General features: G+C 39.6%; 8 protein-coding genes and 3 long non-coding RNA genes across 13 annotated transcripts; 2 read left to right on the top strand and 9 right to left on the bottom strand.

Moving 5' to 3' along the window:
• Positions 1 to 4500: 4500 nt before the first annotated feature.
• LOC117294650 (mixed lineage kinase domain-like protein) lies at positions 4501 to 12259 on the bottom strand. The gene is made up of 11 exons (XM_033777156.1): positions 11840 to 12259; positions 10342 to 10864; positions 9906 to 9956; positions 9294 to 9447; positions 8286 to 8386; positions 7722 to 7933; positions 7173 to 7318; positions 6335 to 6384; positions 5842 to 5982; positions 5525 to 5554; positions 4501 to 4711 (listed from the first exon to the last, which is right to left on the bottom strand). Exons 2-11 carry the CDS (start codon positions 10838 to 10840, stop codon positions 4674 to 4676), a joined length of 1422 nt encoding a protein of 473 aa, XP_033633047.1. The 5' UTR covers positions 10841 to 10864; positions 11840 to 12259; the 3' UTR covers positions 4501 to 4673.
• Positions 11906 to 19003, top strand: LOC117294651. The gene is made up of 3 exons (XR_004519567.1): positions 11906 to 11992; positions 13895 to 14041; positions 18926 to 19003. It is a non-coding gene; the product is annotated as an uncharacterized LOC117294651 (long non-coding RNA).
• Positions 19004 to 24759: 5756 nt separating this feature from the next.
• On the bottom strand, positions 24760 to 32366 carry LOC117295049. Its single transcript, XR_004519621.1, has 4 exons — positions 32245 to 32366; positions 30912 to 31059; positions 27509 to 27676; positions 24760 to 25896 (listed from the first exon to the last, which is right to left on the bottom strand). It is a non-coding gene; the product is annotated as an uncharacterized LOC117295049 (long non-coding RNA).
• Positions 32367 to 33781: 1415 nt separating this feature from the next.
• Positions 33782 to 39910, bottom strand: LOC117294267 (E3 ubiquitin-protein ligase TM129-like). Its single transcript, XM_033776629.1, has 5 exons — positions 39802 to 39910; positions 38697 to 38934; positions 37523 to 37994; positions 35853 to 36015; positions 33782 to 35220 (listed from the first exon to the last, which is right to left on the bottom strand). The coding sequence occupies exons 2-5, from the start codon at positions 38905 to 38907 to the stop codon at positions 34972 to 34974; spliced, it is 1095 nt and encodes a 364-aa protein (XP_033632520.1). The 5' UTR covers positions 38908 to 38934; positions 39802 to 39910; the 3' UTR covers positions 33782 to 34971.
• A 14181-nt stretch (positions 39911 to 54091) lies between these two features.
• LOC117295151 (potassium channel subfamily K member 18-like) lies at positions 54092 to 63905 on the bottom strand. The gene is made up of 2 exons (XM_033777717.1): positions 62760 to 63905; positions 54092 to 55064 (listed from the first exon to the last, which is right to left on the bottom strand). Exons 1-2 carry the CDS (start codon positions 63199 to 63201, stop codon positions 54301 to 54303), a joined length of 1206 nt encoding a protein of 401 aa, XP_033633608.1. The 5' UTR covers positions 63202 to 63905; the 3' UTR covers positions 54092 to 54300.
• Positions 63906 to 72178: 8273 nt separating this feature from the next.
• LOC117295150 (IgGFc-binding protein-like) lies at positions 72179 to 74451 on the bottom strand. 2 transcript variants are annotated; one of them, XM_033777714.1, is made up of 2 exons: positions 74291 to 74451; positions 72179 to 73742 (listed from the first exon to the last, which is right to left on the bottom strand). In XM_033777714.1, the coding sequence occupies exons 1-2, from the start codon at positions 74364 to 74366 to the stop codon at positions 72235 to 72237; spliced, it is 1584 nt and encodes a 527-aa protein (XP_033633605.1). In that variant the 5' UTR covers positions 74367 to 74451; the 3' UTR covers positions 72179 to 72234. The 2 variants fall into 2 exon arrangements, with proteins under 2 accessions (XP_033633605.1, XP_033633607.1); XM_033777716.1 differs by having other exon boundaries at positions 72179 to 73736.
• A 5296-nt stretch (positions 74452 to 79747) lies between these two features.
• Positions 79748 to 93226, bottom strand: LOC117295101 (TWiK family of potassium channels protein 7-like). The gene is made up of 2 exons (XM_033777670.1): positions 92359 to 93226; positions 79748 to 82304 (listed from the first exon to the last, which is right to left on the bottom strand). The coding sequence occupies exons 1-2, from the start codon at positions 92720 to 92722 to the stop codon at positions 81451 to 81453; spliced, it is 1218 nt and encodes a 405-aa protein (XP_033633561.1). The 5' UTR covers positions 92723 to 93226; the 3' UTR covers positions 79748 to 81450.
• Positions 93227 to 96933: 3707 nt separating this feature from the next.
• Positions 96934 to 100222, bottom strand: LOC117294255 (TWiK family of potassium channels protein 7-like). Its single transcript, XM_033776612.1, has 2 exons — positions 99441 to 100222; positions 96934 to 98189 (listed from the first exon to the last, which is right to left on the bottom strand). The coding sequence occupies exons 1-2, from the start codon at positions 99910 to 99912 to the stop codon at positions 97603 to 97605; spliced, it is 1059 nt and encodes a 352-aa protein (XP_033632503.1). The 5' UTR covers positions 99913 to 100222; the 3' UTR covers positions 96934 to 97602.
• A 1416-nt stretch (positions 100223 to 101638) lies between these two features.
• On the bottom strand, positions 101639 to 105732 carry LOC117294952 (TWiK family of potassium channels protein 18-like). Its single transcript, XM_033777509.1, has 2 exons — positions 105044 to 105732; positions 101639 to 104248 (listed from the first exon to the last, which is right to left on the bottom strand). The coding sequence occupies exons 1-2, from the start codon at positions 105510 to 105512 to the stop codon at positions 103665 to 103667; spliced, it is 1053 nt and encodes a 350-aa protein (XP_033633400.1). The 5' UTR covers positions 105513 to 105732; the 3' UTR covers positions 101639 to 103664.
• A 4199-nt stretch (positions 105733 to 109931) lies between these two features.
• On the bottom strand, positions 109932 to 124910 carry LOC117294313 (TWiK family of potassium channels protein 7-like). The gene is made up of 2 exons (XM_033776672.1): positions 124820 to 124910; positions 109932 to 110884 (listed from the first exon to the last, which is right to left on the bottom strand). The coding sequence occupies exons 1-2, from the start codon at positions 124908 to 124910 to the stop codon at positions 110208 to 110210; spliced, it is 768 nt and encodes a 255-aa protein (XP_033632563.1). The 3' UTR covers positions 109932 to 110207.
• A 665-nt stretch (positions 124911 to 125575) lies between these two features.
• On the top strand, positions 125576 to 130712 carry LOC117294418. 2 transcript variants are annotated; one of them, XR_004519527.1, is made up of 3 exons: positions 125576 to 125610; positions 129328 to 129485; positions 130663 to 130712. It is a non-coding gene; the product is annotated as an uncharacterized LOC117294418 (long non-coding RNA). The 2 variants fall into 2 exon arrangements; XR_004519528.1 differs by lacking the exon at positions 125576 to 125610 and adding an exon at positions 127601 to 127682.
• The last annotated feature ends 13467 nt before the right edge of the window (positions 130713 to 144179 follow it).

Genomic DNA, 144179 nt, shown 5'->3' with positions numbered 1-144179 from the left:
ATTATTATCTCGCAACTTCAACGACCAATTGAGCACAAATTTTCACAGGTTTGTTACTTTATGCATATAATATTGAGATACACCAAGTGAGAAGACTGGTCTTTGACAATTACCAATATTGTCCTGTGTCTTTAAAGGCACTGGACACTATTGGTAATTACTTTGGAAAACCTACACTGTATTTCCTGCAGTATTTCTAGCAATGAAATCAAACACCACACCATGAGTTGTTTAGTCATCGTCATGTTTACACTAACGTTTCCTTTGGAGTTTTGGCTAATAACAATAGCAGCCAGAGGAAGCGGCCTTGCACTTTCATAAAGCCAGTAAGCACAAAAACTTGCTAAGCATAGTAGCATACGAAAGTATTGCTTAACAGAAGCAGAAATAGGTTACCAGTCAAATGACAATAAGTTTACACTGTTGTGACTGGTGCCCCACTCAATATTTGTTAAGCAGTACTTTTTTTTAAACAGCTTCATGAAATTGGGCCCTGATGTTATAAGGGTGATCGCAGTTTGTCGCTCGTACCACGCAGTCCACAGAACAAACAAAATGTGTTTTTGAAAAATCAGAACCACAATTTCTTTCAAGAACTATTCCCCTGAACGAGTTTAATGATTATTAAGATGTGATCGGAAGTTCTGAAGTTTGCCACGAGTCAGTTTCTTTGTATCTGTTGTCGACGACGTATTACACAAAGTTAGTCTCAAATGTCAAAGAGACTTTGGTGAACCAAAATGATTTTCTCTTTGCCGTAACAACTTTTTATAAAAATTTTTGAAAACAAGTAATCGATGTAAATTTCAGTTGAGTTTGTGGTCTTTACATGTATTTGTATCAGTGGATTATGGACGAAACAGTAATTCTTTAGTAAGTTTCTCATTTATATAACTGAATGAAAAAAAAGCAAAAAATACATAAAGGAAATTATACTTGAATGTATATTATACAGAACTATTAAATCAACAGTGTCATTATCATAATGCAATGCGCAATCGGTTTTTTATTGTTTTGTGTAAATGTTTCATGTTTGGAATTCTTCCAACAATTTCAGGTTGGGAAAGGAATATCATAAAGATAACCTGTTTTTAAATAGCGCTGTTCACACCCGAAGGGCGTCTCAAAACGCTTCAACATTTTTACCTCTGGTCACTGAGCCTTAAATTATTCCTTGAACCATCTCAGCTCCCTTGGGGGTATACATCTACAAAAATGCTGAAAAAACGTGTCTTTGCCCAAACTCTACCCAATATCACCCTACCCCTTTCCAATCCCTTACCCCCACCCTAATCCTTTCCCTTCACCCGTAACCTGAAGGTAATAGGTCTTGCCCCGCCCTATTCCTTGGGGGTATACAGCCTGTGCAACATATATTAGGCTAAATCAATCACAAGAACCATCTCTGCCTTAACATATACCCAATATAAGCATGTGAGTGTGGGTGGAGTTTGGGACGGGGTTAGGGAAGGGATGGTTTTGTGCTACAGGGTTTACTGTGTATGATCAGCTGTGCATACATCCTATTCTTGGGTTATGTGGCTATCTCTAAAAGAGGCTTGATAAGTGTTGATGGCAAGCAGACACAGCCATGCATGATGCTTCACTAAGCCACTATGAATCTTCAAAAACACTCAAAACTCCAACCTACCCCTTGTCCAAATTTAACCCTACTCATTCCCGGGCTCTTACACCTACCCTTTCCCTTCACCCTTACCTGAGGGTAATAGGTCTTGCCCCGCCCTATTCCTTGAAGGAATTTCCCTTTATCCCTACATACCCCTTTTCTCGCCCCAACTCTATCCGTTGCCCAAACACTACCGTAAGACCTAACTCTACTAGTTTCTTCCCGAGACCTTACCCCTTACGCTATCTCTTTATCCCTAAAAACCCCTTTTCTTGCCCCAACTCTATCCGTTGCCCAAACTCTACCCTTACCTAACCCTACTAGTCCCTTCCTGAGCCCTTACCCCTTACGCTATCTCTTTATCCCTAAAAACCCCTTTTCTTGCCCCAACTCTATCCGTTGCCCAAACTCTACCCTTACCTAACCCTACTACCGGTAGTCCCTTCCTGAGCCCTTACCCCTTACCCTATCTTTTTATCCCTACAAACCCCTTGTCTCTCCCAAACTCTATCCGTTGTCCAAACTCTACCCTTACCTAACCCTACTAGCCCCTTCGCGAGGACTTGCCCCTTACTCTATCCCTTCATCCCTACAAACCACATGTCCTGCCCCAACTCTATCCGTTGCCCAAATTCTACCCTTACCTAACCCTACTATAGCCCCCTTCCCAAGCCCTTACCCTATCTCTTTATCCCTACAAACCCCTTTTCTCGTCCCAACTCTATCTGTTGCCCAAACTCTACCCTTACCTAACCCTACTATAGCCCCCTTCCGAAGCCCTTACCCTATCTCTTTATCCCTACAAACCCCTTTTCTCGTCCCAACTCTATCCGTTGCCCAAACTCTACCCTTACCTAACCCTACTATAGCCCCCTTCCGAAGCCCTTACCCCTTACCCTATCTCTTTATCCCTACAAACCCCTTTTCTCCTCCCAACTCTATCCGTTGCTAAACTCTACCCTTACCTAACAATTCTATAGCCCCCTTCCCGAGGACTTAACCCTTACTCTATCCCTTCATCCCTACAAACCACATGTCCTGCCCCAACTTTTTCCGTTGCCCAAACTATACCCTAATACCTTACCCTACTAGTCACTTCCCGAGCCCTTACCTCGTACTCTATCCCTTCATCCCTACAAACCCCATGTCTCGCCCCAACTCTATCCGTTGCCTAAACTCTACCCTTACCTAACCCCACTAGCCCCCTTCCCAAGCCCTTACCCCTTTACCCAACCCTTCACCATGCCTCGCCCCAACTCTATCCGTTGCCTAAACTCTACCCTTACCTAACCCCACTAGCCCCTTCCCAAGCCCTTACCCCTTTACCCAACCCTTCACCATGCCTCGCCCCAACTCTATCCGTTGCCTAAACTCTACCCTTACCTAACCCCACTAGCCCCTTCCCAAGCCCTTACCCCTTTACCCAACCCTTCACCATGCCTCGCCCCAACTCTATCCGTTGCCCAAACTCTACCCTTACCTAACCCTACTAGTCACTTCCCGAGCCCTTACCCCTTACTCTATCCCTTCATTCCTACAAACCCCTTGTCTCTCCCAAACTCTATCCGTTGCCTAAACTCTACCCTTACCTAACCCCACTAGCCCCTTCCCAAGCCCTTACCCCTTTACCCAACCCTTCACCATGCCTCGCCCCAACTCTATCCGTTGCCCAAACTCTACCCTTACCTAACCCTACTAGTCCCTTCCCGAGCCCTTACCTCTTACTCTATCCCTTTATCTTTACCCAAAGTGCATACTTCTTGCCCCTGCGCTATCCCTTCGCAAACTACACACTGACCAACCCCCAACCCACCCCCTCCTAACTCTTTAAATGGGGCAGTATTGGATTTCAGGTATTCACAGACTAAAAATAAAAAGACGACTACAAGAGATTTTGTTTTTTTCTATGAAGAATTTTAATGGAAGACTATGAGCAAAATGAAAAAAAATATTGATTGTTTAATTGTTCAAGTGGTAATATCCAAGTTATTTTGTGTTTGATTTACAGTTATTTACTTAGTAATAGTAACAAAAATGTATAGTTTGCCCCGAGTTTGCGCCGTTTTCCTAGTGTGATCGCATGGCTGCATATTGCGCCACAGCACCTTGTAAACCATTATATGAGAACGTAGTATCATTATTATTAGATTTTTCCTTAATCAGTGACACTGATTGGGTCTTTAAATTATTATTTATTACTAATTTAGATTCAGCAAATACTTCCATATACATGTATTTATAAATAGCAATTACACTACAGAAATAATAACGTTCAATGCAAACTAATGATTTCTAATTTCTATAAACGAATTACAAATGTTAGTTACTCTTATAAATGTTCATTATAACAAGCACACAATATTTAATATTATTTTAATTGCATACCGAGATCTTCAGTCAAAAGGACGGAAGAACAGAATCTTTTTACATATGTTTCAAAAATAAAACACACAAAATAATGCTACAAATAATGCCCATAATGGATTTTTAATAAGGGAATCAATGCGTGGTGAAGAGGTTTTCAACTAGTGGTTTAATGCCAACGCGGGTTTAAACCACTAGTTGAAAATCGATTCAACACACTTTGATGCCCATTCATAATACCCTTGGTCAAAAATCATTAACACTATTGGTCAAAAAATAAAATAAATGCAAAAATTATAACTGTTCAATGATTTCTTTCAACACAACATCCCTCCAGCTATATGAAATGATAAGGCCCTCCGACGCCCTCGCGTAAACAACTCCTTAGAAAGGAATGCTGTGGGCGTCGCGCGATGTTGCACAACTGTTTCAGCCGTTGCTCTCGACCAATAGGTGAAAGCTCGCGTGTCATGCCCATGTTATAACACTTTTTACTGGTGTTTTATCATCCGTTCAAACAACCCCTCATGATGCCCTCTCAACCAATCAGAATGGATAAACTGTCTTAGGTATTTATGAATCTGAAGTAGATTACGAACCTCCAAATGTGACAATAGATAATAATAATACAAAACCCTAGTCACCGGGCTAGACACCTAACACACAGCGGCCCAGCGTCGAGCTACTCCCACCATATATCATTGGATTTTTCGAGGGCACCTGCGGACAGAAAAATAATTATTTTATAACGACAACCGAAATGACACAATAATAAATTGCAGAGCTTTTGTTTTTTAATTCAAACACTTTTAATGACAATGTTTTGCAAAGATTCTGTTAGATTTTGTCTGAAATAGTATTTAAAGGAAAGGTATACCTTTAGTTTTTTTGTTTCCAACAATTTGATTGTTTTATTCCCATACTTAAAGCCATTGGACCCTTTCGGTAAACAGTATTGTTCAAGTCCCACACTTCGTGTATCACAACTTCTATATAAAATAACAAACCGTCGGGAAAAAATAACAGGAAAATAACAGGAAAATAACAGGAAAACCCACCCTTGTTTCCGCACGTTTCTTCGTGTCATGACATGTGTTCAAAATAAATTTGTAATTCTTGCTATCGAGAATTGATATTGTTTTAATGTTTTCTCAAAAAGTAAAGTATTTCATGGAATAATATTTCAAGAGAAGTCTTTCACCATTACCCTCTGTAAACCCTGTAAGTTATTTGTAAATCTGTGAACTTTTTTTCCTTTCTTTTCTGTACTGAAAGTGTATAATGGCTTTAAATGTAGATGAATAACAATAAAACTAATCGTGCTAAATTCATTTTAAAAGGTGGTCCAGAGCCGTTATGCATGAAGAAATAATTGTGTTACTGATAGAAAAGCTTCTCAATTCAAATTTTGGGGCATAAAACTTGAATCTTTTTTGGTACATTATAGCCACAGTACTTCTAAGTGAAATGTTTCGCAAACCAATCACTAAAACGTAGACCATCTCTTAAAGACAATACAACACATAAACTTACTTCTCAAGCCTTTAAGGGTGTCCACGATCTCTGAAATGAAGGACAGTAAAAGGCAATAAAAAAAACAACTAAAAACCAAAAGCGATGAAACAGCTTCTCAAATATGCATAACTATTAGATGTTTGTTGCTAGAACTACTCTGCAGACATATTTTTCCATTCTGGTGAAGAATTTAAATTTCAAACCATGACACTAAAATGGAAGAGAAAATGCCAAGACTTGTACACTTGAGGTTTGTTCTTGAAGTAAGAATTCTGAACATAAACTGCAAACAATCTTTTTCCGTTTCTGCCGTCGCACAACAAATGTTTACTTACCACTAGATGTCGGTCGGTCCAGAGGGTGAAAGCTCCGGCATTTATCAATCAGTTCTTTAAGTCCCTCATTTGTCACATGTGAGGGAAAGGCCAGTTTTTTCTTCTGCATAACAAATGTCGTAACTTCCGTATCATTTTTCCCTGGGAAAATGGAAACAAATGTTTAAGAGCTTCACATCAAACTGATCTTCTTATAAATTGTATGTAAATTTTTGATGAAGGATTTTCTTTTAATGAAACTGTAACAAAGACTGATCTATATTTAAACAACATAATAATAATAAGAGTTGAGATGGTTCAAGGAATGAAATGCCATAGTGACCAGGGGTACTATAGTTTGAGTAATATGACGGATTTAAGCGCTAATCAAAGGCATGTTTATTGTTATTATCATTAAAAGTTTAATTTAAAAACAATTATTTGTGGTATTTTAAGATGACATCTATCAAAAACGCCCTGAAAAAATTCTTTACAATTAAAATTTACGATTTACCTTCGTATGGTCGGAGTCCAGAGGCTATTTCCCACATTATAATTCCATAACTGTAAAAAGATGAAAATAAAGTGTAAATAAACACATGACATGAATGGGAACCCCCTAATCAACAAATTATGCTGTTTGACCTATTTTCCTTTTACAGTTTACTTACGGCACAAATTTGTGTGCTTTCAGATGCCTAATAAAGGCTTCAGGCCTGAAGTCTTAAAATATTAGAGTGAGAAATTACCTCTTCCTCAAAAACTATGTTACTTCAGAGGGACATGTTTCTCACAACGTTTTATACTATCAACAGCTCACCATTGTTCGATACCAAGTAAGTTTTTATGCTAACCAGTATTTTGAGTAACTACCAAAAGTGTCCAGTGCCTTTCAAAATGCTCCGCATCTAAGTGAGATCATTAAAGCCATTGGACACTTTCGGTAAACAGTATTGTCCAAGGCCCACACTTCGTGTATCACAACTTCTATATAAAACAACAAACCTGTGAAAATTTAGGCTCAATCACAATCGGTCATCGGAGTCGGGAGAAAATAACGGGAAAACCCACCCTTGTTTCTGCACGTTTCGCCGTGTCCTGACATGTGTTTAAAATAAATCTGTAATTCTCGATATCGAGAATTGATATTAATTTCATGTTTTCTCAAAAAGTAAAGCATTTCTTGGAATAATATATCACCTGTACCAAGAGAAGTCATTCACCATTACCTTCTGTAAACCTTAAACCCTGTAAGTTATTTGTAAATCTGTGGCCTTTTAATTTTGTGTCTGTACCGAAAGTGTCCAATGATTTTGCGAGCACCAATTATAGATTTTTGTCAAATCGTGTACCTGTACACTTCCATGGGCTCATTTGGGGCAAGGTTTACATCCTTTATGTGCTCAGGGCTAACGTAGTGCATGTTTGAGGTGGGACGTGTGAGCTTTGACTGTCTCCGGATCGACGTGTAAGTTTTGGCCATCCCCACATCAGAAATCTGTATATTATGAAAATAATAAAACAGAGATGAGTAATGGTATTGTTAAGATGAGGGTGCCCCCATTATGCCCTGCACACAAGTATCAAGACTAGGGCACAATTTCATAAAACTGCTAAGCAGATAATAATTTCTTTGGTAAGCAAGAAATGAGTGGGCTACCAGTCGCAACAATGTAAATTTATGAAATATTGGCTGGTAACTTGATTTTGCAAAGCAAGATTTTTCTTGGCTAAGCAGGTTTTTATGCCTATAGGCCCATGACTCCAACCAACGCTCTGCTGATCAGAAACACCAGAGCTTGAGTCCAGCGCTCTTGACCATTTAGCCACAACAGTTTGACTATGGCTATTGTACAGTAGGAAAATACAATGGCTGAATGTTGACAGGTTGGTGCATTCACCTTCACTTCCCACTTAGCGTTGACGAGAAACCTGTGGCTTGATAGGTCGAGGTGGAGCATGGCTCGATCCATGTGATGGATGCAATAAAGTCCGAGGGCGCCATCCAGAGCCATCTGAATGCGCCTATGAATCGGAAGCAGACTTGCGTCGGTGGTGTCTAGGACATGACGAAGGTTGCCCCGCTCCATATACTCCATAACGATCATAGGCTCTGGAATTAAAATGACCAAAATAAGAAAAAGTACAAAATTTGCAAACAAATTACAGGTGGTTCTTTTAAGTAATACGGAAAGTAAATCCTTTTTTTAAATTTTTTTTAATATAACTTCACGCCAGGATTTCACAAACTTTTTCTGTGCTCCGAGGATACGCAGCTTGATGTTCCATCCGAAGGGCAAAGATAATGATCAAGTGTATTGATTTAGGAAACAATGGTCACGGCGTGGACTCGAACCCACACTCTGCTGATCAGAAACACCAGAGCTTGAGTCCAGTGTGCTTGATTGCTTGGCCATGACACGCAACAGGGGAATCAATTTTGCTGTGACAATTGAAGAGCTCACCTATTGTGGTAGATACACCCCAAATCCGAACAACATGAATGGAACTGAGGCGAATCAGATTCTTTACTTCTTGAAGGAGAACGCCTTTATTCAAATTCGCTCTGCAAATGTAAAATAATGAAGAAAAGGATCAAAACAACTCATATTATTATGAAGACAATTATTTAGTTATTCACAAAGGCTTTTAATTGCATTCAGGGCAGAAAAGTATCGATGAGCAATATTGGGTTTCTAGCTGGCCAAACTGACAATTCACCATAAAGGGCCAGACACACTGAAGCGATAACAAAAACAATAATGATCAAGATGCAAAGAGGTTGCTTTCTGTTGGTATAATTGCTCTTCGCAGAGAATACAGGCCGCTTGTTCCAAAAATCGTGTCGTGCATTGTTACATTCTCGTTCTCGCTATCGAGGCCAGTGTGACCGGCCTTAACTGGCTTCTCTTCAGAAGAGTGACAGATTCCCTAATGACAGTAGGAAGATTGTTCCAAAATTATTGGCCCAGCTACACTGAAAGCGTTTTGACTTGGAACTTTGTTTGCTCGGGGAACATTCAAGCGAGTGATGTCAAGCGTCACACGAAGAAATCATGGAGGAGTGTAATGTGACAGTAAAGTGGAAATATATCGACGAGTAGTTTTGTTCAAGCATTTAAAAACAGTAATTTGCCTCGAAATTGCGTGGTTTTCCTTTTACTTTGCTAACATGGTCGGCCACTTATGGAAGTAAAAAATTTGATTCCCATAAATGGCCGATCGTGTTAGTCGACGTGGTAAAAGGAAAACCACCCAATTTCGAGTGATACTTGTGTGGATAATTTTATTCTACTTTTAAAACATCTTTTTAACCATATGCATTTTATAACAAATGGTTACAAACGCTTTTCAAAGACCGATCCAAGGCAATGTGTTCTTTTACAATAGATTCATTCCCTAATCAGTAATGAAGTTCCCTAACTGATGGGGTAATATTAACTATTTATTTTGCAAAAGTTTAAAAGAAGTACCCTTCTGGAAAAACTTTCAGGGCGACCGTTTCCTTCATATACGAAGCCTTGTAGACTGTTCCCGTAAACCCTTTAGTTAACAATTCTCTGTTTTCTAGCCGACTTAAGTCGATTTCTTTGGGTCCACCATCAAGTCCGTGGTCAAAACAGTTGCCTGTACAAGAAAAGATAAAAGTAAAAAGATGTTTACGATTCTGGAATCTGGGTAGGGGACCTGGGAAAGTGCAAACTTTTGTGTTGTAAGTTTTGATATTTGTGGAGGGGGGTGAACGATTCTTTGCGTTCAACATTGTAAACTGATAGACGTTCAGGCCTGTATTACAGTTGTGATAACGTAACCCTCCTCCCGACAACAACAAAAGAAGAGGGTTACGTTATCACAACTGGTACACAGCATGACTTGTAATGGCACGACAATTTTCTCAAAGATTTTTAAATTCTGTCTTTTACTCAGAGACATTGGCCTTGTTTCTTAAAACACATCTTCCCAGATCTTTAAGGGGCACATTATCTTCGAATTGGGCACTTTGGACTCAAAAGGCATTTGTTGTGAAATTAATATGGTTGGAGAGACTTTTTAGAAGACTGAAAATCTAAAGGTCGTTATCTTACCCGGTTTTTCAGACAGCTTTTTCTTTAATATTTCAATGATTTCTTCTTGACCTGTGTGTAAGAAAACAATAATATGAGCAAAATAAGAATGGTACACGTAATTGAACCGTTTCCAAATGACCTTTTAAAACTAGTGGTGCGGAGCTCAGTTTCGGAATCAGAGTAGAAAGCAAAGCAATTAATGTAAAGAGCTACCATAGGAAAACAATTTAACCTAGTAGTGTCGTTAGGATGCGTCCACTGGATCGAGATCTCAAAGTGGCTTAAATGGAGGAAACTCTACTTGACCTGAAATGTTATCCTGCACACAAATTCACTGCGGAAAAGATTGGTTTTCCTGTTTATACAGAATCACATCCTTCCTGGTTCAGGAGTTACTCGTTCTCTCCTTGATACCCCCCCCCCCAATTTAAGCTCTGCACCTTCACTGACATACCCAATTGTAGACCTTCTAGTTTTTCAATGATGTCAAGAAGATGTTGCAGATCTTTCTCATGGTCTTCTCTATCTTCTTTAAGTCGATCGAAGGACACCTCTCTCATTTCCACGTGTAAATTAAAATGAATGTCTTTCACGAGGGCATCCAGCTGCCCGCTGAATTCGTCGAATTGGTTGCCAATCTTGTTTGCATACCGTAATTTCCGTAAGAAAGATTTCTCTGTCAATGTGCCGAGGAAGTCTCGAATACCCTGTACAAGTTTAAGAAGATCCCCCAGTGCTTGACTGAACAACTTCAGTCCCTTTTCATCGCGAGCAACACTGCCCACAATTGCATTGTTCTCACTGTTGACGAGTTTCTTGATGGCTGGTTCTAAGATTGTGATCCGCTTAGCAAGAGTCTGGCTACGATGCTTAAAGGACTGTACTTTACTAACAATGTTGTTTATCTCGAGGATCACAGTAAGGACCATACTAGCTGGCTCGATGAACTCCATTCTGACGAGAGGTTCTTACTTCCTCTAAAATAGAAGCAACAAAAGGGAAAACAACTGTAAACAACCGAGTGTTAAAATTGTTAGCTGTTGCAGCAGACTGCTTTACCAAACCAAAGGAGAGTTTGTCTCGAAGGGGAAGGTTCTAAATGACAATACAAGATACATGAGCAATGAATGAAAAGGAAGAGGGACACGTTGCCTTGGATCGGTTGAGTTAGTCCATGAAAAGCGCTTTGTGTGGATCGTTATACTTATATTGAATTCTACTTTTCAAACATCTTTCTAAACTTTGATCAAATGTTTCAAACGTATTTCATAGAACAATCGCCCGCTCCTAGGGAACATGTCCCTTGGATGGAGTACAGCGCCTCGGTATATAGCTACTTCCTAGTTGCGACAGATAACGAAACCCTCCTCCCGACGGGAAGCCGGTCGTACCCTCCTCCTGACGGGAAGCCGTCGCGACGGGAGGAGGGTTACCTTAATATTGTTATCGCAACTACTAACTAGTTACTTCCACCCAATTATTTAATCACGTTATTATCGCAACCCCTCGCAAAAGTCTTGACACTTGTGTCCTTAATAAGCAAGACACTTGCAGGGATGGTACACTATTGGTAATTGTCAAAGACCAGTCTTCTCACTTGGTGTATCTCAACATTATGCATAAAATAACAAACCTGTGAAAATTTGAGCTCAATTGGTCATTGGAACTGGAAGAAAATGATGAAAGAAAAAACACCCTTGTTGGACGAATTTGTGTGCTTTCTAGGTAGAAGTCTTGTATTATTTTAATGAGAAATTACCTCTACTTCAAAAACTATGCTACTTCAGAGGGAGCCGTTTCTCACAATGTTTTATACTATAATAGTAATACCATGGTAATACTATCAACAGCTCTTCATTCAATGCTCGATACCAAGTCAGTTTTTAAGTTAATATTTGTTTTGGGTAATTACCAAACGTGTACCTCCCCTTTAATTAGGCCCCAATACTTACTCAACAGATCACGAAAGAGACAGAAAATGCCACAGTCAGATGATCAGATGTTGGAAGAACAGTCTTCGAGAAACGAGTGCTCTACTGCTAGTGCTATGATGATGTGCTGATCGTAGATTGACTGTACTCTGAAGGTCCAGTTCGAAACTTCCGGTAAGCGTTGTGTGTGGTGCGATAACGTAGCTATTATTACTAATATTAGGGAACTTTTGGGGACTTCCCCTATTTTGAAGAACAATACCTTCCGAACGAGTGTTGATGTTGCTTTTGAAGTGTTTTGTTATTCAATCCGGTGGAGCGGAGGATTGCAAAAGGTTTCCATGAATCGATGCTAAACTTGTATAAACAGAAACTTCATGAGACACAAAAATACCCTAAAAATTGATATTTTATGGGCGTACAAACCTCAGTTATTCTCATTAAACGCTGAGGGCGCTGTCTTCAATTTGCGTCAATATTTGTTTCGCCAAAGAGGGCGCTGTCCATAGTTTCGTGTAAATATTTTTCACTTCAAGAGAGGGCGCTGTTTTAAAATTGGGGTAATTATTTTGTTCAACCAAGAGGGCGCTGTTTTTGCGCATATGCAGTGCATAAGTATTTTCGTAAACATGTCGTCTGCTCTCGATGGTTTTAAAAATCAAAATGTTTCCTTCACAATTCATCGGTAAGTAAGGATTTGTTCGTATTGGTTTGTCTGGAAATAGCTAACAGATTCTTGTTGTGTGTCTAGATGCCGTGGGGCACAGGTAGCACTCTATTTATAGTGGGATAAAAGCTAAAACTTGGGATAACTTTCCAAAAACTTGTCCGTTGAAATAGTAAGTTGTACACAATCAATGGTCATGGATGTATTGTTGGTCATTGTTTTTGGACTATGTTGGATGGCATTCATTGGAAAAAAAGTACTTTGACATATCGGGCTGTGGTGAAGCATGTACACTGTATCTACTTCAATCAACAGTAATAAACCAATCAAACAAATAACTGATAGCAGTTGTTGTTGATTTGTTGGTGTTGACTGGGTGATTGTATTTGCCACTTGATCTCACACTTTCCTAAAAATGTATCTGTATGACCCTTTGAAAGTGCGTGTGCACCACGCACGGCCACAACCACTATCTCTCAGCGATTGACAAAGATTCAAGTGTCTTCTATCTCAAGTTATGCGTGTGGCTCAATGAGCCACTGTTTGTCCATTCTTGACTTCATACAAGTGTCACCGGTTGTCAAGTGTTAAGGCTGCATGACTTGCAATAACAAGGTTGTGGGTTTGAATCCTACCAACCTCATCACTGATTAAAAAATGACAATAAGTTATAAGTTTTGTCGTCTAGTAACTGAATCACAATTTCGTTATTCAGACTTTCTAGAAATCTCCGCTCCCAATCACAATCTCTACTTGCCTGCTCATCGGCTTCAACTATCTGGCACTCAAATACGCACAATCTCTGGATCAATTCAAGCACCTTGTTTCAAAACTCTTTTATTAAACTCTAACTTACTTTGTTTGTGGTCTCTTTTGACTTTGCACAACGCATTGGGACTCCGTGTATTTTATGCACTTTATAAGATTGGTTTATTATTATTATTAAGAGAGAGATTGGCTGTTGCTACGAGGTTGGTGTTTATCCTTGTGGGAGTTTGCCGAATTGCCTCGATGGGAGGCTCATCTAACCAAACAACAAATATGTTTACTTAGCATTTTTTTTATATCCTCAAAGGTTTGTGTCCTCTCTGAATGGATTGGATGGTTTTTAATTCAAGGCCTTTTGAATTAACTTATTTGCCGTGGTGCCGTTTGCTTTTGCTGTCACGCCATTTGCAAGGTTTCAAAACAAAGTTACATTTTCCTCCTAGAAGTGACACTTACCAGAGGAAAATTACCGTACCCCTTCAAGAGTGAAGTTCAATGCCAGTATTTTTATTGTACCTCTGTACAAACAACTTTTATGTGCCACCCAGGTGAATTGTGAAATCCATTATAAATAGTAATAAAATGAAAAATCCCAAACCCCACCTTTTCACTCAAATTGTTTGGTGTTTTCCCCACTGTAGGAATCTTTGAAGTTACCTGACTGTGTACAGCGTTTCAACAAACACAGTTTTAGTTGTCACCAACTATCATCACGCAAGAAGTCCTCAGCAGATGACAGTTTGAACTACAAGTGTACGCTTCACCTCTCGAAATTACTGCAATTACTGGTGAGTTTCAAAGTCTTGTGATGAATTGGATTGTCAGTGTGTGGTCATGCCGATGAATCCAAATCCTTACTCCAGTCACGCTGCCCCTCATACTACTGTCCCCAACTCCTTCTTCTACTTCCAGCCTGTACTTCAATCCAGACCCCCCTCTTTATTTCAATCTTGAACCGCCCCCAAGATGTAACCCCTTCTACTACAATCCCAACCTCCCCCTTTCTTTCAATCTTGAACCGCCCCAAGATGTAACCCCTTCACTACCAGCCTGTCCTTAAATCCAACCTCCCCCTTTCTTTCAATCTTGAACCGCCCCCAAGATGTAACCCCTTCACTACCAGCCTGTACTTCAATCCAACCTCCCCCTTTATTTCAATCGTGAACCGCCCCCAAATTGTAACCCCTTCACTACCAGCCTGTACTTCAATCCAACCTCCCCCTTTATTTCAATCTTGAACCGCCCCCAAGATGTAACCCTTTCTACTACCAGCCTGTACTTCAATCCAACCTCCCCCTTTCTTTCAATCGTGAACCGCCCCCAAGTTGTAACCCCTTCACTACCAGCCTGTACTTCAATCCAACCTCCCCCTTTCTTTCAATCTTGAACCGCCCCCAAGATGTAACCCTTTCTACTACCAGCCTGTACTTCAATCCAACCTCCCCCTTTCTTTCAATCTTGAACCGCCCCCAAGTTGTAACCCCTTCACTACCAGCCTGTACTTCAATCCAAACCCCCTCTTTTTTCAATCTTGAATTGCCCCCAAGTTGTAACCCCTTCAGCCTGGGCCCAATTTCATAAAGCCTGTAAGCACAAAAAATTGCTTGCTTAGCATGAAATTTGTTAGGATTACCAACCAAATTTCCAAGTGATTTTCAGGATAAGCAAACAACATCTGAATGCCAGTAACAAGCAATGTTTGCTACAAATTAAAATTTGGCTTGTAATCATTATTTTATAAAGACAAAAAGTTTCATGCTAAGCAAATTTTTGTGCTTACAGGCTTTATGAAATTGGGCCCTTTAATACTTTAATCAACCCCCCCCCCCTCTCTTTCAATATTGAACCACCCCCAAATTGTAACCCCTTCTACAGCTTGTATATCAATCCACACCCCCTATTTATTTCAATCTTGAACCGCCCCAAGTTGTTACCCCTTCTACTACCAGCAAAAGTACTTAAAGGCAGTGGAAACTATTGGTAATTAGTCAAAATAATTATCATCATAAAACCTTTCCTGATATGAGTAATGGGGAGTGATTTGATGGTATAACACATTGTGAGAAACAGCTCCCTCTGAAGTGGCGTAGATTTGGAGAAAGAAGTAATTTTCCACGAATTTTTTTTTGAGAACTCAGCTTTAGAATTTGAGTTCTCGAAATCAAGCATCAGAAAGCACATAACTTCGTGTGACAAGGGTGTTTTTTTTCTTTCATTAATATCTTGCAAACTCGACGGCCAGTTGAGCTCAAATTTTCACAGGTTTGTTATTTTATGCATATATTGAGATACACCAAATGTAAAGACTAATCTTTGACTATTACCAATAGTGTCAACTGTCTTTAAATCCAACCTCCCCCATTATTTCTATCTTGAGCCGCACCCAAGATGTAACCCCTTCAACAGCTTGTATCAATCCACAACCCCCTCTTAATTTCAATCTTGAACCGCCCCCAAATTGTAACCTTCATACTCAAGACTGCATATAAATCCAACCTCCCCCATTATTTCAATCTTGACAGCCCCAAGTTTTAACCCCTTCACCACCAGCCTACCCTCCTCACTTATTTTAATCTTGAACCACCCCCAAGTTGTACCCTTCTACTACCAGCCTGAACTTAAATCCAACCTCCCCTTTCTTTAAAACTTGAACCGCCCCCAAGATTTTTACTCCTTCTACTACCAGCCTGTACTTTAATCCAAACCTCCCCTTTCTTTCAATCTTGAACCGCCCCCAAGATGTAACCCTTTCTTCTACCAGCCTGTACTTTAATCCAAACCTCCCCCTTTCTTTCAATCCCCCTTTCTTTCAATCTTGAGCCGCCTCCAAGATGTTACCCCTTCTACCAGTCTGGGCCCAATTTCATAAAGCCTGTAAGCACAAAAAATTGCTTGCTTAGCATGAAAGTTGTATCTTTATAAATACAGGATTACCAACCAAATTTCCAAGTGATTTTCAGGATAAGCAAACAACAGCTGAATTCCAGTAACAAGCAATATGCAACAAATTAAAATTTGGCTGGTAATCTTGTTTTATCAAGGAAGAAGTTTCATGCTAAGTAAATTGTTTGTGCTTACAGGCTGTATGAAATTGGGCCCTTTACTTTAATCAACCCCCCTTTCTTTCAATCTTGAACCGCCCCCAAGATGTACATGTAACCCCTTCTACTACCAGCCTGTACTTCAATCCAACCTCCCCCTTTCGTTCAATCTTGAACCGCCCCTAAGATGTAACCCCTTCTTCTACCAGCCTGTACTTTAATCCAAACCTCCCCCTTTCTTTCAATCTTGAGTCGCCTCCAAGATGTTACCCCTTCTACCAGTCTGGGCCCAATTTCATCAAGCCTGTAAGCACAAAAAATTGCTTGCCAGGATTACCAACCAAATTTCCAAGTGATTTTCAGAATAAGCAAACAACAGCTGAATGCCAGAGTAACAAGTAATATGCAACAAATTAAAATTTGGCTGGTAATCTTGTTTTATCAAGGAAGTTTCATGCTAAGCAAATTGTTTGTGCTTACAGGCTTTATGAAATAGGGCCCTGTACTTTCAACCCCCCCCCCCTTTCTCTCTATCTTAAACCACCCCCAAATTGTAACCCCCTTCTACAACCTATATATCAATCCAAACCCCACCTTTCTTTCAATCTTGAATCGCCCCCAAATTGTAACCCCCTTCTACAACCTATATATCAATCCAAACCCCACCTTTCTTTCAATCTTGAATCGCCCCCAAATTGTAACCCCCTTCTACAACCTATATATCAATCCAAACCCCACCTTTCTTTCAATCTTAAACCACCCCCAAATTGTAACCCCCTTCTACAACCTATATATCAATCCAAACCCCACCTTTCTTTCAATCTTAAACCACCCCCAAATTGTAACCCCCTTCTACAACCTATATATCAATCCAAACCCCACCTTTCTTTCAATCTTAAACCACCCCCAAATTGTAACCCCCTTCTACAACCTATATATCAATCCAAACCCCACCTTTCTTTCAATCTTAAACCACCCCCAAATTGTAACCCCCTTCTACAACCTATATATCAATCCAAACCCCACCTTTCTTTCAATCTTGAATCGCCCCCAAATTGTAACCCCCTTCTACAACCTATATATCAATCCAAACCCCACCTTTCTTTCAATCTTAAACCACCCCCAAATTGTAACCCCCTTCTACAACCTATATATCAATCCAAACCCCACCTTTCTTTCAATCTTAAACCACCCCCAAATTGTAACCCCCTTCTACAACCTATATATCAATCCAAACCCCACCTTTCTTTCAATCTTGAATCGCCCCCAAATTGTAACCCCCTTCTACAACCTATATATCAATCCAAACCCCACCTTTCTTTCAATCTTGAACCACCCCCAAATTGTAACCCCCTTCTACAACCTATATATCAATCCAAACCCCACCTTTCTTTCAATCTTGAACCACCCCCAAATTGTAACCCCCTTCTACAACCTATATATCAATCCAAACCCCACCTTTCTTTCAATCTTGAACCACCCCCAAATTGTAACCCCCTTCTACAACCTATATATCAATCCAAACCCCACCTTTCTTTCAATCTTGAACCACCCCAAATTGTAACCCCCTTCTACAACCTATATATCAATCCAAACCCCACCTTTCTTTCAATCTTGAACCACCCCCAAATTGTAACCCCCTTCTACAACCTATATATCAATCCAAACCCCACCTTTCTTTCAATCTTGAACCACCCCCAAATTGTAACCCCCTTCTACAACCTATATATCAATCCAAACCCCACCTTTCTTTCAATCTTAAACCACCCCCAAGTTGTAACCCCCTTCTACAACCTATATATCAATCCAAACCCCACCTTTCTTTCAATCTTGAACCGCCCCCAAGTTGAACTCCTTTTGTACCACCCTTTCAATCTTTAATAAAGTCAAACAATCAGCCCCGAAAACAACACCTTCTTCTGACTTCACTAATAATGGAAAAATAAAGAACTCAATTAATTTCCAATCCAATAAAGTCAAGTTTTATTTAATTTCTTCTCCAAAAAAAAAACAAACAATAAGTTTAAACAATTAAAAGCCTGAGGAGAATTGAACTCTTTACAATAAAATCTAGGCAATTGTTAATGCACTGGAAGACAGGACTTAGCGTTCACATTAACATGTCATGCCTTTAAAGGCAGTGGACACTATTGGTAATTACTCAAAATAATTATTAGCTGAAAACCTTACTTGGTAATGAGTAATGGGGAGAGGTTGATAGTATAAAACATTGTGAGAAACCACTCCCTCTGAAGTGACTTAGTTTTCGAGAAAGGAGTAATTTTCCACGAATTTGATTTCGAGACCTCAAGTTTAGAATTTGAGGTTTCGAAACAACTTTTCTTTAATTATTATCTCACAACTTCGATGACCAATTCAGCTCAATTTTTCACAGTTTTGTTATTTTATGCATATGCTGAGATACATCAAGTGAGAAGACTGGTCTTTGACAATTACCAATAATGTCCAGTGTCTTTAATGATTAAAAAATAAATCAGGATGTTTTCAAAGCATTTTTCCCTAGAAAAAGGCCCTACACTATTTGTAGCTAAGGTTACATATTTAATACAAACTGTCAAGTTTGATCAATGGTGCTTATAACATTCTCGATTCTTTGATTTCTGTTTACAGGTTCATTAAGATGATGAGGAGCAGCAGTTTCCTCACAAGAGATGCACCAAGGCTGTAATGAGAACACTTAGATTGCAGCTTCATCATGACTTCAAACACTTCATCATCTCTCTACTACAAGCTTCTTCTTGTAATCAATTCAAGGATATTAAGGTAGGCTTGTTGTTTTGTTTATGAATTGTAAAAAGGCCTGTTAACAAACAGTTTGACTTCATCACCGTGATACTTAAAGGGGTTTGTCACACTTAAAGGCACTTGTCAGCAACTTTGAGTCAACTGCTGCAGTGCACACTTCCACTTGTAAAATGTTTTTACAATCCAAACAAAAATTGCCAAAAATACGATGGGGTAAATTTGATGAAGTCTTACATTGTGTAAACAGACCTTTACTTATAGTCCATTTATTGCGACTGTTGATGTATTAAAATACTATCCATTGGTGCTGGCTTAAGGATATTTAAAGTTACTTATATGCCATTTTGCTAGCAAAGCTTTGTACAACAATCAACTCATCAGCGGAAAGCACACAATGAATTGCAATGGCCACATTTCTTATAATACTAATGCTAAGCGACAATATAAATATGTGTTGCTGGAATTACTCTTACTCAGTCAAATGTCTTAGTTCATTCTCTTGGAGAGCGTAACTTTCCTACAAAGACCAATAAGTGTTTGGATATATCGAACTCTCTAGCTCAAAGCGTTTCATAGATTGCCAATTACCGTTAACTGCTGAGGAGTTTCTGTCGCGAGTATTTCTCTTGAAGTCCTTCTGCCATCACACATCTATAAAATAATGGAAATATACAATTAATTAGTATGTGTAGTATATAATCATGTATCTATGTGATGCTTTAGTGGCTCACATGTATGGGTTAGTGTCGTAGCTTTACTTTGTCAAAGATCACATCAAGTTTGCTGAGTTTACATTTACTCACCAACCCAGCTCAATCGTTAAAATCTATGTTCAGTTCTAAGATTTTGTACCATTCATACTTTCATTTCAATGGCACTTCTAGAAAGATAATAATATTGAATGTGAGGAACAATGGCATCAATTGATGGTATACTATCAGGCTTTGATTTTAGATCTATCAAGTAGTAAATAATTTGGGTTTGAACAAAGACAAACCGACTAGAGCGGGGTTTGAACCAAGGACCAAATTATGCCGGCGCACAACTGACCTATCCAGCCTTTTGTTGGCGGTCGCCGTCTTTAGTCAATATTATGTTTGCTTGGGGTGCTATTTCTTAATTCATTCCAAGATTATTAGTTTAGTAATAAGACGATCAGTCTTTTTGATCGCCAGTAAACATTTATCCAATGTTTATACACGTTGCCTATTCTGCAACATATAAGCAGAGACTGTGAATCCTTTGTGGAATCAGTAAATTCATTCATGCTCCTGTTTCAGTAAACACACTGGTAACAAGCAACTTTGAATGTGAATAACATAGAAACATCAACAGAGCTGGAGTGCGTAGTCCTTATCAGTTTTGTTTAAAAACGCTTTGATATTGGGCTTATTGATTGCGCTATCAACACACAATCAAGCACGATTTTGTTCAGAGATAATTAACTAGAACTCAAACTAAATACTCTGTGAACTTTCAGATTAAACCGCATCAGTTTCAAGTTGTTGTTGTTGTTGATACATAGCAGCTTGGCTGATAAGGAATACGGACTCGAGCTCTGTTGATGTTTCTATTCAGCAGAGTGTAGGTTCGAGTCCTGATCGTGACACTTGTGTCCTATAGCAAGACACTTAATCATTATTGATGGGGGGCAGTAAGCTGCTGGTTCTGTGTGCTGTGTAATGCACGTAAAAGAACTTAGTGCACTTATCGGAAAGTGAGGGGGTCTGCCCCAATATTCCTGGTAAGATTGGCTGTGCATCACAGCACCGTGTAAAGGAATTGGTCTCGTACTTGAGCATCAAGTACGAACGTCACTGAGTGACGGTTATGAGCGCTGTGTAAGAAGCCACCAGTATTATTATTACCATTTTAAAACTTAGAGTGCCCTTTTCTTATCGAGTGTTTGCCTTTTTGTAGAGATAAAAAGTTGCAATTAGTTTCTCGTAGTTAGTGGTGTAACCAGAGGGGGCCCCAAAACATTTCCCCAAAATGAGACAGACTTGGGGACAAGTCGTCAAAATGTCTGTTGCGGTGATAGCGAAACAGCTTTCTCATAACTATCTATCGATACTGCTTCATCTTGAGAAACTATTGCTACTACAACATGAAACACTAAAATGAAAGTAGTCTCCAAAAGGCTGACTGTTGCGGTGATAGCGAACAGCTTTCTCGTATTCGTAACTATCTATCGATACTGCTTCTTTGCGAGAGACTATTGCTCTCTTGACTACATTTTAATGACCCCCCCCTCCCCTATCTCTGGTTACAACACAAACGTTTACACAACTTGGCTACTTACTGTGATGTATCTTGTCAATATTAATCAGATAGAAATCCGTCGGTGAAGTTTGAGAAGCCGAAAGATCGTGTACTTGTATACATATTGTATCTATGCTCAGGCAATGTTGTTGTTTACATGGCCTAGTATTGATCTCTTGACTGCACTTTAATGACCCCCTCCCCCTATTTCTGGTTACAACACAGACGTATACAACTTGGCTACTTACTGTGATGTTATGTATCTTGTCAATTACTCAGATAGAAATCCGTCGGTGAAGTTTGAGCAGCCGAAAGATCGTGTACTTGTATACTTATTGTATCCATGCTCAGGCAATGTTGTTGTTTACATGGCCTAGTATTGCTCTCTTGACTACACTTAAATGACCCCCTCCCCCTATCTCTGGTTACAACACAAACGTGTACAACTTGGCTACTTACTGTGATGTTATGTATCTTGTCAAGTACTCAGATAGAAATCCGTCGGTGAAGTTTGAGCAGCCGAAAGATCGTGTACTTGTATACTTATTGTATCTATGCTCAGGCAATGTTGTTGTTTACATGGCCTAGTATTGATCTCTTGACTGCACTTTAATGACCCCCTCCCCCCTATCTCTGGTTACAACACAAACGTGTACAACTTGGCTACTTACTGTGATGTTATGTATCTTGTCAATTACTCAGATAGAAATCCGTCGGTGAAGTTTGAGCAGCCGAAAGATCGTGTACTTGTATACTTATTGTATCCATGCTCAGGCAATGTTGTTGTTTACATGGCCTAGTATTGATCTCTTGACTGCACTTTAATGACCCCCTCCCCCCTATCTCTGGTTACAACACAAACGTGTACAACTTGGCTACTTACTGTGATGTTATGTATCTTGTCAATTACTCAGATAGAAATCCGTCGGTGAAGTTTGAGAAGCCGAAAGATCGTGTACTTGTATACTTATTGTATCCATGCTCAGGCAATGTTGTTGTTTACATGGCCTAGTATTGATCTCTTGACTGCACTTTAATGACCCCCTCCCCCCTATCTCTAGTTACAACACAAACGTGTACAACTTGGCTACTTACTGTGATGTTATGTATCTTGTCAATTACTCAGATAGAAATCCGTCGGTGAAGTTTGAGAAGCCGAAAGATCGTGTACTTGTATACTTATTGTATCCATGCTCAGGCAATGTTGTTGTTTACATGGCCTAGTATTGATCTCTTGACTGCACTTTAATGACCCCCTCCCCCCTATCTCTGGTTACAACACAAACGTGTACAACTTGGCTACTTACTGTGATGTTATGTATCTTGTCAATTACTCAGATAGAAATCCGTCAGTGAAGTTTGAGCAGCCGAAAGATCGTGTACTTGTATACTTATTGTAGCTCAGGCAATGTTGTTGTTTACATATGGCAGCTGTCAATGTCTAGTTCCCAGTCTCTAAGCAGTGGTAATACAGATAGTGATGGGTGTCTGACTATTTTTTTCTTTGATATTTATTGGGAAAAATACGTGAATAAGTGTACGTTTTTGGAGTTTTTTATAATGGAAATGACTTGTAGTTGAAGAGTTTAAGTATGTAAACTAAATGACTTGTCTAAGAATTGGTAAAAAATGCAAGAATTGAAGAAGTTGATCTACCAAAATGCGTTACTTGTATGTTGTTATTGTATGTTGAACCTGTATACTTACTACACGTAGCTAAACTCAATTAAGTTGCATTTAAAAGCCGTTTTTCGAGTTAGGTTGTACATTTTAGGTGAATCTTAAGGAGGATTTTTATAGTACTATAATGATGTAGGCAGTTTTAACGTGTTTAGCAGTATTTTAAGGCCGTTTTAGTGATTAAAATTGTAAAATTGAGAAATTTCAAGACTTTTTGCACTTAATTTTTTTTTTTTTTTCACCGATTGTCACCAAAATTAACGAGCGTACGTTTCAAGCGATTTTAAGAAAATGATGGACCAAAAATGAGTAAAAATTTGAAATTTTTGGTAAAAAAATTTTTCTAACAACTTTTTTCACCAAAATTAACGAGCGTGCGTTTCAGGCGATTTTAATTTTTTCATAGACCGTTAAAAAAAAAATTAACGGTCTTTTTTTTTTTTTTTTACCCAAAAATCGAAAAAATTTAAAAAAATTCTTGCCTCCCTCTCCACCTCTCTTCCCGGTGCCGCCTCCCCCTCTCTCTCTGGTCCCGGTGTCGTCCCCTCCTCGTGGTGCCGCCTCCGTGTTGACTCCTGCTGCTGTGTCTCCTGTCCGGGCGTCAGTACCTGTTCATGTTCCTGTGGAAGAAACGTGGGTTATTTCTTTATTTCGCTTACCTCATGGTCCGTGCCGGGGCTCGAACCTCTCATCTTGTCCTCGCGAAACTGTAACCTTAACCACTAGGCCACAACGATGACTGTACAGATCATACATTTTTTGGAGTGATGAATATTACGCAACTTAGTGTGTACAGTATTGCGTAGTATATTTACGGGAATAAATAATTAAATAGCGCCCTCTGTTGGTCGAATAAATAATTAAATAGCGCCCTCTGTTGGTTAAGGAATCCAGCGCCAGTGTAAAATAAAAATTTGTTTGCTGTTCTTAATGAGATAAAAAAAAAGGAAAAAACAATGTTTTTGACAGTAAATTATTTTAGGATGGCGATTCGTATCATTAAGGTTTTAACCTTTTAAAAGCCTCTTTAACTAAGTCCAATTTTTTTAAGCAACCATTTTAAAATAATATATTGTAAAACAAAGACACTGTAAGAAAGAAAACAAGGTGCAAGCAATATTTAATATTTTCACATTTTTATTGACATTTACAAATAATTCTAGTTTTTATTAAAATAATAGGAAATTTTTTATACAAATTATTAGTCAATAATGCAACGCCAGTTTTTAACAAATAATTAAACAGACAAAAACTCAAAAATAAAGTTGTACAGTAAGACAATCTATAACATGGATGGATATATAAATACCGGAAAGTCTTTTCCTACATTGGTGATGAAAATTAACAATAAAAGTGAAGTAAATAAAAGACAGTAAATTAAGATATATTTTTGTGTGTTCTTTCCTCTCGATAGAGTGTCATGCCTTCAAAATAGAAGATTTTAAAGACTCAGATATCTAATTCCAACAGTACAGAAGTTTGTATTTAAAATAACAAACCTGTGAAAATTTAGACTCACTCGAAGTTGCGAGAGAAAAATGCAAGGAAAAACACCATTGTCGCACAAGTTGTGCTTTCAGATGACTTGAATTCAAGACCACAGCTGAGGTCTCTTAATCAATTAACAAATTTTAGTAAGAAATTACCTCTTTCCAAGAAACTATGTTACTTCAGAGGGAGCCAATTCTCACAATGTTTTATACCATCAACAGCTACCCATTGCTTGTTACCAAGTAAGGTTTTTATGCTAGCAATATTTTGAGTAATTACCAATAGTGTCAAGTGCCTTCAGTAGAGCTGACAAAAAGTTAAACTCTGATGTGTGAAACAGGAGAAGAAAAAAAAAGTTTGGTTTCTAAAACAAGCATTGATGTAAGATCCATTTTTTCCCAGACATTTTTTCAGATAAATTTTTCCAAAATCAGTATGCTTTCAATTTTGTTTTAAGATGACCATTATCCTGCACTATCCTGTATACTACCTCTAATTTTAATTGTTATGCCTAACTGAGAGAAAAAAGATGTTGCTCACCTATTGCCCAAATTTAGGTAAAAAAACAGCCATGTTTCTTATTACACCAAAAAATACAGTTTGTTCAAAAAACATTAGCCATGTTTCTGAAAACATCAAAAAATACTGTTTGTTCAAAGTTGGTCCATACAAAATTATATATTGAATTTTACACTGAATTTGGGTAAAAGGTGGGCAACATTTTGTTTCTTTTAGTTAGGCTAAACAAAAATAAAGTTATGTTTCCCATTGCACAAAATAAAGGTGAGTTCACAAATGATCAAAATCTGTTGTTGTTGTTTTTTTTTTTTTTGGGGGGGGGGGCAAAATTTGCCCCCCCCAATAAGCAAATTGGCAAATTGGGTGAGATTGTATGTGGGCAACATGTTTGTACTCATTTTGTCTTCTCTTGGTTATTGCAGCTTCAAATGGGCAAATAACGAAAATGGTTAAGATTATATAGGTGGGCAACATGTTTTCACTCATTTTTGGCCAAAAAAATGATAAGACTTCAAAGAACTGTTACACTGAAAATTGGGCCTCTATTTTACGTTATGCCTAAATGTTTTCAGTTGTGCCATGGAAAATATAATGATGTTTCCTATTACACTGAATTTTTTTTTATAAGATGGGAAACTATTACTTTCACTTGATCAAACTTGGAGTAGTTATTACCAATGAAGATGTCACTGAGGATCCAAAGAGGTTTATAGGTGTGTCTATTCTGATGAATCCACTCTTGCAAAGTGTCTCTCCCATCTTGGTTAACTCCGGGTAGTTATTACCAATGAAGATGTCACCAAGGATCCAAAGAGCGCCCATGGGTTTTAGATGTCTTTTCTGATGAATCCACCCTTGCCAAGTGTCTCTTACATCTCGGTTTCCTGAAAGGCAAGATGAGAAAAAGATCATTTACATCAATAAGACTCCAGAAGCTGACACAAGAGGGTCAAAGGACAAACCAGCTCTTTTCAGAGTCACTATGGGTACTCCAACAAATTGATCAAATTTCACCAACTTAATTTAATAGCTTCTTTTACGCTGTAGCATCTTCTGAAATATAAGGTGCTACAAAATTGGGGCTCAGAATCCACCACTGCAACAACCTATCTTTCTGAAAAATTGTATATGCTCAGCCCCTTGAGTCTCTGTTTGGTAGATAAGTGTGCTATATAAGACTTTGATATTATTTTTATTATAAGAAACCCCCCCCCCCAAAAAAAAAAAAATATAAATCACCAGTTTCTTGGGACAAAAAATACACAGTTTAAAGGTACAGGTAGTGGCATGTTTTTCTTTACACTGAAAAATGACTTGAACAGTCTTTTTTTACAGTTCTCTAAAAAGACAAAAGAAGTAGTTAATAGTCATGTTTCTTATTACACCCCAAAAAGAAGAGTTTGTTCACAGTTGGACCAAACAAAAAAATTAAAAAAAGTTTAATTTTTAACTAAATTTGGGTAGGCCTAATATAGGTTGGTAACATCTTTTTCTTTTAGTTGGGCCAAACAAAAGTAAAGTTATGTTTCCCATTACACTCAATCCAAATTTTAGGTAAATACACAGGTGGGCAAATTTTATTTTTTTCAAGTTTCGGCAAATAAAGAAAATGGGTAAGATTGTAGGTGGGCAGCATAATTTGTATACATTTTGTCTTCTTTTATTTATTAAATTTTGGGCAAACAAAGAAAGTGGATTATGGGTGGACAACAGGTTTTTCACTCATTTTGGGCCAAACAAAAATATAGCAACGTTCACTTCTTCGCTAAAAAAGGGGAGCCTCTTTATTTATTTTTTTCCATTTTTTTTTCTTTCTGTTGAGCCAAAAGATAAAATAATAATGTTTCCTACTACACTAAATTAAAATAACAGTTGAACAGTAGGGCAACAATTATTGCCGAACAAAAACAAAGTTAAGTTTCCCAATACATAAAAAAAAAAATTGGTAGGAACTCATGTGGGTGATTTTATTTAAAAGTTTTGCCAAATAAAAAGATGAGTAATGGGAAGCTAGTTGAATGGGCAAAATAGTTTCTTTTTCCTCACATTTGGGCCAAACAAATTCCAATATTGCAACAAAAAAAAAACCATTAACCTGTTCTCCATAATAGGTGGGCAATTTTATTTTAAAACAGCTGGGGCAAAAAAAAAAAAAAAACAGTATTCTCATTTATTGTAACCTGGCATTATATGCATAACATAAACAAATTGTGAAAATCTTTGCGCAATTAGTCATGAATTTGCAAGAAGTAAGAAGTAAAAAAATAAATATAAAAAAACATCCTTGTTGCACCAATTTGTTGCCTGAGAAAGGCTTATGTCTTTCTCAGATTCAAAATTTCACTGAGAAATACCTTTTTCTCAAAAACCATTTTACTTCAAAGGAAGTCGTTTCTCACAAAGTTTTATAATTATGAACTTATCAGTAAATTCTAGAGCTCTATAGCTTTCTTGTCTGCAGCCACCTAGTGTTCTGGAAGTGTCCATTGAACTTACCTTTACTTTGATGATATCGACAGGAGGTGCAGCTCTGATCAACCTTAGAATCTGTTCCACATCCTGATGTTGGCCGGGTCAAATAAGAGGTCCCAGTGTCACAGATTGCTTGGCAACCACCATTGAAGAGTTTTCTTAGCGGAGATTTTCTCTGTCCAGTGGTAAACCCTGAAGTGGCAAAAAAATTATACAAACTTTAATCCATGTTGAAAAACTTTTATTTGTTCAAATAATTGGGCCAAAGAAATCTAAAGTTATGTTTCCCATTACAAAGTAAAAAAAACAGGTGGGGAACTTCTTTCCCTTCCTTTTATCAAAAATGGGCCAAATAAAAAAAAAGTCATGTTTCCAAAAACACTAACAAAAATTATAAAAGGTAGTTGGAAGGAATATTAAAATATTAAAGAGGACATTTCAAAGATATACAAATTATGCAGGTCCATCTACAACAACAAAAATATTGTAAAAATGTAATTATTTAAAAATACAACATAAACAAGAAATGAGGGAGGAAAAGTTATCATTAGTCATAATTGGTCTAATAAAATGGCAAACAGGGTTTAGCAAAAAAAAAAAACAGCAAAAAAACATTTAAAAAGTTATTTGGAGGGAATTTCAAAGAGGAAACTTCAAAGATTTCCAAATTATGTGGGTAGATACAATATTAAAATGTGATATTATTTAAAAAAATACAAGATAAGAAAAAAGTAATGAAAGAAAAAAGTCATTATTATCATTGTAGAAAAAAAGTAATATAAAAGGAGAAAAGTAAAAAAAAATATTATTAAGGGGATAAACAAAAATGTTATTATTAAAGGGATAACAAAGGGAGTAAAATTATTAATATTATTATTGAACAATATTTAGAACAATTTCAGCAAGGGATTAGAAAGGGAAAAATTATTATTATTATTAAAGATTTGTCTATTAAAATGGCAAACAGGGCTCAGCAAATAAGCCAAATTGCAGTAAACATAAAAAAATGGAAACATTTAAATTTCAAAAAGTTATTTGGAGGGAATAAAACAGAAATTTTCAAAGATATACAAATGATGTAGGTAAACAAAACAAAAATTAAAAATTATTTTTTTTACAAATATGAGAAAAGCAAGAAATAAAGGAAGAAAGCAAAGTTATTTATTATTGGTCTTTTAAAATTGCCAACATGGTCAACCCAAAAGCAGAATTGCGAATATACAAATATTAAAGCATTCAAATTTTGTTGATATAGAAGGAAGAAATAAAAAGATTAAACGAGATAAACAATACATGTAGGTACACCAACAATAACGAAAATATAAAAAACTAAAATGGAAATATTTAGAACAAAGCAAGATAAACAAAGGATAAAAAAGAGAATAATTATTAATATTCATGTAAAAACTGCAAAAAAGGCTCAACCAAAAATCCAAATTGCAGATAGTAAATCATTCAAAAAGAAATTTATCACACAACAGTAAAATCATTTCAATTTTAGTCAGTTAATTGGAGAAAATATTTAGAGGAATTTTAAATTGAAAAAAAAATATGTGTACACCAACAACAACAACAAAAACAAAAACAAAAAACCTTTAGAACAATTTAAGCAACGAATAAAAAAAGAGAAAAGTTATTATTATTAATTATTTGTCTATTAAAATGGCAAACAGGGCTCAGCTAAAAAGCCATTTTGCGGTATATATACAAATAAATGAAACATTGAAATTTTAACAAGTTATTTGAAGGGAACTTCGACAAAGGAAATTCCAAATATACAAATTATGTAAGTGAAAAAATATTTAAAAAGTGAATTTATTTAAAAATACAAGATAAGCAAAAAGTAAAGGAATCGAAAAAATCATTATTATTCATTGCAGATAAAAGGGATAAAAAGGAGAAAAGTAAAAATTATTATTAAAGGGACAAAAAAGTGAAAAGTTACAATAATTTAACAATATTTAGAACAATTTAATTACGGGATAAAAAAAATATAAAAAAGAGAAAAATTATTATTATTAATAAATTTTCAATTAAAATGGCAAACAGGGTTTAGCCAACAAGCCAAACAGCAATATATACAAAAAGTAGAAACATTCAAGTTTTAAACAATTATTTGGAAGGGACACTTCAAAGATATACAAATCATGTAGGTGAAAAAAGTACAATTATTTAAAAAATAAGGGAAGAAAAATGGATAACAAAGGAGACTGTTTATTTTGGTCTTTTAAAAGAAAAAAAACCCAAATTACAGATATTTGTACATGCACATACAATTAATAGTAAAAACATTCAAATTTTAAAAAGTTAGTTGGAAGGAAAGTTTTAAGAGGAATTTCAAAAGATGTACAAATACTACAACACAAATATTAAAAAAAATAATAAATACAAAAATTAATTGAACAAAAAAAGGAAAAAAAAGAAGATCCAAAAACAGGGATACAAAAAGACAAAAGATATTATTATTGTTCTATATTAGAATTGCAAATATGGCTCGACCAAAAAGCAAAATTGCGGATACATTCAATAAGAAAAAAAACATTCACATTTTTAAAAGTTAAATGGGAAGGAGGTTTAAAACAAAGGGGAAATCTTAAAAATGTACAAATTATGAAGTACACCTTCAACAACATTAATTTAAAAAAAATATTTAGAACAAAAACAAGATTTATAAGCGAGAGATATTGTTCTATTAGAATTACAAAGTAACGGGGCTCGACCAAAAAGCAGAATTGCAGGTACATATAATAAAAATATATAGGTTAGGTGGGCGACCTTTTTTTCCCCACAGTATGGCTTAAAACTGATAGAGGTACCCATGTTTCCTATACACTTACACCCTACCCCCCCCCTCTTAAATTTTTTTAAAAACATGTTTGTGTTTCAGGTTTACTGACCAACTTACTCAAGTTTTACGCAGTACTTTCCAACCATATTATTCATGTACAATAAAATCCCTAAGATCACCCTATTTCATGCACCATGCTTGGGTGACACTATCACCCAAAATTTAATGATGTCAAGCATATTGTTTAAAGTCATAAATTTGAACATCTCACAGAGCAAGATGTAAAAATGTTTAACACATATACAGAGCTGTGCACTAACATGGACCCAAGCTTTTACTGTCTACTTTGTACCTATGGGGGTTGGGGTAAAAACCTAAGTCCATTACTTGACACACATTTGAAGTGTCCACTGCACATGACAGAGAGTTCTCTGAGTGCGCATAATTAATTAAATCCCACCCATTTCAAAATGCACTGTAATGAGGGTGACTACCTTGTTCCCAAGGGTACTGATGATCATACCCTTGAATGTGTACTAAGCATTGTGGGGACAAGCTTGCCACCTCTAGCAGCAGGTGGCCTATTTGGCCTTTGTGTCATTTCCACTTCGAGGTATATAGAAATGATCTCAAGCTTACCAGGTCCATCTTCCACAAGTTCAGGTTTGGTGAGTCCATTGTACTCTGTCAGTCTTAGTCTCTCCGAAGCATTAGTCAGATAAGCTCTGCATGGATCTGTGCATAGATGCTCTCCTTCATCTTGTTGAAGGTCTTACATAGCAACTCCCTAAAATACAAGAACATTATAAATAACGGGATAAAAAAGGACAAAAGTTATTATTATTGAACAATATTTGAAACAATTTAAGCAAGGGATAAAAAAGAGAAAAGTTATTATTGTTAATAAATTGTCTATTAAAATGGCAAACAGGGCTCAGCTAAAAAGCCATATTGCGGTATACATACAAAAATAGGAAACAAAAGTTTTAAAAAGTTATTTGGAGGCAATTTTATGATACAAATTACAAGATATTAATCCAAACATGTGGGTATAAAAAGTATTTAAAAAGTGAATTCATTAAAAATACAAGATAAGCAAAAAGTAAGGGAAGAAAAGTCATTATTATTCATTTGTTTAAAATTGCAAATATGGCTTGACCAAAAAGCCAAGTTAAGGATATAAAAAAGAAGGTATTTAGATGGATAATTCAAAGATCCAAATGATGTAGGTACACCAACAAGAAAAATATTTAAAAAGTGAAAAAAAAAGAAGATTTAAGCAAGATTAAGACAAGAACATATCCCAAGACCCTCGACTTTAGTGCAGCCTTTAAAAACATAAATGATAATGAAAGATTCATTACATTGAATTAACTTCATCACTGTGTACGTATAATGTACAATGACCAAAGATTAACTCTCTGTTTACTGTGTTTTGTCCCAACTTTTGATGATCTCAAAATTGTTGAGGAAGTCATCAAATTTAAACATCTCACAGAACCAGATGTTATAGTTTGGTTTAGAAATAGAAATATAAAACTATAAATGGTCAACAATGTCATGCCAAGCTTTTACTGTCTACCTTGTACAATCTTCGGGGTACAAAATCAGCCCTGCACTACCCCTACCATACCGTCACACTTGCATAGTCTATTTATTATGCACTGACAGAGTGAAAACAATCAACACAACACAGTACTAAATGACTTAATTACAATACTCAAATAGTGTGGTTCTGTGTAAATGCCATGGTAAATGTACAATATACTCAAATTTAAGTACGGGAACTGAAGTGAAAAACACATCAATTACAATCATTCATATTCAATCATGTTACTTGTTATTGTTATGCAATCGGAACTGACCACACCGTAGCCGATGTTGACATTATATTTTGACAGACTGTCTTCTATTTGCACGCATGTTTGTTTTGCTTTAAAAAAAACTTACTCAAAATGACTTGAAAACTTACTCAAAATGACTGTTGTCTGCCTGAAAGTTGCACTCATTTTCTGGCTGCCTCATCACTGTGATTTGATGTCAGTTCCGATGGTGACATTTATTCGCATTCCGCAGACGACAGACAGCTAAATATCTTCCCAATCACATAACAACAAGCATTTTTCGTTGCGGATGTAAATAATCCAACCAGCAGTCTGGTTCCCCTTCGGTTGCTATTTCGTGCTACTTTCTATAGTTTAGGGACCATACTAAACCTGTTACTCCTCAAATGAGGGCGCTGTTTACATTGTTTACATTCGAAACCACGGCTTCGGCTTTGGATTCGGTTTAGGCCATTTAGGCCTAGCTTGGCGCCGCCGGTTGTTTTAGCGGAAACGCGCCCTGGAAACGTAACGCGCTAAGGGATTCAGACGAGAGAACGCGTCAAGCCTAATCCAGAGCCAAAGCCGTGGTGTCGAAAAGGGCCTCAGCATTGTGTTTATTAAATAAACACTACTTAAAAAAGAAATGTTAATAAAGACAGTTCATAATATGTATGAAACTGGCAAAACTCATAAGTCTGAAAAACAAGTGATAGGCAAGAAATACTGTCCAAACATAAAGTTCCAATGCTGTAAAGAGTCCATGCTCTATTTATTCATCTTCTATATCAATATTAAACAATATATTTACATTGGTGACTATACAGAAGGCAAGTACTGCCCTGGTTACTCTAAGAATCAATTATTGAAAGGGCAAGGGCATCAAGGCATTTTGTCCATGGTAAAGGGCACCCTATGAGGAAATTGTAAATTTCTACTGGAACATTTTAAGGGCACCAAGGCAATGACCAGGGGGCATGGATACAGGCCTGAATAAATCACTATTAAAAGGCACTGGACACTATTGGTAATTACTCAAAATAATTGTTAGCATTAAACCTTACTTTGTACAGAGTAATGGGGAGAGGTTGGTAGTACAAAACATTGTGAGAAACGGCTCCCTCTGAAGTGGAGTGGTTTCCTAATGAAGTAATTTTCCATGAATTTGATTTCGAGACCTCAAGTTTAGAATTTGAGGTCTCGAAATCAAGCATCTGAAAGCAAACAACTTCGTGTGACAAGGGTGTTTTTCTTTCATTATTATCTCGCAACTCCCAATTGAGCTCAAATTTTCACAGGTTTTGTTATTTTATGCATATGTTGAGATACACCAAGTGAGAATTACCAATAGTGTCCAGGGTCTTTAAAGGCTACTGGACACTATTGGTAATTACTCAAAATAGTTGTTAGAATAAAAAACTACTTGGTAACAAGTAATGGGGAGTTATTAATAGTACAAACATTGTGAGAAACTGCTCCCTCTGAAGTAACATAGTTTTTAAGAAAGAGGTACTTTTCTCACTCAACAACTAAAAGACTCCAGGCTTGAAGCCTTTTATTAGGCAACTGCAGGCACACCAACTTGTGCAACTAGGGTGGTTTTTCTTTCATTATTCCCTTGCAACTTGGATGAACAATTGAGCTTAAATTTTCACAGATTTGTTATTTTATGCATATGTTGGGATAAAGCAAGTGAGAATACTGGTCTGTTTTACAGTTACCAAAGGTTATCGCAGGTGTCCAGTGCTTTTATTTAAAATCAACCTCTTCTGTAGAAAATACACCTCATTGTCAAGGTACACATGTGACTTGAATGGGAGACTTTTGGGACACTTGGTGGCAGCAGACTCACCAGGTAAAATCCATTAATCTCAGTAATGTGCGCATGCTCCGAACTATGTGAACAATGGATATTTACCTGGTTAGACTGCTGCCACCTAGTGTTCCAAAGTCTCCTACTGCTCATGTACATGTCAAAGGTCACTTAATTTAAGAATTCAAGCGTGTAAATCCCTATGTATCTTAAAAATTAGGTATACTTAAAATTAGGTATCTTGACCTTACTTTATACTTTCCAATGGAAGTGCTCTTTGATATAATTATGAAAATGGCCTAAACACTCTACAATCGCGGCCGAAATGCTTGGGCCAGCCATTCCCAACGTTACCTAAAACCACTCCATGTCCACTTCCCCCTGACAAGAAACATTCTCTCCCCCGCCCCCCCCCCTGCTCAATGTTGACTGTAACGCAGAAGACCGTGCTATCAGAACCAACATTGAAAGGGGGCAGGGGGGCCCAACAATGGCCGGGATTGTAGGCATGGTGTAGTGGGTTCGAAAGCCACCTCATTATGTACTCCAAAAACAAACAAACAATATTCTTCATGCCGATGCAGTTTTTACATTAATAAAATTTAAGCTTATTCTGTGGCAAAAATCAACCTGTATTCAAGAATAAAATGTAACCCCTTGTAAAGAAGGTTGACAACTTTGTTAAGTTGGAGGCTCATCAGGCACCACCTTATAATATGGCTGCTTTTAAATGTTCTGTATGCAAGTCACCAGATTTACAAGGCCTGAGGGTCACTTCAAGTTGTGGGCTACAATTTATTTTTCCAGGGGCCGTTGCCACCTTCTCCGCCTGGGGCTGAAACAGGGTTACCCCCTTTACAGTCCATAAGGACATAGGGGTGGGTATCATCCATCAGAAGCCTGTCAGTAGAGCAGAAAGCACTACCTCCCAAACATAACATGTAAGTAACAATGCACGTTCCATCTTAGTTAAAGCTCGACTAGCCTCAAACCTGCTTACATAACAGAGTTGTCGACCTTTCACCACTTTCAACAGAAATACAACATATAAAAGTTTATACCATCAGGGAATTAAACAGACGTCCAACATACAGAATTTAGAGCGACACGTTGGACAGGGCGCTCTGCTCCCTAGCCAGGACTCTGGACGCCCCTGGTCCTGGCGGCTGGCAAACCACTTGCACATGCAGTCCATACACCACATGGGTCTGCAGAAACACTGCACGCAGTCCCCACGCTGTGACTCTTCGCAGAATTTGACGAGTTTGATGTTTGCTGGCGAAAGCAAGCAGCCAATGCAGTTCTCCGGTGCCTGTGTCAGCAAAAATATTGCAATCGTCATCATTAAATAAGCAATAGAAGCCATATTGTTTTTTTCTGCGATGGCAATTCACAATAACTTGTCATGCAAGAGTCGTAAGGCTAACGACCCTCAACCAGGCACATTGAGCACTTTTGTCCAAGCACAGAAGGTTGAAAGCACTAACGCTGCAACACGACAGGGGGCGACAGTTGTAGACCCTTTTTTGCGTTTCTATCAATAACATACACTACCTGTTTACCCCCTCCCATTTGAGTGTAGTATGTGGTTCTTTAACAGGTCCTTCCGATGGGACGTAAAGCCGTTGGTCCCATGTGTGGTGTAACGCATGTAAAAGAACCCAGTGCACTTATCAAAAAGAGAAGGGGTTCGCCCCGGTGTGGCTGCTTAATGCGCCGTAGCACCTTGTAAACCCTTATAAGATGCTAACTAATTGGGTCTCAAAATTCACTGCAATAACCTATCTTTCTGAAAGTTTGTTTATACTCAGCGCCTTGAGTACCTTGTTTGGTAGATATGTGCGCTATATAAGACTACGATATTGATATTATTGTCAAATGACGGTTTGAAGTTTGTCAGCTTGGTTTTAGAAACTGCTTATTTTTAATTGATTCTGGACTCACCGGTGACCCAAGTTGGGGGACAAATGGTGGGTTAGTCTGCACCTGGTGACTGAATGCATCAAGGAAGCGATCTGTCAGAGTCTGTTGAATGACGACGTTGCGAGCGTTGACAACGGGGACCGTGAGCTTATCTCGTAGATCTTTGTAGTCTGAAGAAAACAGTCTGAAGGAGATAAAGAAAAGAGTTTTTTTTTTACAGTTGATTATTCTGTCTAAAGAAGATCAATGATCTTTGACAGGAATTTGGAGAAAAACTTTGCCCAAAGTACTTTTAAAGAGGAAGGGAAATGTCAAATAAATTTTTGCGATGTACTCAGTTTCCAACCGATAGAGTCCCCCTGACGTTAAAATGATATTTGCTATTGAATTTGATGTACCCTCCCAGCAAACTTTCTCAAGATTAAAAACATCTGACGACATCATTCAGAAAAAAATGTGTATAGGCGAGTTTTGGATCATCTTACTTTTTCAGAGGGAAAGTTGAAACATGTTATCATTGGATTTCAAGAATTAACTGGTCTCTTCATTTCAAGAGGGAATATTTTTTTTGTCAGTCGAAAGGACAAATTTCATTATCAGTCCTGAAAAGGAGATGCCATAGTTTTGTTTACCACATTACATTGAAGTGATTTTATGCAAGTCACCTAACACACAAGGCCTGAAGGCCACTTCAAGGTCTGGGCTACAATTATTTTTTCCAGAGGCCATTGCCACCTACTCCTAGGGCTGAAACAGGGTTACCCCTTTCGCACTGGTTTCCCCTTCTTCGGCAAAACGGTAAACAAACCATGGCGCCGATTTTGTGACTGGACTTGAGCAAAAATGACTTGCAACTTGTGACTATTTTTTAGCAAAGATGGCTTGAGATTTAAATTGTGTCTTGACTTGACTGGAGCAAAGATGACTTTTGTTTTTTCTTATTTCAAATCTAGTCATGCAAAACAAATTCTGTCCTAGTAAAAAGTTCAAGCTACAAGCCCAAGGGTCTTGTGGATATCGCTGCCCCCCCCCCCTAATAAAAAAAAATTAAAAAAATCTGTGTGGTCAGGCTTGAGTGCTATTTTGTGTGAAGGCTTGGGCGAAACCAAACTGCCAATTGTAAGGTTTCAAGCCTGGCATTTCATCTTTGAAAGGGCAAGGCCATTTTCATTTTGGATAGGGCACTTCCATTGGAAAATCTTTTAAGTCAATGGGAAACTTTTAAAGGGGCACCAAGGCCAAGACCAGGGGCAACGGACGCCATGGGCTCCGTGGCCTGCATGTTCATGTAACTCCCGGCTCGAGGTTTAGGGTTAAAGGAACACGTTGCCTTGGAAACGTCGGGTTGGTCTTAGAAAAGCGTTTGTAACCGTTTGTTATCAAATGCATTGGTTAGAAAGATGATTTAAACGTAGACTACAATGATCCACACAAGCTTGCCTTGCATTTGCATGGTTTTCCTTTTACTTGGCAAACTAACACGGTCGGCCACTTATGGGAGTCAAAAAGTGTTAGTTGTCGAGGTAAAAGGAAAACCACGCAATTTCGAGTAAAACCTGTGTGGATCATTTTATTCTACTTTTAAAATATCTTTCTAATCATATACATTTTATAACAAACGGTTACAAACGCTTTTCAAAGACCAACTCGACTGATCCAAGGCAACGTGTTCCTTTATTCCAAATACTCACCTTATTTCAAATGGCTTGATGTACTGATTAGCGCTAATGACTTGAATGGCAAGGTACTGCACGCCGGCTCTACTCTCAGGTGACAAAGCATGCTCCTCGGTCCGCAATAAATTCAAATGACAATCAGCCTGATGAGCGACGTTCACACCATATGCCCACGTCTTCATCACCCACGAGTCCGTTACAATCACTCTCACGTCCGGCGGTCCAGTGGCGAACTTATCGACCCGTCGGAACTCCATGTTGATCCTGGCGGCAACATCCGTCCAGGCTCGGTTGTTTCCTTGGTGGTGCAGTGCCTTGGCGATGGGGTGGTTACCCCAGTTGTTCTTGGACCACCAGTAGCAGAGCGTTAATGTTGAGAGAAAGACTGTGGTGGAGACCCCGAGGTAGAGCAGAATCCAGATGCTGAGCTCGTCAAATTGGAACCATTGCTGATTTGGTGCGGCAATACTGAGGCCGATGTAGTAAGCTGAAATACAAAGCACAGGAATGGTCATTTTTTCATTTTTGTTTTCATTTTATGCAAGTTTGCCCCAAACAAGGCTAACAAATGCAATAAAGGCCTAAAGCAATTTGATGAAATCCACCCAAACTGTTAATGACCTTGTTGTCCTGAGCTGGCTATAAATTCTTTAAACCATCTCAGCTCACTTGGGAAATTATGTAGCGCATTAAGCTAAATCAATCACTAGAACCATCTCTGCCCTCACATGTACACATTTATCCCTGTGAGAAACAATTACAGTCAAGTCTCTTGCTCAAGGACACAAGTGTTACGACCGGGATTGGAACCAACACCCTGCTGATTCAGCCACTAGAAATTGAGTCTGATATACAATACTTTTAGATCATTCTTCTAACTTTATCAACTCCCTCATTGGGAGCATACGACCCCAAGCTGTCTAACTTAGTGCTGGATAATCAAACACAATACTGTCTCAGCCATCTCAGGTACCATCTGTATACACCTGGGTCTAGAAAAGCAATTGTAGTGAAGGTCTCGCTCAAGGACACACATGACACGAGTGCTCTGATCAAGATTCGAACCCACACCCTGCTGATTCAGCCACCTCAACTTGAGTCCCATGCACTAAGCCACATGACCACAACATGCCAACAATTTTGCTAAATTTCTGCGGACAAACTGTTTGAGTCTAGATCCTATCCTTACCAAGAGGTAGAACAGAGTGCACTATGGCCGTCAATGTTGTTTTCTTGATGTGGTATTGGATAAAACTCATCTCCTCGCTCCCAAGCCAAACAGATAGAAGATTGTATATTGTGAGTCCCGCTGAGCGGACTTCGGTTGGTGGAATGACAACACACACACATATCAGGATATAGATTAGACTGTAGATAAACTCGGACGACATCTGGACCATCTTGAGACAAGGCTTCTACACAGAGCACTGTAAGAGAACAAAGAGGTTGGATGAAAGGTTAGAGGCAGGGCCCAATTTCATAGAGCTGCTTAGCATAAAAATTTGCTTAGCATGAAATTTCTTCCTTGATAAAAATAGGATTACCAACCAAATTTCCACGTGATTTTTAGGATAAGCAAACAACAGCTGAGTACCAGTAACAAGCACTATGCAACAAATGGAAATTTGGTTGGTAATCCTGTTTTTATCAAGGAAGAAATTTCAGGCTAAGCAAATTGTTGGGCTTAGCAGCTCTATGAAACTGGGCCCAGGTCTAAATAGGGTGGGTTTGTTTTGCAAGCTTTTGGGGTAACATAAAGAAAACAGTAAGGGATGAAAATAACTTGGGGGAGCTGAAGTGAAGGTTGGGTTTTGGCCCACCGCTTCTTAACGATAAGCAAATTTTCGGGCTTGGGCTACTGTAGAGTGTAGCAGAAAATCTTTCTAAGGTGCAAGTGTATTTCACAGGTTAGCAGAATTATTGGGCGGCCATATTGCGTGTTTACTGTTTATCATGGATTTGCATTTGTGACGTAATTTATTTTCCTGCGGGGATAACTGACATTGAAGGAATGAGGTAAATTAGATTATTTCATATCGAATGAAGAAAAGTGGTGACGCCATACGGAAACTTTTCCGCTCATGGTTATGGTTAGCAGTGCCATTATGAAATGAAAATTGCACAGTAAGTACAAAATCGGCTGCTAAGCAGCGCTGTGAAAGCTGGGCCAAGGGGCAGGTACGTGGGAGTGGCCGGTTACTGAGTTAGTTACTTTTGCATTTTCAGTCCCCTACTAACTGTACCTACATGTTTGTGGTGAGCAAGTTATGTCTTTTGTTAATTATTCAACTTACCTGAGTTTCAATATCGTTGAAATATAACAATGATGTTCGCAACAACCACGTCAGAAGTAGGATAAACACACCTTTTTGCATCAAGTTGTTTGTATGTTGTGTACGGACGACGTGTGCATGATCAGAACAAAAATATGTAGCGCCCTCTTGTGACACACTTGCAAACCAAATCGGATCGAATTAATTCTGATCGTCCATCTGACGTCTTGAGTTCCCCCCTTTCCCTGTATTTCCCATTTCTCTTTTCATGGAAATGGAAATGCATGAAGGCTTGTCTTCACGAAGATGAAATTCCGGGCCTGTAGTTAAGTTGGGGGGGGGGGGGGAGGGGGAGGGGAAGGGGTTGACAATAATGTGTCTTATTGACAAACGAGAGATACAGAGAGAGACAAAAAGATAAGGGGTTACGAAAGACGAGATGTTTGGGTTATTGATTGCCCTGGTCAGGAAGTCCTCACGCTGCGATAAAAATATAGTACTAAAGAAGCAATAGGATAACATAAGAGAACTAAATTTCGTCGACAAACGTACTGTTTTCCTGGTTCCTTCGAATAACTATCTTCGGATGAATTAGTACTTAATGCAGTAGATAGCAATGATTTGGTAGTGATAGGGATGGCGTGTGAACGGGTGTGGGTGAACTAAAACAAAAAATTCTTCACTACGCCAAAAAGACCATCTTAAGTTGCTATGTGCCTAGTGTCACTGTCATGAAAGCCTGGGTTACAAAACGCAGCCTTTATTCGAGGCTGTTCTACATTGGTTTGTTTTATGGCTTCGCAATGGAGCATGTTGTGTTTTTAATTGGGAATTCTTACAACGAGTTGAGAGAAAACATGGTAGCATTGTGCCGAGGAGGGAGTGCGGAGGGGGAAAATGATCTGTGAGACCTACCTCATAATTAGCCCGATGACGGGCGGGAGAGATTGCTAGCGATGTGCCTACTTCGCTCCTCGCCCGGAAAAAGAAAGGCTACACAACAAAAATAAAGGTGCTGAGAATTCATGCACTGACCGGTTCTCCTGTGACTTTCACACCGGAGTTTTCAACTCAGCGAGGGCAGTGAAGAACAGAGGTGTTGATTGGACGATCCTCTAATGCCTGAAGTGTATTGTAACTCATTAATTTCTCAGCAGTAAGGGCGTATAATAAAGACTTGTTTGGTTCTGTGGTCGGTCCCCAGTGGGTCGGGTTTGAGAATGTAATTGGGGGGGGGGGGTTGATTATGATTTGTTTTGTTCGGCACATCATCAACCCTTTATATTGATTGCCTTGAATCACTTTGAAAGAACTTTTATTGATCATGATTAATTTCTGTGTTTGTTTGTTGGGTTGTTCGTTCGTTTGTTTGTTTGTTTGTTTGTTTTTAATTTGTGTCACAGTTTTGAAAAGTGTAAGTTTAGGGTGATCGTTTTTGGCAACATTTGGGAGGTAGTGCTTTCTGCTACCGGCCAGGCTTCGGAATTAATTAATACCCAAGCCTATACATCCGTATGGACTGTAAAAGGGGTAACCCTGTTTCAGCCATATGAGTAGGTGGCAACGCCCTCTGGAAAATAGTTGACAGTAGCCCACACCTTGAAGTGGTCTTCAGGCGACTTTCATAAAAAAACGTAGTGCTTAATAATAAGCACAATTTCGACTAACACGGTCGGCCATTGATGGGAGTCAAATTTTGGACTCCCTTTCGTACGCGTTAGTTCGCAAAGTAAAAGGAAAACCACGCAATTTCGAGGCAAAATTTGTGTGGATCATTGTATTCTATACTTTAAAAACATCTTTCTAACCATTGAATTTTTATAACAAACGGTTACAAGCGCTTTTCAAAGACCAACTCGACCGATCCTAGGCAACGTGTTCCTTTAACTGCCATCTTAATATAACAAGGAAACCTTTCGAACCTTACAATTTGTGTCGTCGCCAAACGATGAATCTTTTTTAGCCACGAGAAGCCAAACAAGTTAACTGAAACACTTACAATTTCAAGCTCATTAAAAATGAAACCGTCTCAAGAAACACACTGACGTCAGAAGTACCCTTGAGGGGGAAAGGGTCCTTACCCTTATCTTGAGTCCAGACTCCAGAAGACTGAAATAAATTCAAAGTTTCAATACAACTAGAATAAAAACCTTTAAAAGCAACATAAAATTATGCAAAGTGTCTCTCTGGCATTGACCAGGTGGAAAACTAACAATAATGGGAAAGGGGCTATGGGGGCACGAGTTATTTCAATGGAACAAAATCATTTTTATAGGGACCAAAATATTATTTATATCTTCGTCATGTCATCGTCAGGCCATCTTGTCAGATGATGCCTGCAGAGGTCGTCTTACAGCATTGGCGTGCCTACGTGCACGTTGCTCCTCCTGGCTATGGGCCCGGTGCATCTTATGCCCAGCCCTCTGTCGACAAGCTGTCGCCAGGCAGACCGATCTTTGGCCAGGCATTCCCAATCAGCTGGTATGCCCGCTGCTCTTATTGCTATAAACAATGGATATTGAGAGAATATAAGGCCGTGTCCGAAACGACGACTTCGTCTACAGCTACGTCTAGATCAGCGCGTCTACCAGTGTTGAAGAATAGGCAGACGCGCGCGATCTAGCCGTAGCTGTAGCCGAAGTCGCCGATTCGGACACGGCCTAAGATAGATTCAGATGAACCGAAATATTAGGCCTTATTTCGCGGGAACGAAATAGAACTTTGAAGGAATAGTATAGCCTTTGCGAAATCGCGGCTTCGGCCTCAGATTCGGCTCAGGCTAGCTTGGCCCTGCGGTTGTTTTGACCATTTGCGCGTTTTTTGCGTATACGTGCTCAGGGCTTCAGACGAGAGAACGGAGCCTGAAGCCGAATCCACTAATTAAAGCCGTGGATTCATAAAAAAACCATAGTGTGTCAAGGGAACGAGTTGAGTTTGTCGGTGGAACGAAAATAACTACAGTATTTATTTCGAAAAACGAAACACGTTTCGCTTTCAAATTTTGTATTTCTTTTCGGTCTGTAAGGACAATTCTTTTACTTTTCAGTCTGCGACAATTTGTTTTTAAATGTTGAGACAGTATGGGGGGGGGGGGCTACTATTGAAAACATAGAGAAATTTATATATGATTTCGATTGTTCGTTGAGTTTTATAAATAGTAAGATAGAGATAAAAAAAACAAGCCTTTTGTTTTGTCCAAATCCTGAATTAAGCTGAACACTCACTCTTTACTTGCAGATAGTAAGTTTTCCCTCTCGATACGGTAATTAAGGACTATACAAGAAACCACACAGGAACTCTACGACCAAATCAGTGATTACTTGTGGTGTCAGGCAAGGCGTCATGCATACTAATGAGACGAATCAAATAAACTAGCTCTCATCTTCTTCAAAGCATTAGGACATAGACGCCTTGGTATAAGAGAGACTGTGTGTGTGTCTTCCTTTTCAAACATACAATTTAGAAGTTTTTGTGAGTTTGAGGTATGGAGCTTTCACGAAATGCAAGAGCTTTTTCTATAGAGTCTTTAACCTTTACAGATTCTATGGAGATCGATCACGACGAGAACAGCAATGCCGAAATCTACAGCCGTTCGGAGTCAGACAAGGAAGCGGTTTCTTATGGAGACAAGACCGACGATGCAGCCCATGATCCACTCGTCCATCGGGCAACTTCGCTTCTCAGGGAATTCTCCGTTCATGACAAAATTGGGTTTCCTCTCCCGAGAACGTTATTTCCCGAGAACCATAACTTCTCGGGGAGGAAAGAGGATGTTCCAAACTGCAATAAGATGTTCAACACGAGCATCTTTGATCTCCAGATGCCACCGAAAGGTGGTGAAAATTTTAAGGAAGATGGTCTGCTTTCCACCACAAAACAAAAGGATTACTCCACGTCAAGTACGGTGTTAAAAATACACGGTGGACCAGCAAATGAGGCAGGAGCGACGGGGGAAGAGGAGACTTTGCACGGCTCGGGTTTTGCGGACTTGGAGCATCCCATTTTAAAGATCGTAGATGGCATCCACGTTAATCTGGAGAATTCTGCTCTCTGGAGATTGTTCAACAAATGTGGCACTGAAATGATAGTAAACCGCATTGGAAGGTATTTAATTTTGCCTACTGAGATACTTTGTTAATTAGAGATGCAAACTTAATATATCTCGTGTTGTCGGATACCCCCCCCCCCCCACCCTAGTCACAAACTAATGATGACGATGCATATTTTTATTTTTTGTATAAAGTGTTTTTCATTTTTAGTTTGTCCAACTTTCCCTGCTTAAAGGATTTGGGTACTTTTTCAAAATGTCCTTACAAAATGTCCTTAAACTTACAGGGTTTGAAGGAAAGCTGGAAAGCTTCCCTTCAAATATTAATTACTGAGGTGCTGTAGTTTTTGAGAAATTAGTAAAAACATGTCATGAAAATACGTTTGTAAATGATTTAAACAATTTTCGTCTCATGAGACGAAAATTATTTTCATGACATTGTTTTACTCATTTCCCAAAAACTACAGCACCTCAGCACGTAGTATTTTCAGGGAAGCTTTCTACTGTCATTATCTTCAAACTGTGTAAGTTAAGTGTAAATCTGTGGACATTGTGTTTTTTGTCCTACAAAAGTTACATAGACCCTTTAAGTTTGAACAAATAATGCAATAATAGTAATAAATTAAGTAATAATAAAGCATCGGCTTGTATACTAATTCAGGCGGTGGAATAGTGGTCGTGATGGAATATCACACATCGAACAAAATCTTTGCAAAGATTTGCGATAATAGTTTTCAAAGATATAAGCCACATTGTAAATATTCACAAAGATATTTGTGTTAATAATAACCGACAACCCAAACATCTTAGCAAGTGAAAGGTGCGACTGTTAATGTTTGCAGAAATAACACCAAAATGGGTTCTTTTGCAAACTCGAGAAAAAAAATCCCATGACGTAATCAGCGACGACCATTGACGACTTTTAAGGTATATTATGTTTAGCTAGAATTGTTAAACTGTTATCCGGTCTGGGAACCGAGTCAATTCCGACATATGCCCAATTTCATGAGCTGCTTAAAAGCATAAAGCACAATAAAGTTTTGCTTACCAGAATAAGGTTACCAGCCAAACCATCATGTTTCATGTAAAATAACGTGATTGGTATCATGCTCATTTTTGCTTTGCAGAATAATTGTTTAACCATTGCTGCTTAAGCAGCGCTATGAAATTGGGCCCCCGGAAGTTTTAAAGCCATTGGACACTTTCTGAACATATCACAAATTACAAGTTCACAGATTTACAAAAAAACTTACAGGGTTTACAGAAGGTAATGATGAAAGACTTCTCTTGAAATATTATTCCATGAAATGCTTTACTTTTAGAGAAAAATTAAAACAATTATCAATTCTCGATATCGAGAATAGCGGATATAATATATCCGTTATTCTCGATATCGAGAATTGATAATTGTTTTAATGTTTTCTCAAAAAGTTTAAATATTATTTTAAACACTTGTCATGACACGGCGAAACGTGTGGAAACAAGGGTGGTTTTTCCCGTTATTTTCTCCCAACTCCGATGACAGATTGAGCCTTAATGTTCACAGGTTTGTTATTTTATATATTATAAGTTGTGATACACGAAGTGGGCCTTTAGACAAAACTGTTTGCCGATGTTGTGCGATTGCTTCAAAGGGAATGTACACTATTGGTAACTGTCAAAGACCAGTGCTCTCACTTGATGTATCTCAATATATGCATAAAATAACCAACCTGTGAAAATTTGAGCTCGATTGGTCATCGGAGTTGTGAAAAAATGATGAAAGAAAAAAACACCCTTGTAGGACGAATTTGTGTGCTTTCAGATAGGAATAAAAGTGAGGAATTAACCTCTATCTCAATATCTATGCTACTTTAGAGGGAGCTGTTTCTCACAATGTTGTATACTATCAACAGCTCTCAAATGCTTGTTAACAAGTCAGTTTTTAAGTTTAAATTTCTTTTGAGTGATTACCAAACGTGTACCTTCCCTGTAAAGGCAGTGGACACTATTGGTAATTACTAAAAAATAATTATTAGCATAAAACCTTTCTTGGTGCCGAGTAATGGGGCGAGGTTGGTGGTATAAAACATTGTGAGAAACAGCTCCCTCTGAAGTGCCATAGTTTTGGAGAAAGAAGTAATTTTCCACGAATTTGATTTCGAGACCTCAGATTTAGAACTTGAGGTCTCGAAATCAACCATCTAAACGCACACAACTTCGCGTGACAAGGGTGTTTTCTTCTTTCATTATTATCTCGCAACTTTGATGACCGATTGAGCTCAAATTTTCACAGGTTAGTTATTTTATGCATATGTTGAGATACACCAACTGTGAAGGCTAGTCTTTGACAATTAACAATAGTGTCCACTGCCTTTAAGAGTGTACGACTAATATTTACGATACTTTATTCTACTTTTTATTAGACGAATGTTTCCATGCATTGTGACGACAATTCGAGGCATGGACCCTTCGGCCATGTACAGGGTACAGATGGAACTGGATTCAAGCGACCGAAACCGCTACAAGTTCATCAACGGTAAATGGATGCCCGTGGGTAAGGCCGACCCAGAGCCACCCAACGAACCCTTCGAGCACCCAGATTCACCCAGTCCGGGTGCATTTTGGATGCAGGATAAAGTATCATTCTCAAAACTCAAGATCACCAACAACAAAGAAACTGGAAGAACGAATGTAAGCGAAAAATTAATGTCCCGACAGTGTATGAGTATGTTGATATTCTTATAAGTAGGATTTGAAACTTTGCATGATGGAAATACGATATAGAGCAAGGTTGGGTGCGACTAGACTCGAGTAGACTTGACTAGACTAACCAAGGAGATTGACTCTGGGTGCGTTCGATTAGCTTCCCTGGGTCTACCCCGCGGTGCTCACTCGGGTGAGCCCCTGACTAGAGCTAAACGAACGACCACCCACCGTTCTCGTAGTGACGTCATGCACCTGGGGCCTGCCCCCAATAGTGACCCACTCCACAAGCAGGGAACTGGGACTGACCCGGGTGAGCCCCGGAATGACGTCAAAGCTATTCGAACGCAGCGGGACAGACCGGGGTCGACCCAGGGAAGCTAAACGAACGCACCCTATATCGAACATGCTTTTGAGCATGGTCGACTATGGTCAATTCGAGAGCATACGTCACAGTTAGTCTGGTTCTCAGTATTAGGCTCTGATCAAGTCTAGTCGCTCACCGAACTTGCTCATCTTACATGTTTGCGGTAACACCATGTTACACCGGTAACACCGGTAACGCAAGTTACCCCCCCCCCCTCTCCCGCCTTCGTGCATCACCATGTAAGCTAACCTGCATCGACAGTACTTTAAGCCGCATATATAACATATAAAATCAGAGTCCAGCTTTCTCCAGAAGACGAACAGAGCATACTGATCGAAACGTCGAGTTGAAACAAACGTTTTTTTTCCAGAACCACCCTAACTCAATAGAGAATATCATTACATGGTGTTACCACAAACTTTTGCTGTATTGATTTGTTTTCATAAGGGTAATCGGCTGCAACCAACATTTTGAATATTTTGTCTATATATAGATTGTGCTTCACTCAATGCATAAGTACACACCTCGCATCATCCTAACCAAATTGAGTGGATCATCGCCACAACGTCGTCTTTTCGACCAGAATATATCAACAGAGGGGGGTAGTCCTTACCAACGTCAACCATCATCTCGGCCGCCACAGCCTGAGCCTCAGCAGCAACAACAGGTCTGTTTCGAGTTTGAGGATACATCTTTTATTGCCGTGACGGCTTATCATAGCGAGCAGATCACACAACTGAAGATCCAGAACAACCCATTCGCCAAGGCGTTCCGTGATGCTGACGTCACTGCGTGAGTGTTCAATCATTGGTCGTTGGGGGCGGGCTGGTTGGGGAGTCCGTGTAAGGCATATCGTTTATAAACAGTGCCATAACCCGCCTCACCCCACCCCGCCTCCCAACTAAAAGTGAAATCATGCACAAATAAATAGTATGGTACACTCTTTTAAAACCAGAGACACAATAATTAATAATATTCGTCAAACTTGTTATCTTGGCAGAATTCTACAAAGCGCCAGTAAACTGTCCGAGCAAACCGATGCTAGCTATCACGCCTTGAACGACATTGGTGAGTCTATTTTCTTGTGTATTGTAGTCAAAGCAATTTTTAAGCAATATTGTTACTTATTTCTATTTTCTATTCTATTCTATATATATTGTAAAACAGACGGTTTGAGTCTACTGCACCCATCCAGCCAGCCCTTCTCACTCAACCAGAACCCAGCTGCATGGAGACAAAACCAGGGCAAGCACGAGAGAGACGAGGGCAATCACAGGCTGTACACAGACACCTCACACCTGTACAGCAGGCGGGCAGGTCCACTCAAGCTTCCAGAGTTTGCTTGTGCCCCATGGAGCTACGATAACGTCTCCTTGACCTTTGGCACCCAGGGTAGATCTAGCTACCCGATTCTCCCACCTCATCACCAAGAGAGGCATCGCAATAGTGTAGGGGTAGTGGAAGATTCCCCCAAAGTTGACCGCGTCACAAGCCGCAGTCTCTCCCATCCAGAAATACGCTTCGATAAAGCCTTCCGCCCTCTCGCGTCGGCAAACGCTGCCTTTGACTACAACGACCCGAATCAGAGTCTATCCAGCGATATCGACCCGATGTATCACACGCTGCGACGGGTGGCATCTTCAGCGATGCACCGTGTCACTGCTAAACGCGATTCCTTCCCGTATCTCGCACCTAATAAGAACGTCTTGCTCATCCCGAAGTACAGGTCTGCCGACAACGCCGTTTTCCAGGGAGCAATGGATCCGAATGCTCAGATATCAAGACGTCATTCAACAATAGAGGGCTCTCCACTGCTACGTGCTTCAACGGGGAACATTCGCGGCAGGAGATCGACCGAAGACATAACTTTATGCACACGTGAGTCGATCGCAGCCCGGTTGAAAATGTACGATGGGTCGGCACGGAGCGAAAGACTGCTGCCAACGGGAGGGGCCATGAGTGACTTGGTAACATGCTCCTTAACGTCAGGCCATCTGGCTAATTCTTCTCGCTCTCTCAGCAAGAAACGAAGCACTGAACACGACGATCCCACCTTGGACACCGAACCGATGAATCTCACACTAACCAATCCGTAACCAGCACAAGATCTACGTCACTGTAGAAATTACACCAATCGAGACGCTTAGTAAATCTCTATTACATCCTCATTATCATCGCGTAAAACGAAGTGTGTCCCTGAGAATATTATAAGTCTACTTTAATACACACATCCTCATACATAGTGTTTTCATATTGTTAAAGGCACTGGGCATTATTGGTTATTACTCAAAATAATTATTAGCATAAAACCTTTCTTGGTGACGAGTATTAAAAGGGGAGAGGTTGATAGTATAAAACATTGTGAGAAACGGCTCCTCTGAAGTAAAGCAGTTTTCGAGAAAGAAGTAATTTTCATCCAATTTGATTTCGAGACCTCAGATTTAGAATTTGAGGTCTCGAAATGAAGCATCTAAACGCACAGAACTTCGTGTGACAAGGGTGTTTTTTCTTTCATTATTATCTCGCAAGTTCGATGACCGATTGAGCTCAAATTTTCACAGGTTTGTTATTTTATGCATATGTTGAGATACACCAACTGTGAAGGCTAGTCTTTGACAATTACCAATAGTGTCCACTGGCTTTAAATAGAACAAACTCTACCTGGCAAGTAGATACACACATGGTGTTGCCGCAAACCAAGAAATGTAGACAAAATGTTCCCCGTCAACCCGAACATCCATCATTGCAAGTATGTTTGTAAAATAAAACCAACATTGCGTATTGAGTATTGATACAGCATTGATTCACTTTCAAACTGGTGTGTTAATAACAAGAACATTTTATATTAAAACAAACTTCAATTGTAATTTTACGTTAACAAAAAGACATCCTCAGATTTTATGCTTAAACAAACATGCCATTTGTTCTCTGTCTGCTCTTAATCAACGTGCAGTTGTTTCGTATTTTTCAGTATACGTTTGGGAAATGTCGCACGCTAAATAATGTTTATTTCTCAAGTTGTACAATAGGCCATTTCACACTACCTCCATTTCAAACCGCTTTGAAACCTACTCGGGGCCTCTCAGGTTCAGCCTCGCTTCTTTTCAAAGCGGATCAGAGATAAGCAACATTCACACTGGGCCCTATTTCATGGCTCTGCTTACCGTAAGCACAGAATCTGCGCTTACGGAAGCAGGGAATTATGTGCTTACGGCAAGCGTATTTCACGGGTTAGCGGCGAATTTTGGCTTCTGCGCGTGCGTACTCCCCGTTACTAGGCATTCTAGGCTTACAAGGCTAGCGCAGAAATTCGGCGATTGCACGTAAGCGGGGAATCGTGATCGTAAGCGCAGAATTCGGCGGTAAGCAGAGCCATGAAATTGGGCCCAGGTCTTTACGTGAACCGGCTAATGCGTGAACCTTCTACGATTCACGCCGACAAAAATGCAATTTCAATCCAGATTGAGGTTTTCAACCCTGGTCCCTGCCAGGGTTGATTTCGATCCGGCTAAAGCATGCTACCCGGATCGGAGGCGGGTTTAAATCTGTACAGTGTGAAACGGGGTGAATAAAATATCCGGTTCGGAACCGGCTCCGACCTGGAGATTTTGGACAGTGTGAAAGGGCCTTCTTAACACACTACCGTACAGTTACTTTAAGCCACCATTACTCAATGTTTGTCTTCAGTTAAACAAGTTAATGTTGTAAATTTGATGTTGGCCTAAATCTGATGTATTTCCTCCGTATTACACCCCGTCTCATCCACCTTCAATGGTTATTTTTCTGTTCGTACGGCACCAGGAATGATTTGTGAACCTTAAAGTATTGTTAAGACTTGAACATTAGCATATTTACAGACTTAGATATTTCTTGGTCTAAGTAGGGTAACGATGGCTTAGTTCCATTCACATTATTTTTTATTTCAAATAATATGATAGTTTTGAGACACGAGTAAATCAATTAGCACCAATTGAGTCCCAAAACCTGTTTGATAAAAAGTGAAACCTGCCCCCAACTTTTCTCTATCGACTCAAATAACCAATTGAACTTAAACTTTCAAAGGTTTGTTATTTCATGTATGTTGGGCCACACAAAGTGCGGATACATGTGTCTTAACATTTCGAATGAACTCAACTATTTAAAACGAAGTCAATGCATTAAAAGGTAGTCTTGAATGAGAACAGTTACACACAAATGATGACTTGACTTTCTTGTGTTGTTTGAAAGATCTTTTATTGTAAATTACACGGTTGAAAGTCTTTCTTAATAAATTACATACATACAATAAAGAATATCATTCCATTTTAAATGAGATTGACTTATTAAATAGTAAATGAATACATGCATGTGTATAATCCTTATGCACTAGTACGCACGCTGCACGTAGACGACCGAAAGTGCAAGCTGTCATAGAGCCATATGAAGAAGAAGCATTCACATTTGAATGTTCACCTATTTCTCTTGTGGAAGAATATCCTTCCATTTCAAAAGACATTTATTTATTTGAAACATGACCCGTTTGCTACCAAAATGGTCCTGTAGCATGCATTGCTGTTGGTTGCCCCCAAGTTGCCTGCAAAAGTTGCCTCGTGTGAAGAAAAGGGCCAACTTTTGCAGACAACAAAACAGCCTAATCTCGGACCAATCACAACACAGATATGAAAGCTTTACGTCACTGCACGCTTTATCCAATGAAATCATTGGCACTGTAAGACCAGTGCATGCCTGTCTTCAGAGGGGACCAGTCAAAGGCCATCCCCGCATCATTAGACGAGACCATGGGGCGAGCGAAAGCACTGCTTATACTCAACACATATAGGGTGCGTTCGTTTAGCTTCCCTGGGTCAACCCCGGTCTGCCCGGTACGTTCGAATAGCTTTGACGGGGCTCACCCGGGTCAGCCCCCAGTGCCCTACTTGTGGAGTGGGTCACTTCGGGGCTGGCCCCAGGTACATGACGTCACTACGAGAGCGGTGAGTGATCGTTCGTTTAGCTCTTGTCAGGGGCTCACCCGACCGAGTAAGCACCGCGGGGTAGACCCAGGGAAGCTAAACAAACGCACCCAATATAGAGGGCGTGTAATAAGCAGACACGGGCAACTGTCTCAGGTGACGTGCACATAGCGTCCTAGACTTGGTTCCAAATCTGTGATCGTGGCCTGTTTAGTCTTCACGATAGCCAATGCATTAGTCTGAAATGACAGCGCCCTCTTGCAGATTAACCTCTGTCATTGTGATATCTGTGGGGCGTTTCGTGGCTAAAAAGGCAGAGCATGGAGGTATAAACCACGATCTCAGACTTGAAATGAAGTCTAACAGCGTCCTTGTCAAGGGCTTCACACACCCCCGTAGCCTCCAATACATCAGTATACCTCCATTTTCATTATCTCGAGCAGGAATCCATTTATCATAAACAATGGGTGTCACACGTCGTCAGTAAATGTTCCCTTTTCCCACAACGCGTAATCAAGTCCCAAGGGCCCCGTCCATAAAGAGAGACTTCCATTACGTGATTGATGTCCATGCCGTGAAAAATCACAGGTTATCATTCAACGTCAAAGCAACTAGCGGTGATTTTCTGACTGCATGGAGCTGCAGTGTATACGTAATGCTGCACTAAATTGAGATCCGTGGTTTCCCAGAAACCATGGTGTTCAAGGTGGTTCCCGGTGCAGACAAAATGAGCGGGAAATCTTTTCACGCCATTGTCATAAAACATTTCCAACGTGTCGTACAAACGAGTGGAATGGATTTGACTTTATAGGATTTGAGGCATTGTATAGTGAGATATCAATTTTTGGGTTTGCGGTAACACCATGCACTCCGCGGTAGTAGAATAAAGCAAGACAATCCTCTAAGAACAAACTTTACCTTGCAAGTAGATACACACATGGTGTTATATATGAAGTTGACTTTGATATGACTGGTTTGAGAAATCGCCACACCAGTAGATTGCCCCGCCCCGCCCAAGCTGTATGCAGCCTCTTTGTGTAATACAGGAAATCGTCTTAAATCGTATGCTTTAAGTTTAATAGATGCTAAATTTGCATCAGGAAAAAATGTTTTTGTTTTAACAAACCTCGGGAAAGTAATGAGTATACAGCGTTACTAGCACACATCAGTGAAAGGGTAACCAATTTTTAAAAATGCTTTAAGCTTAGAGTAACATTCCAGATAAGCCGTTTACACTTCGAATGGAACCTCGCACCTATTGTGTAAAATTATGCCTGCTCTTGTGGTTTTAATACGCACATTAATGCGAAGCGGGTCCCCAGTATTATGTTGTGCGTGGAGCGGGTGCAACGAGGTTTAGTCAATAGTGTCTGAGGAGGGGACTGATGCATGTCTAGCATCCACTATATTCATCCACCCACGGCCCAATTTCAAACAAGGGTCGTACAAAGGAACATTTACCCAAGGATGTCAACCATCCGAAAGAAGATAACATTAGGGTTTCAATAAGGGATAGCACTTCCATCTTAACTGTAGCCTGCAACATTCTTTAAAACAGCTGGTGAAATGATGTTGAAGAAATTTGCCAGCGTGTAAAGAAATCCCGCCCCACCTGAGGACTCAGTCCCCCGGGAGAACTGCCTGGACTGTCTATGAGATTAAGAACATGTAGGAATTATTGATCCATGTAGATTCATCCCTGAATTACGCCTATAGCACATTGGGGCCTATGGTTCAATTGCATATCACAAACAGGTGCACAACCGAACGTGAAAAGCATGTCTAGATTCCCCTCAACCAAAGCAAAGTAAGAGCTTAAAACTGATGAATATAATTCAATAAAACATGACAATTGTCTTTATAAGTTAAGAATGAGCGGGTCAAAGATTTACCTAAAGCCGGCCTCGGGTCGACCTACGATTTTCTTGCGCCCGCCACAAATCGTCGGCAATGCGCAAAACATGCTCAGGTCACAACTGAGAAATCGTGCGCCTGCGATTAGTTCCCGACCGTCGGGATCACGTAGTACAAGTTGAAACTGTTCTACTCTTGCGATTATTATATATTTTTTTTTCGAGCGGCGACTGTTTCAGATTGTCTTAAAATCATCGCAGTTACGCTAAGGTCGTAAATAAGCAAGACACTTCCATTGCTTCGTACTTCGGATGGGACGTAAAGCCGTTGGTCCCATGTGTTGTGTAAAGCATGTAAAATAACACAGTGTACTTATCGAAAAGAGAAGGGGTTGAAAAGGACTGAAAAGCTCCCGATGGTCTTAGCTCAGGCGCACTGTGACCCTGATAAGTCAGTCGCCGACTGTTTTTTTGTTGACGCAAGGTCGACCTGAGGCCGGCTTAAAGTTTGCGTTATAAAAGCTTCCATGTTTTGCGCAGTCGGGAATTCATGAAAGATGGAAAGCATATAGATGAATACACTTTGAATGAACAAAAAAAGAACCTTTCTTTGAGTCAATGTTTACCGCAGATTTTGTCTTCAATCATCCTTGTCTTCCTCCCAAACTTATTAATCGCGACTGAAATCACAGCCGAGAGAAGAATCATTCCCACAATGGGAGTAGCAATTGCCATGAAATTTTCAAAAAATGACAAACTACTTTTTGACTTCTCGTTGCGCAGATCACCGAATCCTATCGTGGTGATGGTTATGATGATGAAATAAAACGCGTCTAGAATACTCCACCGTCCCATCTCGCTGTACCACAACAACAACGCAAATACCACCACGTACATCAACACAGCGATTATGAGTAAATACACGGGGAAATTAGGGTCGTTTATGGCGTCCACAGGGGCGTCAATATCACTACATTGGGAGAGTCGCCTGTTATTGTCATGCACGTTCCCGTTACTCTTTGTGCCATTCCCATCCGGGTTAGACTGATTTCGTACAGAATCTTGAGTCGACAAATCCGCTCGCCGAATCTGCAACTGAAAGCCTCTGTTGTCTTGTCCGCCATTAGTCGACGGATTCCCACTCGATTTCGCGTCCACACCTCTTGGTGTCGCATTTGGCTGCTTCGGTGGCCCAACTTTTCGCCAGGTTGTCAATGTAAATAGGCAATGTTTCAATCGACGGTGAAGATATCTGATTCCACGAGCGAGGACGTTACCTGCACCCGCCATGACGACGATGTTAAGAGGTATACCGATGAGGGCGTATACGATGCATAGACCACGCCCAGTTTGCGTCTTCGGTGACAAGTAACCATAACCTAGTAAACGTTAAACACAAAACGTTAGAACAAGCTCAGACAATATTTCCAAAAAGCAGTTCATCTGTCTTTGAATAAAACCAAAGACATCTAAAAATTGCTCACATCTTACACACAAAAGGTAGTAAACGTTTAAAACAAAACGTTAAAACAAACTAAAAATTTCAAAAGCAGTTCGTCCGTCTAAGAATGAAACCAATGAACTCTGAAAACACTCACACAACTTAAAGGCAGTGTACACTATTGGTAATTGTCAAAGACTTGCCTTCACAGTTGGTGTATCTCAACATATGCGTAAAATAACAAACCTGTGAAAATTTGAGCTCAATCGGTTTTGAGGTTTTGAAATCAAGCATCTTAAAGGCAGTGGACACTATTGGTAATTGTCAAAGACTAGCCTTCACAGTTGGTGTATCTCAACATATGCATAAAACAACAAAACTGTGAAAATTTCAGCTCAATCGGTCGTTGAAGTTGCGAGATAATAATGAAAGAAAAAAACACCCTTGTAACACGAAGTTGTGTGCTTTCAGATGCTTGATTTCGAGACCTCGAATTCTAAACTTGAGGTCTCGAAACCAAATTCGTGGAAAATTACTTCTTTCTCAAAAACTACGTCACTTCAGAGGGAGCTGTTTCTCACGATGTTTTATACTATCAACCTCTCCCCATTACTCGTAACCATGAAAGGGTTTATGATAACAATTATTTTGAGTAATTACCAAAAGTGTCCACTGCCTTTAAAGCATACAACTTCGTGTGGCAAGGGGGTTTATTTCATTTCATTCATATCACGCCACTTCGACGACCGATTGAGCTCAAATTTTCACAGGTTTGTTATTTTGTGCAGAGATACACCAAGTGGTAAGAATGGTCTTTGACAATTACCAATAGTCTCCAGTGTGCTTAATGAAAATATAATGACTGTTTGCTGAAATTGGCTAGGGAAAAACGAAACAAACCTCGATTACGTATAGATTGACACACATTTGACGGTTCACCTAAACGGCTGTTTACACTGTGCAAACTTAAGCCAGATGGAGAATTGATGAATGCACTGGGGAATCGTTTGCTCATAAAAGATAATTAGTATGTATTCCCAATGCTGATTATAATTTGGTTTGTACGTTGCTGTTTATTTTACGGTTGTATACCATTGGACATGTGTTTACTGTATTAAATGCTATAGCAGCACAACAAGGGCCAGTTTAATGAGCAGATAGTATTCGTAGACTCTGGAATTAATACAGAGTAGTTCAATAACATCAATACGTGAATACGATGATAAATTTTATCACAGTGTGATTTATATAGGTAAAATAAGTCTGCAAAATTTTTCTGAAAAGTGGAGAGGGATTTAAGCGTGTGAACAACATTGGTCATTGTCAAAGACCGGTTAAGCGGACCGGATCTCAATAATATTATAGTATTTTCTCGTGCTGCCGAAGTGTTCCTTTTGCATACAGGACAAGTGGTTAGCTCCAAGGGGATGGAAAAGCGTAAATTCAAATTCTCGTTCGCCTTTGTGTCCAACTAAACTGCCCACTAAAACTCGTCCTTCGGATGGGACGTAAAATCGTTGGTCCCGTGTGTTGTGTGGATGTAACGCACGTGAAATAACACAGTGCACTTATCGAAAAGGGAAGGGGTTTGCACCGCTGTTCCTGGTTGAATTGGCAGCATATTGCGCCACAGCACCTTGTAAACCATGGTGCTATATAAAAGGAAAGATCTCATAATTCAAACGCAGTCGACCCCACAGATCTGGCTAAATGAAACAGTGTATGTTTAACCGCCTTGAGTTCATCGAGTGACGCACATGCGCGCTTTATCAGAAGCCACTGTTATTATTATTGGTACGAATCTAGGCGCTCGATGATTACAAACAGGCGAGAATGTACATACGGCACAACGAAGAAATTACAAGGAACAAACACATACTCACACCCACACATCGTGGCGGTCAGAAATACGAAGCCATTTTGCAGCAGGTGTATATTGATTCTTAAACAAATATTACAAATAGTAACCGATGGAAGAGAACCAAGTCAGTATAAACTCAACCTTAAAGCTCGCCCATAATTCGATTCATTTCGATACAATGTATAAAAGGGAGTGGACACTATTGGTAATTACTCAAAACAAACATTAACTTAAAAACTGACTTGGTAACAAGCATTGGAGAGCTGTTGATAGTATAAAACATTGTGAGAAACGGCTCCCTCTGAAATAGCATAGATTTTGAGAAAGAGGTAATTTCTCACTAAAATAATAAAAGACTTCTAGCCAGGAGCACGCAAATTCGTCCAACAAGGGTGTTTTCTCTCTCATCATTTTCTCGCAACTTCGATGACCAATTTAGCTCAAATTTTCACAGGCTTGTTATTTTATGCTTATGTTGGGATACACCAAGTGAGAAGACTGGTCTTTGACAATATTACCAGACATGTACCTTCCTTTAATATTGCTATTGTACGCCTGCTTACTCTCAACACATAGTGAAAGAAGTACCATTTTGAAGACCTTCACATCGCGGTTGCTGTCTGTATTATGACATCACATGTTCATATTTTGATAGCTCAGATTGACAGCATTGTTGCCTTAACAACCATTAGCCTATTTTCAACCGTCACTATCAGTGATGGATTTGTTGTCTATTATTTACTCGAATTCCTAGTCAATTGAAAAAAAAACCTAAAAAACACTGACCTGACTGACAAAACGAATGGTTCTTTCAATAATGAGTATGGGTAGATATCAACCTTGTAGCTGACGATGAATGCAACCGTTCAGGGCCCAATACAGACAAAGGTGCTTTAAAAATGGAACATTTTTAAGCCCCCCCCCCCCCCCAAAAAAAAAAAAGGAGAAAGAAAAGCAGGAACCAGATGTCACAACTGGTTTATATCATGAAATGGTATGTTTGCTTGTGATCTTATACTCCTTAAGCAGAATGTTCTTGTGCTTAGCTTGTTTTGTGTGGTCTTTAGCAGAATATGAAATTTGGCACTGGAATCAATCACACGGTCTACGGCTCAAATTGTGAACAGTAGACTTTTTTGAAGTTCGCTTCGCGCCTTATCAAGAAGCTCGCGAAGGGAAGTCACAGCTGGAGAGCATAGTGCAAATCTTATCTAATGTCAGAAAATGGCTGATAAAATATCATACAGACGTGACTTTTTTGTGATGAATGATGTGATATTCATAATAAAACCGTCAAGAGCTGTGATCCAGACCAAAATACACTTCTCCGATTACGTGCCAAATTCGAGCTTGTGTCATCGAAGGCACAACCCCCCAAACATACACCTGTCGTGTACCACTTTTCTCACTAAACCGATATTTTAAAAAGATAATCTAAACTCGTTAGTCACATTTTGAGTTGCCAAATATTAGAGCGGTTTTGTTTGTTTTTAATCTTAAGGAAATAAATGACTGCATTATTTTGCATACTAGACATTTGTTTTTTAAATGCGGGTACTTCGACAGTTTTGCAATTAGTGTTACATGTTAATGGTCTTCAAGAATATGTCAATAGTATTTGCGTTTCTTGACGAGAAAGCAAACACAGTACTAATGTATTTCCTTCTACACCGTTTTCTATTAAAGGCACTGGGCAGCTTTGTTAATTGTCAGAGACCGGTCTTCTCACCTGGTGTATCTAAACACATGCATGTAATATCAAATTTGTGAAAATTTGAACTCATTGGTCGTCAAAGTTGCGAGAGAATAAAAGAAGAAAAACTTGTCGCACAAGTTGTTTGCTTTTAGAAGCCTGAATTCGATACCTCAGTTGAGATCTCTTATTAAAATCAAATATTTTAGTAAGAAATTTCTTCTTAAAAAAAAAAAAAAAAAAAAAAATACGTTACTTTAGTGGGAGCCGTTTCTGACAATGTTTTATACAACCAATAGCTCTCCGTTGCTCGTTACCAAGTAAGTTTTTATGCTCACAATTATTTTGAGTAGTTATCAATAGCGTCCAGTTCCTTTAAAGTTGCTTTTAAGTAGGCTTTACAATCAACCGTTTTAAAAAAGCTTTTCGTTTGAAAAGTGCTCAAGGTGTTCGTTTGCAGAGTGCATCAAGCTTTCGATCCATCACGTCAGGATTGAGAAACGCCAGAGGAATTTACTGGCAGAGCTACTTAAAATTAGCTCACCATTCAGCTGTGACGTCACTATGCCAAGTTGGTTTTATGGTTCACGACGAAGTACACAGACCTCTTAAAGACACTATACACCTTTGGTAATTTTCAAAGACCACATAATTTATGCAAAGTTGGTTTTAAGATCGCGCCAAAGTATAAAGACCTTTTAGGGGTCGATTTCACAAAGAGTTAGGACTAGTCCTAGGAGATACAAAACGTGTGGCTAGTCCTAAGTTAGGATGAGAAACTCGTCTTAACTTGAGATAAGACTAGTCTTAACTCTTTTTGAATTCCACCCCAGAGGCTTTCCGGCATTGGGCGCTTTATTTTTTTATTATTGGTTTATTCATAAAACTTGGCGCAAGACTTGATGCCACTTCAGCGGTGATAATGACAGGTGCTGTTTCAATTAGATTCAGATGCACTTTGTTATAGCTTGGCTTTCAGACATTAATGGCGGGCGCGATTATAAGTCTCGAGAAATCTCGACAACAGCTGTTTATTAAAAGGGCAGATATACTTGTGGAAATCATTCTTAAAATAATTAATGAAATAGAACAACATCTTACTTGGCAATAGGCCTGCGATAAACGTCACTCTTTGCCGTGTCAGCAGCTTTCGGTAGTATTAAGCATTTTGAGAAATATTTTACTCCGAAGTTATGTGGTTACGGAAAAATATATCACCTGTTGTGCAACAAAGTTTGAATCTGGTAAGCATTACTGTCAGTAACGTTTCTCAGGTCTATTCTTCTTGCGCGGACACCGTTCATTTTTGTATGTATTTGTTAAGAATTAATAGAAGGTTCCAAAAACCAAAGTATATGCTTTTCGCCCATAAAGTGGATTTGTAAGTTTGTTTGTTTGTTTGTTTGTTTGTTTGAATGATCTTCCCATGAAGGAACTCGGCAAACTCACACAAGGGATATAAACACCAAGCTGGCAACCGCCAATCTCTCTCATACAAACATTGGTTTAACGGCTATGATTATGAGTTACACGAATCAAGAAATTTTGATTAATTAACTAGACGACAATATTCATTTTAGTCGTTGTGCAATCAGCGGTTAGCTGGGGATTCGAACCCACAACCTTGTGATTGCAAGTCCTGCAGTCTAACCACTTCTACAGCTCTTTGATCATACTAATAACTTCTAATTACAAAAGTTATTCAAACGAGACAAAACAAAACCCAGGAACTGTACTTAAATTGTTTTCAGAAATGAAATGTTGACATCTTCGGTTGTACTAGACTACAAGTTGGTTGTATATGATTTTTCCGAACTCACGCTCGGCAAAGTGCCCAAAAGACGAAAAAAGAGGAAGACATTACTAAATGGTAAATCGCCTATACCGATTTTCAAAACGTCAAAGATGACATATTCATGTGAATTCTACTTATTATTTGTTGGCGCTCCAAGTTGATGTTTTCGACATTTCAGCAAACCAAACGAGAGTCAATAGCCATTGAAAGACGATCAAACGGGTAATGTCATGTGGTCATCGACGTCTGTTTCATCAGGCGCTGTAATGAGTGTACACGGTCAACCACGCAGCGCCGTGCTTAAACAGTCGCTGGCCATGTTTGCTTGCCATTATTCTAATGGTTTCGTTTCGATGGATTGTGAACCGAAAAACATCCTTTTGGAGCGCAAAAACCGCCTATGGGTACAATTACAATGTCTGATGTTTCATCTTCTGACATTATTGCGAAGCAAACAGTAGGCGATGTTTGACATGTTTGACATTTGGTGGCACTTTGTGGATTGTGGAGTTCGGGAAAATATAGACAATCGACTGTAAGTCTAGACGACTGCAGATGTAAAAACAAAATCGAAGGGGGCGGGAGGGAAGATGAAGAATAAACAAGGAGTACATCGCCCCAGTTACTGTATGGGTCTAATTCAAGCGGTCTTTAGAGTGAAGTTTTATCACTGAACTCACGAGAGATATCTGCTATGGATTCTTGATCTATGCAGTTAGGGAGAGCTTGTACTTTTGGTTGAAAGTATTGACCAGTCCGGCCGTTCCACCACAAACAAAACAAGCAACAATGGCCGTCTCACTCGACGGCCAGATGAAGCACACCACTCAAGGTCAAATTCGTTTTCTCAATCTGTCCATGACATCTCCATCTTTACAATACCCGATTGTACCCGACAATACAGGCATATTATAATGTTTTTTATTATTGCTTTTTAGGGGGATTTTGTTTGAGGATGCTATGTCAGATTCTTGGCCGATTTGACCCAAACATTTTGATTTAAACTTCAATAGGTATTTTGATGAGGGTCGAGAAAGTTACAAGCTTTCATTTGAGCCATTGCTCGAAAAAGTCCGCCAATTATTAGTAGCAGTGAAATAAAGTGCTCAAAATTAGTTTTTGTCGGGATCCCGACAATATATCACGTGACCAATTCTTATGTGTTTTATAAGAAACGTTTTAAATTGTTGTCATGGTTCCTGACCATTAAAAGAAAAAGTTAAACCTTTTTTTCGTTAGAGCGGGTGATACTCTTTGAAATACCATTCACTCAAAAAAAATTATTTTTTAATGTTTGGGGCCAAAAATCTGACATAGCATCTTTAAATACAAAACACACAACCATTGCTGGTGTTAGACTAATTGAGAGAACAAAAAACCCAGACATTCCATACACAGTTTCATCAACACGCAGCCATTTTCTTTTCTCCATTAAGCCTCACACCAAAACTGCGGTTGGATCGGTAAATAATTTGGGATCTTTTTTTTTTAAAGATGGGACAATTTACATTAGCGTTATAGTTCGTTCTGAGTTTTACAACTGAGCATTCCAAACTTCGACGTGATATTTTTATGAGTCTTTGGTTTCATTCAAAGGGAGTTAGTAATTAATCGTCAAAGGAGCACGTTGCCTTGGATCGGTCGAGTTGGTCTTTGAAAAGCGTTTGTAACCGTTTGTTGTTAAATGCACATGGGTAGAAAGATAATGTAAAAGTAGAATACAATGATCCACATAAACATGCCTCGAAATTGCACGGTTTTCCGCTTACCTCGTCGACTAACACAGTCGGCCATTTTTTTGACTCCCATAAATGGCCGACCGTGTTAGTTCGCACAGTAAAAGGAAAACCACGCAATTTCGAGGTAAATTTGTGTGGATCATTGTATTCTACTTTTTAAACATCGTTCCAACCATATGCATTTTATTAAAAAACGGTTACAAATGCTTTTTACAGACCAACTCGTCCAAGGCAACGTGTTTCTTTAAAGGAAAATTACAGAATTGGTAAGACAAAAAACTCGTCCAAGATCACAGAATTACACAAAAAACATCCCTTGAAATAATTATGTTCGTCTGAAATGTCACATTTGATGAGAAATAAATAAAACTACTTAAATTTACCGTTTGGAGTTAATCGCTCAGTGAGCGTTTCATTAATTTCTTTTTAGTCGATGTGTTAATATGGTGGGATTCAAAAGTGCTTACACTGTCAGGAACTCTTTTGTTTAGCAAAAAAGCAATTATGTAATGTCCCTTCAAATTGAAAGAATTATATGACTTTACCTATTGTTGATATAACCGTCATGCAAAACACTGCAGATTCCATGAATTCCCATCTCGCCTCTTGAGATGCAACAACTTCGTTCGTTTCCATTGCACTTTCCTTCAAAATGCCCACCAACTCGGCCAGGATTTGATCATGCCTCGCCATGTTCATGGAACCGTTGGTAAAAGCAAAGAGCTTTTCGAACAGAGAGACAATAGTGTCGTTTGTCTCCTTCTGTTTGTTCGCCTGACTCTCCAACCGACTTAGTGCTTCTGGTTTTTCCACGGCTTCGAAGATAGCAGCCCCGACCACCAGGTACGCGACCCATGTCACGATGGGTAAGATCCCTCTAATCCACCGTACAACCCAAGGGTTGCAACACCCAGGCACTACGGGGTCCTCGCAGAGCGCGGAGCGAGACCGTCCTTGCATGTTCACTTGCGACACACTATGATGCATAGTTCCCCCTTAACACTATGTCATATTCACACACACACACATCAGATCATATCATGCACCCCCATCGCCAACATCACCAACCTATTACTACCGAGAGCCTATCATTCCCAGTCACTCAAACCACGAGGGACCAATGAAGTTTAAAATCGCAACATTTGTGTTTTTTCCCAACACATGCGGGATAAAGTTATTATCATTTCGTATCTCCCTCATGAAAAACCGATAACCACATCTGATAAGCACAATATTGGCAGCAAAACCACAGAGCACAAGTGGATTTTTGAAGCGCACTCTTTCCACGACAGCAGCAATGCTTTTCGGAGATGAAAAATTCAAGGTTTAAGATGTCATGCTTGCCTCATCCAAGTTCTTAACTGATGTACTGTCTTTGAGCACAAACTTTTGAAGCCCAATCTCTCCAGGACAGCAGCAACAGAAGAGCACGACAATACCATTCAAGATCATTCGCGAAGCCAGATCTGAAACAGCGATCTCTGGAGCAACGCGGCTGTGTTCCTTCACTCTAAAGAAGCTACAATCACGATGGACTCGTCATCAGCATTTGAGAAGTAGAAATTGCATATGGATTTCAGAGCCCTCTATGACGTGTATTGAAGCGCTGTAGAAGCGAAGATGATTAAATAGTAGACGAAGGAATACCATGGTTGAACCTTCCCCGACTTCACCATCAGTGCACTCGACCAGTAGAGCTAGCTCAGCGACCTGTTACGAGCGATCTTCACTGACCGACCGATGAGTGCCGAAAAATGCACCTATAAGATTGGCCCATAAATAACAAGAGATCAACCTGCCAATTGGCGCGCGAAAAGAGAATAACATGCTGCCCACAGAATACACAGGTATCCCTGATGGGAACTTGTTTGTATTACATATTCATTATAAAGCCTCTGTAAAGAGAACACGCTGGAGAAAACGCACTGTGACCGATTAGCTTTTTTTTTGAAGTGCCACTGTAAATTTTTGAACTACTGACACAATCTATACAGATACTAAAACACAAATAAATGAATAAACAAATTGGGTGCTGTGAGCAAATGGCGAAATTCATCCGAATTGAGTGGTTTCGTGATGTAGGTCTACGGCATTTACGTTAGCAGTTTTACACGGCGCTTTCCATGCCCAAAGGGAGCCCTAAAATCCCTCATTATGTTTTATATGCAGGTATGTGGAGCTTTGTTTGGAATTTTAAAAGCCATTTTACATTTAAATCGATGTTACTGTTGCCACTGTGGCGCAAACTTAATGCAGCCAGCCATGCCATACGTACTAAGGAGAACCTTAAATGCATTTAAAGGGTATATGTACTTTTTGTAGGACACAAAACACAATGTCCACAGATTTACATTAAACTTACACAGTTTGAAAATAATGATGGTAGAAAGCTTCCCTTTAAATATTACTTGTTAAGGTGCTGTATTTTTTTTTTTTTTTGAGTAAAAAAAGTCACAAAAATCATTTTCGTCTCTAAAGACGAACGTTATTTCAGCATGCAAAACTTATTTTATGTGCTTTTCACAACACACGGGACATACAGCTTTACGTCCCATCCGAAGGATGCAGCAGTAATGCTTAAACTGCTTGCTTAAGGTCAGACGTTCAAACGGACTCGAACCCACACGCTGTTGATCGGAAAACCAGAGCTTGAGTCTGGTGAACTTGACCGCTCAAAGAAGAAGATAAAGTCGCATCTCTGAGTGTAGCAAACTTTAATTAAGAGAGTACATGACCTTAGAATATATATAGCCGAATATTATGGTTCAGTAATGGACGAAGCTGCACTCAAACATGTCTTGTCTAGTACCAGTCTTATTCTGCGATAATTGGCGCCGCTATGCAAAACAAAGTAACATAATTGTAAGCAGCTCACACGAGTGCACGAGACGTTTCTTGTATTCACGAAATGATTTCGAGCGGACAAAATAAGGACAAAAAGCAGCACTCAAATTTCATGTATTCCTGTGTTCAATGGTCTGTTACCTTACATGTCGCTTGATGGCGCCAATGCGAGGCGGTTAATGTGATGTTGTCTGTCTGTCTTATTGGTGTAGGTGATCATCCTTGCGGCATCCTATAGCCATTGAAGGCAACAGAGTTGTATGTTGTTAAAGAGTCTGTACACGTTTGGTAATGACTCTGAAAATTAATGGCAAATGAAGTGGTAAGGGAAACGTTTCGATCAGTATGCTCTGATCGTCTTCTGGAGAAAGCTGGAGATAGTCATTACATGGTGTTACCGCAAACCTTTTCATATGGGTTAGTTTTGTTGTATATTATATCTACATATGGAAATATTTGAGCAGTTCCAAAAACCACTGGCATACTTTGCCTTAAAAAACTCCCTGTAAAAGCGAGTTGCGTGAATCCATCTTGCATCATGTAGCAATTTAAAATAGCCGATAGTCCCAATCGCCCCTAAACTGTGTCTTAACAGCTATGCCTTTAGTCCTCGGACTTTGCAGACAGTGTGATCAATACAACTACACACAGACATTCCATTCTAACTTGTTCTGTATGGTGTTCACAATCAATTTCATTTCAATTTCATTTCTAGAATCAATGGGAAATGAGAAAATGATGGGTCGGTTGTTTACAAAAGCCGATAATCATACTTAGGCGATGGTGGGGGGTGGGGGTAGAAAATGAATAATTTTTGCATAAGCAATGTCAATGTTTGTCTATATTGTTAAATTACTTCCTGTATTACCTGCATTTATACTATAAATTTGGCCAACAGCTTTTAATATTTTTCCAGTGTAATATAATCAACATAATTAAAGAAAATATATACACGATTGCATACACTGTTGGATGTCGTTCATAACTGTATGCTTTAGACCAGTTTTGTTCATCGGTGGATCTATTTAATTAAGGAGACACATGAGGGGGGGGGGGGGGGGGTAGCAAAGGGAAGGGATTTGGTTGAACCACAAGAGGTTGGACTGATTCAACATTTATTTGAGCTGCCGACCCAAACCAGGGCCCAATTTCATAGAGCTGCTAAGCACAACAATTTGCTTAGCATGAGAAAAGGCAGTAGACACTATTGGTAATTACTCAAAATTAAAATTAGCATAAAACATAATTTGATAACGAGTAATAGGGAGAGGTTGGTAGTATAAAACATTGTGAGAAACGGCTCCCTCTGAAATGGAGCAGCTTTCGAGAAAGAAGTGAGTTTCCATGCGTTTGATTTCGAGACCTCATAATTTAGAATTTGAGGTCTTATCTCGAAATCAAGCATCTGAAAGCACACAACTTCGTGTGACAAGGGTGGTTTTTCTTACACTCAATATCTCGCAACTTCGACGACCGATTGAGCTCAAATTTTCACAAATTTGTTGTTTTATGCATATGTTGAGATACACCAAGTGAGAAGACTGGTCTTTGACAATTACCAATAGTGTCCTCTTTCTTTAATACTATGTTTCTAAGCGCTATGGTGCTTGAAGACTATAGGGAAACAGCACTAAGAAACATATATACAAATTGGCATGTATGGGGCAGAGACATTGACGACACAGAACCAAATAGGTGGAACATAAATTTACAATTTACAGACAGAAAAGGAGAATGCTCAAATCATTGCGGATATCATGGTAAATAAAATTATAATAATTTATACGTTTTCCCTGCAAATTTTAACCAAAATCCATCACTCGGTTCATTCAATTTCGTTTGAGAATGAACGCTCCATTGAATCAGAATTCATCAGTCAGAAGAAGTAATTCAATTTCATCAATTAATATTCACTGGTCAAGATATAAAGATCAATCAAATCATTCAATAGGCCGCAAGACTCATTCAGTCGTGAAGGCCACCGGCAAGAGCTGGTCAACCGTTTGACTTCATCAAGTTTAAAATTAATAGGTAGTCGAATTTCAACCTAAGACAGGTCAAAATGTAGTCATAAATGCCACTAAATAAATAAACAGAATGACTGTACGAAATAATAGTGGTTTATTATTTATAGAATTATTCATTCAGCCAACGTTAAACAGTTAAAAACCCAAAACATTGGAAATTGAAGTGCACCTCAAGCTCTCTAGATTTAACAAGCACAAAATTACATTAAACACGCAAACGAAGAAGATAAAATTTGAAAAATATATTCAAAGTATATGTATAGTTAGTGACTTCTTATATCTGTCACGTAGTGACGCTCAGTGCGATTTAACATACAGTATTTTCCTGCAAAGATATGTGGAACTACGTTTGAATTTTGAGACCCTACTCCTTTTACATTATATGCAAAAAGAAATTGATTGCATTTTATTATGAAAAGCTAAACAGAAACCATTATGTTCGAGTGGATAGGGACAATATGCGGAAATTTAAATGCGAGATAATGAAATGAAATTAATATATAAAATATGAAAAACCTATAAAACATAATAACAATTGTATTATTCCATTTCGAAACTTATACTGGTACAAAATGAAACGCACGTTCTATCAAAAGTTGAAGAGCAAAATGATGATCTATGTTAAAGGAATATTACAGAAATGGTTTTGCTAACAAAACTGTAATCCACAAATTTCATAAACTGACAAACCTGTAGAAGTTTGAGATTGATCGGCCATCTGGGTCACGAGAAAAAACAAACACATTTGGTATGACATCGATTCAAAATAAATTAATGAAACTCTCTACTAAGCGATACACTCAAACGGGAATTTAGTTTTATTTACTTCTCATCAAATATAACATTTCAGACAGAAATATTTCAAGGGATGTTTGGCACTTTGTAAGGGTTTGCATGGTGCTTCGGCGCATACAGCAGCCACAATCAGGAACACCGGGCGAACCCCTTCTCTTTTCGAAAAGTGCACTGGGTTCTTTTACAAGCGTTACACAACACATGTGACCAACGGCTATGCGTCCCATCCGAAGGACGAAGCAATGGTTATGTGTCTTGCTTAAGGACACAAGTGTCACGGCTGGGGATTCGAACCCACACTCTGCTGATCAGAAACACCAGAGTTTGAATTCGGTGCTCTTAAAAAGACAAGACAACAGACTCACACAATGGCAACCAAAGACAACAGGCGGGAGAAAAAGAGGAAGGAAAGCAAAACGGGACTGAAGAGACTGGTGGAGAGCTCTGTTTTACAGTACACATCCACTGATTTCATTAGAGAAAAATCCCACGTTTCATTTGGGTTGTTTTTGTTTTCCATGCACCAAAAAAGTCATATCTTAGAAATACAAACTCAATTTTTAAAATAATGTCGTATCAGAATTCTTTTTTTTAAATGACGACTGTGAATATTTTTTGAAGCTCGCATGATGTGGGTACGAGGACGCAACAAATAGTTCACTTGCGGGTACAGTTTTTTGTGATTCTTTTTTAGAAGGAGTGTTGGCTCAGAGAGCCGTTGCTTCGGTCTCGACGTTTCGAAGACACTCACAAGACGATTGTTGTGGTGAATCTAACTCCACAATGGTCCGTTAATACATGTTACTAGGATGAAAATACTAAAATTAATATATGAAAGCCGTTTTGGAAAGCTCGCTCAAAATCCATGTTTAGCCAAATACTTGAACGGCTGAGTTACTTCATAATCATGCTTGTTTTAAATTCCATCTATAATTAAATAAAAGCCGTCGATTTGTGGATCTTCTTGTCAGTTTGACAGTCAACACAACCCCACTGCCTCACTGATCCAATGTACATAGAAGCATACGCTACATGTTTGCTTTGGTGGCATGGTGAGTGCTTTGCTTGGTGATCGTTTTGAGTAGCCTACATAGTAACCCCACTTGAAGGCTTATCCTGGCATCTTAATAGACGGCGAGCAACAAGTATGTCGTACGTGGATCATCACTTTCGTGCAATGTCAATTCACATTGAACGAGGCTAAGAAAACACTTAACGGTTTGGCTGTCAACTTTAACAGAATATTGTCTAATTGGTTGGTGGACATTAAAGTGCCTTTCACAGGGCATAAAGTTTAACATGTAAACACTAAGATAATGTGTTTATCAATTCTATTTTAATTCAAATCAACATTTATTTCCATATTGGTTTATAAAGAGGAGAAAAAATTAACAACAATTTTTGTCGGAGACAATCAAGAACTGATTGAGAAAAAAATAATGAATGAAACAAAATGAATAATGAAATGTATAATATATAATGTATATCAAATAATAAACCACAAGGGAAACTGACTGGGTACATTTTTAAATGATTTTGGATTGAACAAAGAAAAATTGACTAGAGCGGGATTTGAACCAACGACCTCCAGTTTAACGAGCCGCACTCTACCAACTGAGCTATCTAGCCCTATGTTGGTGGTCTCCCAATTTTGTTAACATCTTTGTTCGGGGGTGCCTGTCAGAAGCCATTAAACCGCAAACTGCCGTGTAGCCAGGGATCACACCCGGGTAACGATACAACCTGGGAAGCGGCAGACAGGGGATCACCTTAAGGGGGTGCGACTTTTTATATCAGATATCAAATAATAAACCACAAGGGAAACTGACTGGGTACATTTTTAAATGATTTTGGATTGAACAAAGAAAAATTTACTAGAGCGGGATTTGAACCAACGACCTCCGGATTAACGTTTTAATATTTTTTTAACCAATACACCGATGTGTGTTAGCACTGTATACTCAGTACTTTCCCGAGTACTGTGAAAAAATACCACAGGCATATCACTCGGGTAGGATTCGAACCCAGGACCCTTGCAATTCTAGAGCAGTGTCTTACCAACTAGACTACCGAGGTTGCCCGGTAGCTAGAGGCAGTTCGAATCCTATGTTTTGGCAGCGGGTACCGCAACGAATAATGACATGAAAATAACTTAAGTTCAATCTCAACAATCTCAAACATGCCCTTTTTGAATTCGGACCAGCAAGATGATTGAGTAAACATTACTAACTGTACATTGTGACGAAAGCAAAATCAGTTGTGAGAACGAGGTTAAAATAGTGTGACTCGTTGTTACTCTAAATAATACTACGTTATGTCAAGATCTTAATTACAGCTTTGTGTAGAGAGGGCCATTAAACTATTTGAACACAAAGCTTTTACTCTCGGCAAAAGCAGAATGTTGACCAGCAATATTCTTGAGTAAACTTTACCAACTGTCCTCTTGTGATGAAAGCAAATTGATTTATTAACTGTCTGTAATAGATTGAGATATGCGGGGGGGGGGGTGTTCTTCAGATGGGACGTAAATCCGGACCATCGCGTTGGTTTCCTGTCTTGTGTAAATATTTAAAATATCAACATGAACAACACAGTAACACTGAGAGAACGGGATCGCCTTAGGCCCAATTTCATAGAACTCTTTTAGCACCAAATTTTGCTTAGAAATTTTCTGCTTAGCAGAAATGAGAAGGATACCAGTCAAAAATTGTATTGATCCACAAAAATTTGCCTCGAAATTGCGTGGTTTTCCTTTTACTTTATGAACTAACACGGTCGGCCATTTATGGGAGTCAACTTTTTGACTCCCATAAATGGCCGACCGTGTTAGTCGACGAGGTAAAAGGAAAACCACGCAATTTCGAGTGATACTTGTGTGGATCATTATATTCTACTTTTTAAATATCTTTCTAATCATATGCATTTCATATACTTTTAAAATACCAACTCGTCCGATCCAAGGAAACGTGTTCCTTAAAGGTAGTTTGGATGGTAACAATATTCTGGTATCATCATTTTGTTGCTACTTAGCTAGCTACTTGTTGTGCTTAAGCTGCTCTATGAAAATGGGTCCCGGTGTTTCTGCCAACGAAGGTATATGGCTGCAGGAAGTAACGGTTAACCTCGTAAACCGCCATACAAATTCTACATTGTAATAACGTGGAAAGAATAACTAGTGCCTTGGTGTGTCATTAGGGCGATAAAACTCTATAAAATTCAATATTATTGCTGTTCTATTGATTAGTTTACCTGATTTGCATGCTGATGGTTCATCACGTAGTGCATGTCATAGATGACTTGGTGCTTAATGTGCGTTATGGCGGCTCATCGTCTATATGGTTCCGCAATACAGTTAAAGACAGTGGACACTATTGGAAATTGTCAAAGACCAGTCTTCTCACTTGGTGTATCTCAACATATGCATAAAATAACAAACCTATGAAAATTTGAGCTCAATCAGTATCGAAGTTGCGAGATAATAATAAAAGAAAAAACACCCTTCACACCCTTCACACTAAGTTATGTGCGATCAGATGCTGGTTTTCGAGACCTCAAACTCTAAACCTGAGGTCTCGAAATCAAATTCGTGGAAAATTACTCCTTTCTCAAAACTAGGTTACTTCAGAGGGAGCCGTTTCTCACAATGTTTTATACCACCAACCTCTGCCCATTACTCGTTACCAAGTGAGGTTTTGAGCTAATAATTATTTTGAGTAATTACCAATATTAGTGTCCTCTGCCTTTAATGAAAGATGTATCTTGATTTAAGCCAAATGTGGGAGGAAACTTGTCGGGAAAACAGTTAGAATGGATATCAATGGTCCGTGGAACAAGTCCGAAGTTAGATTTAACTCTGTGATGTACTTATTTTTCTTTAAAAAAAATAGAGAGAGCCATCGTTTCATAAATTTTGGGATTCCACTTTAAAATGTTGTAAAATGTCATTGTCACTCTCATAGGAGAATTGTGCTTTGGTCCTTTTTATTATTTTATTACTAAACTTTCTCTTTATATATAAATGAGACATTATTAAAGGCATTTGACACCTTTGGTAATCGTCGAAGGCAAACATTCTCACTTGGTGTATCTCAACATTTGCATAAAATAACAAATCTGTGAGAGTTTTGACAGAAAAATGAAAGAAAAAACACCCTTGTTGCACTAATCTTTCTAATGCCGAAAAAAGGCACCAGGAGTGAGGAATAATAATACCTCATTCTCAACAACTATGTTACTTCAGAGAGAGCTGTTTCTCACAATGTTTTATATTATCAACAGCTCTCCAATGCTCGTTACCAAGTCAATTTTTGTGCTAATACTTAGTTCAAGTAATTACCAATATTGTCCAGTGTCTTTAAGTGACAATGGAGCGTGGCTTGATCGATACTGGCCGAGGTCTTACGGCAGCCTTCAGTTTCTTACGGAATGCAAACACTATCAAGACACATACACACGTAACAGCGATGGACAGAATGACATTACGAGTGATATCAGTAGATAAGTAAACAGTCTCTTCGTTATTGGTTGTATTCGTAATTGGGCTAGGTGCCATGATTGGGCCAGGCGTTCCGTGTCCGGTTCCCAACGGAAACGCATACGAAACGTGTTCTCCGAAGCCGTAGACGTACGTAGCGAGTGCAGTGTTGGTGGTCAACGCCCAAATAGTGTGCGCGCCTGGGGTCAGCTGTGAGCGCTTCACACAAAGATAGTCGTCTTTTTTTCCCGAATTACGCTTTCGAACCAGTTCCGTTGGAACCGAAAGTGGTTTCCCGTCAACGACTACATCATCAATAACCGAGCACCATGACGTGACGGTAAGAAACGTCCGGATCGTTTTTGACCCATCCGGCGTGCTATCATACGTTCGGAAACTCACACCAGGGGTTTTGCTCTGCAGCCATTGGTCAATTGGTGTCACAATGAGCATCGAAGGATCACCTATGACCCCACCATCAGCAAATGCACCCTGTGAGAACTGCGCAATCATGATTGGTTGAGAACTCGTGACGTAGCCACTCTCCAGGGAGTTCAATTTGAAAGTGTGCAAGTCACCATCACTTTTCAGGTTTACAGTAGTACTACCGACACTCGGTGCAACGATAGTGACGATGGTTCCCGGTTCGAATCCAACTAGAGTGAAACAGTCACCAGACATCCGTGCAAGGAATGTTGCTAAGATAAACTCTCTCCCCCATTGGTCCGTCGGTGGCAGGTACTCGGCAAGGTGGTCACAAGCCGAAACATCAACCGGGACATTAGCGCACTTACTACCCGACAAGACTGCTACTGGCCGGCTGGAGATCACGTGAGTTCCCGTCAAATCTCGCAGACTCTGAAGTTGGACGGTTTCCAGGCGAGATATCAATATCGCGATGACGTCACCGGGGGAATAACTCACGTGCTGGTACGTTGTTGGAGCAGTGAGTCGCACTTTAACACTCGTATTGTCAAAGACACCAATCAAGAGAAACTCACTAAACCGTCGACCAATCTCCAGCTCATCAGATACATTGCTTGAAATCACGCGATAATTCTGGCCCAGAAGGCCAGTGGGAATCGCGGTAAATCCATCCAGGGAGTTGGCACTAGCTGTGTTCAAACCAAACACTGTGATGACATTGGTCGATTCAATCAGGATACCCTTTTGCGCATGTCCGGTCCCGTTGGCCACGGCTCCGTGTGGCAGTTTGACGGTCACGGCGTCCATTTTGGGAACTGTTATTAACCGGCTGAAGTTGAGCCCCGGGCACGTGATTGTGACGTTTGATGACATGTTTATATTTCCACCAATCACAAGGCCTGGTGGGTACTTGGATTCAACATTCTCCATGAAACCAACGACGAATTGAGTCCCAGCTGTTCCTGAACAATAAAACAACGTTTAGTTAGTTTCAATATGTGAAAGAAAATCATTTGCGTTTATGACTTTAAGACGACTTAAAAACATATGTGAAGTTATACAATTCCAATGCCCCCCCCCACCCCGCCGAATAAAAAATCCTGCTTTGAACACACAACATTTTGGTTACTTGTAAAGTAACATTTGTGTTAAGTAAAATTGAGCATCGTGTGACCGGAAGAAGGCCAGAATGCTGTAAAGCCCCTTTTCGGCACAAGGAAGGTTTAGTGTAACATCACTGTTATTTTTTGTGTGTTAGAATTGCTCCACAGACATTTTTGCTGTGTGACTAATGAGCAGTGGCAGAAAACAAGAAAACTAAATATACTCGTTTTTCATGAATCATATAAATTTGTCAGTATTTGCTTATGCCAGTCACGCTATTTTGTTTATATTATTTTTTCTTTGTTTACGATAAGTTAGTTTTACGAAAAAGCGTAAACAAAAATGCAGAAATCCACCCACTACCTAAGCTGGTATTAATGTTACCAATAATTGCCATAACTCTTACCCGTTAGGACGTATCTGCTTCGTAACAGGCAAACGGTGATCGTAACAACACACAACGTAATCTTTGACGACTTCATTTCCGGTAGTCCTATCCGCCTTTACGGTACGTGTCTGCAGCCGATTTCACGAAACGTTAGGAATACTCCTATCAAACGAGTTACTCGTCCTACGAATAATCTAAGTTAAAAGGAGTAAACTGTCCGAGATTTACTTCTCTGAAACTTGACTTAAATTTGTGCTACAACTTCTAGAATCTTGCTGCAGATAGTATCAACAAAATACTAGACTGTGTCTTTGACTTCCCAGTGAACATAGGCCCTTCACTGACAAAAGTTGTGGCACTCTTTCCTCCGTAACTCCATACGAAACAAAATCTGAAAGTTTTTTTCTAAGGTGATAATACGATACATACAAGTAGCTTATGCCGTATAACTGACTCACTCAGCATTCAGGAAAAACGAAAGTTAGGACTGTATTAATTGTCATTTATCACCCTATGCATATTACATGACTTGCAGCGCGAGGAAGGCGCGCTCCTCTTATTAAACAAACAGGTCTCAATTTCTTAAAGCTGTTTAAGCACAACCAAATTATGCTTACCAGATTGAGATTACCAGCCAAAACGTCACATGTACAGAATGTAACTGGTACCATGTATGAAATTGTGCCCAGGTAAGGACAAAAAGGCCATAATATATTCTTAAAGACCACTATTCTCACTTGGTGTATCCCAACATATGCATGACATAATTAATCTGTGAAAATTGGGCTCAATTGGTCGTCGCAGTTGCAAGAACCTAATACAAGAAAACACACCATTGTTTTTATACTTTCAACAGCTCTCCAATGCTCGTTACCAGGAAGTCAGTTTTTATGCTAAGCATTATTTGGAGCATTTACCAATAGTGTCCAGTGCCTTCAAGGGAACATTACACTCTACTCCAAGGGAAAGTTCCAAAGAGGCATATTGTTGTTTGTAAACACAAGAAGCTCATTGTTCTTTGGGAACAAAAAGATGGGTGTTAGCTTTCGTTCAAGAAAAACAAAATCAAGGTATCTGTATCAGTTGCCCTTTGAATATCCAGAATGACTTTAACTTCGGTGTTGCTGAATGTTTATTTGTCCTCTTACACTCTCTGTATAGCAGTGGGTTGTGTAATGATATTGCACACCGTGGTGAAGCGGTGTGTCCCCCCCCCCCAAAAAAAAAAAAAAAAAAAAAAAAAAAAAAGTTAACAATACCAAGGGTGAGCCAAATCAGTAAACAATAACTAGTTACTATTTGGCCACTGCATAATAACATTGTTAAAAACAAACAAATTAAAATATCAAACATACAAATCACATTATTTAACTAACGATATAAAAGTTGTCAACTGAGCGTAAAATGGGAATGTAACGGAAAAAGAAAAGCAATGTAAACAAAAAATGAAGAGTTAAAAAAAGAAAGAAAAAAAAACATTTAAGAAACTGTCACAATGAAAGGAGTTTGTAAAATAGCAGACCAACATTAAAAACAAAAGAGGCCGGTCCCCACAAAGACATTCATGAATTTACATAAATTGTACCCTTAGCATTGAGGGGTATAAATGCTCTCTCTTACTTCTTCCCAAAATGGATGTTGATTAAATTAACTGGTCACTTTACGAACACCGTTCGTCTAATACAAAACAAAACTCAACACATCTTTAACGCTGCATAACTGAAGATATTTTTTGTATTAAAAACAATTTACAGAAAACAGAATATGAATATCACTCGTACCTTGACAAGTTGTTAGGACGGGTTTATATATTGCCAGAGGGCTAGACTTTGTGAGACATCAAATTAGTTGTACAATTATCAACTAACAAGCAATTCCCGTATTTTAATAATAATTTGCAACTTACTGGAACTTGGAATGATGCTAGTGGGTTTCGTCGGGATGTGGCATAGAGCTTTGTTCATTAGATTCGTTGACAGAACATATTGTAGGTTAACTAAAAAATGCTAACCAAAATACCAGAAAGAACGAATGGCTGTAAACATGTCTTGCCGCTGTCGCTTCTTGTGTAGGAATGATGCTGCAAATGCAGTATAGCTCCGCGCCACACCCTTAACGCCTCAGCGAACTGCAAGTATTCTTTATAAATTGAAGTTAATCGGAGAGGAGTTTGGTACTTATAAAAGGAATTCCTTTCTGCGTTTCATGAATTAAATGAACTACGTAATCGATTGACTAGGTACTTCCAAGTCAGTTGGTTAAACTCATAATTGAGTATAGCTCATGACAATTTTTGAGTATTCCATTATCCGTGTTGTTGCTATAGTAGTGCTATTGTAAAGGAATAATAATTAGGCCTATATCATTGTTATGTTTGATGTAGCACAAAAACACCTTGTTCGGCATTCTCTTCAACTTGTTACTTTTATTAAAATTCCCCCAACTTTACTGAGCTTGTGGAAAAAGTTCCTATCCGTAAGCATTTTTTTCTAATAATATTCAATTTATCTTGAAACTAAACAGCTTGATTTTGCAATTAATGAAATAAATTTATGGCGAAGTTTATTCAAAATCCTACTCTAATGCCTATAAAAGCGCGTGAACCAGAAGGTTTCAAAATTCATTACCTAATTTACCTATCTTTCAAGTGGAATCTGACAATATCCCATCGTCTCAGTTTAACAGTCATTATAAATTACATCAACAATTACATCCAAACAAACGCTTAGAAGTGAGTTATCGCCACGAATGGTCGACTGATGAGGGGGGCGCAAGACGCCTAATGACCGGTAGGATCTGACGGTCAGTAATAAGGTAAGGGACCTAAATTGTCGCTTAGTGTTCGGCACGAAAATTGAGAGTGTAAAATAATGACTGTATGGTGTTTGCATTTCATCAGTGACGGGGGGGGGGGGGGGCGGGGGGGCATTGGGCTGCTTCGGGAGTCAACCCCCCCCCCCCCCCGAGGACTTAAAACTATGATTCCAAGGATGCGTCATACGTGCAGTGAACTTCTATAGCAAGGCCGAGGAAAACTGTAAACAAGGTGCTTCTATTGGGTGCGTTCGTTTAGCTTCCCTGGGTCTACCCCGCGGTGCTCACTCGGGTGAGCCCCTGACAAGAGCTAAACGAACGACCACTCACCGCTCTCGTAGTGACGTCATGCACCTGGGGCCATCCCCCTTAGTGACCCACTCCACAAGCAGGGCACTTGGGGCTGACCTGGGTGACCCCCTGGAATGACGTCAAAGCTATTCGAACGCACCAGGGGAAAACCGGGGTCGCCACAGGGAAGCTAAACGAACGCACCCTATGTGAACCAGAAACACCTGGGTATATTCACGTGCCACGACCAGGACTCGAACCCACGCTCTGCTGATCAGAAGAAGAAAAAACAGAGCTTGGGTCGGTGCTAACCGCTCAGCCAGTACACGCCACTAGCTCCATCTTTTTGTGAACAAGTTTCCCAATAACTCATTCACAATTTTGCGCAATATACTTTTTACTTTAATTTGGACGGTTTGAAATCGTTTATTACTCACTTACACGTACATGCACATGCGATACTCGGCACATGTCTTTTCTAATATTCGACAAGCGAATACCATCAATGCATTTTACGCCCACTCCATACGAGTTATTTAATCCCCCTTCTATGTTGGACAAAATACATCAAAGAAACTAATTATTAAGGAATAAAAAAATACTGGTAATAGACAATGTCATTGAATGTATACACTTTAATTATTTATGCAAACAATGGCCTGGGCAGTTTACTCAAGGCTATTTATACATTACGCATTGTTTTATAATTGAGCTAAAGTACAAAACACTTGCAGCGAAGGCAGGTTTGACTGTACTCGCCTGTGGTCGATATCAGCACCTAATATTGTCCCCAAATTGTAATTTAATTCGCCATAATGAAATATATTTTAATTTTATTTTAATAACAATAACAATTCAGTCCAGCAAAGTATAATTTATTATCATAACTGTGTGGGAAGTTGCAATATGTTCTGATTGATAACGGTTAAGTTAACAATACAAAGCATGTGCATCGGCTAATGTTAAAAGACATCATTAATTACGTTTGTACTGTTTATGTTTGATCGGGGATTTTCTGTATGCTCCGTTTTGCATCGTTCGATGCCGCAGATTGAAAGACTAAGCCTAGCTCTGTCAAGGTCAATTTCCTCAAATGGGATACATACGTTAAGTATTCGGAACCCATCGTTTGTTTCACTCAAATGATGTAATATGATATACCGTCCAAATAAACTGTGTGGAAATTTTAATTCAAAATGTGGCATTGCCGAACATCTGGAGCGGTTATGCCCACGCAGAAGGAGTAACATGGTATTTGAGTACACAATTTCAGAAGCGTTACTGTCAGTAACGCTTCTCAGATTCAATGTTTGGGATAACAAAAAAAAACATGTTTTCCCATTACCGCAGTTTCTCAAACTTGTACTCTTCTCCTCTCCGAAGCTACTGTACTTATTTTTTCAAAATTGTTCACAACAGTTCATATTACTAACGAACCAGCATAATACTTGGAACAACTCAATAAGCACTATACTTGAACTTCGGCAAAATATTCCATGAAATTATTTTTTTTACATTTAACTCTCCAACAAAGTATTGCTCACTAACAACCAATGCTGCAGAGTGTATAGAGATACAAATAATATTACTCGATAACTGAACGTGTGACGTATGATTTTTATTTATTTTTCATTAAAAAAATAACAAGATGCATTTCAGTTCCTAAGGAAGATTTAGGGTGTAGTCGTTATTTAACCATTATTTGTCGCTTCCCCCATGGGACAAATTTAAGTGAAAAACTGAAACGACATTTAAACAGAATCTAACCATTACTTCTAAAACAAAATATAATGAACCAATCTATATTAACAAATATATAAATAAATCAAACATTTTAACGTACAATAACATCTATTCAATAAGAACACATGTTTATATAAAAAGATAACTTTGGTAACAATAGGCTGAGCCCAAGACGAAACCTTGTTTTCGAAAACGGGTTTTCCATAATTTTAATCTGCCTGGACCTTTAATCAAGAGCTGCATCTGAGGGAGTTGTTGTAACCTGTTGTCATTAGCAGCTACTTCGGTTAAAGCCAGTGGACACTATTGGTAAATACTCAAAATAATTATTAGCGTAAAACCTTTCTTGGTGACGAGTAAATGGGGAGAGGTTGATGGTATAAAAAACATTGTGAGAAACGGCTCCTTCTGAAGTGCCATAGTTTTGGAGAAAGAAGTAATTTTCCACGAATTTGATTTCGAGACCTCAAGTTTAGAACTTGAGGTCTCGAAATCAACCATCTAAACGCACACAACTTCGTGTGACAAAGGGTGTTTTCTTCTTTCATTATTATCTCGCAACTTTGACGACCGATGACCGATTGAGCTCAAATTTTCACATGTTTGTTATTTATGCATATGTTGAGATATACCAACTGTGAAGGCTAGTCTTTGACAATTACCAATAGTGTCCACTGCCTTTAAAAGAAACGCATGTGGGTGTTCACACAGTGTACCATACCAGACTATACATCCCGGGTGCAATTTTTTTTTCAGTACATAACAAATGCCGCTGTCGTAGTGCTTTTCAATAAGGAAATATTTTTTTATAAATCGATTCAAAAAAGGGAACCCTTAAAAAAAACATCAGGACAATTTTGGAAGATGGACAATTTGACGTACAGAAAAACTTGCATCCTGGGTTGTGTTAGGCCGTGTGCGAATCAGCGGCTCTGGCTAAGGAGCTATGGCTGATTCGACCATGTGTTGATGTATAGGAACTACTCAGCAACAGTCGTAGCCGATAGCCTTAGCCGACAATTTGCAACGGCCCTGCATTTGGACCCCTGCATTTGGACCAATCTGTATCGAAATTATCACAGTGATATTTCTGACCTTTTCAAACGAATAGCGCCCTCATAAGTTTAGGAAAATATATTCTAATCTTTATGGATAGTTCATAAACATTATGAATAATAATACGACTGGGAAAGAACAAAACAGCTTCAATCCATATTTACAATAAAAATATAGAATTAGGAGTCTGACAGATTAGAGTTTATAATTGTAAGTCTCAAGGCGAAACATTATCATCTTCACCAAGTTTTGCTCCCTACTATAAACCCAGTAATTTCATCGGGCAGACCAATGCTCGCAATGTCCAATAGAGTGATAAGCGGATTTACACACACTAGTAAGGCTTGCGAGATCAAAGGTACTTCTGGCAGCTTCTAAAGGCCGTTTTGGGGCGTTCTCTCCTCGCGCCTCGAAGTGTGGCGTCAAACGTTCGGACTTCAGCTAGAAATTGTAAAATGCTTTCAAATGAGGGCGCGCTTTACAATTGGAAGCTGAGCAACGTTTACGTTTGGTTGTGTGATGAACACTCTTGGAACATTGATAATGACACGTTCATCATCTCAAAACATAACAGTTTCAACATTCAGAAATTGCTTAAAATAATAAAATTATTTCTACCCTAGAGTTGTTACAAATAACTCAAAGAAGTGCTTATTATTGGTTAAAAATGTATAATGATATTTGTAAAATATTTAGATGTTCTCACGTAAGAGTTATGGTTATATTATTATTTTTTTTAATTTAATTTTTGGTGAAAGCTCTGGTTTTATTTAAAAATATTTATTTCGCCCCTTAAAAGCCAATAAAACGTGACTTTCTAAAAAAAATTAAAAAAAATAAATTTAAAAACGTTTCGAAAACCTTTTATATAATTATCTAAATAACATTTTCGAAATACCATAATAGACAAAATGTCCATCGATGAAAAGTACATTTAATGTTCAAAACTAGCAAATTCTAGTCGTGTGAACGCTATCACTGTTAAATAATAACCAAGGACCCTTGCTATATTTAACAGAGGTCCATACCTCCTCCAAAAATTAGCAACCTACGGAAAGATATGGAGCCTGTGAAACGATTACAGTGCCATAACTTAAATTATGCTTACCAGAATACGGTTACCAGCTAAACAACCATGTCACATGTACAATTTATGACTGGTATCTTGCTCATGTCTGCTAAGCAGACAATTATTAAGCAATATTTTTCTTCTTTAAGCAGCTGCTCGATGCATTTGGGCCCATGTGATAATTGACTTGGAATACAAAAGTTTTTTAAAAACCAACTTGTGCAGCGACGCGAGACATCAGTTTCACAACTTTCGCCTGCACAAGAGCAAGGCACATAGACATGACAGATAGACCACATACTGTATAGATCATACATCCGAAGAATGATGTTATATCATTGTAGTGTTTGACGGGCACAAAATCACCGAAACCGATCGTCGTTAAAGTCACAAAAGTGAAGTAAAGAGCGTCACCGTAATCCCAGTTTTCAACCTCGGCGATCATGAGCGCTCCCACTAAGGTATACACGATCAAAATCCCCACGACAACAAACACGGGGACGTGGCTCTGCATGTTCTGGTTGTTGTCATCATCTTCTGATTCGCTGGTCTCCCCCGTTTCATGGTTGGTTCCTGACACCCCATTTGCAGTCTTAGTATCTTGGATGGGACTATCTTGAGTGAACCCTAAGTTCTGGCAGCCGATATTGCTGCTCATTCTGTCAGATATTTCCTCATCGATTGAGTTCCTCCTAGAACACGGGAGGCTGCCTCTAACTGGCTCCGACGAGTCCGTGAACATACCAAGAGACATCCGTAAATCCTTTAAATTCCCCTCTTCGTTCAACGCCGACCGGGACGGTCGGTCTCGTTGGGGTGGCTCCACGCCGTCAACCGCCGGGGCTTTCTCGATGTCCGCTTTCTCGATGTCCGCTTCGGTCGTCTGCTGCGAGGTCTTCGCTCTTCGGCATCGGCATTTGGCTACGATGAAGATGACGATGCGAGCGAGGAGGCCACCGATGTCTGCAAGGAAGGTGAGGGTCAGAGGGATCCCTACCAGGGAGTAGACGACAATGACGGCACGGCCTGCTGGAGTAACTGGCACTGCGTCCCCGTAACCTGCAACAAAAGGACGACAATCATCAGTAAACCAAATAAAAGAATCATAATTGAAAAAAAAGTGAATGAATTGATGATTAATGTTAATTTTTGTACAGCAATTTAACCAATGTTATAGAACTTGTCACAATTTTTTAAAACGAACTTTCTTTGTAAAAAATAACAAACAAACAAAATCAATAAATGATCAAAATGGGAAAAGGTAACGAAAACAAAAACAGGGACTGAAAGAAAAAGACAAGATAAATAAATGATGTGAGGAAGAAAACAGTATATATAAAAACCAACAAAATCAAAATGAAAATTAAGACATCACCCTGCAAAACAAAATGGTTAGTTCGTCATAACAAAACAAATGTTAACTTTGACATTGTACTTGTCTTTGCTAACGCTTTCTGAGCAGAAGAGGGCGCTCTGTAATGTTTCAGGCTCCAATCTTTGGCAGGCAGTTGCCAAAGGGAAATAAGCTCTGTGTCCAAGTCGTAAATTTGATAGTAAATGTTTGCGTCAATATACACGAGTACACAAGTCGGGAACAGTGACGTCTATATTTTGGTTCGATGTCCATTTACATAGGGCACAGGTCCGAAACTTCACGGAGGCAACAGAGGTGATTGCCCCCTGGTCACTGCCTTGGTGCCCTTGAAATGCTCTAGTAAAAATGTACAGTTTCCTCATAGAATGCCCTTCAATCAATCAATCAATAAAACATTTATTTCCACATTCACATCACATGGAGGCATCATCCTAAAAGCCGAGGCTTGTGGCGGATGTGCCCGTTACAAGATTACAGAACAAAACAGGAATACAGCACTAAATAGACGAATAAATAAATACATACCACTACGGTAGATAACTACACAAAGGTTTAACCATGGTTAAACAATGTAAATATAACTATGAAGCAGAACATGTAAGTGAAGTAAACAAAGGGACAACAATTAAACAAACAATTCCTTCACCAAGGAGAACTGCCTTGGTGCCCTTGCCCTTTCAAAAACGTACAGGCATGCCGGCCAGTTTAAACACAAGTGCATTTCCAGAGGTCGAGTTGAAAATCCTGCTCCCCCCGGTAGAAATTCGAGCTCATTCACAACTGGTGTATCAATCACGGAAGTACTTGCTATGTACACGGAAATACGAGGAAGTTAAAGCCATTGGACCCTTTCGGTTCAGAAAAAAAAAAGTTCACAGATTTACAAATTACTTACAGGGTTTACAGAAGGCAATGGTGAAAGACTTCTCTTGAAATATTATTCCATGAAATGCTTTACTTTTTGAGAAAACAGCAAAACAATATAAATTCTCGTTAACGAGATTACGGATTTATTTTAAACACATGTCATGACACGGCGAAACGTGCAGAAACAAGAGTGGGTTTTTCCGTTGTTTTCTCCCGACTCCGATGACCGATTGAGCCTAAATTTTCACAGGTTTGTTATTTGATATAGAAGTTGTGGTACACAAAGTGTGGGCCTTGGACAACACTGTTTACCGAAAGGGTCCAATGGCTTTAACAAGGAAGTTATTTATGTTTTGTGTTTGTCAATAGCTCGTTGGCTAATATGACTTAACATTAATCTGTGCATGAGAAGATGACGCAGACAAAAACAACTTAACACTGAGATTTAAAATCATGCTGTAGCAACACTGAGGTTAAGGTTCTACTTCACCCCAATTGATCCGGATCCCTCAAGCACTACTTAAAGGAACACGTTGCTTTGGATCGGGCGAGTTGGTCAGTGAAAAGTGTTTGAAACCGTTTGTCATGAAATGCATTTGGTTGGAAAGATGTTTTAAAAGTAGAATATAATTATCCACACAAACTTGCCTCAAAATTGCATGATTTTCCTTTTACTTAACGAACTAACACGGTTGGCCATTTTGTGGAATTAAAAGAAACGGTTTCGAACAACGGTTTTCAAAGACCAACTCGGCCGATCCAAGGGAACGTGTTCCTTTAAGCAGCATCACCACTGGCTTCCAATGTTTCTGTGAAGACAATCAGAGTATACTGTTCGAAACGACGAGACCAAACCAAGTCGAGCCGAACGCTCCCTCTATGTGTCTAATTGGTTGTACCCGCAAGTTTACTATTACGTATAATTTATTCTTACTATTATAACCATGCAAAGCTTTAACATAACATATTGAGTAGGCCTTCAGGACAAATTAATCAATGGGCTTATAATATTGTCAGGATGCAAATTTGGGTCAAAATATAGAAATAAAAACAATACAGACTTTCAGCGTTGCAGGCGGGTTAGCAAAGTCAAAAGGGGTTTTTACTTGTACGCATTATGTACTAGAACATTGGAAGAGGGTGTTGAACCGACTGTCTGTGAGGGACTGGGGCAAATCTACGAATGAGCAAGTGTGTGTGATACAGATCTCTTCTCCAGTAATTCGTGTTGTGCTAACGAACGTTGCTAATCAAGACTAACCATATTCGTAGTCTCCACACATCCTTATATCCCGTGAGATTAAACCAAGGCCAAGCTTCATCAAAAAAGCAGAAAACCTAGTTTTTCATCCTGACGTTCAATGAAACCCAAGACTATTGTTTAGTATGACCTGGGCCCAATTTCATAGAGCTGCTTAGCATACAAATTTACTTAGCATGAAATTTCTTCCTTGATTAAAAACAGGATTACCAACCAAATTTCCACGTGATTTTCAGGATGAGCAAACAACAGCCGAGTACCAGTAACAAGCAATATGCAACAAATGGAAATTTGGTTGGTAATCCTATTTTTATCAAGGAAGAAATTTCATGCTAAGCAAATGTTTGTGCTTAGCAGCTCTATGAAATTTGGCCCTAGTCCCTCATCCCAGCAGTGAATTTTATTCTGTTTTGCCTCTCCCGTTGCATTTCAACGGCCCGTTCTGTTGTTGCTTTCTGCTCTATATCTAGCTTTGATCGGTATAAGTCAAAATCTATTTGAAGAGCCATACGGTTATGTGGTCCCACTTACTGCCCCGTCTGCTCAAGTCAATTTCTTCATTATTTCCCAGACGGGGATTGGGGGGGGGGGGATGGGAGGGGGGCGAACGCTAGCTTTGAAGATATACGCATAGACATTGTACCAGACGTTGCTGAGCAACGACCATAATGTCAAATATTGTAAGATAATTTCCAAACATGCTACGTGATAATTAAGCACTACAAGAAGGATATGGAATTTAGAACTGTTAGGGAATAAAATGTTTGAGGATTATTAATTTTAAAAGCGTGGCCTTTACAGCAAATGCAATCAAAACAAATTTATGGAAATAAGAACTAAAAAGGGCCCAATATCGGCCATAATTAAGTAATAGTAAATGAATGAATGAATAAGAAGAGGGCAAGAAGCCATTCGTCTGATGGGAGAATGATAAAAAAAAAACCATAGAAGATTAAGAAGTAATGACAGCCATTTTGCAAGTTGCTTGAAATTCTGCCTACATTTCGTTCATAAGACAAACCAGTCATGAGATTGTACACGGTTGTACCCACACATTTATTTCCCTCTGAATGCTTTATTTTCGATTTCTTAGATACCGAATCATGGATAATAAATTATGAAGCTTATTGCAGTAATTTACTTAAAGACACTGGACAATATTGGTAATTGTCAAAGACCAGTCTTCTCACTTGGTGTATCTCGACATATGCATAAAATAACAAACCTGTGAAAATTTGAGCTCAATGGTTGTCGAAGATGCGAGATAATAATGAAAGAAACAACACCCTGTCACACGAAGTTGTGTGCTTTCAGATGCTTGATTTCGAGACGTTAAATCTGAGGTCTCGAAATCAAATTCGCGGAAAATTACTTCGTTCTCGAAAACTACGTTACTTCGTTTCTCACAATGTTTTATACTATCAACCTCTCCCCATTACTCGTTACCAAGTAAGGTTCTATGCTAATAACTATTTTGAGTAATGACCCAAAGTATCCACTGCCTTTAAGGTTCAAGGTGCAATGTTCATGTGTTCAAGAATCATTCCTTGTGTAATGTCTTACACAAACGAAGATGTATAACGAAAATGGCAACATGACACCCCGGTATGAAACGAATTAGTGGTGGGTGGGGGGGGGGGGGTTCAACACGAGCGATCTATTTTTACACTACTTATTTCCTAGAAAACTAATTGCCATAAGCAGCAATCATGGGGCCCTTCATAAGCCTTCGTTATTTCTTCTTCCTGGGTGATTTAACGTAATTAACCTCATTGTGCATAAATTATGTAAGACTTGAAGAAGTTACCATGGCAACGGGAGCTACCGTTTGGCCAGTAATTTTTAGGAAAATTACATTTTGTGTTGTGTCACAAGAAATAATTAAAGTGGCTGATCTGGCATGGTTTGCATTATTTAGTCCAGGCTAATTTGTTTCTCTATATATCAATAGCTTAAATTATTCACTGTTTCACATAAAACATTCATGGGATAGTCACATTTTATTTTGCTTTTGTATTTGAAGGAGAAATGTGCATAATTCCTGATAGTAAATGTGAGCAAAGCAAAATGACGATGTGCTGCGACTGTTTAATGTTTAGAGTCTGTTTGAGGAAGCAGTTGCTAAGGGTCGGTAATGACCCAAACCAAATTGATCGGTTTCAATCTCAAATCGCATTAGATTTAATTTTATAACCGAAAACGTTCACCCAAGGGAAATAGCTCCATCTGAAACAGTCTGCTGTCCAAGCTAATGGTGAAATTAAGGTAAAACTTTAGGGGCGGGGTGTTTTGGCCAATCATTTTCCTTTGTATTGTCTTAAAGTAAGCAAATTAATACGTGTGCCCTGTCCAGCACTGTTGATGTGCAATTTAGTCATTCGGGCCTAATGCTTAGCGTTATCAGAGCTGTTGGGAGTATAGAACATCGTGAGAAACGGCTCCATCTGAAGTTACGTAGTTTTTTTTAGAAAGAGGAAATTATTAACTCAAATAATAAAAGTCTTCGGGATGTGCATCTGAAAGCAAAACAAATTTGTGCATTAAAGGTTTTTTTTTCTTCAACTATTCTCTTGCAACTCCGATGACAAGTTCAGCCCAAAATTTGTACAGGTTTGTTATGTATGCGTATGTTGGGGAATACACCAATAAAACCTTTCTTTGACAATTACCAAAGGTGTCCAGTGTCTTTAACGCTATCCATAGCGACAATGTGTCCTTTTCTGTTGGATTTCGATTGACGGATCGGGAAGGTAAGCGTTGTGGACAATGCTTCGTATTGCCTGAACCACACGAAATTAGTGGTTCAGACGAGAAATTTATTAAATGTTGCAAAGGCGGAAAGCGAAAAGGTGTACAGGCTGCATCCCATGCAAAATACAAACAGACTATCTATATATCACACTTTAAACAGTTTACAAATCTACGTTACGTCTGGGTGACTGTTGTCTGTATAGACAGGGTTTCAGACGAGAAATTGATTAAATGTTGCAAAAATTACAGCCAGGGAAACAAGGCATTCCACCATACAGCTGCACCCCACCCCATAACGGATGCGTTCGTTTAGCTTCCCTGGGTCGACCCCAGTGTGTGGCGGTTTTTTTCCAGGACGAACGTGGGTAAATATCTGCACACGTTCGTCCTGGAAAAAGAAAATGCCGCACACCGGGGTCGACCCGGGGAAGCTAATCGAACGCACCCAACAACTACAAACAGATTATTTATATTTCACACCAAACAAGTTACAAATCTACGTTACGTCTGACGTTTTTTTCAATAGAAACACATTCTACAGTTGACTACGAAGCCGGCTTTGTGCCGAGAATATTTTTTGCGCCTCTTTTTGTTTCCCTCAAAAATGTAGCCTTGTTCAAGCGCCAGCTTACCACACTACAGCCACACAGCAGGAATCAAGTTTTGCAACCTCGTACATCAACGAAGCTCACACTAAGTGTACGGAACAAGGCTTGGCGGGATCGATGGCAGCTCGGCTATAGAAAACGTAGATATATCAAGGCTTCTGCAAAGCCTGCATTCTTTTGAAATATATTTATGTTACAAATAGAACATGGGACATAGGCTTGAAACAATTGTCGTAGACCTGACAACAACAACAACATACTGGACCATCTTCATTCACCCTTTAAAGACAGTGGACACTATTGGTAATTACTCAAAATAATTATTAGCATAAAACCTTTCTTGGTGACGAGTAATGGGGAGAGGTTGATGGTATAAAACACTGTGAGAAACGGCTCCCTCTGAAGTGACGTAGTTTTCGAGAAAGAAGTTATTTTCCACGAATTTGATTTCGAGACCTCAGATTTAGAAATTGAGGTCTCGAAATCAACCATCTAAACGCACACAACTTCGTCTGACAAAGGGTGTTTGTTTTCTTTCATTATTATCTCGCAAGTTTGATAACCGATTGAGCTCAAATTTTCACATGTTGGTTATTTTATGCTTATGTTGAGATACACCAACTGTGGAGGCTAGTCTTTGAAAACAACCAATAGTGTCCACTGCCTTTAAATAATGCCCCATGAGGGATCGTCCATCATCCAAACACGAACATGGCAGCTGTATTTAATTAATTCCCACTTAAGCTCTGTGTTCAGATTGACTTGTTAAAAGTCCCTTTCGAGCTACTCCGGGTTAAAATATAACTACAGTCACAAGCTATAGCCCCTTGAACCCCCTCCACAATGACTCCACTCACACCGTTATGTACGCCTGGGCTCGATTTAACAAAGCAATAAAATGCATCGTTAGACAAATTTGTCAGTATTACCATAGTGATTTGTATTGTGACAATACACTTTACTAAGCAACCGGTATTAAAGGCAGTGGACACTATCGGTAATTAAAATTGTACTTAAAATAATTATAAGCATAAAACCTTTCTTGTTAACGATTAATGGGGAGAGGTTGATAGTATAAAACATTGTGAGCAACGGCTCCCTCTGAAGTAATGTAGTATTCGAGAATGAAGCAATTTTCCACGAATTTGATTTCGAGACCTCAGATTTAGAATTTGAGGTCTCGAAATCAACCATCTGAAAGCGCACAACTTCGTGTGGCAAGGGTGTTTTTTTTTCTTTCATTATTATCTCACAACTTCGACGACCGATTGAGCTTAAATTTTCACAGGTTTGTTATTTTATGCATATGTTGTTGAGATACACCAGTTGTGGAGGCTAGTCTTTGACAATTACCAATAGTGTCCACTGCCTTTAAGAAGTCGCCCCTAGTGGCTTCACGCGTATAATTCCATCCTGTCAGTTCTTTAAATCTAAAATAATTCAAACTTTTAAAGTTTTCGTGGAATAACCAAAAGGACAAAACCTTTAGTATAGTTTATTAAAGACTGCATCCTATTAAACACCACCTGAATAATGTATATCAAGGCCATGGGTAATTAAGAAGTGAAGTATGCATATCAAGATATTGATTGTTTTTGTCTGAATTAGACTTGATTCAAGTCCCAATCCCGTGCCATCCCCAGAAAACTACTGTTTTGTGATGCTCTGCATGCATGCATTCCCAAACCTGTTTCCCATTCTCATAACCACATTTTGACGGCGAGCGCGCACTATACTGTATACTACGGGTTGTTTGTAGTAAGTTGGCGTATTATGCTATAGGGGCGTCTCACACGGGAATGGGACTTGAATCAAGTCTACCTCTGAATGAGTTGAACTGGCTTGAAAGTACACGCTAACCCATGTGCTTAGTGTGTTTTCGCAGTATGAAGAGTCCGGGTGCCGTGTTCGGGTGCAGTTTGTACAAGTGTTTGTTATTGCACTCGAGAACGTAAAACCTCTTGAAATGTGTGACGATTCACCTTTAGAGTGAATGGTTGAACTAAAGAGTCCGATCGATTAGCTTCCCTGGGTCGACCCCAGTCTGCCCCCGGTACGTTCGAATAGCTTTGACGTCATTCCAGGGGCTCACCCGGGTCAGCCCAAAGTGCCTGCTTGTGAAGTGGGTCACTTTGGGGCTGCCCCCAGGTGCATGACGTCACCGCGAGAAGGTGAATGTTCGTTCGATTAGCTATTGTCAGGAGCTCACCCGAGTGAGCACTGCGGGGTCGACCCAGGGAAGCTATTCGAACCCACCTAAAGTGTAATCAGAGGAAACTTCTCATGAAGACAAGCAGAGTGAACTGATTGAAACGTCGAGACCACGACGGCTCTTTTCAGATACAATACTCATACAACAAAGATTTACAAATTGTTGTAGCTGCAAGTTAAACTTTTTTTTATAGTTTTATTTTATATATCCCATGTTTATCCTAACCATGCAAAGCCTCAAACAATACTTATACAAAAAGTGTAAACATTGCCTTATACAGCATTTATTTAGAGAGAGAGGGAATACCAATAAGTGGTTTGATGTGATACTATGTGAAAATTAACAGACACTAAAATATTTAAGGCACCTGGGCATGCATGGGAAAGGCAATGTTGACACATCTTGAAATGCCTTTGCCACGCCCCAACAGGCACCACGTATCCGCCCCATTCAAATATTATTTTCATGGTTTTGCAAATACGGCATTACCAATCAAACACAAAAAAAACAGAAATTGAAATTATACTTCAACCTTATCAAAGTGTACATGTTTAACCTGACGTGCGCTAGCCAGCCCTCTTAGTAACTACACTTGCCATCCATTTATTGAAAGAACCATGGAGACGTGTGAATTCGCTCTTTTATACGCCCTTATAAATTTTGATATGACAGTGGCTTTCGTTAAAGGCAGTGGACACTATTGGTAATTACTCAAAATTATTATTAGCATAAAACCTTTCTTGGTGACAAGTAAGGGGGAGAGATTGATGGTACAAAACATTGTGAGAAACGGCTCCCTCTGAAGTGCCATAGTTTTCGAGAAAGAAGTAATTTACCACGGATTTGATTTCGAGACCTCAGATTTACAACTTGAGGTCTCGAAATCAACCATCTAAGCGCACACAACTTTGTGTGACAATGTTTTTTTTTCTTCTTTCATTATTATCTCGCAAGTTCAATGACCGATTGAGCTCAAATTTTCACAGGTTTGTTATTTTATGCATATGTTGAGATACACCAACTGTGAAGGCTAGTCTTTGACGATTACCAATAGTGTCCTCTGCCTTTAAAAACCCACAAGTGAACAAATAAGTTAATTGGTGATCTATTCAATAAAGCCCAACAATTCAATAGACTTACCATCTTGTGTTTGTCAAGTCGCATAGGAAACCGTAAACTGATTTTGCTAAACATTAACATACAAATCAGACTGACATTAAAAGAGCAAAATGAAGCGGCGTTTATGTTTTTGTTGTCTTTAGTGTTTCGTCTGATAGACTCGGTTTGGGTGTATTTGTCGTGTGTGTCATTTTTCGTTCAGTGTTGGATCAATTTTAGTGTGTGAGCTTTGATTGGTGTATAACGCTCAGTCACACAAGTCTTGTTGTTTGTGTACAACATTAATGATTTGTTAATTTGACAAAACGTTTAGTTATAACTAAGGCATGTACTGTAATAGTTTGCAGATATCTCTAGTTTCCAAAGAGATATGCTGATTCTCCTGTAGACGAGCAGAGTATACTGCTCGAAACGTCGAGAAATGAAATTTAAATTGAAATGAAAATGAAATTTACAGGGACCCGTTTTACTGTAATTTGGCTGATAAGCTTGCTCATTTGCGCAGTACTTAGCAGCCTTGTATACTGGCACTATTGGTAATTGTCAAAGATCAGTCTTCTCACTTGGTGTATCTCAACATACACATAAAAAGACAAACCTGTGAAAATTTGAGCTCAATCGGTCGTCGAGATAATTTTGAAAGGAACGCGAAGTTGTGTGCTTTCAGATGCTTGATTTCAAGACCTCAAATTTTAAATCTGAGCTCTCGAAATCAAATTCGTGGAACATTACTTCTTTCTCGAATTCAGAGGGAGCCGTTTCTCACAATGTTTTATACCATCAATCTCTCCCCAATACTTGTCACCAAGAAAGGTTTTATGCTAGTAAGTACCAATAGTGTCCACTGCCTATAGTTCTAGAGAAGTGATTCCATTCGAATGGTTATATCAATATTTAAATTAATTAATTAGAATACTCACCAATTGTTGCAATAGTCGTTACACAGAACAAAACACTTCCAGTGAACGTCCAGTCCATAATACCTTCATAATCACACTGGCCAAGAGATTTCTCCGTCTCAAGATATGTCTCCCAAAGCTCAGTTAAATTTCCCGCCGTGGACTCCAAACCACTTGAGACGTTCCGGATTGCCTCACCGAGGACCCGTTCAAGAACCAAGTAGCCCTCCACTTCCTTTCTATACTCTGTGTAGGGACCTCCTTCCAGGAGAAGAAACAGACCCCCGCCGGCGAGGACGTAAACGATGTACACGGTAAAGAGAACGACATGGGGCCAGGAGACGTTCAGGCACCGGTTGAAAGCCGCCGAGATCCCGCTCGGCATCTTTTGGCGTTCATATGCAATTTAGCTCATTTACCTTTTAACGGCTATTCCTCCAGCACAACTATTTCTCCTACAACAGGATTAAAACTTTCGCACCTCAACATGTGGCTTGTAGTCCATGGTTATATACTGTTTCATTCAACACGATATTCATATCTCTTCACGTGTGAAAACACTCTGCACAACTTCAGTCGTAGCTCCCCGTAGATTAAATTAGTGTCAATATTATTGGGCACTGGTCATTGAGTAATTTCCTTTCTAAGAAAATATCTATTGGTGAATTACATAATCCTTGGAAAGTGGAGAGAACTGCTGGTACGATGCTACGGGGAGTCCATCCAGTAATTATGTCACGTAGGCCCCCGTGCTTGTGTAGTTAACATTTTAAGTCAAGTCATAATGATTGACAGAAATACCAACCACTGTTTTTAAAAATCTGCTGCTGTCAGTCGACAGTTGGAAGTGTGTAGACGGTTCCTGCCTGTGTATGCGTTACGTGAGGGAGGCAGGGTACACCGTGTTTGTATCGTAAGCATACGCACTCTTTGGACACTCTCTTCCGTGATTCTATACTGTTTGTAGTATTTTTTCCGACTGGCCAGGCATAGCGGCCTTGTGGGCGTCACAAAAGATTCACCAGAGCGTAGTGCGGATGTGTTCAACCATGTGTGTGACGTGAAGTTTTGATTTCAACTTCATAACAACCATCCTGCTTGGTCATCGCTGATTTCCCAGCTTGCAATCCTTTGTTAAATAATAAGTAGTTCTCTATGACGTATGCAACAAGGACAAACTTATCATTGTATTTTTGAAAGAGGCTCATCGGTTATTGTATATTGGCCTACGGTACAAACACCCAAACCCGGAACTCACACCCTCCTCGTTTTCTGAGGAACAATTTATTTCGGGAAGAGGTTACGTGCATGTTGTCATTCGGAAACCCCCTCATTAGTACCCCCCCGCCCCCGAATTCTTCCAAAATTATAGAAAGAGTGTTCAGACAGTGGAAAAGAACCTAGTTTTAGAGTTTGGCCTCCGAAGATACTCATCATCATAATTTAGCGGTCGCAACCGAGATTCCATGCACAACGTCACCCCAGAGGTGTTATTTCCTCATCATGTTTGGAAGGTCCACGATTTCAGCCTCCGTATCTCTACCGATCACATCGACGTAGTTGAGTGGTCGAGGTGCTCTATTAGGGCACGGCAGTCTCCAATATAACACGTCAGGAATGACCTGGTCTTTAACACGAAAGCAGTGACCTGCGAAGCGAACTCTGCGTTTGCCCCCAATACCCAAACCCCATTTTAAATCATTAAAAATTACCAGTATATGAGAGACGTTACTGTCAGTAACGCTTCTTTAATTCAAATTTTGGGGATAAAAACAATATTTTCCCATAACCACTTTTCTTCAAAGTGAAATACATGACTCTCAAAAATGCTTTAAACAATCGAAAGCGGCTGTTTTGCTAACCAAGTCAGTTTTCATTGCCTTAAACTGTAAGAGTGGAAACCATCGTACACCTTTCCTATAAAAATTGATCCTGTAAGTAATTCACAACTGGCTTTCATTTTTTGTTTGAAATAGTTTTAGACACGGACGCTTAAAACCAAAAACTATTGGGTCAGATTTGACCCGCATTCTGGGTCAAAGGAGAGGGGGAATGAATCATATCTGAGTCATTGTGACCCGGAATCTGTGTTAATCCATGGAGGATGATAAACGAAGTCAAAATGACGCAGAGTCACAATTTCCTAGTCAATATGAACAGGCGTGGACACCCGGAAGATGAGCCCGGTTCTAAATTTGACCCGGACTGAAGTTTGAATTGAATTAAATTTAAAATTCAGCTTTTTAATAAACGCCCTTCCTTAATCTTGCCATAGAGTTTGGTCCTTGATGTGAAGTCTATACACAAATCTTTTTGTGTGAGACTTTTCCCATGCAACAAGGAAGTGAATGAAAGATAAACACTTAAACATTCTGGGATGTCCCTTTCGGTGGCAGATTAAGCTCAGGAGCAAACAATTCACCCCTATCGGATTGCTACAGTGACAGCCACTGTTTGTAAGACTGCTTTCGTAGACCTAGAAACAAAAACCTACAAGTATATTATTTGTTGGCCAGGGTATGTCCAAATACGCTCAAGGGTCAGATCTGAATAGGACTCCGGGACCATTGGATGTTGTTCCATCCAGCAGTATGCCCCAGCAGCCTCAGTGTCACAATTACCAAAACACTCAAATTAACGCGGAATCCGAGTGTTAAATCCCATCCGTAACCACTATTCCGGGTCAGCCAGACCCGGAAATGAGTCAGGCTGACCAAAAAGTGGGTCGGGCTCATTGGGACCAAAAAACGGGTCAGTTTCTGACCCGCAATAGTCTGGTTTGAGATCAACTTGAAAACGGTTTCCATGGGGACCCTATGTCACAACGTGTGTGTGTTTACTTACATGTATGAATTTATCAATATTTGAAATAACATTTTGAGCGCGTCTGCATGAAGCCGATTTTGACAGTTGTACGGATTGTTGATGATAAAACTGTCAAAAATTTTTATATAAGGGGCTGCTTTAATCTAACATGCCAATATTTATTTTATACAGGAAGTCACAGATAATTATTATTATTAATATGAAATATGGAATATACTGGTATACACACAAGGCCGACGAATTTGTATATAAAGGGGAACTGTTCAAATTATTCGGGCTCATTTTAATAGATAACTTATACGGAGACCAAAGACGAAGCATCAAGAGCCAGGCGTAATGAAAGACCTCCACATGAAATCAGACCGGAGGCAACGAAGGCGATTGCGTCCATGCCCCCTGATCATTGCCTTAGTGCCCCTGAAAAATGCTCGAGTAGAAATTTGCAATTTCCTCATAGGGTGTCCTTTACCGAGGAGAAAATGCCTTGGTGCCCTTGCCCTTGCAATAAAGATTAGGCCTGTGGAATTTCTGAAGACTGGGGTTCTCCACCATAGAAGTTCCGTACATCGTATATGGGAGTTTGGTAAGTGCAGGTACAAAGGAAAGAACAAATGAATGCTCCATCACAATGATGCATTTTTTGATAATTTGGCACCGCAAACGTTTTCATCAAATTTACAGAAAATGATTAACAATTCATTTGAATAATTTATTCTCATTTATTGTATTCTTTGGCAGATATTATATCTGGCCCAATATTGTATGAACTCAAAACTCGCCACCTGTGGTTCTGCCATCACAGACAATGCCCTTGAATCGAAATGTCTATTGTGTTTATGTTAACCTGTGTCCAATCAATATTTATGTACAATTATATTCAATAGTATTACCAAGTGAACCTTGCATTGGCGACAAACGAATACAACAGATGCAAATAACGGGGCTGTTTGTGTACATGTGGAGAAGGAAATAATCAGTACAAGCCCAGTAGGCCTACCTGCCTCGAGTTTTAGCGAGTGATTATATATAATAATTTTCTAGTCCTTGAGACAATTCAACCCCTAAATGTACAAATACATACATACATACATAAATAAATAAATAAAAAATACACCATTTAATTGTCAGCAACGAATCCCACCCGAGTAACATGCCTGTGATTTTGTTTTCACATGACTCGGGGAAGTACTGATATGAGTATACAGTGCTAACAGTACACACATCGGTGTGTGGGTAAAACCAATAATTAATATTCTTTATCCCCGATGCAAATTTAACATCTATTACATCTAACATTGGTTGAATTGTACATGTAGAATGGTACCCCCCTCCCCCCCCCCCCAAAAAAAAAAAAACCTTTTCCTTATCTTGCCTGTCTACACTTAAAAACGTCTCTGAACAAAATGTTGTTATAATTTCCTTGTATTTCTTTTTCGACATTGGGGGGGGGGGGGGGGGCGCTGCTTTGATGAAATTGCAGCAGTAAATTTTAATTAAAAAAAAAGCTACACGTGCTTTTAACAACACCATTACCCTTTCTCAAGAATCTATAAAGTTATGATAAGCTTCGCGACCAAACTTTTTTAAACATCCTGATTTGTTAGTGGTTAAAGGTTTGCACCATCAGTGCATGAACACCAATTATTGTTGACTTTCAATGCATTCAATTCAATTTAATTCAATTCAATTCAATTCAAACCTACATTTATTTCCATACTTCATGAAACCTCACAAAGATTACTTTTAAGGAGTGATCATTAAACAATGCTATTCATCACAATTGTTTTGTTTTATTTTATTTTATTATATTTTATTTCCAAGCACTTAACACCAACAACTTACAGTTCACACCAGATAAGCACACAACAAACATTTGATACAAACACGAGCGAATTCCTTGAAGAAAAAAGTCCCTCACCGTCCAAGGAATAACTTATTTACAGAACTCTTCCAACCAAAATGTCGATGAAGAAATCAAAATCTCAGAGAACAAAATTCAAATTTCAATTTGGAATGCTGATTAACACAAATTAATACAAACTAATAACGCTGACCCCATAACCTATAAATGACCTCCCGACACACATTACGAATAAAGACAACAATAAGGTGTATTGTTGATAATCCAAAACATGACCACCATCTTTATTTCTTACAAACATTGCAAAAGGTATCAGGCAAACATAAAAAGCGAAATATTTGATTAATTGAAATTATATTAGTATTTATTTAAAATTTGAATGGTATAGCTGTGTAACAATGTCTAAATGATTTGATGCAATGACTCGTGACAACAGAGGGCGCCCAACTGTTCTCTGTTCGCTTGTGCTAGAAGATCGAGCTAAATATTTACTGAGCCACCATGCTGAATTGTGTTGAAACGAAACTTTTAATACATATTTGTTCAAAATCTTGTTCATGTGGGCTTGTTTTCGGTTTTTAGAAATTAACTTTTGCGTCAATTTTCGCAATGAGCTTTAGAATTTTAGGCAGCGTAAGGATGAAACACATTGACATCACCGAGAGAGTGGCCAGGATGTGAACCAGGCACGCAAAGAAAGACGGGACATCCGTGTGAAACCGAACGGGTACGATATCACCGAAGCCAATGGTAGTCACGGTGGTAATCGTGAAGAAAAGCCCCTCTTCGTAGCTCCATTTCTCAATCGTGGCGATAAAAACACTCGCCATGAAGAAAAATACCAGCCAAACGACCACGATCACGTAGATCGGGACGTTGCGCCGACCCCATGCCGTGTCCCGCCAGTAGTTCTCCCGTGTCTCACCATCGCCGTCTCGCTGCTGGTCATCACCGACTGGCTCCGATGTATTCTTATATATATTGGACTGTCGATAACTATTCATTATTTGTCTGCAGCGACACTTAGAAACCAAAGTGTCGAGTAGACGCGCTAGAAGGCTCCCCATGTCGATCAGGAATAGCAGAGTGAGCGGGATCCCTACAAGGGCGTAGAACACGGTAAGTGCTTTACCCAGTGTTGTCATGGGTACGTAGTCACCGTAACCTGGAAACCAAAGGAAATTGTAAACAACATTCATTACGTCTATCTATTTGTAGTCCCATCAAGTTCTACAAAAATATCTTCATCCAATGGAAGGGAGGGGGGGGGGGTCCTCAATGTTTAGTCAGAGAGTGTAATTATTATTTCCTTAAAAACTTTTTTTAGTTTGTGCATAGGTTACACCTTTTATGTGAATTGCCAAATAAATAATGTTTAACTCTGTAAAAACTTTTAAAATTTGAATGTTTTGAACCTTGTTGTTGTTTTTTTTTGTTCAGATTAAATGAACCATTAATAATTGAGTGAGGGGTGGACTCGCCTAACAGCAACTCCTCTCTTGGACTCGACCCAAGCAACTAAGGACCCCCTCAGACTCAAACACTGACTTGCCTTACAACAACCATAGAGTAAGGACAGACCCCTTACTCTATGCAACAACTAATGACCCCTCCCCCATCGGACTCGACACTGAGGAGTCCCTATGACAACTTTAAGGACTCGGCTCGTCCCCCTCCTGTGAAAACGCGGGGAAGAGCAAACCTAAATATTGAGTTCAATCTCAAAACTCCCTGGAAAGACTTCCGTATCCTGCAACCACCAATTTCACTCATTTTTACTAAAAGGAATATATCATTTTGAGTTAATAAAAAGGGCGACAGGATATGACTATTTTTCCGACTCTGTGATTTTAAATACAATTTATTACCAATATCTACCAATATCTGCATATTATGATTACTTCCTTCTAAAAAGTCATTGAAAATAAAAGCAGTTGAATATTCCAAAATGTACCGTTTCATAGTAATAAAATACAGCACATAGTTTTAAAGGCAACGAGTAATAGGGAGAGGTTGATAGTGTAAAAGAATGTGAGAAACGGCTCCCTCTAAAGTTATGTAGTTTTCGAGAAAGAAGTAATTTTCCATGAATTTGATTTTGAGACCTCATAATATGTAGAATTTGAGGTCTCGAATTCACGCATCTGAAAGCACACAACTTGTGCGACAAGGGTGATTTTCTTTCCCTTTTATCTCACAACTTTCACGACCAATTGAGCTCAAATTGGTCACAGGTTTGTTATTTTGTGCATATGTTGAGATACACCAAGTGGAAAGACTGGTTTTTGACAATAAACAATAGTGTCCATTGTCTTTAAGATGAGTAAATTTGACAGTCGTCGATGACGAAATAATCAAGAATCTAATAGACGGTTCATTGATATGATGTTTACTTTATACAGAGAAATCAACCTACCAATTGTAGTTATAGTTGTCAAGCAATACACAACACTCCTCATGTACGTCAACTCTGGTCCTGCTTCGATTTTCAAGTAATCAGAGTTTTGCTCCTCGGTCAACTTCATGAACAACTCCAACTTTTCCGAAAGTCCATGAACATCGTAGGACTCTATTGCCTCGGTGATCTTAACCTTCGCTTCCTCGTACTTCGCCTCCTCGGTCTGAAGAGCCGCCTGGATCGGGGCCTCCTGTGCCCGGTAGATAGCCAGGAAGACACCCCCACCACCGAGAAGGTAGACGAGGTAGACGGAGACGATAATGAGATGGGGCACAGAGGCGCGGAGACACCCACTGAGGGAGGTGGACCGGTTAGACGCTAGGCCGGAGTTCATGAATGATGAACGGTTGTAGCTGGGGGCACGGGTCTCTGTATCGTCCTCCAGTACGGAGTAACTCAGACCAGACCCCACTCCTTCGTCATCAGACATGATGTTAAACGACTCAGCGAAACACTCTTTAGTCGACACCCAAACACTAAGCAATCAAACCAAGTCAATGCCGGGCACCTTTCCCCAAACACTAGTTATAGATGTTAACACCTTTATCTGACGGTTAACTGGCGACTATTTCCAATAAAAAGACAGTTAAGATTCACCTGTGCATACCACCATACCACTGAATGAAGACCATACGTGCAAGGTGTGTGTACTTATGTACTTTCTTGATTCCAGCTCATTGAGTTTGTATAGCATACAGTGGAGTCTATTCAAACTTTACCGCACCTTTGAATACCGTGAATTGAAGGTCACCACACTAACTGATTTGCCGGTGAATGGTTGCGGTCTTATACAACAGTGGGTCGATAGTGGTTTCTCTTGTTATGTCATGGGGAACGGTTTACCGTTCACTGTGTAGGTTTTTAGAAAGTTTATTATTAATAAAACCACAGGGCGTAAAAACTATGAGACAGGCCCGACAAGAACAAATGTTTTCCATTGAGAATCTCAACCCATCGTAACCATTGAGGAAGGGAAGGAAATTCATTCCTCCATGGTACAACACAGGTCTATCTTGAGTTCACACAGCCAAAATCTTGAGGGAAATGTGTTTGTAATTTTGTAGAGATTCGAATCCTTGGTGTGCCAGCCTGCGCGGTCATGTGTGCATTTATGGTGTCCCTCTTGTTTTAAGATTTTAGAGCGGTTCTATAGCCTACTGGTGCCGTTTCCCACACAAGATTTGTATGTCTTCAAAGGGTACCAATTGTACAATAATTATTTCAGGAAAAACACGGATTTTGTTAAATGTCCCAGTTCCAGATCAGATAAAATGTATTTATTTAGTTTTACGTGAACTGGTGGCACAGTCAATGTCGCTGTTGTACCAACTCGTATACAAAGACAATCAAAACATAGGGTGTGTTCGGTTACCTTCCCTGGGTCGACCCCGGTCTCCCCCCGGTGCGTTCTAATTGCCAGGACGTCATTCCAAGGGCTCACCCGGGTCAGCCCCCAGTGCCCTGCTTGTGGAGTGGGTCACTTGGGGTGACCCGAGGTGCATGACGTCACCACGAGAGGGCGAGTGTTATCGTTCGCTTAGCTCTTGTCAGGTGCTCACTAACAGGAGCACTGCGGGGTCGACCCAGGGAAGCTAATCGAACGCGCCCAGTGAAAGATCACATGAACATCGGTCCATTAGGTTGGTAAGTTGTTGCTAATTCTATTTTCACATGAACATAAGTCGTCTTTATGAGACGGCAGGTCAATGAAGTATAACAAAAGCTCAGAGAGCACTCAGATATAAATGTCAAGGTACAATATTTATTCATAATGTCTGTTATCAAATTCATTATCAAATACAATGCGAGGTCATCGTACAAAGCACACACCACCCACAGAATCATAATCAACGTTTGCAACACTGACGCTGAATAAGTTTTATCTCGTATACACTGTTAGCGGCAGTGGACACTATTGGTAATTACTCAAAATAATTATTAGCATAAAACCTTACTTGGTAAAGAGTAATGGGGAGAGGTTAATGAGTGAGAAACGGCTCCCTCTGAAGTGACGTAGTTTTCGAGAAAGAAGTAATTTTCCACGGATTTGATTTCGAGACCTCAGATTTAGAACTTGAGGTCTCGAAATCAAGCATCTGAAAGCATACAACTTCGTGTGACAAATGTGTTTTTTTTCTTTAATTTAGTTATCTCGCAACTCCGACGACTAATAATTGAGCTAAAATTTCACATGTTTATTATTTTGTGCATATGTTGAGATACACTAATTGAGAAGTCTGGCCAATACCCTCACCCAAACCGTAAATATAGTACGTGAGGAACTTGTGCCTTTTACGATACAAGCACGGAACTTTGCACACAGTTAGAGTATAACAGGTGCAATATATTAAGCTTAAACCATTGAGATAAGTCCGTAGAAGAAGAACAAAATTGTTAGAATGACAATCAATTGCAGCCATTTTGAAAAATTATAAAAACATTGCTCGATTATCCCACTTACATTTTTTAAACGACAAATCTGTGACGACCATATACACACGAATAGTCAAGAATCTTTCTCATAGCATACGCCGTCTATAAGCTTAAACCATTTAGTCCTTAGAAAAGGAAAAAATGTAAGAATGACAATCAATGGCAGCCATTTTAAAAGTTAATAAAAATGCTTGGTTATCCCACTTACGTAATTTTTAAAGGACAAATCTTTGATGGCCCTATAGTCAAACATCTTTCTCATAATATACTTCGCTCACGGATATGTCTCGTTTCTCCCCGTTCAGTATATTAAATTAAATTTTAAGTTTGTTTGCCGCCACCTTGTGTCCGAAAGCCTCTCATTAAATGCTTGGATCAGTAAAAAGGAGATGGATGAACAAGCGATGTCCGATTTGAATTTAGTTAGTTACGAATACGGCTGAACAGTGGCATTCACAGTTAGTGCGTACACAATAGTAACCACAACATAAAAACTACAACACCACAAAAAAGAGATAAAAGGGGCATCTTTACGGACCCCTACAGGGACACTCATGAACGTGTAGAATAAAACTTGTAATAATACTGGTTACTCTCCCTCGAAATGATATTAAGTTCAGCGAAGGAACGAATTTTGTATAACTTCGAGTGAAGGGGAAAAATGTTGAAGTTTGAACATGTTTCATTGTGTTAGTGTCCCTTTGGGGTCCGGACCTCTTTTGGTAGTATATTTAAAGTTTTATAATCGTATATACATTTGTCATTTGGTAAAACAGTTTACATCTTAGAGTTCTTTAGTATCGTGACACTTGTTTCCCTAATAAGAAAGACACTTAACTATTATTGCTTCGTCCTTTGGACGTTAAGTCGTAGGCATCTTGTGATGTGTAAAAGAACCCATATTTATACACTTCCCGCCGAGAAAAAGGGTTTGCTTAGAGTGACTGCTATTCTGAATGCGGTGCAACACTTTGTAAACCATTATTAAGGTGCTCGTAATTCAACAACTTCAAAACCTGTCTTAAACTGCTTCTCTTTGTTCCCGTGCCTTGAGTATCTTGTTAAACAATGTGAACATAACATTAATACATTTAGAAGTGTGAATAAAATTTGAATAACGTCTGGTACAAAGACGTGATTGGCCACAAGTTCCCGCTTAAAGGCTGAACAACAGACTCGGGCCTGCTCAGACTACATCGGTATCGACAGATGTCACGGAAGTCATGGCAAGGCTTAACGCATACACAATTTTGACTGAGTGTGTATGACAAATTGGTACCAGGGTCTGCTCATCTGGAGGTTGCTGTACCAAAGCTTTCCCTAAACCAATTGAACATAGCATTTCTGTCTCTACAGTATGAGGTATTTATATTTAAGCGGCAACTTGCTAGTACCTGTCATTTTTTCAAATCTAACTAGCAAATGACTCATTACGATACAATACATACTACTATTAAATGAGGTAAAACCATACTACTATACCCTGCAGGATAATGGCAGACTTTTGGGACACTAGGTGCCAGCAGACTTACATTAATGTGCGCATGCTCAGAACCAAGCAAACAATGGAAATTTACATGGTAAGTCTGCTGCCACCTAGCGTTCTTCCAAAGTCCCTCAACAGTCCCGGGTGCGTTTTGGCGGTCTTAACCAATAACACTCATCAGTGACCGAAACAGTTATTGGTCATGGTTTCAGCCGCCAAAACGCACCCTAAATTTGCCCCTAATTTTAATTCATCTAAACAGTTTAGAGATTGAGCTTTGAGCTGATCCAGGAGCCAAACCTGACAATTTTCGGCAAGAGGAGAATTAGGCACATTGACATCACACAGAGACTCATCAGCATTTCAATCAGACACGCCACAAAGGAGTAAGTCTTCGTAGTCTGATTCACGGTAAAGAGTTCTCCCAATCCAATGGTCGTCATCGTCACAAAGGTGAAGAACAGCCCCCTCCCGTAGTTAGACCTCTCCGAGATAGTGATGAATAGCCCTGCGAGGAAGAAGTACACCAGCCAGATGACTGTGACCAGAAGGACCGGGACGTCACGCCGACCCCACTCCGTGTCCTGCCAGGAACCTCCCCGTGGTCCACCGTCTAGGTCCGGTTGGTTGCCGCTAGTCACCGGCTCTGAGGTACCCCGATAGATGCTGGACGGTCGGGAACTTTTCCCACGCCTGCAACACCACTTTGAGTACAAGGTGTCGACAAGACGTGCCAGGAGGTTCCCCATGTCTAGCAGGAAAAACATGGTGAGGGGGATACCCACTAGTGCGTACAGAGCGAGGGCCGCTTGCTCCTTCTTTAAGAATACCACGTATTCACTTGTACCTGAGAACGAGAGATAAATAAACACAATTATGAGAGGTGAATTCAATTTTGTTTTTATAATTGTCCTAATTTCAATTTTAGTTTTAATAAAAGGGTGTTATTATACACAAATAAGAAATCAGAATACATGGTACCGGGTACTCGGTTACCGGGTACTCGGTTACCGGGTACTCGGTTACCGTGTACTCGTAACCTAATGGCCCAAGCGCTCGTATACACAAGTACCACTCTGCCACCCTAGTACTCGGCAGTACTTGATACCTGACTGACAAATACTTGACGTTGAAGTTGAAGCTAACATGGACACTATCACTGTGATTTCTAACCTGTATTTACTACTGTATTCACAGACAAAAATGACCAACGCTAAACAAATAACACAGGAAAAATATGTCTTTATAGGGCCATTTAGTAACAGGTAAATTTACACAACAATTTAATAACGTTCTACAGGCCCGATACTTCACAAAGGCAACGAAAGGCGGTTGCCTCCGTGCCCCAAGGTCATAAAGGCCCGGTCACACATGCCCCGATAACGAGACCGAAACTGAGAACGATAAAAATGCACGCCCTCGATTGGTTGATGTGTTCCACGCAGAATACGCACACGCTCATTCAACCAATCGAGGGCGTGCATTTTTATCGTTCTCGATTTCATTCTCGTTATCGGGGCCGGGCCTTAACCCTCGAAATTTACAATTTCCTCATACATAGAGTTCCCTTCGGTGCCATTGGTCTTGTAAAAAGGAAACAGACAGGGATCGTTCTCTATACAAGAAGAGCCTATCAACTTACCAATGGTAGAAATGGTTGCTAAGCTGTACAAGACGCTCCTCATATAATTCAGTTCAGGTCCTCCCTTAAAGAGTGCATCCTCAGCAACACCAGCTTCAGCAAGGTGTGAGAACTTATCCCAAAGATCCGTCAAATTAACTCCCGTGCCATTCAACTGCTCATCAAGATGCCGTTTCATCCCTTCAAACGTGCCTACCAGGTGAACGATCTCATCGCGGATTACCCCCTCGTCTGCCTGTTGAATGGCTAAGAACATACCCCCACCACCGAAGATGTATGCGAGGTAGATGATGATGATAAGGAGGTGGGGCACCGTGGCGCGGAGGCACCCTTTGAGGGTGGTCCGGTTAGCTGCAGGGCCGGTGTTGATGAACGCTGAAGGGCGATAGCTGGGCTGGCTAGTCTCTGCATCTTCCTCTAGTACGGAGTAGGATAGACCAGAAGTCACCCCTTCGTCATGGTCTGCCATTGCTTGTCTGTAATGTCACCTTATAATATTCCCACCCAAGCTCTCTACATAAACTGTAGTGCGATGTAAACAGAGCAACAGCACTCAGCCATTTTTTTTTATATAGATCTACATCCAAGCAATATACTACAACACTAGCTATTTACATAACGCACGAACCTCGCCCCAGTTTAGCAGAATAATGGCGACCGTGACTGTCCGCCGTGTCTCGCTGGCAGAATCCCACGTCATAGTTTTGTTATTATAAAACGGCGGTGTGATACATTCACATGGGGAGAAAATATGGATATGTTTCCACTTCGATGATTAAACACATAAAGAGCGCCCGCAACGTAACACAATAGACGACCCGTGGATAGGGACCCAATTTCATAGAGCTAAATTTACGCAAATTAATAGATTAAAACTGCAACCAAATACCATGTAACATTAGTGACTTGTGTAATGCTCGTTTCCCATAAGAATTAAATTATTAAGCAATAATTTCTGCTTAAGCAGCTCTATGAAATAGGGCCCTGAGGCGAAACACCACAGAAACGAATTTTAAAAACATTCCTCGGTCAGTCAAACAGAAAAACGAAAATTTGGTTTCGAGACGTCAAAATTAGACTTTGATGTCCTGAAATCAAGCATCTAAAGGTACACAAAACTTCGTGTGACAAGGGTGTGTTTTCTTTCATTAACTCGCAACTTCGACGACGGATTAAGCTCAAATTTTCACAGGTTTGTTATTTTATGCATATGTTGAGATATACCAAAAGAGAAGACTGGTCTTTGACAGTTACCGATAGTGCACACTGTCTTTAAAGCCATTTGACCCTTTCGGTACAGAAACAAAAAAAGTTCACAGATTTACAAATAATTTACAGGGTTTACAGAAGGTAATGGTGAAAGACTTCTCTTGAAATATTAGTCCATGAAATGCTTCACTTTTTGAGAAAACGGTAAAACAATATAAATTCTCGTTAGCGAGAATTACGGATTTATTTTAAACACATGTCATGACACGGCGAAACGCGCGGACACAAGAGTGGGTTTTCCCGTTATTTTCTCCCGACTCCGATGACCGATTGAGCCTAAATTTTCACAGGTTTGTTGTTTTATATATAAGTTGTGATACACGAAGTGTGGGACTTGGACAATACTGTTTACCGAAAGTGTATAATGGCTTTAAGAGAGTATGCTAATTATAGTCTCTCTGCATAATTCCCAGTCAATGCCTTTGTTCCCTTTGTGTCTATTCTCCGTACAATCATTGATAAAACTCACCCGGAATTCACTATAGTATTTATTGACATAAAAAGACTGAATACTTAACATTTAATACATATCTATTTTGTGTATCATGCAACATCTGCACACTCTATGGGTGATACCCGACAAAAGGTTATTTAACATTCCTTGAATTCGCAGACAATGATATTGACATTTTTTCCAGTATGTGGGGGGTGGCTTCAGTGGGGCGAATACACAGTTTGAGGGGCTACATCATGTATCAAGGAATTATTCATTGTTTTATTAGCTACATGTTTCAAGTCTCGATCCTTGAACGTGCACGTTTTTAATAAGATACACATCTGAATCCAATCCAATTTATATAGTTGACATTGTGGTTTACTTCCACTAAAAGTAAATTATTTGTATACAAAAAAACACTAGAGTGAATCAAAGAAAAGGTTTGCAATCACGAATACCAAACAGTCGTTAAATAATCTATTTGTCGTTTATTGTGATTTTTTTCTTCAATCAGATTTGAAACAAAACATGATTTTAAAGTAGTCATTTTCTAATAGGAAGTACACCCCTCCCCCAATAAGCAGCCTTGTTCAAGGCTCTTAACGCAAGCACCGGCCCGCTCTGAGTTCACGAACTGCATACTATACCGCACGGTACAGTACTTGATACTGTGGGGTCGAAGCATGGCTTTTTGAGGTTTCGAACTCGGTTGCGGCTTCGTTTGTATGAGGTTCAAACAAACTTTACAAAAAATTAATGTAAAATGCTGCTACTTGTGTCGGTTGTTTCAACCACAAGAACACACGGTATAGGAGAAACATTTTAAAGGGAAGTTACATTTTCCATAACATTTTATTAGCATAAAGCATTATATTTACTACTACACTATTTACTACAATGTTGTTATGTATATTTCAAGCTAAGCTGGCCCCTCAAAGCGATAGTTCATCATCCCTATTCATCGGACCCTTGCATTCCTGTAGCCGATTTCACGATCTCGAGTTAGGACGAGTAACCCGTCCTTACTTAGAATGGGTTCAATGCGTCCTACGTATTTGGATACGACACTGAACTCGTCCTAATTCCTAAGATTAATCTTAAGTAAGGAAGAGTTTGGTGAAATCGACGACTGGTGACATGCGGCAACAACAACCAAACTTACACACACACACACACATGTTGCTAATTTATTCAAAACAATCTCTACCCCTGTGACATGATGGTCACACAAAGCAATATCTTACTCTTGTCCATCTTGCCCTTCCCCCTTTTTTAAGATATCGCCTAACATCACAAGGCCGGCTGGCAACTTCAAGGTGAGGGATACACTGATAAGTGCTGCCAAATCAACTGCCATCGGGGGGCAACTTGCCACGTACTTCCTGTGGGTGAAACAGAGATAAGGCCCGGTTACACAGGCCCCGATAACGAGACCGAAAACGAGAACAACAAAAAAGCACGCCCTCGATTGGTTGAATGAGCGTGGGCGTATTCTGCATGATGGAGCAATTCAACCAATCGAGGGCGTGTATTTTTATCGTTCTGGTTTATTTTATCAGGTCCTGTGCGAACGGACATTTACTCCCTTCACTGTACATCAATATGTATAGGCACGGGTATCAACCACTAGGAGCCTGGCTGGTATATTGGGTGCGTTCGTTTAGCTTCCCTGGGTCTACCCCGCGGTGCTCTCTCGGGTGAGCCCCTGGCAAGAGCTAAACGAACGACCACTCACCGCTCTCGTAGTGACGTCATGCACCTAGGGCCAGCCCCCAAGTGACCTACACCACAAGCATGGCACTGGGGCTGACCTGGGTGAGCCCCCGAAATGACGTTAAAGCTATTCGAACGCACCGGGGGCAGGACGCACCCATTATAGAGCAAAATAACCTCTTCCCTACTACTTACAAAGCCATTGTAAAGTGCCTTGAGCAATGGCTAAAGTGTCATGACCGGGTATCGAACCCACACTCTGCTGGACTACATCAGAGCTTACGTCTGGAAACCAGACATTACATTGCAAGGATAGTCAGTTTGAGTTCAAGCCAACAGCAAATTTATACAAATAGAACACGAACAACATTTGTTTAAATAATTATGGTATTACTGTTTTAAGTACTATTTTAAATTCTTCTTATTGTAATAACATTACTTATGACATTAATATCAAACATCAGTTTTTAAACACCACCCTCACTCATTAGAGATAGTCATTACATGGTGTTACCGCAAACCTTTCCATATAAGGTTTTAAATATACTAATAGGTTGCTTAGTAGAGGAGAGGTTTGCCAACCAGCGGTAGATAAAAGTATAGGCAGCATTCACGACAAAAATAAATCAACCATTTAGTGCAATCAAATCTTTCAGCCGGCTGATGTATCATTGTAACCTACAACAGCTACATTACTACAATCTGCATATCAAACGGTTTGATTAAAAATTGTGATAACTATGGGGGCTCATGATCTTACTTAACCAACATTTACAAGTCAGGATTACGCAATAAATATAACAAAATTCATATTTACAGCTTAAATACAGCGAAATCATGTTGATTTTTGTTTTTTATTTGGTGGAATAACATTCCATTTCGAAATCTTCATTATCACCATAATAACTTATATTTCATGAATATCTACAAAGTTTTTTTTTGTAATTTAATCTCAACTATTTTGGAACAGACCATGTTAAAACACACGGTTACCTTGTACTCAAATTATAGTTAAAAATTTAAGCAAACTATTGTTTTTTTCTCCCCAAGTCATTGTGCCAAAACTGAATCGGTATTTTATTTATAAAAAAAAAGACAAGCAGAGTCTGTCCCGAGCCATCATGCCGGTGTTTCTTTCCAGCTTCATTGGCATTAAACGACTGAGAAACCCCTGGACAGGATGCCAGTTCATTGCAGGTTTTTTACCGGTACACATTTTGTACTCTGCGTGGAGAGAAGCAGTTATGGCAAAGTGTCGCGACTGACCAGGCCAGGTATCGAAACCCTCATTCTGTAAAAATAAAAAATATTTGTTTCGTGGACTTATGATCATGACGAAAGCCACTCGCAAAATTGAAGATGACAACAGAGGGCGCTTGGCACTGTCACGTTCGGCAGGCGGCTCGTTGGGGGGGGGGGGGGGGGTTGCTAACGTTGTGCAGGAAAATGCAAAACTATTAGTTTCTTTAAAAAAAAACTTGATTTGTCTTGATTTGACGACGAGTGAGTTTTTTTTGTGCGAATAAAGTATCTGGGCGCTAGATTCACAAAGCTACATGTTTTCTTTTTTTCAACTAAACTATTTCATATTTTGTGTATTTTAAAGGTAGGCTTATCCCTAGCTTTATTTAGAGGTGCATTACTGAAGCTGTCCTAAAGCACATTACAAAAAAAACCTTGGACATAATTGATCCGGATTTCAATGTCAAAGTCAAACTAAAAGTATTTCACTCGTGTCTATACATTTTAGAACCCGATACAGTCCCAGAAACGATTACCAAGCCGCCTGACTTTAGCCTGGACCAATGTGATGGACATAGACATAACAGCAAGCCCGAATAGACCATAGATAACACACACAATGTACGCGTCATCCTTATACAGCATCATGGGCACGTAATCTCCAAACCCAATAGTGGTCAGAGTAATATAGGTGAAGTACAGTGCATCTCCAAATGTCCACTCCTCGATGCGTGACATGATGAACGCCCCAGCACACATGTAGCCTATGAGGATGGCCAGGACTAGGAGAACTGGTGCCTCCATTTCATCTTGGTAGTCTGGTTCCCCAGCTTCGATATTATGCTGGCGTGTCACAACTCCCGCATCCTCCGAGTCGCCAGTCTTATCTTTCTTCTTCTTCTTCTTCATTGACGACATGCTTTGCTTCTCTTCAAGCTCCACGCTGCCTCCTCTTCCTAAGTCGTACTTCTTGTCGTCATGTTTGTTCTTGTTGCAGCAGCAGCAGATGGCTCTGGTGATGGGCTGCCCGATCTTGAGGATACGGCAGAGGGTTAGGATGACTTGGGCAAGGAGACTGCCGACACCGCCCATGTATAGCACGCAGAGTGGGATGCCGATAGCTGAGTATAATACGCAGAATGCTTTGCCGGCGCCAGTCACTGGAACGACATCTCCATATCCTAAATAATGAAAATAGACAAAGAAAAGACAGTGTAAGATGATATTGATATAAACAGTTGCGGTATCCGCTACTAAAACGTAGGATTCGAACTGCCTCTAGCTACCGGGCAACCTCGGTGGTCTAGTTGACCAGTATGACACTGCTCTAGAATTGCAAGGGTCGTGGGTTCTAACGTGCTCATTTTTCAACAGATAGAGTTTCTCAATTAAGGGTACAAATTGCAAGTCCCTAACCTCAAAAAACGGTATAAAAATGATCGAATACCCTTCCAGTGTGAAGTGAACTGAACAATACACACAACTAATGGGCACTGGAACGCAATATGGTAAAGTGTATTGCTCAAGGACACAATAAGTGCCACGACTGGGACTCGAACCCACACCCAGTTGATCAGAAACACGAGACCTTGAGCCAAGTGCTCCACTCAGCTTTGCCCCGTGAAGTGGAACAGTCCATATTTCACCTTGCGACAGTGCACTCAAATGAGTCGAATCCAATATTTGATATTAATCATGCAAAATATAAAATGGTCTACATTTCTTAATTCCACAATAATATCAATGAGCGTTATATCTCCCTGGTATCCAATAGTGTTGAGGCTCATGGTGAATGAACAGTCAATATCCCTGTCACTGTGCCATTTATTTCATTCATTATACCCTCTAACCCAGCCCGCACAACCAAGTGTGTCGTGCATCAAACTCCGTTAATCACAAAAACCATCTCTGCCCTCATTGGTTACCAAACTTACTCCTGGGTGAAGCGAATCAATGCATGGGGTATTACACAAGTGTCATGACCGCTGTACATACTCGTTTTGGTTTTGACTCAATTAAAGTATAAAGTTACATACTGCCAGGGTCCTTTCTTCTAACACCTGTATACATATTATCTGAAACATTTTAGATTACTTGTGACGTATTTGCGCGGTCACTACATACAAATTAATGTCATCGCCCACATTGAGCTCATGGTGTGTTTAACAGCCTACGAATTAACACTTGCCTACAACTTAACACCTCGAAGTAATAACATTTGGATGTCACGCTCTATATTCCCCTTCCAAAATAGTAACCTACTTTTTGGGGTGCCAATGTTGACCTACTTAGAAAGTAACAGTTAAAAAAGGAAAAGAACAAAAATGTGATTATTCTCCGTTTTCAGCCATCCGACCCAAGATCATTAGTTCTGTGTGTGCTGTGCGGTGCTGCCATGTAAACAAATCGCAATGTAATTACAAGTATTTAATAAGAAACCCAATATTTCTCAGTATTTCATTTCCCGTTTTGCTGGCGTGACGACATTTGTCCATCGAATGTAGGCTAATCTAATACAAGGCTCCAGGTATAATGTCACGTTCTTGGTTATAGTGTCTACTATGTAATTTTTGTAGGGGGTGGGGGCTCACATTATTTGATCAATCATTACAAACTTGCAGTTCGAGGCCTTTATGGCGCAGTCCCTGTGTGCTCACATATCGGTACATACAACACACATACCATATCGAATGCACACTTTGCTAAGTTGCTATAGACCTTTATCACGGTGCGGCAATCTTGATCTTCACTCATTCAAATCAATATAACCAACGCGAGGCTTGAAGGAGAAATAAACTGGCTCTTTTTTTCAATGAATATTAGCATCCATTACTGTTAATGGATGCAGGGAACATGACCAAGATAATGGAAGCGTCAGCAAGGTCTATTAGCAAGGTTCCCGTAAAACGTTTATTGCCCTTACATTAGTGTTATTAAGGACTGTCATCCGAAAAAAAATGAATAAGTCATTTAGCCTATAGTCAAACTGTTACAGGCGTCACCGATCTCGTTCTGCATAGTGTTATTATTAGCTAGCTCACAAACTTCCTCATCGTGTCGTGTAAAGATTTATTCAAACATTACCGACTGACATCCGGTTACAAATAATGTCCTGAGTGATGCCGGGATTTTCTGAGAGGTTTTGCCAAACCTGGTCATTATAAGACGCTGTTGAATTACACGGGTAGTTTCCTCTGCCCTGAGTACGTTTTATATGGCTTGAAATGTTCAGTAGGCCTATCGACTAAACCACGATGTTTGAAAATGCACGCACGATGTGTTGCCTTTTATTTGGCTGCCCAAGTTGTTATCACGTTTGCAGTATGAGCAAATGAAGCAAAACTTTACATAAATACAAAATGAACACGAGCTTTATTTGATTCTCTGAAAATGTCTATGGCCCTTTTCGAATCCACGGCTCCTGCTCCAGATTCGGCCCAGGCTAGCTTGGCCCCGCGGTTGCCCTGCGTACGTGCTCAGGGCTTTAGACGAGAGAACAGAGCCTGAAGCCGAAGCCGTGGTTTCAAAAAGGGCATAGGAAATATGAAATAATAGCTAATGGAATCAAAGAGTTTGCCTTGATATAGGTTCCCTGAAAGCGATTGCAGTGCAGGGTTCTGTCACATAATCTAATTATGCGATCGAAGCTCTACACATGCTATGAAATTTGGATAAGAGAAAATGCTTTGAGGGTAACCTTTATCTCGTATCTTGATTTAAAGATAACAAATTTCATTATATTATGCTACAGTTATTAAAACCACACAGGGGAATACAAAACAAAATCAACCTTTCAATCCGAAATGTGGTATTTTGACGCTAACCCACAGGTTGTCCCCACAAACTTGAGTGTGACCACTGCCATTGGCTACATATCAGCTAACGGTTGTAAGGCGTGTGACTGGCACCCCTAACAAGGAGGGCACCGGCATGTTAAACTGGAGGTCGTTGGGTCAAATTGTATTTTTTGTTTAACCACAAATCGTTTCAATTTTTACCAAGTCAGTAGGGCCTATCACTTTTGGTTTATACCAAACTTGGGCATGTGTATCTGAAAAGTTAGTATGAGCGAGCCGTTTGCCTTTGTTCGGCCAGTCGGTTCCTGGGCACGGTACCGTCAATTTTGGTTCTAAACTCCGCTTAGATTTGTTTGTAGGGTCAATTCAATGCATTGTCTAGACTCAGAATATTGTGTCACGTTTAGTTGAATTATTTATAGTTTTATTTTGCCCTGATACCTCAGTGTGTCCTTATAGACAAAATTATAATTTTTTTGTAATCAAATGTTTTAGTTTAAAAGCCTGAAAAATTGAATGACGAAGTTATCGGTGTTGAAAATGTAGATCACGCTATTTAGGTAACGCTTCACGGCAATGCTTTCAATACCGTTTAATGTGACATGACATAACTGGGACTTTACGAATTACCGCTCAGGTGTCAAAAACTGTCATGGCAACACCATAATGCATGCCATCACGCCAATTCCAAGCTGTTAAGTGAATCAAATATTTACTGCTTACTTCAGGGGAAGCTAAAGAGATTGACACTCACAAGTTGAGCACAGAAACGAATAATTTGTTTGCAAGTTTGAAGCCCAAATTTTACCGTGAGTAATATTGGTATCCCTAGCATGGACAGTACGGTCGTTTAATTTTGCTCTCCTTTCGATGGCCCTGCTATTATTAACGTATAAGCCCCCCCCCCCCCACTCAGCCCCATATACAGTTGCCCACATGCTAAAGTTCCTCAAGCATATCGATCGGTGCATACCCACGTTTCAACATTTACATTTTGCCCCAGGATACAAAACAAAATCACCTGTGTTTCCATGGTGCGACAGATCTTGGCCTCGTGCCTTCCAAGATTACAACCGAAAATTGCTCAATAAAAATGCACGTCGCGGTTGTTAACATCAAGAAGTAGGGCAAATCACGAAACATTTAACATTTTGAATGACCACGCAGATCTCTTTATAGCCCTATAGGACTCTTCAAATGATGATTAGCTGAAGGTATTTTGCCGCCAGTAACACATCTGGACACTTGTGGGAAAAATTACTTGTTTTGTTACAGAAAAGGTACTCAAATCCTTAAATTAGTCAACCAACGCTCCATTGAACGAACCTGTAAATTCAATCTTAAGTAGGATTTGAAACTTTGCATGGTGGAAATACGATACTATCCTTTATAGCAGCCTTGCCAGCGATAAACAGCTCCTGTCATAAAAGTTAGTGGTGGAGTCATTCTTTGGTAATGGCCCCGAAAAAGAACACTTGTGTAAATTTTAGCCGAAAGCCAACTTATTGCAAAGATGGTAATGGCAGTAAGTACTTGCGATACTTTGTTCATTAGTTGATTAGAAGTGAACCAGCTGAACAAGATTGAATTTACATAGAAAGGTTTGCGGTAACACCATGTAATGACTATCTCTAATGAGTTGGGGTGGTTCTGAAAAGAACCGTTGGTTTCAACTCGACGTTTCGATCAGTATGATCTGATCGTCTTCTGGGGAAAGCTGAAACGTCGAGTTGAAACCAACTGTTCTTTTCAGAACCACTCCAACTCATTAGAGATATATTTAATAGATGTTAAATTTGCATCGGGGATAAAGAATATCAATTTTTGTTTTTTTTACCCATATACACCGATGTGTGTAGCACTGTATACTCAGTACTTTCCCGAGTCCTGTTAAAAAATTTACAGGCATTTTTTCACAAACATGGGGGTATTTGATATGTGTCCCACACCCTTGAAAAGATTGGGGGCATGTCCCCCTGTCCCTCACTGATTGACGCACATTGTGGCTATGTGAGTTATATCTGGCCATGCTATTAAATCTAGTAGCCTATCACACGCAGCTCAATGTCTTGATATTCATACATGGGTTACTTATTACTGATATGTCTAACGTACACCTGTCGTATACAAATCAAAACTCCAGAGGCCAAAAGATGACTAATACAATTTACAAATAAATAAACAGATTTATGAGCAATAATCGTCTTGAAAACCGCACGATGAAATTCCGGCTTCTCTTTACACTTCGATGGATGGAGGGGGCGGCGAGATGAAATTCATACCAGGAATTACAGACCGTGGACTAATTCATTGCTCGACACTAGACTTGCCTCAAGTCCCAATCCCGTGAGAGTCCTTATACAGTCCCATCGCCTAACATCAGAAAAATCCCCGTACCCATGTGCGCTCGGGACCATCAGCTCCATTTTGACGGCGGACATAGGGTGCGTTCGATTAGCTCGCCCAAGGTCGACCCGCGGTGCTCACTCGGGTAAGACCCTGACAAGAGCTAATCGGACAATCACTCACCCTCTCGTCGTGACGTCATGCACCTTGGGCCAGCCCCGTGACACACTCCACAAGCAGGGCACTTACGACTGACTCGGGTGAGCCCCTGGAATGACGTCGAAGCTATTCGAACGTACCAGGGGCAGACCGGGGTCGACCCAGGGAAGCTAAACGAACGCACCCAGAGGGATCTCTCTCACGAGAACGGGACTTGAATCAAGTCTAGCCCAGCACATGCCATGCGAATGTCTAGATCATTTGTCACTCGTTAAACGGCTGACACTTATTGGTTCTGTGATCAAATACATCATGTGTTTCTGAGGAAACATTTGCGAGAGACACAGGTGTACTTGGTAATTGCATTGCAATGGTGGTAGAAAGAGTTGAACAAGTTAAATATTGTTAAAGTGAAGCTACATGTTATTTGTTTCTTCATAGAAAGGTAAATCTTCTTCAAGATCTGGGCTGATAGTAACACGAATCCCGTTGTTTCAACTGAGATATATTTAAACCAATTAGGCCTAAGCTAACTGCTATAAGGGTTTATGAATTGTGTCTTAATTACTTTAATCCAGAATTTACCCGGATTCCATGTTCAGTGGGGACTGACCAATTGCTATGGCTGGGGATTGTGGGTGTCGAGGTTACATTGACTAAAAAATGGTTCAGACTGACTATGGAGGTAGAACACAGAATCAGAGTTTAAAAAAAATTGTTTTTTTAATCAGTTTTGCGGTTCGGCACCATCACATAATTATGTTGACCTGGGAATTTTAAGAATGTAGTTTTTGATTGACAATCATATAACAGTCTCTTGTGTTTGGAAGACGAAGTGCTAGCTTTAAGAAGGAATGGTGATGGGAGAGAGTCTCAACATTTCGATAGGCGTTGTTTTTTTCACCTTTTTTCCCGAAGTCAACCCGAGCGCACTCTCAAAATACTTGTTTTGTTGAAGTATAAACGTCACACCCGACGATCGTATTGCATGACGCGCACACAGGCACCCTACCGCACTTAGCCCTGGCAGCATTTCAGTTCCGTATTTTACTACAACGGTACATCATGAAAAAGTGCTAGGGTGCACTGTGATCTGTTATCGGCATCTTGAGCCAACGCTGACGGGTAAGGATGCGCAGAACGGATATGAAAAGGAAGCAAATGCAAAACATAAGCGATCCAATTGCGTGTTATCTACATGGTGCATTATGCCATCAGAGCGATGGGACATTATTCCACTTCAAACTCGTCTATAACTTGTCTTAATTAACGTTTTGCTCGTCGTCAACAAACAAACTGCCTATCACCGTCTATATTAACCAGCTGTGAATAAACACAATGCAGTGACAAGGTAATAGTTACGATTGACTATTGTATAATAAAACAAGAAAAAAATCACAAATAAATTAACAAGTCCCTTCAAAGCAATGGTATTTTAATAGAGAGATGGACCAACAAAATCATTTCAATCTGAAAAATATTTCTGCATGAACACTTGTCAGTGTTTGTATTCAAATTCCAGATTTTCGACGATATCATACAGGCACTACCATCCTTTAAAATTAAATATTCAGGTTGCTTTCAATTTATAGTATATTATTCCGTTGCTTTATATAGAAGCTTGATAAAACAATAGTTATCATCGTGGGCTCAATCCCAGGTAATTTCTATTTACTCTAATGCTTATTGAGTATTGGAAAACAAATAAAAAAACAGCGATGTATAACCCCTTTAAGCTTAGACTTGATTCAAGTCCCGTTCTCTTGCGAGAGCTTCCTAAGCATACCGTGCAACTATCAAACAAGCCGAACAGCAGTACAATCTCACTGTCAAAACTTGAGTCAAGTCTACAACCATGAGCAAGGCCACACCACACAACCGACGCGCCTTTCGTCAAACTTGCGCCTTCGTGCTGCGAGTTTACTATTCGCGCCCTATAGCTATGTTGGCGATGAGATAGTCAGAAAGCTTGTTTGATTATGAAGAACAGTTTTAATTACATTTCGTAGAGATGTGTCTAACCTGTATACATTATGGTGTTGCTTGTCTGTTCAGTGACAGGCTGTGTAAATAAATGTACCATCAATTCTAATCACAACTATGTATGTACCACTTAATGGCATGTAATGATTATATAGTGTTATTGTTTCATCTTATCTGGTAGTTTCTGCGTTCGCTCCGTCCATCTTGTCAGGTACGTTCTTGTGTAAACAACACAGTGTTGTTAATATTTAAAGTAGTTAATAATATTCTGGCTTTCTTACACTTTTTGTAATAATCCTTTGAGGGGGGCGTTATAATAATTATATAAAATTCGGGCTTTCTTTCCGTTTTGAAATAATCATGTGAGAGGTTTAATAATTATTATATGGAACTCGGGCTTTCTTTCCCTTTTTGAAATAATTCCCCCGAGAGCGATGGTTGTGACACTTCACTCCTTATGAAGCTTTGTGCATGGTTGTGGAACTTATAGATTGCGCATTGCTCATTATGTTTCTACGTACGAAGCTTTGTGGATGGTTGTACTGGTTCAGCTTCAAGTACCAAGCATTTGAATTTTTCTTTTTTGGAAATCATAGATTGAAATAAACTTTACAGGCTTGACTATCAATAATAACGTAGCTCTATTGTTTTAACCCATTTCAAAATGTCATTCTTTGCATCGCACTAAAAAAAGAGCCATGCCAGACCAATTGAATCTAAATTGTGCCTTTATTCGGCATTATCAAACCGTGCGTTATAATGTTGTGATTGTGCGCATTGCGCTAATCAGCAGATAAGAATGAGTACTCAAGCTCATCAGCCAATTCTAGCAATCTTGGATGAGATCGTTGGGGCCGAGCGAAGTTTATAGCATCTTATCCCTTCTCTCTCAAGAAACAAAAATAAAGATTACCAAACACAATATGCAAAGTAAGGTGTATTGTGTGTCCCAACTTCATGACTCTGTTTATACCGTAAGACAAGAATCAGCACTGAATTATGCTCTTTCGTCAATGCTTGTTTAGGCGTCCATACTACATGATAGACATTCTCCGCTTACATAGCTAACGCAGAAATTCGGCGCTAGCACAGTTGGGCCCTGTCCCTACTTACTTACTAGATAAGTTGACACCTTCTTCCGAAGCCAGACAGGCTTAGTCAACATCATTAATGATGTGATGAATAATGGATGAATGTGGAACATTCGTCATAACATTGTCATACCCCTATGTTTACATTTAATGCAGTCGCCAAAAAGCGCCTGCATGTCAAGACTATTAGGCACACATACCCTTCTAATTAGTCCCCAGCTTAACTATATGTCTGGGCGGAAAGTAACAATACATGGTTAATAAACATTTCAGGTCAAGGGCGCCCGCCCGGTCCGAAGTTTATCCCGTTCTCGTTTTAATGACTTTGCCATCACTCATGAGAGATTTGTGGATTCGCGTGATGTGGGACCATCAAATCACTCAGTCGTATAGTCACGGCACACCATGGTTAGGCTCGAGTGAGTCCAGATTTAAATACAGCCGATTCGATTCATGTGTTTCATATCCATTTCGATAAAGTATAAAGCATTTTGAGTAACATTTCACTTCCACAAAATGTGGTTATGTTTAGAAAAGATGAAAGTTGTTATGCCCCCAAATTTGATTATGAGAAGTGTTACTGTCGATAACGTTTTTCAGATTGTGCTTTCCTTGTACGAAAGGGATTGTTTTCCTGCGTGCTCTCTAAATGCAAAAGAGTGAAAAAGCACTCGTTAAAGAGCCATATAAGGGACAACTCTTTTATTTCGAGTGGTCTTCCACTCTTTAAGATTGAGGTTTGCATCTTTTTGAGTGATTTTTTACTCTGAAAGGGAGTGAACCCCCCCCCCCTAAAAGAGTGAAATAAGCACCACTCTTTTTAAAGAGCTATATGATGGACAACTCGAAATGTAAAGAGTGGTGTTTTTCATTCTTTTACATTTAGAGAGTGGATATATTCACTCCTGATTTTCGGCGATTTCCCAACTTTTGAAATGAAAATTGTCGGTTTTATTGTATACATCTACAGTTGAAAATAATTAAAACACAATCGAGCGGTTCCGGAAACCGTAAACTTTGCCTTTTACCGACGAAATCTCTGCATTAGGACGGTGAAGTAATGTGTTTTCAAAGTAAAGCTATGCAATGACATTAGTTACAGACTGCGGCCCAATCTGCAACCTGTGCCCAGTTTCATAGAGCTGTTAAACAGACAATATTGCTTAACATTTTTCTGCTAAGCAGAAATTAGAAGGTTACCAGTCAAACATTTTACATGTGCGGTGGTAGTTTAGCTGGTAACCTTATTCTTGTGTGCTTAGCTACTTTTTGTGTTGAAGCAGCTTCATGAAATTGGGCACTGGTCTAGACAGGAGTGGATGGGTCAGTGTACTATCTCGCCTGCCAACAAATGCCCTGGATTCGTAAGGGCACTCTTTGTAATCGAGGTTACATGCTCTATATATTCCACAGCCACCGATCCAAAACTGCCGCTTTCTGACAGTGAATAACAAGATACAAGCTCTGTGTCGTTGCCCTCAAAGAAAATCCATGAGCGAACTAGACTTTGACAACTACAATGATGATGAACCGCTGACAATACTTCTTCACGTTTCACTACTAGCACATCAACACCAATCAACGTACCGTCCCTACATCTAGACATGCTCTCTTTCTTGTAACTATTGATTTGAGAGCAACTGCAATGTTTTCTCAGCAGGGTAGTCTGATTTCAACTCGTTTGTCAACAGTTTCAGTCATCAATTTTCGCTCGGCCGTTCCAATCAATATTCAAGTTTGTCTCTAAACGGTGCACTGAAGGCCATCCCGCTGAAATAGAACACCTAAGGTCATTATAAGTTCACAATTCACATGGGCTAACTTTCATAGAGTCGCTTGAGCAGAAAATATTGCTTAACAACTGTCTGTAGCAAAAATGAGCAGGATACTAATCACAAATTGTTTACCTGACATGGTAGTGTGGTTGGTAACCGTATTTGCTAAGCACAATTCAATTGTACTAACTGTCTTTGCTTAAGCCGCTTTATAGAATTGTGCCCTGCATGCCCTTTTGGCTAATGGCCTAACAGTAAAATTTGATCTCGTTCTGATTTGCTTCCAAGCATCAGTTTTGGTCGTTTTGTCAGTAATGGTAGGTAGACATGGTTGTATGTATACAGAACGCATTGTCAAAGTGTCCACAACCTTCCCGCTAACAACCTATACGTAAAACATAATACAATGCGTCCCCAAACTAATTGATGGCGCACGAGCCAATCACTGCATGCAGCTGGGAACTGATAAATAATCTTCAAACGCGCCAGCTACTAAATATAGCACAATAATAAGGCTCGTAAAAAGATGTAGTCGCCGACTCAAGACGCCAGGAGTTCAACTTTACAACTGGACTGAGCTCACACTATAATGAGCTGCGCTACATAGCAATCCGTCAAACTGCTGATCCGTTACTTCGAAAAAATGCTATTTTTTTCTTGGAACGAGTCAAGTCTCCCCTTCTAAAGTACACTACAGTTGAACAAGTCGCTGTCACGCTATTCGTGTGCTTGCTTCACGGCTGATTTGTAATTCTACGAAGCTCAGTGACAGCCATAACTTTCTTTCAAATGATTATTGTTTTATCCTCTGTTTGTGTGCGATGATGTGTTGTTTAATGTAACATCATGTATACAGCGCCTTTTCCTCAAGTTGTAAAGTGCTCAGAGAATGACAAGAAAAAACAACAACTTAAAATGAGAATGAATCAGAACCAAAAGGGAAACCACGACCAGGCCGAGACCGCAGAATTGAGACAAAGAAAGTCCACCAAAAGCCGGCTTCTCTATGATGAAAACGTGCAGGCCAAGCCGGGCGAAAGTTTGACAAGATTTCAGCACTCAACTGTCTACCCTGAATTTGTCAAAGTCCTCTGTCATTACTGCTACTAGTTTTTTACACAATGGAGTACTAGAAGACAATACTGCAATTAGTCGACTCAATGCAACTAGCATGTCTATTGTGCTGTCTTCCTTGGTGACATTAGGCCCCTTTCGAAACCACGGCTTCGGCTCAGGCTAGATTCGGCTCAGGCTAGCTTGGCCCCGCGGTTGTTTTGACAATGTCCGTGCTTTGCATGTAGACGTGCTCGGGCTTCAGACGAGAGAACGGAGCCTGACGCCGAATCCAAAGCGAAATCCGTGGATTCGAAAAGGGCCATAAATTAAAGGGCACGTGGGCTTGTGGACCCCTTGCATTGGCTGCCATCGCTGTGAGAGGAGGTCAACAATGGAAACTTTCAGCCAATGATAGGTCTTCAGCAGTGAGGGATTTGTGACGTATTATACCAGTGGTCTATTTTACTTTCTCAAATTAAAGCCATTTTGGTGAGCTAAATCTGTGTAAATTAAGCTATTACTTTTAAAAATCTAGGCGAGATAAACAAAATTTTGGATGGCAGCCGTGGAGCTCCGTAGTTTACTCGGTCCATGACAAGTCGCTCGTTAAACACATTCCGTCTTATTTATATTGCCATTTTTATTAACATTTTAGACTCACACTTTATTGGAAATAATCGGTGCATGTGTTTATTCAATCTTTTTTTTCGATTCACTGCTCTCAAAGAAAATACTTCATCATCATGTCGAGCGCCATCTAGAAGCTCGAGCCTGCCCAGTGATTTTTCTCCAGATGTTCCGGTCCAGCATGCAGGAGCGAAGTTCCTCAGCGCTGGTCAAGCCGGTGTCTCGTTTTAGTGTGTCTACAAAGGAGAGACATCTTCTCCCACGCGAGGCCTTGCCTTGGGTGGGCTCCCAGAGGATGGTTGGGCAAGCGGCAAGCTCCGAGTGGCGGACACAGTGCCCAGCGAGCTTGAGTCGGCGTTCATGGATCTTCTCTGTGGCCTTTGGCCAGCCAGCATACAGGTTGGAGTTTCTCATGTGGTCCTGCCAGGGGATGTTTAGGGCCATACGCAGCATCCTGGTGTAGCAGCCATCCAGAGACTTCTCCATACTGGTGGTGAGGGTCCAGGTCTCAGCTCCGTATAGTAGCACTGACTCCACTGTTGCGACAAATAGTGATCTTTTCAGCCGGGCACTCAGCGTTGATGACCACATCTTTGTCATGCTGTGAAGCACGGACCACGCCTGTCCTTTTCGTATCTTCAGGTCTTTTTCACTGGAGTTGATCCAGGATCCAAGGTATTTGAAGTCAGATTCAAAACGAAGAGTTGTGCCGTCCCTCGTGTGGACAGGAGGGTCACTGATGTTGTAAGCTATCACCTTGGTCTTTTTTGTGTTCAGCTGTAGGCCAATTTTCAGGCACTCCTCCTCGACTGACAGTAACAGATCCTGGGCTTGCTCAATCGTGTTTGACACCAATGCGATATCATCCGCAAAATCCAGGTCAGTGACTGTCACAGGAGGCACACGTCGGCTCTTGCGGGGAACTAAGGTGAAACCCAGCTCTTCTTCTCTACCGCCAATTGCCTTTCTCAGGGCATGGTCAAGGACAATGATGAAGAGGAAGGGGGCCAAGGTGTCACCCTGGAGTACTCCAGCTCGGATGTCGAAGAAATCGGTGACCCCATCTGGTGAAGTGACCTTTGCTCTGGTGTTTGCGTATGTTGACCCGATCACTTCAACTAGCCTGTTTGGGATCCCATAGGCAGTGAGGATGTTCATCATCATCATCATCATCATCATCAGAAAATACTTTGAATGCAGATAAACCTCAGAGGGGGTAGAGACAAACAAATAAATTCACAAACTATTCTAGTAGGGACCTTATAATAACTATCTCTGTATACCGGGCAATCTCGATGGTCTAGTCGGTAAGACACTGCTCTATAATTGCAAAGGTTGTGGGTTCGAATCCCAGCCGAGTAATATGCTAGTGATTTTGTTTCACATAACTTCGGAAAGTACTGAGTATATAGTGCTAACACACATCTGGGGTAAAACCAAAATGAATAAACCTTTTAATAATTGAGCTGTAACTAAAAACCGGCTAGATCGGATTAAGTCTCAAACCTAAAATCGTATTCGAATTTGACAGCTTTGGCTTCGAGGGACTCTATGTGAAAGTCAGAACGCAGCCAGGGACAACAAATTATCAGATAACAAACGAATAATTTTATTGCAGAAAGGCCCACACATGACGTGTAAGCAACTCAAATAACGTTTTGTAAAACGTTGGCCGCCAAAACGAACTCCTAAACAGGTTTTTTTTTAATATGAAATGCACAGTGCTCATAAATATATAATTTATTGACCTTTTTATAAGCCTCTTTGTCTCATTGTTTGTATGTTTGTTCTTTTGTTTCGTTAAAATATAGGTCAAATTACGGCGTTAACTTAATTTTGCGCCGCTTGGTTGGATGAATAATGCATGGCTTTGCTCTAATTTTAGTAATATTTTTGTTATTTTGTGTGATCCAGGGACAGTGTGTTTTTCCCCGGAGTATAGTATAAAAGTAAAGGGTCAATAACATTAAATAAAACTTGCTAATAAAGTTATTAATAATAAAATAGGATTATAAACAAAAACCTTTACAATCAACACGCAAATTTGAGTCCATGTATATAGAGACATCTTGTTTTCTTCCCTCTATACTTTAAGAAACTCCCATAGACTAAGTACATTCCACGTGGAGCACCCCAGTCTTAAGAATTCTTTCTCGGAGACCTTTTGTTTTTCCCTTTTCTGTTTTCTTCTCGGTCTCAATGAGAAAGTGAATATTGAAATCACAATGACAGACAAATTAACAAGTAGACATAATCTAACATAATGACATTTTGTTGTTTACCTTTAAACCGGGCGTTGTGGTGACAATTAGTCCCTACTGCCGCTCTAAAATAAATTGCTGGACACTTTCTCGCATGATCTGTTTTGTTCATTTAATGCTTGATTGGATATACAGCGTATGTTGTCTGATCATATCGGTAGGATTGGATGATGTAAAACGTAAGACATCGGTTTAAATAAATTACTGAACCCATCAACGAAATAATGTACCATGCATAATCAGCCATTATCTTTTTTTTATTTTACAAGTACCTCCATTTGGCGGAACTCTGTAAAAGTTGTTTAACTTTTTGTTGCTCGAAATTCCTTTGGTCTTTTCAGTTCGTGGAGAGCTGTTCAAGCATACAGCCCAGTCCGTTCTAAGTTGTTTTGTTTGACTTGTAGTAAACGTTCGTCCTTTGTTTGGAGGTTGGGGTCAAAGAATTCCTTATTTTGATCGTGATGATTCTGGTATTGTTAATGGACACATGGTTCTGGTATGTTGGAATGTAGGTGTGGCAATTGAGGGAAGGTTCAGTGAGTAGTGATAGAGGGAGGGTGAATGTGGAACAGTATCGAACACTCCGACCGGGCAGGGTCGCATTTAACGGGGGGAGGAAGAGAGTGAGAGAGGGTGGGTCGACCGTAACCACCCGGCGAGTAGGTGCAGCCCTCGCAGGTTATGGGGCAGACTCCACCGTTAGAAAGACTCCGTGTGACAGTAAAGTCCACGGCAAAATTGTGAATTATTTTGTAAATTCTCATCAGTGACCGCAGTCTGAACCGTGCCCTCCTAAAATGACATGATCGCAAGTAAGATTTTGAATGTACAAATTAAGTGAAGAATGACACATTTCTTAATTATCTTCCATATCTGAATTCGATGTGTACGAAAAGAGGTTTAATGAAGTTTCAAGTTATAAACTTCTGAAGTTGCAAGCATAATTTATTACAAAATGTATTTATTAATAAACATGATGCATTGCCTTTCAAATTGTGTATTTTTGGCAAGATATGTTGACGTTTCTTTGTTAACTATTTTACTATAGATGACCATCCAACCCCGGTTTACGCATGACGCTCAACCCTCCTTTGAACGTGGGTGAGTCAGAGTCAATCACTGGCTGACTTCATGGGCCGAACCCACTGATCGAAGCGCTGTAGATTGTCGTAGTCGCCAAGCGGGAAAAAGACCGAGCCATGAGCTACCCAAAGTAGCCGGAAGCACGGGTTGAATTTAAGAATTATTTTGCTCTATAATTAATCGTAAACCAGCCCAAGATGTGCTCTTAAAGGCAGTGGACACTATTGGTAATTACTCAAAATAATTACGAGCATAAAACCTTACTTGGACACAAGTATATGGGGGAGAGGTTGATAGTATAAAACATTGTGAGAAACGGCCCCCTCTGAAGTGGAGTAGTTTTCGAGAAAGAAGTAATTTTTCACAAATTTGATTTCGGGACCTTAAATTTAGAATTTGAGGTCTCGAAATCAAGCATCTGAAAGCACAACTTCGTGTGATAAGGGTATTTTTTCTTTCATTATTATCTCGCAACTTGGACGACCGATTGAGCTCAACTTTTTACAAGTTTCTTATTTTATGCATTGTTTAGATACACCCCGAGTAATAGGACTGGTCTTTGACAATTACCACAAAAGTGTCCAGTGTCTTTAACTCACTGTAATAGTGGACAAACTAGAGAGAAAAGTGTAAATAATTAATTGTACTTGCATAAAAAAAAACCAAGGGTCAAGACAGAACCTTTGAGTGGGAAGCAATAAACAAAAGAAATTTGTGATTTGTAATTTGTTTAACCAAGGCTTGAAAGAAGAACCTATGAAAGAAAATTGATTGTCTCAAGTTAACCATGGCAAGAGAAACCCCATTGAGGTTAAACTCCACAAACTGTACTGTCATTTTATGTGTTCCCCTTATTTTGAAGATTTGTCTATTTCATCAAGTTAAGTAATTAAATGTGTAAAGTCACGAAATTACCCTTTTCCGATAGGATGTTAAAATAACACAAATTTCTGCCAAAACAACATTGGTGTTATTTAAACCCCCGATGAAATAATTTTAATTCTCCTAAGTGTCTGTATGTGACAACAATCATGGTCCTAACACGTTGTTTACCTTATTTTACCGTGCAGGCGGAAACATGAAACTGGGATAGACGAATTTGAATTTTAATAAAATTTACAAACTTTGTGACCCGAAGGTCAAATTACAGAGTCGTCACAATAGTATACACTATAAGATTTGTGCAGCTCCATTTTAATAGACGACTTAAGTCCGAAACACAAAATTATTCTGCATGATATGAAGAACTCTTATTAATTAACCATGGCATGTCTCCGAGTGCACTGTTTTAAACCTAGACCTACTCAGAGATAGTACAAGTTTTTATAAATAAAAACTATCTAGCAGAAAATGTTGAATTTTGTTGACTGAAACATTTGTTAACCAACCAAAACCAGGAAAACTTGTCTTTTATACCTTTGACCAAAACAATTTTACAATTTGATTGTTTTAATAAATTTGTTTCACTTTCTTTTTTAATTAATAATTATTACTGCAAAATTAAATTTATTAAGTGATTTAAGTTTGTTAACTATAATTATAATTATTAAATGTATTAATGTATCATACGGTTATATGAACGAGGATAAGGTAAACGTCTGGGGTTGGACTCTTTTCACAAGTTCCCACGATAACGCGTATGCCAGCATGCTTGCGTGCAGACTATTCCCAGACGCATGCGCAGTATCATTTAAAAAGTTTGACGGGTTTTATCGTCTGCTTTTTTAGATAACACATGGACTTTCAAAACACTTCCATTTTGCGGTCATTAAACTGAAACCATGAACCTCAAATGTGAAAGGTATGTATGGTGGTTTGTTAGTGGTACCAAGTAGGTACTTGGGTAAATTGGAAACGGTTTTTGGGTGTTGAATTGGTTAGCTCAACTGTAAAATTTATTTTAACTCGACTGTAAAATTGTTTAATTTTGTTGTTATGTTGTGTTCGCCATTTTTAAATGCCCTGCCCAGGTGTGAGTGTCAGTGCAATATTAAGCAATGATGATGATGCTCACTTCAAATTTTAACAATGATTGATTTAAAAACATTCACAATTGCAGAAAAATACTCCAGGAGCTAAAGACTCCATTTAATAAATAGCGCCAGAAACTAACACTTGGACATGGCAGAGACCTGGAGACTAAGGAATTAGTGCAGTGGCTCTGGACTGAGTCTGACCTGAGTGTGACTGTGAGTGAGTGTGACAGTGTGAGTGTGACTGTGTTCATTCAAATCAAAGAAAGGTTGTTTGGGTTGGTGGAAGACACTCCTAGAAAGAACTATGAGGTTCGTTCGGCTATCCTCTCCCATTGCCGTTGGCTATCGTCTCCCATTTACAAGAAACGATATCCGAACGAATGGGAGATGATAGCCGAACGAACCTCATAGTTCTTGGAGTAGGCATGGATGGTAGGTGGGCAGTGACAGAGGGGGAGGGGGTAAGCTCGGAGGGTTATAGCATAGGCTAGTTCATTACTGCCGAGTGCTGGTGTGAAAAAAAATTCACTTGTAAAGCAGGCCTGTCCACTGGACCCAACAAAGCTTTGTTAATTTGTACATTATCTAGCGTATGAATAATGTGTAGAGTCGGAAACTGTGAGTTCTCATGTTTTTTTGCCTGTGTGCAACCACCAATGCCCTACACGATTTAACCTCGAAGTAGCTTGTGTAGTCACATTTGATCACACCAAAACATCAATAACTTAGAATTAGAATCAAGCCCGGTTCATACTTCCAGCAAATGCGAATGCGATACAAACTTTGACCTTACAAATTTGCAACAAATTCGCAACTCCTGCAAAAACAACCCTGTTACGACAATATTTGTATTGCATTCGCATTCGCAGGATGAACCGGGCTTAAAACTATCTAGGTAAGGTCTACATTTCCTATGTAGTTTAATGGTCCCTTTTCCAGCCAGCCTGCCCTAACTATAATAAAATAGAGACCAATTCAGAATATTGACTCCGCGGCAGAACAGTTAATTCTGATCCTATAAGCTAAAGCAGTAGTCCAGTCTATTTTCTATACCATCCGCCCTGGTAATAGTTAAAAAAGCAGGACAGTTCTTTTCAGAACTGAGAAGTCTCCCGAACCTCCGATTATCTACTCCGCGGCAGTAGAATAAAGTAAGACAGTTCTCTAAGAACAAACTCTACCTGGCAAGTAGATACACACATGGTGTTACCGCAAACCAAATGTACATTGATACCTCACCATGCAATGCCTCAAATCCTATATATAATAAAATGACACTGTTTTTATTGCTCTCAACTACTAGTTTATTTAGTTAGTTAGCTTGGAATAGGTCCTAGTCCTTGTTCTTGACTTTCCTACTCACAAATTGGTAAAGTAATAAGATTTGTATACGCTCTTCGGATGTTGAAGCTTTTCACATGGAATGTTTTGTTCTTCTAACTGATGGATTCATCCCCATAATGCATACAGGTGTGCACTTCAAAGATGTATCACAGGAAACTGGAGCTTGCGTGTGAATGTGTCTACCCATGTGCATGGTGTAAAGAGCTTTAATTAACCAGCGTTTGTATGCTGACTGCGTTACTTCCGAGAGAGAGGACACATCTGCTCTCATCAATTGCTTGGATGTAAGTACGCCACCTACTTATTAAAGATGAACATGTTGCCTTGGATTGGTCGAGTTGGTCTTTGAAAAGCGTTCTGTAACCGTTTGTTATAAAATGCATATGGGTAGAAAGATGTCTGTAAAAGTAGAATACAATGATCTACACAAATATGCCTCGAAATTGCGTGGTTTTCTTTTTACCTAGTCGACTAACACGGTTGGCCATTTATGGGAGTCAAATTGACTGTGTTAGTTAGCGCCGTAAAAGGAAAACCGTGTAATTTTGAGTAGGCCTATTGTGTGGATCATTATATTCTACTTTAAAAACATCTTTCCATGAGACCATTATATGCATTTCATTAAAAAAATGGTTTCAAATGCTTTTTATAGACCAACTTGTCCGATCCAAGGCAACGTGTTCCCAAGTTTAAAATGCAGCCTATGTTTATAATATTTGTAACTATTATTATAGTAGTTGCCTATAAAATTAAGAAAAGGAATCCTATGCAGTTAGTATAACCTGACTTAGGGCTGCTGGCTGGAGTCCCCCCCCCCCTTTCTAAAACCTATCGTCCTCTCTATGTTCCGACACGCCTATGATATGACACGCCTAAATGTTCCAACACCTGTGTGTTCTGAAACCCCCATGTACTGACACGCCTATTTCCGACACGCTTTTGCTCCAAGACACCTATGTTCGACATGCTTATGTTCTGACACGTCTTTGTTCCGACACCCCTATCTTCCCACAACCCTGTATTCCAAAACCCCTATACTCCCACACCCCTATGTTCCCACACCCCTCTGATCAGACAAACCTATGTTCAGACACCTTTGTTCATGCTAATGGAACAGAAGCCATTTTTCATAGTAACTGTGTGAGATGGAAAATTCAGGATTGGTCACTCCATCCCATAATTTCCATGTTGAAACCTTGCAGGGGTTTCGGATCATAGGAGTGTCCTAAAAAGAGGTTGTCAGAACATAGGTTGGCAGTCAGAACATGGGGGTTAAGAACAAAGGTTGTGCATAACCAGCTGGATCATGGTAATAACAAAGTTATCAAAAATTTTCTCAAATCACATAGTTTCGGTGCAATTGCATGGAAATGCAGAATAAAAGTAGCAAACATTCCAGATAAAATGTAGCAAAAACTGAATATTTTTTACTGACTTGATTATTATGTATGTTTGTAATAGGAACTATGACAAGGAGGACATCTGGAACTGCATTGGCTGATAGTCTTAACTTGGTAAGAATATGATTTATGTTAATTTTGCTTTCTGGGATGCACACTATGATTTGTGTCCCCCTTCACTGATGTGCTGTAAGCACTGATGAATCAGTACTACCCCAAGTCCACAAACATATTACTCTGGTGGGATTCAAATCCATGACCTTTGCCATTCTAGATCAGATGTAAGATAATATTCTAATTGATATGACTGATGGTTGACAACTTCTCCATGTCAAGTTGAAGTTGGATTGGGGTTGAACCATGCAAGTCTGAGTCTCTTTGGCAATGACTCAAGTTGAAACTAAGGTACACAAATCATGAACAGGGTCAGTCTTGGAGCATTTCACGCTGATCAGTTTTGATCAATCAAAGAATTAAAGGAACACTTTGGCTTGAGTATTGCATGATCGGAATAGCTATTTAATAATTTATCAGTTCAAGTATTTTTAAATATTGGCCAATGTCATTGTTCAACACATTGTACACTACATAAAGCCTGTATGTGCTTATGTTTTGTTCACCTTTTGGGTTGAGTGGCACTCCTAGAGCAAAGACATACTGAAAAAACAGCGGACAGTCTATCAACAATGTGGCTAGATAGCTCAGTTGTTTGAGCCCTTGTATTTTACTCTACAGGTTAGAGGTTCAAATCCTGTTCTAGTAAGTTTTTCTGTGTTCACCCCAACCATCCCTTATGGTTTAATGTTATACGTAAATAAATCCAATGTTCTATTTTTTCACAGATTCTTTGTGGCCATTAATCCTAATGATGGCTCCAGTGCTTTGCTGAACTTCAGAAATGAGAAGACCGAGTCATCAGTGGTGAAGCCGCAGTGAACCATTTCATTCACTGAATCACTAATACTGATTTGAATTGGTAAGGAGTTTGAATTTGAATGGATAAGACAGAACCTGGTCGTTAGTTATCTTTCAGTCACATACTTAGTGGCGATTATACTTTGTGTATTTCGATTAAGGTAATAATATAATAATATCAAAGTCTTATATAGCGCACGTATCTACCAAACAAGGTACTCAAGGCGCTGAGTATAAACAAACTTTCAGAAAGATAGGTTTATCTCCAACCCAAATTTGAGCCCTGGATCTTTCAGACTGAAACTGACAACAAACTCATTAATCTTACACTTTGTCTCCCGTACTCAGTCAATATCAACATTGATTTAATTTTGCCCTTCAAGGACCAAGGTATAAGCACTTCAATATCAGTACTTGCCTAGGTCTGCAGAGTAGTTCAATGAGCTAGCCTTATTGATTTTCTTATCCAGAGTCCAGGGCTAAGATTCATCTTTAAGTGATGTGTAAGTTGACAACACACTTGGCAGTTGAGATTTACACACTGTTAAAATCAATTTCAGCTCTCTGTGAAAGCAGTGCGTAGTTTTACAATTTGTACTGTTTTTGTTTGTACTAATGTACATGTGGGCCCTATGTCCTACATATTGTAAAAAGCCATGAATATAATATAATTTTTTTGTTTGGTCACATGTAATCATCTAGACTAGCAGGTACGAGGAGAGCCAGTTAATGGTGTCTTAGTAGTGTCATCAAGGGTCTTCAATGCAGCAGTTAGGAAGTCCGAAGATTTTGCGTTCCTGGATGACATAAAGTTCATGTGGGAGTTTCCTGAGTGAGGAACACCAATACTTCAAAGGCACTGCCGGGTAGGACCAGCACCTGATCTCAGGCTAGGTCTAGATTGGTACACCCCTTGCAGGGGTTCACATCCCAGTGGCCTGCTTCATTGGGTGTCGGTTTTGGTCTTTAGCTGTGTAGCTCTGTTGCACCACTACTCTGCCCAGGTCGTTTATGTTTATCCAGTCAGGATATGGCAGAGAAAAAGGCAAGTCTGTGGGCTTCTGTGGTGAAGAGATACTCTCCATCTGACAGGCTCGGAAACAAGGTTGTTGGTTCGGTACATTTGCAGGTGAAATCCTTTGCTACAAAGTTTTGGTTAAGCTTGGTATAGGTGCAATGCTGGAAAGAACAGGTAGGCATAAGACTGGTGTCGACGTGAGGGTGCCACTATGCTAGCCACATCACTAAATTGAGACCACCATCGACCGACTTGTTGGTGGGTACTGTGGGTGTGGGCAAGGGCAGTTGCATAGGTTCACAGGGTGGGTACGAGGCACCCAATCCAGTAACTAGTCTGGAGCACTCTGCATATTTGACGGTGGAGTGCATAAGGGACCGGCGCAGAGGTGTGCAGGCTGGATAGGAGGCACACCTTTCAGTGCCAATAAGTCTCTTCAGGATGTTGACTTGGATGCAACATCACTGACGTGGTGAGAAAATGTATGGGAGTTTTGGCCAGATTCACACTGAGGTTGTAGTGCCAATGGTGAGCTTGGTGCTGTTTCGTCCTCATACTGAGCAGATTGTCTTTGAGGGGCTTATTATTTTTAGGTACTAACTAATGGATTCAGTGGCTGAGGCTGTAGGTCTTTCTTGTGGGCCACTTCATGTGAACTCCACTGCTGATTAGGGGCAGGTCTCCACCCCCCCCCCGACCTGCCGGTTAGGGGAAGGTCTCTCTCTCTCAACTCTGCTGCCCGTTAGGGGCAGGTCACCCTCTCTGACCTGCCGGTTAGGGCTGGTCTCCTCCTCTGACCTGCCGGTTAGGGGCAGTTTTCTCTCTGAACTCTAGTGCCCGTTAATTAGAGGCATGCGGGTCTGTCTCTCTTACAAGACCAGTTTTCAGAATGAGAAAATAAGTATAGGAAAAGACAAGAATCATAATGATGACACAAATTTAACAGAGGCCTGTGAGAACTTTGTGGGGGTTTTTTTTTAGAAGAGAAGACTCGATCTAATTTTGTCACATGGGTCAGTGGACATGATACTCAACTGTCTTGAAACATAAATATGAGACTCAAATTAAGCCTATATAAACATCATTCTTTTAGAGTAGCGAAGACGTTTGATTAAAAAACACAAGACTGTGGACACGTCAAGTCCTGAGTGTACTTGCTGTTCTCCTATACGTAGACACTGAATTTTTAAAGCTTAGTTTATCATGCAGGGTAGTCGGTAACAGCGTGTTTGTTTACACAGTAAGCTTTCAAAAGGAAGCGTTGATTAATTTTCCAAGATAATCCTCCAACTATAGTGTCCAATTCATCTATGTCATTGAAGGAGCTTGACATTGAATAACGATGTTGGTCAATTTCCCTCCCTAGATATCGTCCAGCGCTCCGCAATCTGGACTTCTCTCAACGCCTCGCCTCTGTCTTCATGGAGATGGGTAAGTTTCTATAGTCCATTATCCAAATATTGAGATAATAAATAAAACTGTACCCCTGATGCCGAAAAAAAAAATGCAAAGGTCGCGTCAGTGTAAACCATCACTGACTGTAAATAAGCGTCACTGACTGTTAATTACTGTCATTGACTGTGAATTTCTCAGATGAATCCAAAAGGTTCAGTCTTATTGTCGCCCGACATGGTTATGAATAAATAAAAGCATTTCCCATCTGGCGCCAAGGCCATTTACACATAATTTGAATTAGGAATGTCAATTCCTATAGCATTATAAAGAAAAATTGGGACATTTCCTGCTAAAGGTTTATATGAGGCGTTATAAACACAACGCTGCTTAAAAATGGAGTTGAGATGTATGTGGGTGGGGCCTTTTTGGGGTTAGGGATACAGGCTTGGTGGCAAAAGAAGGAAGCAACTCGTAGAAAACATGTACCCCTAGAGATTTGCCTTATACTATAGATACAGCTTTTCTATACAAACGGTTAACAATCCTTGAAGTATTACAGGTATGTTAGGGTCCATAGGAACTGTTATTCCATGTTCAAAGCATACTATGGTTTAAGTATATTGAAGGGGAAACCCTATCGGTAAAGTGATGTCATAATATGCAAAGCAGTTGCACAGATCCTATGATGATTGGCTAAAACTTTTAGGTGGCTGGACTTCAGTCGTTAAGAGGCGACATACTATGGCTGAACTATTTAGACACATTTAGACAGTTGTATTTAGTATTTAATTTATGGTACACTGACTTGATATAGCTGCTAGCATTATGTGCAAGTAAGAACATAATATTACTACAAGGGTTTAAATAATCATCCTAACTTCTAATTAACGACGCGGAAACCATGCGGAAACGTACCCTGATTGACGCGTGTGTAATTCATTTTCAGAGGTTTTTTTTTACCACAGGTGTGCTGCACATTATAGGCCTATAATATAAGAGGTCATAAATGAAATATCTTTGAGTTGAATGAGTTATGACAGTGATATGTGAATTGCTAGGTGTTCTCTGCACATTCTTGCTTGGCTGATAATGATGAATATTCCAGATGTCAAATTCTTCTCGAGAAAGAAAAAAATGAGGCACTTGAATAAATAGGTTAAATATTTATACGTCTCCTTAGTCGTGTATAGCTTTATAAACCTCAGTTATTCCAAAGTGGGTTGTTGGCTTTTAGATGTTATACAGGCGGGACAGTCTATAGTATAGCATGCCTTTTAGTATAAGGGTTTTGACCATTTGAGGCGTCAAATTACACTGTTCGGATCATGTTGCATGTCTAAAGGAGCTTGCGTGTATTCGTAATCCACAGTAAAGGCAGCTGAAGCCGAAGCCGAAGCCGTAGCCGTTTTTGATATGACAAAACTCTAGGGAAACTCGATAAGAAATGTATTCAATTTCTAATAAATTATGTAAGACCGTGTCCAGCGGTTGTGGCTGATGCTAAAGGGTTGCTAGGGTCTTAAATACACTGAACACCTTTGGTAATTGTCAAAGACCAGTCTTGTCACTTGGTGTATCTCTGATGCACACAACAAAATAACAAACCGGTGAAAATTGGAACTCAATTGGTCGTCGAAGTTGTGAGATAATAATGGGAAAAACACCCTTGTCACAAGAAGTTGTGTGCTTTCAGGTACTTGCTTTCTAGACCTCAAAATCTAATTCAGAGTTCTCGAATTCAAATTTGTGGAAAAATGTTCGCAATGTTTTATACTACCAACAGCTCTCTATTGCTCATTACCAAGTACGTACCAGTAGTGCCTTTAAGCTGCAACCGTTGTTTTTGACACGGCATTTAACCAAGATCAGGTAAATACACTTTTGTAATAGCTATCAAGAAAACCTTGCCTAATTAAGTAACCAACCATCTCCACGAGAAGCTACTTAACCAAACATTAATTTAGAAAACCCCAAATCAAAATTGTTTCTCTTTTAAGGGGTGGGGTAGGGGTGTCATTTCCTATGCGAGGCAATGTTTTGTAAATTCAAAATTGCTGTAATTGTTTTATATTTATTTTTTAAGACTGTAAACAAACCAACAAACTAGTTCGGAAAACACCTTCAAATATTGATTCCAAGGCAAAGCTTGTCATTAAAAATACTGAACCACAAGCCCTTTTCTTCCCCCATGACAAGCCTCACCTAATGCGCATGTTACTTGACCGTGTTCGTCAGCTGCTATGCCTATAGGTGAACAGAACTTGACCCCCTCTCGCATCCTCACATGAGTCCCTGTCTGAATGATGGTGATCGTCTGCAAAGGCGACTCGGGGCAGCAGGTACTACTTGTACTAATTAAATATAATGTCAGATTGATGACCGGTATGTGAAGTGGGGCCCGTAGCGTGGTAATTAAGCAGGTCGTTGTCACAGTGAACTGGTGATGATCTGCATTCGGGCAGCTTAAACATTGAAGGGAAGAATTAGGATTGGGATAAATCCCAATTTGGGATTTATGGAGATTGGAGAAACAAAAAATGCTTATCCAGTATACAGTTCAAACATGTACCAATCCTACTGATAAAGAACTCCGTCTGAATACTCTATCAATGTTCAATGTTCAATGTGTTGAACATCATATCATTATTTTAAACACACCTCCCAGTCACCCCACTAAATAAATAAATAAATAAATGATATACATAAACTTTTCAATTCTAAGTTTAGCCTCAAACATTGAAGTGGTATCACTTGCCTTGATTAACCATACATTTAAAACTGAATAATGTGTGGGAAATATTTCCCATTGATTCCCTTGGATCCCTTCAATAATATAATACAGTAATAATATCACTCACTCAGTCGCCCACATGCTCGGGTATGGCTTTTCCAAGTAAATCGGTCTTCCATGAGGGTGGTCAGTCAATAATTATGCCACGGTTTCAATATGATCTTTTCTAAGTATACCTCTTAAAGGCAGTGGACACTATTGGTAATTGTCAAAGACTAGCCTTCACAGTTGGTGTATCTCAACATATGCATAAAATAGCTAACCTGTGAAAATTTGAGCTCAATCGGTCATCAAAGTTGCGAGATAATAATGAAAGAAAAAAACACCCTTGTCACACGAAGTTGTGTGCGTTTAGATGGTCGACTTCGAGACCTCAAGTTCTAAATCTGAGGTCTCGAAATCAAATTCGTGGAAAATTACTTCTTTCTCGAAAACTATGGCACTTCAGAGGGAGCCGTTTCTTACAATGTTTCATACCATCAACCTCTCCCTATTACTTGTAACCAAGAAAAGTTTTACGCTAATAATTATTTTGAGTAATTACCAATACCTGCCTTTAAAGTGTAACATTGTTATAAGCTGTTCATTCCTGAAACCAAATCAACTCCCTAGGAGCATGCAGCACAAGTAACTATTTGAGCGCGGAGGTCGGTTATCATTTAGACGAACATCTCTACCCTCGCAAGTGCCCATGACTTATGGGTGATGAGAATCAATTGTAATGTTTCACCAACTACTTGTATTTCACAAAGAGTTAAGACTAGTCTTATCTCTAGTTATGACGAGTACTCGTCATAAAACTTAGGACTAGCCTTAAGTTTAAAAGAACTCCTATAGAGTCCCATGACTAGTCCTAAGTTAATAATACCACAAGCTAGCAATACGCCAAGTAGTCTCGATTTGCGACTACTTATTGGCTTATTCGTCCTACAGTGTCAATAATTGAATCATTTAACCTAGAATATATGAATGAAATCATATTATACGAGATAGCATGGCTAAGCTATTACGCCAACTTTAGCTGGTCTAAAATTACACACTTTGTTAACCACTTTTCACACTTTACCAGTTTTAAAAGTACATTGCGTATCTGCTATTTGCGCCTAATTAGACTGTTGTGTCAATATTGTGATATCACGAGTGTATGTTACGAACACATTTATGACCAAGACGGAATTTTGTTTAGCCCCGTGACGTCTGTCACCATTCGTCCATCTGCGGACGTCCAATTTAGTTCGTCTAGTTAGTTCGATGCCGGATGTTACATCCCAGACGAACTAAATCTTGTATGTCAGTATGGATATAAATAATTCACGAGTAACGAATAACACTGTTTGATTAACCGCTGCATGTGTATAGAATGCTTGCCTTGCAATGTAAGTTTAAAAATATTGTACTTGACCTTGTAGGTGTTTCCATAGTAACGCACATTGCTCATTTATGTCCAAATGGCTTTTAAAGCTATTTAAATAAATCATTTATAAGCAGAACGAATACTACAATTTAGCTAATGAGAAAGCAATCCTTTAATTCTTGTATCGTCTGGGTTGGAGAGACCCTGACCTTGTGTTGTGGTACAAACAACTTAAAGGTAAACGCTTACCTTTGGTGTTTTCAACTGCAGTCGTTTTATAGATACAAACAGTAAAACTAACCTGTGAAAATGTCATTTCATTACTAAAGATTATCGCGTTTTCGAGATATCGCCATAATTCCGTTGCAGTTATGTATGCAGGAAGAATAATACGAAATAGGAATACATACTCTGAGAAACATATCTGTTAGTTACGTTTCTCAGATTCAAATTTGTGGCTATACAAACTTATATATTTTTCCATAACCACATTGCAATGATGATTCACGCAAAAATTATATTATCAAAAGCTGCTGTACCTGATCAGTTTTCGTTGCCATTTATTTTAAGAGTGATTGACAAACGTATACATTCCCTGCTATTTATAATTCCAATGTAATGTCCTCTTAACATAAATGTCATATCAGACGAATTAAGGCTTCCCCCTTTTCGCGCCTCTCTAACATCAACGGGTTGCTCCATCTGATGTGAGCTCCAACTGCCCATACCGCCATCTCAAAAATTTATAGAGGATCAAGGATGGTTGCCACTGATGCGAATTGAAGGATGTGCGCACTTTTCTTTGGTCATACCAGCCCGTCTTGGCCTTGGTACATTTTAAAATAATTATCGAAAACTCAAAATTTCCATTTTTTTTTTGCGCCCTTTTCAAAAATGGCCTTGCCCTCTAACAAAAAAAAATCCTTACATCGTGATATCTTGTACCCACTTCAGAAAGGGGAGGGTGACTCGGTCGGCCGTCCCATTTGTTTTTAATAAACGTGAAACTGAAATTATCAATTTCCAAATGACAATTGTTTTTATTATGCGTAATAGCTTTCAAACAAAAACACTACTAATCTTAGATGTAGCCAAAAATCAAAAGGAAAATGCGTTGTCATCAATAATCAAAAACATTTGTTTATACATTTTCTTTTCTGAGGGTCTGTATATATCTTTGGAAAAGTAACCTCTTTTGCTTTTGTTTAGGGGAGTTAATTAATTTTGGGAGAATATGGGTTTTTACACTACATGACCCCAGGGGTTTATAAACAAACGCATTATGTTGATATGGGGGATGAACTATACCCCCGTCCAGTGATAGACGAGGAAAAAACAGGACATATTTTGTTAATTTAAACAGCCATCACTATAATGACAGCACTGACCCGGTCTTCGTTACTTCAAACACGCGAAGTGAAACTATTGTTTACGGAGAAAGAATTTGTTATAATGAATTAATTTAAAACAATAGCACGTAACTGGGATACCCTGCAGACCTGACGACCTCCTCGTACCTCAGTACTGACCCCATCACGAACAACCCTACATGTATTGCGAATCGTTTAAAGCCATTGGACCCTTTCGGTACAGAAAAAAAAATAAAAGTTCACAGATTTACAAATAACTTACAGGGTTTACAGAAGGTAGTGGTGAAAGACTTCTCTTGAAATATTATTTCATGAAATGCTTTACTTTTTGCGAAAACAGTAAAACAATATCAATTCGCGATAACGAGAATTACAGATTTATTTTAAACACATGTCATGTCACGGCGAAACGCGCGGATACAAGGGTGGGTTTTCCCGTTATTTTCTCCCGACTCCGATGACCGATTGAGCCTAACTTTTCACAGGTTTGTTATTTGATATAGAAGTTGTGATACACGAAGTGTGGGCTTTGGACAATACTGTTTACCGAAAGGGTCCAATGGCTTTAATATGACTGCGTATCTTGCGGTTTTAGTTTTTCTGTAAGGAGTTCTGGATGCGCCATTTTGAGTTTATTATTCGCCATTTATTGTTTTTGCTTTTTGGGTTTATCCACACATGGTGTATACCAATTTATTGTTTAAATATCTCATCAACATGTGCGGGCATCCCCTAGGCTAGACTATATTGAAATGTCTGCGTTGTTGTATGCGTCTGATATGTGATCTGTTTTTCTGAGCCTAGGCGATTGAGATGGATGAACTATTTAATAACTCAACGTTTTACCTTACCACAAAAAAATGATTGCTGTCTGCCATACCCTATGGATATACGAATGTAGTAGCTTTTAAAAGACGTGCCGGTTCGCCTTTGAAATCACAATTTCTCCCAACGTTTTTTCTTTCTTTTCTTTTTTTAATATCGGATTGGATTCGAGCCCTTGATTTTCCATCATGTTTTTGCATTACACCGCAGCTCATTTCACATGAACTGTTTCTTTTGAACTATTTGACAGCTGTACCACCTGAGTCATAGGCCCCACCTAAACATATAATCAGACTTGCTTCTTTCCATAAGGGTATGGTTTAGGAAGAAACTCATTCCATTTTGATGTAGTAATTTCATAATTTTTAGGCGTTTTTACCATCACCACCGACGTGTGATAAAGCATAAGTGCTTTCCGAGTCCATTCGTCAAACGCTACTTTCAGAAACAGTGTGTTCTTGGGTCGAAACGTGTGGCTGTCAACAATGTGTGCATTATCTAAACCATAGAGAAAGGACAACAGATTTAACTACACTACAGTTCATTAATTTTAATGGTCCCTGTTTTCGAGTAAAATAAACCCGATACCCGGAGGGGGCACGTTTTATGAGTTGTCAAGAGCTTTGAACACGCTCATGTGCTTGTTGTGATTGCTGCCATTTACAAAATCAGCTTGGGATGTTGAGGAACTCCATAATGTTGTTTCCATGATTCTTCATACAAGTCGACCTAGCCTAAACCTCAATTAAAACCGGCAGAAAAAGACAAATTTATCGTGACGTCCGTAAAGCCGAATCGGCAATTTCCTAGTGATTTACCGGGCTCGTCAAGTCAGTATTGGGCCCGTTTTTCTCTTCTTTGTATGATAATATCCAGGGTTTTTTTCTGCCGCGATTTGGCATGACATATTGCCCAGTGTAATGGCTCTTCGATCCTGAGGGAAATTACAGAGTAGAGACCCAAACGGATGTATGCTTTGCTAAAAAATCTATAAATGACCCAAAATGCTTTCCTGTGCGAATTAATCTTCATCCTCCATTAAATTTTAGTATTGTCTGGAATAGCAACCGACCACAGTAACTTGATTCCCGGAGGTCAACACGAATGTCAGTATAAATTTCGAGACTATGATGATTAGTTGAAGGCAAAGGATACCTTTAGTTTTTTTAACAGTTCGATTTTTGAAATCCTATGTTTTGCCGCTATTTGGCATGACAAATTGCCCAGTATAATGTATCTTCGGTCCTGAGGGAAATTACAGCGTAGAAACCCAAACGGCCGTATGCTTTGCTAAAAAATCTATAAATGACCCAAAATGCTTTCCTGTGGGAATTAATCTTCATCCTCCATTTAGCACTGGCTAATATAACAGCAAATTACACACAGTAACTAAATTCCATGAGGTCAACACCAATGTCCGTATACAAATTGCGAGACTATGGATGACGAGTTAAAAGCAAAGTTTATTCATTGTATAGTTTTGTATTATGTTCTACATTTCTTTTTTGTTGTATGTATTGTTTCTTGTTCTGCGCCTCGGAATAGGGTCTTGTACACTAGATAGATGGCGCATTATAAATGCATTATTAATATTATTATTATTAGTTGTTGGAACCGTTCGAATGTGAAAATCCTATGTAAATGTAGATTTCAAGGAAAGTGGTCGCAACAGGACAAGGCTTTCGACCGTCAGTCCACAGAGACCCCCGACAATTTCACAACTTTTTTCAGTAAACTCCAGAGAAAAACAATATACAAAATGGCGAAACAGATTGTCTTAAAAAACAACTTTAGAAGTTGGGTGAAAAGGTGAACAAATGGTGGCCATGGTTCATAAATGGTTTATGGCCATAGTTCATAAGAATGTCAAAGACAAAGTAAGTGGACGGAGTGGCACCAACTTCAAACCATGCCCGGTACGTCATGAGCCATAAGTACAGCACTGCATTTGCGTCAAGGAAAAGTTGAACATTGGATCGGAGAGCATATACTATGAGCATATACTATGATATTATTCTTAGCCATACTGTTTATACTTGAAATCTTACCTATAGTGGTGATGGTTGTCATGCAGAAGAGCAATGAACTTGCGAAAGACCAGGCTCGTTTACTTTGTATAGCCTGCATCCGAGCAATCTTCCACTCCGGCCGAAAAGTGCTATTCAAAACTTCTTCCATCATCGTATCAAATTCATTCCCGTCTGCCGAAGTCACCACCCCCATCGGTGCCGCTCCGCTATCGCCGGAACTCGTAGTGTTTTCGCTATGCATTCCATATTTTTCCTTAAGATGTTGTATGTCTGTTTCGAACACTTTCACGTCACTTGTGCCGGACTCCAGTACGGAGAAGACTACTGCACCGAGGATGAGGTAGCCAGCGAGGAGTGAAAGCACGATAATGTGAGGAACAACATTGCGGATAAACCGCTTGATCCCAGTCACTACACCCATGCCCAATAAAATTCACCCGACTTGAATGTATACAGGCAGTTTGAGGAAGCATTTACCAACTGTGTTCTGAACCAAATGAATTCACTGCTATCAAGCACTTTCCAGCGAAGTTTGATTCTTGCAAATCAGCCGAATAATGACCACAACGTTACTCTCTGAAGCTTAACCGATTTCCAAAATACCTCTCAGCTGCAAAGTCGTAGAGTGACACCATCGGCAGATGCAGACATCTCTTTCCAAATTCCAAGTATACAAAATACACAACAGTCTCTTACGACACTAAGTTAGAGATGTCTGTCTCACTGTTGCTCAGCTTAATTACACGCAAAGGGCAGCGTGAACTTTTAAGATAAAGACAATGACACCACCACATCATTGGCCACCGTGGAGCAACACACGCGAACGCATTGATGAGTTGCCTTTCCAGTGAGTGTCATCTACCGCAGCGAGGAGCGATCACTCCCCGTCGTTATACCGAGAGGTTCAACTGAGGATGGTCATGTACCATCGCTAACTCAATTATACTTCATGATGATGAGCACGTGGTGTTGGCCTATCGTAAAGAGGCGACCATACTAAAGAGGACGGCAAATGACTGTCAATTATCATACGACGTGCGGTGTACTCGTGCGGGTGCACTCGTGCGTGTGCCCTTAATGGCAAAAGCCAACTTACGGGGTACTTTAAACAATGAAACAATGTTTTCTCAATGGGGTTTTCTTTGTTCTAGTGGTACCACACAGAGGTTTAATATGAAAAGGGAAGACTAGAACAAACAATGATTAGTTACCCGTTACCACCATTTGCAATGATGTGAGTGTGTGAGGGGTGGGGGCAAATACATCCAGATTAATAGTTCCGCCTTTCATGTCTTAGGAAGTTTACCACCTTTGATGTCATTTGGCTGGCCGGGTTGGCCTAGTGTATTCCTGTCTTTGGCTTCCACCTCTATGACCCCGGTTCGAATCCCACTGTTGGCACTTTTAAGGGATCAGGTTTTAGTACCTACCTGACTGTGCGGTTCCCCTAGATTATTTCTCTGTGGTTTTCCTATCACATCTTAAAGTGAAACGCCCTTCCTTGTCTTCTCATCATGGGGTTCTTGGCTCATACAGCGATTAAGTTCTCTTTTCTGAAAGCCCTTGACGTCACAACCAGAACAAATGAAATGAAATATGGAGTTAATGTGTAAATCTGTGCACATTTCTACGTTTAATCCTGCCGGGGTTGGGCACACCTTTTAAGAGCAGTGTGCCATTCAGCCCAGCATGTCCCTGGCAATCTGTGACACGAAACCAATCTGTGGCTGAACATGTCTGATGAGGCGTAGGTCGGCTTGTTAAAAGCTAAAACGTCTGATTAGGATAGACGGATGTCAGCAGGGGGAGGGAGGGGATGGGGTTAGATTAAACAGAGTGGTTGCTGGAATTGTTTTTCAGAGATGATTGCTAATGTTTCC

The sequence above is a fragment of the Asterias rubens genome, chromosome 9 (assembly GCF_902459465.1).
Source record: "Asterias rubens chromosome 9, eAstRub1.3, whole genome shotgun sequence".
Lineage (NCBI taxonomy): Eukaryota > Metazoa > Echinodermata > Asteroidea > Forcipulatida > Asteriidae > Asterias > Asterias rubens.
Note: the sequence above shows the minus strand (reverse complement) of the source record. Positions and strands in the feature narration are given on the sequence as shown.

Excerpts from the sequence above, each read along its gene's own strand:
- LOC117294313 (XM_033776672.1), bottom strand. The coding sequence starts at position 124,910 with ATGAACAAAACAGATCATGCGAGAAAGTGTCCAGCAATTTATTTTAGA. Across the intron at positions 110,885-124,819 it reads CCACAACGCCCGGTTTAAAG|GATATGGAGATGTCGTTCCA; the intron begins GTAAACAACAAA and ends TTCATTATTTAG.
- LOC117295150 (XM_033777714.1), bottom strand. The coding sequence starts at position 74,366 with ATGAAGTCGTCAAAGATTACGTTGTGTGTTGTTACGATCACCGTTTGC. Across the intron at positions 73,743-74,290 it reads AAGCAGATACGTCCTAACGG|GAACAGCTGGGACTCAATTC; the intron begins GTAAGAGTTATG and ends TTTATTGTTCAG.
- LOC117294952 (XM_033777509.1), bottom strand. The coding sequence starts at position 105,512 with ATGGCAGACCATGACGAAGGGGTGACTTCTGGTCTATCCTACTCCGTA. Across the intron at positions 104,249-105,043 it reads AGCAACCATTTCTACCATTG|GTACAAGTGAATACGTGGTA; the intron begins GTAAGTTGATAG and ends TCTCGTTCTCAG.
- LOC117294267 (XM_033776629.1), bottom strand. The coding sequence starts at position 38,907 with ATGGTCCAGATGTCGTCCGAGTTTATCTACAGTCTAATCTATATCCTG. Across the intron at positions 37,995-38,696 it reads GCACTCTGTTCTACCTCTTG|CTTACTACATCGGCCTCAGT; the intron begins GTAAGGATAGGA and ends TTTGTATTTCAG. Across the intron at positions 36,016-37,522 it reads ATCAAGCCATTTGAAATAAG|ACTGTTTTCTTCAGACTACA; the intron begins GTGAGTATTTGG and ends TATCTCCTTCAG.
- LOC117295151 (XM_033777717.1), bottom strand. The coding sequence starts at position 63,201 with ATGCATCATAGTGTGTCGCAAGTGAACATGCAAGGACGGTCTCGCTCC. Across the intron at positions 55,065-62,759 it reads GACGGTTATATCAACAATAG|GTTATGGTTACTTGTCACCG; the intron begins GTAAAGTCATAT and ends AACGTTTACTAG.
- LOC117294650 (XM_033777156.1), bottom strand. The coding sequence starts at position 10,840 with ATGGAGTTCATCGAGCCAGCTAGTATGGTCCTTACTGTGATCCTCGAG. Across the intron at positions 8,387-9,293 it reads CTGAAAGTTTTTCCAGAAGG|AGCGAATTTGAATAAAGGCG; the intron begins GTACTTCTTTTA and ends TTACATTTGCAG. Across the intron at positions 5,555-5,841 it reads GGACCGACCGACATCTAGTG|AGATCGTGGACACCCTTAAA; the intron begins GTAAGTAAACAT and ends CCTTCATTTCAG.
- LOC117294255 (XM_033776612.1), bottom strand. The coding sequence starts at position 99,912 with ATGTCTGATGACGAAGGAGTGGGGTCTGGTCTGAGTTACTCCGTACTG. Across the intron at positions 98,190-99,440 it reads GACAACTATAACTACAATTG|GTTACGGTGACTACGTACCC; the intron begins GTAGGTTGATTT and ends TTTGGTTTCCAG.
- LOC117295101 (XM_033777670.1), bottom strand. The coding sequence starts at position 92,722 with ATGCCGAGCGGGATCTCGGCGGCTTTCAACCGGTGCCTGAACGTCTCC. Across the intron at positions 82,305-92,358 it reads AACGACTATTGCAACAATTG|GTTACGGGGACGCAGTGCCA; the intron begins GTGAGTATTCTA and ends CTTTTGTTGCAG.